The sequence below is a fragment of the Taurulus bubalis genome, assembly GCF_910589615.1.
Source record: "Taurulus bubalis genome assembly, chromosome: 20".
NCBI classification, from domain to species: Eukaryota; Metazoa; Chordata; class Actinopteri; order Perciformes; family Cottidae; genus Taurulus; species Taurulus bubalis.
The window spans coordinates 691,826-836,004 of record NC_136608.1 but is presented as its reverse complement, the minus strand read 5'-3'; the positions used below and the strand labels follow the sequence as shown (position 1 = coordinate 836,004).

General features: G+C 44.7%; 2 protein-coding genes across 2 annotated transcripts; both read right to left on the bottom strand.

Moving 5' to 3' along the window:
• Positions 1-42,493: 42,493 nt before the first annotated feature.
• braf (B-Raf proto-oncogene, serine/threonine kinase) lies at positions 42,494-69,683 on the bottom strand (the record flags this gene model as incomplete). The annotated part of the gene is made up of 19 exons (XM_079236021.1): positions 69,514-69,683; positions 59,878-59,979; positions 59,459-59,737; positions 56,458-56,561; positions 55,603-55,705; positions 53,747-53,895; positions 52,132-52,251; positions 51,859-52,018; positions 50,852-50,891; positions 48,205-48,318; positions 46,818-46,954; positions 46,623-46,740; positions 46,366-46,450; positions 46,100-46,276; positions 45,979-46,025; positions 45,704-45,822; positions 45,475-45,606; positions 43,363-43,497; positions 42,494-42,682 (listed from the first exon to the last, which is right to left on the bottom strand). The coding sequence occupies exons 1-19, from the start codon at positions 69,652-69,654 to the stop codon at positions 42,494-42,496; spliced, it is 2,451 nt and encodes an 816-aa protein (XP_079092147.1). The 5' UTR covers positions 69,655-69,683.
• Positions 69,684-78,087: 8,404 nt separating this feature from the next.
• Positions 78,088-134,774, bottom strand: arhgef39 (Rho guanine nucleotide exchange factor (GEF) 39; the record flags this gene model as incomplete). The annotated part of the gene is made up of 10 exons (XM_079236020.1): positions 78,088-78,120; positions 78,232-78,346; positions 84,388-84,476; positions 97,907-98,136; positions 104,580-104,708; positions 108,201-108,271; positions 124,211-124,329; positions 127,596-127,716; positions 133,419-133,513; positions 134,625-134,774. 10 exons carry the CDS (start codon positions 134,772-134,774, stop codon positions 78,088-78,090), a joined length of 1,152 nt encoding a protein of 383 aa, XP_079092146.1.
• Between the last annotated feature and the right edge of the window lie 9,405 nt (positions 134,775-144,179).

Below are 144,179 nucleotides of genomic sequence, written 5' to 3'. Positions count from 1 at the left end.
AATTTTAGAAAAATCACCATAGCAACACAGCCAAAAATGTAAACCTGCTCCCGCTGCAGGCTAACTGAAATTCACTGGATAAGCTGGCCGCTCCCACCGGACAAAAAAGGCAGCTCCCTTCCTCATTGATGAAGGAGCGATATTATTTATATTAGTTTTATAGGGAGAGAGTTCTTCCAGATCGCCAAGATCCATTCTCACATCATCATGACTTCCTGTACGAGCTCACATCATGATGACTTCCTGTACGAGCTCACATCATCATGACTTCCTGTACGAGCTCACATCATCATGACTTCCTGTACGAGCTCACATCATGATGACTTCCTGTACGAGCTCACATCATCATGACTTCCTGTACGAGCTCACATCATGATGACTTCCTGTACGAGCTCACATCATCATGACTTCCTGTATGAGCTCACATCATGATGACGTCCTGTACGAGTTCACATCATCATGACTTCTTGTACGCGGCACTATAGATTCTGCTGACAATGAATCATTTATTTACGAGAGCTTCTTCTAGCCGTACATTGAACACCACAGGCGCAGCCCATCGCCCGTCTCACAGACATAGACTATCACCCACTGCATGACGCGCTGTTCTTAAGTTTATTTAGCGGTTATGAAACTTATGGATGTGTTGAAAGCACTCATAATTATATGACAATGTTATTAGTATAACATACATATCATTATTGTAGAACATGATTAAGGTGATTGTGATAAGAAGAATACAGAGAATCACACACGATTTCTTTTCACTGTTCAATTGATTGAATTTCTGATTATAAATAATACATACATACTGATCCGCCCATACACATATTCAAACTCCTAGTTATATGGTAATCTACACACACATGTATATACACATATATAGTACATGTTACATACATGCATACAGTATGTATATCCTCATAAGTAGGGTACATTAGGGTATATTCATTTGTATACTACTGCCAGCAGGCACATTTAAATAAATATAATCTGATTGATTTGGGTGATGAAGCACTTAAAATTAGCCGATACATTTTCCCAACACTGACGCATTGAACTGATATATCTGCGAAGCTTATGTCTCGCAGCGAGGGTGGAGTTAAGCTGCGTTAACAGCAACAATGTTGCAAAAACCTTGCGAATCGTTTGCTGTGAATGCAGCATTAGATTTTGTCATGATTAAGGTATTGACTTCCTCATATGCGTTCACAATCATCTCCTGCTTCTCAGCGGAGAGAAAAAAAGGTTCCTCTGAGTTTATTTGCCATTGTACTGTTAGAACATCGTGGTGTCAGTGCTCCATTATAATCCCTTCTGAAGAGAAGCGGGCGCTTTCATTTATCCAGATGACTGACATCTGGCTAGAATTAACGAGACCGTTTCAGCGCGGATCAGCCGTGGAGAAACCGAGTTAGCCTGATGTCAATCATCTCGCTAATTTAAGCTAGATAATGGGACATTTGCTCGACTTTGTTGAGCCAGGTACGAAGAATAGGGCCCAGGGTCACCTGTTAAACCGCAACACCGGCCTCTGTTATGGCACTGATAAAAGAGGAAACACGTTTGTTTATTTTCTTTTATTTTTTTTAAGTGCTGTACTGGCAATGGAATCGGCGGCCATAACACAAACACAGGTTTTAAATGGGATTGTTATTTTTATTACTTTTATTTTGTCGGCTGTGTGTATAGTGTGACCATGTCGCACGCTGCCGTGTGGTATTATATTCTGCTATGAAAACATGAACACATATGCAGCATTGTCAAAATAGCTTTTGAATCTAGTCAACAGTAATTTGGGGGATTTTGTTTTTGCAAATAATTGTAAAATGTAAAATGTATCCTGGTCTTCAGTTGGTAGAACGTTTTGGTCAACCTAAAACCACAGGACCTATATTGAAACATAATTCAAAGTTCATAATATTAATGAAACAGAAAACCAATATTATATTTCCCTAGAGGAGCCAATGGAGGGCATTTATTTTGAGTTGTGTCTTTCAAACTTCAAGCCTTACAACACAGAAACAGCCTCCTGACAAGCTCAGCATATTCAAAGTTGCCGAGAGGAAGTGAGGATTAATGATTTGAATGAAGCCTTTTTAACTTTCAATTGGAGGAAACTGCAAGTGGCAAAAATTAGTTTCCTCCGGGCTCAGCCTTAGAGATAGGGTAAGGAGATGAGTTTCCTCTGTAGGGCTCAGCCTTAGAGGTAGAGTAAGGAGATGAGCTTCCTCTGTAGGGCTCTGCCTTAGAGATAGAGTAAGGAGATGAGTTTCCTCTGTAGGGCTCAGCCTTACAGATAGAGGAAGGAGATGAGTTTCCTCTGTAGGGCTCAGCCTTACAGATAGAGTAAGGAGCTCAGACATCAGGAGGAGCTTGGAGTTGAGTTGCTGCTCCTTCGTGTTGATAGGAGTCAGCTGAGGTGGTTCAGCATCTAGTCAGGATGCCTCCTGGACGCCTCCCATTAGAGGTTTTCCAGCACGTCCAACTGGTAGGAGACCCCGGGGAAGACCCAGGACACGCTGGAGGGATTATATTCCCCGGCTGGCCTTGGAACGCCTCGGGATCCCAGAATGAGCTGGAACATGTTGAGGGTGAGAGGGGAAGCCTGGGTCAGCCTGCTGGACCTGCTGCCACCGAGACCCGACCCGGATAAGCGGCTGATAATGGATGGATGGAGGAAATTGCCTAAATGGTACAAAATGTATCGTGCAAATGATCACAAGCCATTCTCCCAAACCTCCACTGGTGTATTCACTGACTCTGCTGTTCACTTGACATTTCTCTTTATTCATTGCCATAGCTGTTTCTGGGTTTTGGGTAACAGCCACATCTTAATGGCGTCATTCATTCTATCCAACATGTTTCAAAGCCTATGATGGCAACTAGTATAACATCAGAAAATTGTTCACAAACAGTGATTTTAACTTCTAACAATAACCTTCCAAATGTAGTTTAATTACAGCAGCATTTGTTTTTGCTGACATAAACTCTGTCGAAACTCTGGGCCACCCATCAGACACGGTAAAGGTCAACTGGGACTTTGCCAAAACAAGATACAGGCATAAGGGCTTTAACAAGGGATGGAAATGTCCTCACTGAATATTCTACCTGCCTGTGCTGCTCCATGTAAGTTCAATTATCACAGAAATCCCTGAACCAACCCCTTCACTGTCACAATCTGGCTTGACACATTTATTTAATTTCCTCAAACCATGGGCAGTATGGACTAGATTTCATTCCAAAAAGAGAAAAGATGTGTCCGGTTGGACCTAGGAAGAGATAAAAGTAAAATAATGTAATTTAGAGCTTTTACTTCAGTAAAAATATCGCAATGCAAAATATTTAATTACATGTAAAATTCCTGCATGCAAAATGTTAATGTTTTAAAGTACATGAGGATTATCAATCAAATATACTTTAAAGTATCATTGAAATTATAAATCTAAGAAAGTGTGGCTACTACTGCCGTAAGACAGCGCAATATATATATACATTACCGGTTGTGTGTGAGATGTGTAATTGAGGTACATTATTACATTACATTACATTATTATTACATTACATTATTACATTGAGGTACATTATATATATATATGCGTATATATATATATACGTATATATATATAAATATATATACGTATATATATATATCTATATATATACATATATATATATGCCAACATTAGCTGTGAGGGCTTGATGGTGTAAATATGAATAAGACAGCACTTTGCTGCAACATATCACGTGATTACATATGAATACCAGCCCCTATTGTCCTTGATCTCTAAAGAATCAATAACTCCTTGACTTTAAAAAAATATATATATTCTTTGCATAAATATGATCAAAAGTCAAGAGTCTGAGTGCACGCGACCGTATTACCACGTGCACGCGCGCACCTATGTGTGGATTGGATATATATATATATATATATATATATATATATATATATATATATATATATATATATATGCCAACATTAGCTGTGAGGGCTTGACGGTGTAAATATGAATGGGACAGCACTTTGCTGCAACATATCACGTGATTACATAACAAAATATTGTGTACAATTGTCTATTTATTTTCTATTTAATACAATAATCCTCATTTTAGCTTTATGTTAAGATACACTTAAATCATGGGGCTTTTATGTTGAAAGGGAAGACAGAGAGACAGACAGGTAGACATAAAAGCCCCTGCCTGTCACCGGTTGCCATGGTGGCAGCTTGATTGATTGGCTAATTGGTAGCAGCTGTGACACTGTCACAGAGCAGGAGACTGGACTGTGGATTTAATGAGAAAAGAACCTTTCAAACTATTGTATTTGACAGACAACCGTGGATCCCATCACGAAAATAACGCAATCATGAGAAGCACAAGACTTCTGTTTCCGTGTACTTAAATATTTGTAAGGATTTATAAATGAGAGCGTGAATTCAGTTTGTAAAGTGCTCACGTTTCCGTCATGAGAGAAAATTGTGGTCCGATTTAACATGGAGGTTGATGGAGCAGTTGGCCGGTCTTCATGTCGCTTTCAGGCTTGCTGACAAAACAGTATTAATTTGTTGGATTCCAGGACGCATGTGTACCACCGGCACAATATTTCCAACGTTTTCATATATAAATTATGCCTCAAAAGTCTATATTGTGGAGTGAATGGCAAAATACAAATACAAAAAGGTTCGTTAGGACACAGCTCCTCGTGCTCTAGCGATGACATCACAGCTCTAACCTGCCCCATACACACCCATTGTAGACTCTGAAATGGTTCCCACATTTTCCTAAACTTGAACAATAATTGCATGAAAACTGTGCTAGCTATCAAAAAATGCCCAATTGGGCAAATAAACTCCAGACTTTTGTCAACGTTTTAAACTTTAAATCATTTCTCTACGATAAATTATGGCGAGTCACTGTGGGCACAAAGATGTATGTTTTTTTGCTCTCTTCAGTCCGAAACCCCAGTCAAGTTAATGGGACAATTTCTCGCCGTTTTTCGCACTTTTCAGGAAAATGGCCGGTCGAATCTCTTAGAAAAGTCCTAGCACACGATTCCCGATCAGGCCGCACGTTTTGATGTATTTTTTACGCATGTGCTGGCAATGCTGTGGGAGGAGATACGCGCCAAAGTTTTTGTGGGACTATGATTATTAAGCCCGAGCAATACTATGAAGTGCGCTTTGCTGCAGGGGTCTATGACCCTGCAGCTGAAGCCACACTTAATAACATCAGATGGCATAACATAACAGCACAACAGCACATCAATAGTTTTCATAATATCTTCTAATACTGTGCATACATCACATTTACATTTTTTGTGTAGTTTTTGTGTGTAAAATCGCTGCAGTAAACTGGTCTGGTGCACAAAGCTCTGAAGACTAAAGACGACTTCTCCAGTTACCTACAGATAGCTGTTGTTTTAATCGCTGTCAGTTTCCAGCTGCTTCACGTCATTCAGATAAATAGATACAGAGGGGTTTTAGGAAATAATTACTACATTATTCTCACTTAATAACTAATTAGGTCCGGACCACACCAGCAGGGCATTTCTCCTAAAATATTACCATATGCAAACTTGCTCCTTTGCTGCACGCAATTCTTTCTACATTCATTATGGCAAGAATGTTTAATTTCATTATAAATGAAAATTAGATTTTCTCTAAATTTACCCAAGCGTATCCGATCTCGGACCAGAAAGCTGGCACTGTAGCTCGGATTCTGACAGAAAAATGTTTTTACATGCATGCATCCCCAAGCATATCCACAGTGACCAAAGCAGGAATTTTGAAGGAGAACTGTTAAAACAGTTGTGCAAAATATATGGCATTGTAAAGAGCCGCACCACACCCTACCACCCTTATGGGCAGTGCGAGAGATTCAACCACACCTTGCATGACTTACTCCGTAGCCTTCCACCTGAAAAGAAACAGAAATTATCCACATTACCTGCCTCAGATCCATTTTGCACCACTGATGCCACACCACTCTGTGGTGGCATCAGCCATCTTTTATGGAGTGGTCTTCTGAGTGGTCTTCTGGAGCAGACAGCTGACAGGAAGAGACTGACAGGACTGAGACAGGCTAGCAGTGTGCTTGGGTGTCCACTAGATACAGTGGAGGTGGTGGGAGACAGGAGGATGATGGCTAAGCTCTCATCCCTGATGGACAACACCTCCCATCCCATGAAGGACACTCTGCAGCTCTGCACAGCTCCTTCAGCCACCAGATGATTCATCCCCGCTGTGTGAAGGAGAGGTCCTTCCTTCCTGCTGCTGTCAGGCTGCACAACCAGCCGAGCTCGCAGTTGACCACAAAAAACACGTAAATCACTTTAGTCACTTTAATCAGCTAAACTGTGAATTATAAATACATTTTATTCCATCTGTTTTTTATTAGTTAATTTATATTACTTATTATTATTTTTTACTATGTGTCTCTTGTGTGCATTTTACCCATCTGATACCGACGGCTGGGTAGGTGAGCATTAGAAAAGGCAGAAGACGTCACAAAGACATCACCATACTACGGATCAGCTCAGCTTGGCAGCTGAACGTAGGAACACGCAACTGATCCCAAATGTAACAGAAATGCTGGCACCAGGCACCCTTGTCTTCCGAAATAAGCAATACAATCCAGGATGTCTGGGACCATATAATCTATGAGATTGTGCACTGTTTGGATGACAAAGGAAGGGTTTACAAAATCGGACCAAGGAACGGAGCTGGGCCAGAGAAAAATATCAACAGGACGGAGCTAAAAGTTCTTCCTTGTACTGCAATGGTTGACAGTCCTGACTCTCCTCCACCTGAACTACATGGTCTGTGCAGAAGAGGAAACTGACCTTGATATGCCTGAAGATGAAAGTGAAATTGGCAGTCTAATAATGGTCAACATACAGCCTCTAACTCCGGGGAACTTCCAACTGCCAGCCGCATCACATTATTTGCTACCTGATGATCCACCAGCTCCAATACACCCAGATCCCCAGTTAAGCTGCCTGTCAGACCCATTTCCTGAGTCTTCCACTACCTAGTTCATTGTATTACATCATAAATGTGTTATCAGTCTTCGTGTTTGGTGAGGGACGTTAACTGGAGGGATTGCGTAAGACTCCAGGAAATTCACTTGCATGTTTCCAACTTGAAGGAGTGTCCTTTTTAAAGCAGTCAATTGCCTGGGCCAGTTTATCCGAAATCAGAATCAGAAACCGTTTATTTGCCAGGAATGTTTACACAAACAAGGAATTTTTCTAGGCTGAAGGTGCATACATTAGACGTTAGACGAGACAAACAACAATCAACAGTCAATGACAACAACAGTGCAATGATATTAAATTATTGCGTTTTATTTTAGCATGTAAACAGACCCGTACTTGTATAGCGGGGTTGTGGGGTTTTGTGCTGGGGTGAAGGGACAGTGATAGAGCAGCCATATATGTTGCATGAGCATTTTATTATTGTGTTACTTGTTGTGTTTGCTGTCAACAAGTACATTTTATTTGGTTTGTGTGATAATTTACTGTTTGTTTTATTTAGCTCGACACTGACCTCCCTGCAGTTTAGTCCCACATGATTTGCTTTCTTGTTTGTGCACTTTTGACTTAGGTATTACACTTTAGTTTAGCTCCAGTTAGCTCTAGGTGTTGTGCAGGGTATTCTCACCAGGTCACAGATGTTCTATGTTCCAGCTGCTTGTTCTATGTTCCAGCTGCTTGTTCTATGTTCCAGCTGCTTGTTCTATGTTCCAGCTGCTTGTTCTATGTTCCAGCTGCTTGTTCTATGTTCCAGCTGCTTGTTCCTTGTTCCAGCTGCTTGTTCTATGTTCCAGCTGCTTGTTCCTTGTTCCAGCTGATTGTTCCTTGTTCCAGCTGCTTGTTCTATGTTCCAGCTGCTTGTTCCTTGTTCCAGCTGCTTGTTCCTTGTTCCAGCTGCTTTTTCTATGTTCCAGCTGCATGTTCCATGTTCCAGCTGCTTGTTCCTTGTTCCAGCTGCTTGTTCCTTGTTCCAGCTGCTTGTTCTATGTTCCAGCTGCTTGTTCCTTGTTCCAGCTGCTTGTTCCTTGTTCCAGCTGCTTTTTCTATGTTCCAGCTGCATGTTCCATGTTCCAGCTGCTTGTTCCTTGTTCCAGCTGCTTGTTCTATGTTCCAGCTGCTTGTTCCTTGTTCCAGCTGCTTGTTCTATGTTCCAGCTGCTTGTTCCTTGTTCCAGCTGCTTGTTCTATGTTCCAGCTGCTTGTTCCTTGTTCCAGCTGCTTGTTCCTTGTTCCAGCTGCTTGTTCCTTGTTCCAGCTGCTTTTTCTATGTTCCAGCTGCATGTTCCATGTTCCAGCTGCTTGTTCCTTGTTCCAGCTGCTTGTTCCTTGTTCCAGCTGCTTGTTCCTTGTTCCAGCTGCTTTTTCTATGTTCCAGCTGCATGTTCCATGTTCCAGCTGCTTGTTCTATGTTCCAGTTGCTTGTTCCTTGTTCCAGCTGCTTGTTCTATGTTCCAGCTGCTTGTTCTATGTTCCAGCTGCTTGTTCTATGTTCCAGCTGCATTTTCCATGTTCCAGCTGCATGTTCCTTGTTCCAGCTGCATGTTCCATGTTCAATGCAATTTATTGTATATAGCCCAACATCACACATTTAAATTTGCCTTAGAGGGCTTTACACTCTGTAACATAACATCCTGTCCTGGGACCTCACATCGGATCAGAAACAACTCCCCAAATAAAGATAGTAAAAACCTTTTCACAGGGAAAAAAGGAAGAACCCTTCAGGAGAGCAACAGAGGAGGATCCCTCTCCCCGGATGGACAGAAGCAATAGATGTCATGTGACCAGAATGAATAACGTAACAAAGTTACAGCACATTACATGAATATGACAGAAATGAATCATGTAATGAGTAGTAGGCATGGTCCATGATTCAGATAACTACGATCCATTAAGCAGAAGGAGGTAGAGAGGAGGGGCATCAGCAGGGCCATAGCAGGAGGCAGGAGGTAGGAGGTAGGATACAGGAGGCAGGAGACAGGTGTTTGTCAAACCTACACATAGACCACTAGTTCTCTCTCTAGACAGACACATTCATCAACAGGGGGAGCCATCACACTAAAATGAAATGTGTTTCTTCATGAAGTTTCTGCTCAAGTCGACGTGACTCTTTTAGCTAAAACTAGTTTTTCTAGGCTTTAGGTTTATTACATGTCCTGAACTGTGTTCCTGTGCAGTGGGAAGTAGGTCAAATATCAAATATGTAGACCAACTTGTATTGCAGAGCTTCATGTGCACAAACTCTTCTAATGCCGTCCGTGTTCACACCAAAACAGTTGCGAAATATTCACGCGTCCAGATTACATTAAGTCAATGCACAGCCGCGTTAGGTTGCGAAAAAGCAGATTTTTCGTCGGGCGTCGCGATAGAGGCGAAACGCCGTTGCGAATATTCGCAACTCCGCTTTTTCGCTTTTTCGCCGGCGTTCAAATATTTCAACTCCAGCGAATAATTCGCATGACGCGGAGTTGCGAAACGGCTTCATTCAGACACTCGTCCTGGAGGAGGAGCTGTGTGTGACTACGGATAATGTCATGAACCCAGACACGGGGCGGTTGATGTTCCCACGTGTGTGGGACTTCCTCAACAAGTGTAAAGCAGAACTAGTGGTTATTTACCTGGTGGATGAAGGAAATAGTAAATGTTTTCAAGACACAAAGATAAGCCCCGCCCTCTTTCCCCAGCGATGGTTGCGATGGTTGCGAAAAAACGGATTAACCACATAGTGCGAATTTTTCATAGGCGAAGTGGCGTTGCGAAAATTCGCAACTGTTTTGGTGTGAACACGGCATAAGGGGAAAACTCTGCTTTCCACCTCATTTCTGTCTGTCTGAGTTATGGATATCATGCTGTTGTTTTATTTGATGTATACTTAAGTATGAGAGGCAGATTTGATTGAGAAATACAATTTTGAGATTGACCATGAATATAAATAAATGAATACATCTAATGACCTGTGTCCATGTGAAACTGTTGTTTTGTGTTCTGTCTTCTTATTAAATATCTATTTGGACGCATCAAACTTCTCCTCTCGCTCCGGAGGAATGGACCAAAAGAAGCTGACGATGCTCATCGGCTCAAATTCTGTGTCCTGATAATTGTTTTTGTTCATAGCCGAGCTGTAAAAAGCAGTTATTACCTGTGACTCACACTGTTGGCCTCTACTCCATTTAAAGGAGCCTGAACGTGGACAAAGGTGAACGGTTTGCAATCTCAAAATATCTAAAAGTAATTTAGAATCATTCTTATGTACTCCTAAGAATACTGAATAGCTGTACAACATATACCGATATATATATTTATGAGCCGTGAGATAAACTGGACACCTGTGCAGGTAAACCTTGCCTCTACAGCTGGGATCGGCTCCGGCGCCCCCGACCCTGAATAGGACAATGGAACGGACTGGATATCATACTGGAACATATTGGACATAAAACATATTGGACATACAACTCAAGAGAACATTAGGAAGTAAATGCTTTTTATTTTAGACTTTCTAATATAAATATTAATGCTGTTTTTACTTTGACCGATTTTATTGGTGTAAATGTATGAATACAAGCTGTATTCACACATTTACACCAATAAAATCTAAATATTATATTAACAATTCCATATTTGTCTGATATGTTGAATATGGAATTCTTCTTTGTCATAAGTCACTGGTTGAACCTCTTTCAACAAACGAGTCGTTGGAATCACCAGGAACCGGTTCCACAGGACGCAGCGGAGGATTCTGGTGATGGGGGAGGAGTCACCACACCTCTGGAGAGGTCAACGCCCAGTCAGGCTGCAGATTGATCTTCATAACAGCAATATAATACTTAATTTATAAAGTGTGGACCACGCTTTATAAATGTTATAGATGTATTAAGTGTTTACTCATACTTAACTAATGCTTCATAGTGTGCAGTTATTATAAAATGTTACCCTGTATTGTTTTATACTTTAAAAGTATTGTCTCATCTATTAATGTTCCATAAATGAACTAACACAGATAACTGTGTAAGTTTATTTATCAGGAAAATGCTGGAAGCCACCGTCTTCGCTGTGACACATGCACAAGGACTACTCTTGTTATCTGTCCACAACGTCCGTCTGGAAATGGGGAAAAGGGTTTTGAGGTTTTCTGCTCCTGCAGCTTGGAATGTGCTGCAGACTAATGTGTGTCTCCGGGAGCCGGTCTCTTTAGGTGCTTTTAAAAATAGATTGAAAGATTTGGAGGAAGGTTCATCTGGTTGTAGACGTTTTTGACTGAGGTATGTGCACCTGTGTAACCTAGGATACGATGACTTGAGTCTTAGTTTTGGTTTTACTCATGCTGTGATTTAAAAATGTTCTGTCACTGTTTCATGTTGTATGTCTAAAACGTTGTTTTAATGTGCTGCTGCTGTCTTGGTCAGGACACTCTTGTAAAAGATATTTTTAATCTCAATGAGGCTTTTCCTGGTTAAATACATTTTAAATACATTAAAATAAATTTAAAAAATCATTGTCATATACATTACTCCGATTACTCCAAATATCATAAAATGTGAATTTAACATGCTGGATCATGTACTTCTTTCTCTTTTGCATTTCTTCCCAAATCATCACCCCACCACTAGAAACTATATTAATGTTTTTGTCATAACTTATGTGTCACTGGTGGAACTGGAAGAAGTATCAGCTCATGGTTTCACACGGCGGTCAGAGGGAGTGAGTCGCTACACCGAGCCAAGAAACTGACAGCTGTAACAGCTTATTTGGTTTTGTTCCTCGCGCAGGACATTTATATAAAACATGTTTGACCTATGACTCACGCCATTCACCTTTAGTCTGCTCCAACGTAAAGAGCTTCAAGAGAAGGACTGTGAAAATAAAAATGTGATGCCTTTTTGCCTCAATCCTGGAACCAGAACTCAGGGTTCGCTTGTAGCGTACCTGTGCAGACCGGTGTCCAGTGCTTTGCACCACTGCAGTTCAGCCTGGTGCACAGCTGAGAACAGGTGCATGGCTGAGAACAGGTGCATGGCTGAGAACAGGTGCACCAATGTGAACAGGTGCATGGCTGTGGTTGGATGTGTAACCTGTATGCTCCATCAGCTCTGGCCTGAATATGATCTGACGGAGAATCGTGTGAAGATGAGTATACTGTATATTATAATTTATATAATATATAGTATTGTAATCTCCCACATTTTGTGATGTCGTGAGGTTGTGAGGTTGTGATCTATAGAACGTTTGCAGAACATCCACTTCACTACCATGAGGTTATTGGGATTGCTGCATTTTGTCAGAATTTCCCATTAACTGTTAGCGTTCTGCCGTCCCGCGGGCGTCCTTTACTGTACATTCTATTGTGCACTTTACATCTAGTGTACAATGTTTCTGGAAACCTACGATTCTCATGATTCCAACTATGCAATCCGTTTCAAGATCAGACCACCACAGCAGCTACAGTCAATGCTTTTGTCAACAACAAACAAACAAACGATAGCAAAATCCAGGCAACTCACTGATGACGCCTCATATTGATCCATACATCGATAACATTCCAACAACAACGGCATTGTTACGTCGTAAAGGTCCAATAAAAAAAATCCCATAAAAGATTTAGTCCAAAACACGTGATTACATCCATAAATATCCACAAACTGGTGTTGCATCATTTCATATCAGCTGGAAGATATGAAACAATATCTTTGTGTTTTTAGAACCAAAGCAAGTTTGCATGAGAGCACAGAGGAAAAAAAAACAATTCTAAACAAGAGGGGGTGGAGATGATCCCAGCAGCCTTCAGCTTGATGAGAACAGACTGCTGCTTACAGATCCTCAGTTTGTCATTGAATTAGCACGGAAATGCATTTATACTTCATTTTTAGCAATACTGGTAGTAAATATGAATAGTACCTCTATAAGTTTGCAATACTATAAGCCTTTTTATTAGGTATATAGTATATCTATCATGAATATTTTCAGTTTAAAAATGGAAAAACTCCTGGACATTCATTAGAAAAACATGTGTAAAATATTCATTTTCTGTGATATTGTTATCTGCTTTTTACTTAGACTAGAAAAGGCTTCAGGCTATGGTCCCATTGTTTTACAGTTCATAAGTCTCATTTATAGTCATCTACAGGCATCTATTTACAAAGAAATGTTCAGACAGAAATAAAAACCTTATACTTTAGTGTGTTCAAACTCATAACTCAGTGTCAGCAGCACTTAAAGTGATTCTGACTATTGAGGGAAAAAAAGCTTCAGATTGTTACCTTTCAAAAGAGACCAAGACCATGCATTTACTCCACATAGTTCAAGTACAGCTTGCAATTTACTTTGGGTATACCTGGATAGGCGTTTTTCGGCAAATTTTACAGGAACGCTAAGAGACATGACAATTTTGTTCTGAAACAAAGAAGAGTTTCACAAATGTGAAAATTGCATTTAATTTGCAGACCTGGTCACAGTCTGACCGGGTAAAGGGGTTGTGGGTGTTGCCACACTCTGGTTGACAGGAGCAGTCTCTAACATGGTAGTTCCGTCAGAGTGTACGTCTGTCCCTTTGCTCTCCCCGTGTGCTGCTGGGGTGGGCTGGAGAAAAGTCACTGGTTGGAGGTGACGTCCTGATGACAAAGGATCTCGGGATGGTGCTCTCACTTGAGATCACCGCTGGCAAAGACCACGATTTTTCATGGTCTAACTTGGAGAATACAACATCTCCTGGTTGCAGGGCAGGAAAGGGCCTGGCTCCATGACGGCGGTTGAAGTAGTGAGCCTGTTTAGCCTTTTCCCTCCCGTCCCTCTCTTTCACAGCTGTCCTGCTGGGCCATTTGGGTAGGAGATATTTCTCCAGAGTGGGGAGTGTGGTTCTGATTTTCCTCCCCATCAACAGCTCGGCTGGACTGAAACCTGTGGTGGAGCAGGGAGTGGACCTATAGCTCATCAGAGCCATCACAGGATCTTCTTGCTTGAGAATCTTCTTTGCCGTCTGTACGGCTCTCTCTGCGTGCCCATTGGCCTGTGGATGGTGAGGGCTGGATGTGCAGTGCTTGAAGTCGAGCTGCCTCGCGCACTCCTTGAACTCCGCACTTGAAAACTGGGGTCCGTTATCGCTCAACACCTCATCTGGAATGCCAAACCTGGCGAAAACTGTTTTCAGTCTTTGGATAACTTGTGCACTTGTTGTTGCGGGCAGCTGCAGTATCTCTAGAAACCTGGAGTAATAATCTGAGATTACCAGGTAGTTGTGGTGGTTGTGCTCATTGCAATTCTCTTCCAAGGTCGCTCTGGAAGCGGTGTGGAGATGAGAGGTTCCTTCTGTTGTGTTCTTTTCAGTTCACAGCACACCTGGCATGACGTCTCAAGCCTGCTAATCTCCGTAGAGAGTCCCGGCCACCACACAGATGAGCACGCTCTCTCCCTACATTTGACTAGACCCTGGTGTCCTTCGTGAATTTTCTGAAGGATCTCACCTCTCATTTGCTTTGGCACGACAATCCTGTTTCCTCTGAGGACAAGGCCACTGTGTTCTGACAGCTCTGATTTTACTTGGACGTACTCTGTCGCGTCCATGGGCGCATTGCTTAAGTGTTCAGGCCATCCTTCCTTTATGAGCTTCACAACTGACATCAGTTCGGTGTCGGCTGTCGTCGCCATTCTGATTTCATCCATCTTGTTAGTAGACGCAGGGATCCCCTCTACTACACTAGCCACATAGCATGCCACCTCACTGTGTGTGTCTGTCTCTGTGCACGTGCTGGCCAGTGGACTGCGTGACAGGGTGTCCGCAGCGACCAGAGTTTTCCCTGGAGCATACTCTGCCACTGGATTGAATCTCATGAGCCTCATGAGGAGACGCTGACATCGTATAGGTACATTGTCCAGGCTGCGACTGTTAATGAGAGGCACAAGCGGCTTGTGGTCAGTGATTAGCTTGAACTGCTCTAGTCCATTGAGGTATCTGTCGAACTTCTCGCATGCCCACACACCAGCCAGTGCTTCCTTTTCTATTTGGGCGTAGCGTGTTTCTGCGTCAGTGAGGCGTCTGGAGCAATATGCCACAGGTTTCCACTGCTCCCCGTGGAGCTGAAGGAGTACACCCCCTAGTCCCTAACTACTTGTGTCCGCTGACACAGCCGTGGGCTTGCTTAAGTCATAGAAAACGAGTACTGGTGCAGTTGTCAACAGCTCCTTGATGTGTTCAAAGGCTGTTTGTTGTGCGTGGCTCCATGTCCATGTATTCTTGTCCTTCAGGAGCTCGTACAGCGGTTGTCCTACCGTTGAGAGTTTGGGGATGTATTTTCCAAGATAATTCACCATTCCCAGAATCCTTCTCAACTCTTGCACGTCTGCTGGTGGTGACAGCTGCCGAATAGCTTCCACTTTGTCTGGGTCAGGCCGGATTCCGGACCGGTCAATGAGATGCCCGAGGAACCGCAGCTGACTCTGCCTGATGGAGCACTTCTCATGATTTAGCTTCAGACCAGCTGTCTCTATGCGCTGCATTACCTCCTCCAGGCGACCATCATGCTCCTCCTTAGTGGCCCCATAGACCAGAATGTCGTCCATGAAGACCTCGACACCCTCTAGCCCCTGCAGGGTCTCCATCATCTTCCTCTGGAATATTTCTGGTGCGCTCGTTATTCCGAACGGTAGCCGCTTAAAGTTGAATCTGCCAAATGGCGTAATGAAGGTAGTGAGCTTACAGCTGTCTGGATGCAACGGTATCTGGAAGAACCCACTGGCAGCATCGAGCGAAGACAAGACAGTGGCCCCACTCAGCTTTGCTGTAATCTCATCAGTAGTAGGCAGGATATACTGTTCTCTTTTCACCGCCTCATTCAGCCTCTTGAGATCAACACAGATGCGGGCTTTACCTGTGGTCTTCTTCAAGACTGGCACCATGGGTGCACACCAGTCCGTGGGCTGTGTTACCTTCTCGATTATGCCATTTCTCTCCATCCTCTGGAGCTCCTCCTTTACCTTGTTCAGTATAGGGAGAGGTACGCGTCGTGCTGTGTATACAGCATATGGCTGAGCGTTGTCTTTCAACCGTATTCATACCGGTTCAGTCTTTAATGTCCCATGCTCGCCATATGCCTGTGGATGTCCTCTGTCGCACACCGTTTCATCCACTCTCCTCACCAGATTCATTTCCACTGACAACGGCCTGCTGAGTAGGTTGTTTACAGTACGTCTGCAGATGACATATGCTGTGAGTGGGTGAGTTTTTCCTTTGTAGGTTACAGTGCTCTGGATCTGTCCTATGCACTGCAGCTCGCCGCCTGGGCTGTCCAGTGGCATATCTTAAAGCTCCAGTGGTCTTTTGGGGATGAGTGAGTGGTAGGGCTCCTCGCGGATGATGTTAACATCTTTCATCTTTACTGTGCCACGCTTTCCCACACAGTCCACATTGTCCTTTATTTCCCCCTCTGGGCTTACCGTAGTGGCTTGGGTATTTGCTGCGCTCGTGAGTGACTTCCTGTATCACCCCCATTGTCTCTCCTTGCATGCTGATTTGCAAAGCAACCTCCTCGACTGCCTGACTGTCTCTATAGTCAGCGGTAGCGTCAGGTCCTTCGTCAGCTGCAACTTCTCTGACGCGTCTTTGTCGAGTATTCCCACGACGATCCGGTCGCGGATGTTCTCATCTCTGCTCGCGCCGAATTCGCAATGCTCCGCCAGCTCGTACAAAGCCCTGATAAAAGTCTCAGCTTTCTCTCCCGGTCTTTGCGTGCGCAGATGGAAACATGCACGTTCCTGTATTACGTTCCTTCTCGGCACAAAGTACTCGTTGAACTTTGCAACCACCCGAACAAAATCATCTACGTGTCCCTCTTCGGCAAACGCAAACGAACGGAAGTTCTCCGACTCGCTTCCCATAGCTTATATCAGGCTGCTGACCTGCACGGCGCCATCTTCTTTATCCAGTTTAGTGGCGGTTCTGAATCTTACAAAACGCTGCTTCCACTCCGGCAATTCTCCTGGCTTATCAAAGGAAAAGTTCGTCGGGGGATTGAACTTTGTCATGACTCCGCTTTTACTTCTGACACCATGTAAAGTAATGCGATAGAGGCTTCTTAGTTTGCTCAACTCGGTTTAATGGATCACCGTGTGTCACCATTACATGCATAACGCTCACTTCCCGTATAGCTTCCAGTATATGCGCAAGCGCATTAGATTACCGTATATGACAGTCTCTCCAAACACAGTTCCACCTCTTTGCCCATGTCTGAGGGCACCGATAGCTGTTGCTCACTCAGTGTATATGTATGCCAGTATGCCATGCTTCAGACACATTATGGTATTGGCTCCTAACGAGTATCCCGAGGGCTTGGAAAATCGATTTTCCAAGCGAGGCTTAATTTCAAACCGGTGGAACTTCTTTCGTCATGCCGGAGGAATGCAGGTAACGCAGAACAAAAGGAGGGAGGAGCGGCTTCGCACTGAGCCAGAGGCCGGCGGCTTGTGATCTGTCTCCCATCACATGAGATGAGAGGTTCCTTCTGAAGAAAGATATCATGTATGAATCAAGTCATTAGCCTTTATTCCATTTCAATGTAAATGTGTTTACTGATGTGTCATGTGAGGGGAGTGGTTTGCAATGTGCCGGATGAGACCGGGACTCAGTTACAAACATCAAAGCAGACAGAAATGGGACATTTGAAATGTTCCTCTTTTGTATTTGAAGTAAATACATGATCTGTATATAACTATGGGGATGGTGCATACAGGGGAGGAGTAACTGCATGTCTATTTTGAGAGGCAAGATGTCGATCAAAATATCAATCAGAGTAATTCTCTTCTATCGATCAGTGTACAGGAGGGACTTTAATCCTTTTTTGTTAAAAAGTTACAATTTAAATTATACTTTGGTTAAATCCATGAATCCACTGCATGTCATTCATCCAGGTACAAGGGATGTTACTTCAAATGTTATCATTACGAAGTATTCTTAAATACTGCTGGGAAGTACTGAAAAAGTGTGATATAGTTAATAATCTTACACTGTTTCTTCCCAACTGGTTTCCATCATATTTCCATATTTTGGCCATTATGATCATGAAATTATGGCATTAAAGTGCATTGTGTCGTCTTAAAAAGGTCTTAAAAAAGCTGGTATGTAACTTAAAGAAAACCTGTATAATCAACTGCAGTTTAATGGTTTTTGCTGCAATTGTTCATTCAATTGAATTCAGTTTATTTTGTATAGTCCAAAATCACAAATACAAATTTGCCTCGGAGGGCTTTATAATCTGTACACATATGACCCGGGACCTCACATCGGATCAGGAAAAATAACGATAGTACAACAATACATTTTCCCTATTGAAAATTGAGGGAAGTGCATATTAATGATTCATTAACAATCGTGATTTAAGACTTTAATAAAAAATTGACAACTTTCTTACAAGAATCTGAGGAAATACAAATTAGATGATTTTCTCATGTGTCAATATACATATTATTGTTCTAGTCACATATTTACTTTGATCATTTAAAATATAATGTACAATATTGGGTTCAGAATGTTTTATTGTGGTTATTGTTCTGATGTTTCTTCCGGCTCATTACTGCGTCACTAGTTTATTCAAGTTGTTGTTGTGCTGCCATGTAGAACTTGTCTCCACATTCTCAGAGTGGAATGAGCCGCTCTCAGGAAGAAGAAGGGAGTGAACTCTGGCATTGAGCCAAGGAGCTGACAGGTTGACAGCTGCAATTCACAAAATGAGGAATTGTTTCTTCTTCATTGTAAGGTTTAAGAAAAGCCTTTGTTTGGTATACAGGTTTAAAGATGTGGACTCAGAAGGTGAAAGGTTTGCAACATACGTGAGATTGGATCGTGCGTTCCGGAGGAATGTTACGTTTCTGTGAAGTTTTTGTGAGCACCTTCACACCTGGAGCAAACAAATGTGACCGTAGCACCGTGAATGGTGTTCCACCTGTGTCTGAGTCCTGAGTGCAGGCTGCTGTGACGGTAAGATGTACGAGCAGCAGAAGCTGCGGAGCATCCGTCCGGTGTCTCTCAGCGCTCGGAGAGGCGATCTGGCTGCTTTACAAAGCAAACGGTTCTGCCTTGTCACAACATGCTGATGACGTCATGCTTTGCAGCCCCACAGGAGAAGCATGCAAATTAGATACAGTTACTTCATTTTTTTGTCTGTAAATAATCACAAGGCGAGTCACAAGCCGCTGTCTCTAGAGTTTCCTATGGACATGTCAATGTGATCACAGCAGAGAAACCCTCCCAAGAGCAGCACTGCCACATCACCTTGTTAGAGGACCAGACAATTACCAAGTGCTATCTTCCATTGTTTTGCTGAATTAGCTCACAGCAGGGATAACTTGGCAAAAGGGGGAATATTAGTATGTAGTTTATTGTAAAGATAGATTCACATTGTGTGATTATGAAGCTCAAGTGTATGTTCAGTAAGGAAGACACTCTCATAGGCTCAGTCGCTAAGTCTCACAGCGATTACTCCATCAGCTGATTGGGGGCGAGTATGTTATATGAACAAATCAGAGTCTGCGCACTTCCGTAAACCAATCACATCGTTGTTGTCAAACTTTTAAACAGGTTCTCCTCTCTGCTGCTGTCAGTTGTCATTTCAGCTCCAACAGACGAGACCCTCCTCCACACCAGGCTCCTCCAATCAGCATCAGTCCTGCTCCTCATTCATCATCGGGTTACAGCGACTCCTTCTTCACCACCACTGTCTGGACCAGTGTCTGGACTCCAGGGGATTCTGCCTTCGCAGCCCTAACTATAAACCTGAGCCAGTCCTAACTATAGACCTGAGCCAGTCCTAACTATAGACCTGAGCCAGCCCTAACTATAAACTCAGTGTGCACATGTTGCTGGCACATGTGCACATGAAGGACAAAAACAACAAAACACAATTTAATAAAAACTTGATTATATATTTTTTAGAAGCCATGAAACAAACCTACATCAACCAACACATCCAGCTGTGAAAGAGCACAGGTGAGAGCCAAATAGATTAGCACAGATATAAATGTTGTAGTATGAATCATGAGAGGTTTCTCTTCATTGAACATCTCAGCATGTGCTTCATGGCTGTCGGCCAGAACCACCAAAGTCATTAGAAATCCGTTTCAGATGAGACGGATGGCCGTGCCTTGTAAGCTGCACTTGACTTGCATTTGACTCTAAATGGAGCATCATTTACAAAACTAACGTCAGGCTGCATTGAAGATGATTTGAAACTAGAGATTGAGACATAAACTCATGTTTACAATGTTTACTGAGGGAATACATCAAGAGAGAAGTAGAGTCATTTATATAGACTTCTATTCAACCAGAGGAGTCTCCCCCTGGTGGTCAGGAGAGAGAATGCAGATTCAAGGTACTTCATTTTTCAGAACCGGAGATTGCAGCCTAGTCCCTGTAATATAACAACAAGATTGACTATATTTTAGTTTATTGTAATAATTCCGTTATTGTCATTCATGGAAGCTCTCATCAGGGCATGGCAGCAGCTCTGGAAATGAGATCTGAAAAGGTCCTGCAGTCAGACCGGTGGATGAAATGAAGCCTGACAAAGCAATAGATGCAGATCCTCAATGAGAATCAGCAGTCCTCATTTACATCTGACATTTCCTGGAATCCCATTTGTTTGGTCATTTCATCGCACACTGATGAAAATGTCAAACATAAAATTTTCCTATAGCTAAACATTCTATTTCATCCAACAATAAATGCTAAAAGTATTATCCTGCAGTGAGTTGGATCCAGGATGATTTAAAGCTTTCTAATCAATTGTAGCATTTTTCAAATGATTCTGGTGTCTTTAAATAAATGAGACAGTCCTGTAATTATTGATGCATCAATGTGAGATCTCGGGATCAGTGCCAGTCCTGCAGTGCAGGTGAATGCAAACATCCATTTCTCTTCAAAAACAACATTTTGATGTGCTCTATAAATTAAAATGATTATATTTTACAGTAGCCTACTTTTGCTTCGCCATGGACTGATACTGCATCGGGTGGCACAGAGTAATATATTTTGTCTTAAGTTAGATATTACATGAAAATAGCACATATACAGTACATTCCTGCTTTAACTGTTAAATGAGCTATCTCGCTGTGAATAGTTAGAGGCGGCTGAGTATTGACTTGAAAATGGTAAATGGACTTGTGCTCGTTGAGTGCTGTTCTAGTCTTAAGACCACTTATACACTGATAGCATTGGCTACCATGCAAGGTGCCCTCTGCCCATCAGGAGTAACTACCATTCTCAACCATTCACACATCGCAGACACAGCCTACGGAAACAAGTGTCCTCCCACCGCTGAACAGACATGTCCCTGTGATCTTGGGACACACAAAAGACAAATCCCAGGAACTCCAGTAATGATCTGCCTCCTGCACAGAAATGTATCCACAACAGGTACAGAAAACCAACCACTGCATTGCTTTTTATTTTTCTGTTATTGTAGCCAATCACTTGCACCACCTACTATCCCACAACAAAATGTGATTCAATCATGTCCTATAGAGAATGAATAGTGCAAAACAGTGAGTCTTTGCTCTGCCACGCTTCACTTCCCGATGCGGTCCTGATAGTCTAGCGACCCGTCTAAGTGAACCCTGTCAGCTGGGACTGGCTCCAGCGCCCCCTCACAACGTGTCCCTTCCTGATTTGTCGTGCTCCCGTGTTTAAAACAAATAGCTTGGTAAAACTCCTGTTCTGCCTCTCCTCAGTAAAATTGTAACACGTAGATGTAGCAGAATTATGTAATAAAGCGTGATTCAATATAGTTTAAAATGTAATCCTAGTGAGTGCAACTCATTCTTAACCTTGGTTCTGGCTTTGCGATAGAAAAGTGGAATACAAAGCTTTGAATATCAATAATTGAGGCACCACAATACCACAGTTTGCGTAACTATGATCATTGATTCATCCAGCCTCACCGCAGATGGGGTCAGTATTTGACATGACAAGTCAGATTATGATTACAAACCTCCCCATCTGCGCAGTTTGCATCCCTCAGATAGATATTCCAGTGAGATTGACAGTGGGCCCTGCTTGGTTTGTCCTGCTCTGCTGTGCTGGTTCACGGTGTGGGATGTCGTATTCAGAGGCACAGCAGTTGGCACAGCCTCTTCATCCTCTTGCCAAGAACTCAAAGCAGAACGCATCACTCTGCTCCGACCCATCTCACTTCAAACCTTCGTTATGAATTCAAGCCCACAGCCAGCCAATAGAATCACTGCTGTCAGGTGACGAGGTAGCAGAGATTAAACCACACCGCCTCATGTCTTCATGTGTGGTGTTGGATTGGTCATGTGTTTGCATGTGTGCGTATATTTATGTCACTCCTGCCTGCCTTTTACTAATTATGTGAAGCGTGTGTAGTGAATCTCACTCTGTGTTGAGAGAAAGATTTTAAAAAATGCACTCCTGGGATGGCACTTCATTGAAAAATGTCTTAAGCAGCAACTGGAATTATGAGTCAGGTTTGATCCTGCATGAATGCTGCTTCTGCCTTCCTTGGAGAAAGTACAGGCTATATATATATATATATATATATATATATATATATATATATATATATATATATATATATATATATATATATATGTATGTGTGTGTGTGTGTGTGTGTGTGTGTTGTGATGTCTTGAGAGGTCAGGATCGTGAGGTGAGGCGTGGGTGTACAGATCGAGATGACAAGCAGCGGATTTCTTAACTCAAAAGTCTGTATTTAGCAAAAAACGTCAAACTCAATTCCAACAAAAAGGTTGTTGTACAAAACAAAACATTCATACTCCCTTTTACTCCTGGTTCCTTGCTTCTTTAATGTCTCTCCTACTCTCCTTCTTCTCCCCTACTCCTGTCCTTGCTTCTTCCTCACACCTGCTCTCTCCAGGGTAATCAGCCTCATCCCTTTCACCTTGGCCTGGCTGCACTCCTGACTGGGAATTGTAGTTTATTCCCCAGACGCTATGATGGATTGTAGTCCCTGCTGCAACCACTGGGAGGGGATGTACCTCCCACTGATGACACTACCTCTTATGACATCACAGTGAGTATACATAGGCTTTCTCTTGGTTCAAAGCATACCTCTATGTCTATTAATATCATTAAATCTTACAATAACACAGAAGACACAATCTCACAAGGTGTCCCTCAAGGTACGGTGCTCGGACCCCTCTTCTTCACCCTCTACATGCCCCCCCCATGGCAACATCATATGCCAACATGCCACTCATTCTCAGTGTTATGCTGACGTCACCAGTGGCGGGTCGTGCATTTTTTACTTGGGCCTTCTGTGCCGTCTGATATCATATACATTATGGGATGCTGCGTCATTAACAGAAAATGCATGTAGTTCACGTCAACAAGAACAAATTTACAACAAGTCACATTTAGTTTAACAAAACATGACAAAACAATTCAACAAAACTGTGGCACTAAAACACAGCACACTCAAGAGCACGAGCCACGATCACAAGGGATATTATTTACCGTAAAATCTGGGTTATAATCAGCTACTTTTGAAAGTTTTTTCCTCAACTTTGACCCGTGCAGCTGATTTGTGGATTTTTCCTATTCAAAATTCTCACCCTCTCCACCACGCTTCCACCTCGCCGTGTGAACTTTCTCGCTCTTTCTTCTACATCACCAGCTCGGAGTGTGTTGTAATGATGTTGATGTGTTTACATGGATGTAATATGTGCATCGCTGTCAGATGCCAAGGAACATTGACCAAGCTGTTTGACGCTTTGGAAGTGACAACATTTTTTGATCGTTTTTCATTCCTAAAACAGATGGCCACTGTAGGTTTAATATAAAATCCAGTATTCAATAATAATAGATTCAAAAGTTGTGTGGCAATGAAAACAAATTCCATGGATCCCGTGATCCACATCTGAGGAAAAAGGATACAGGATGGTGGTCTTAGTAGAGTTTCAACAGGCTAACATGCTAACACCTGCAATGAATAATGAGATGTGTAGCCACACTGGTGGCAGGGGCTCTAATGATCACAATGCCGGTCAACCGGTCCACTGATTCAGACTTATGTTGCTCTCAGGATGAATTGTTACCACTTTGGGGTTCCTCTGACCAATCAGAAGCAGGTCAACTTTTACATTTGTCCAGTACTTTGGTTTATGACCAAATGCCTACAAAACGGAACCCACGGTTAAAATGATTTGTGTGTTGTGTAGCTCTGTCCAGATGACAGCTGATGGAGACGATAGCAGGCATGAAGGACTGAAAACATGGTCTCTTCAACAAACTATAATTTCCTCAGAGGACCTCCTTCACAAAGAGCAGAGAGGAGGGGAGGAATGAAGAGCTATTTCCACACAGTGATACAGATTGAATGGGAGTGTGTGCTCTGATGGCACGCAGTATAACACATTACTTAGCATCATTAAGCTGCGTTCATGAGATCGCACATACTTAACCTCGTGAGATGCAAACAACTGAACGGTCTTTAAATTGCGTGACCTTGGGTGAGCATCTGAATAAATAGCTCTTCCTTCTGTGTCCACGGTAACCATCCACTGGAGATCAGAGAAAAAGCCAAGTCCTTAAATTCAATATGTGAACACATTTAAGAGAGGCAGATGAACCTACAACAGTTAGATAATACACTTACAAATGCCTTAAATTATGAAAAACTTATGAAAAACTGCATCAAATTCAGCGTATTCTTTGAGTAAACACGGGCTTCATGTTAGGTCCTTTCCGATTAACCAAGACCAGGGCCCTATTCCTCGACGCTCTAGTGGGGTAATATGGCACTATAAGCTCCTTAAGATATGATGGTGCTATGATGGTGCTACTCATTATAGGAATAACTTCTGTCATATGCATTAAATGTGTTGTATCTCTGTTATGTATTCGTTGTGTATTCTGTTATGTATTCATATTATGTATTGTTATGTATTCGTTGTGTATACCTGACATATCTTGATGCTCCTCTGTTGCTCTCCAGAAGGTTGCTTCCCTTTTTCTCCCCGTTAAAGATTTTTTGGGGAGTTTTTCCTGAACCGATGTAAGGTCCCGTGACAGAGGATGCACAGAGTTGTCATTTGTGATTTGGGGCTATACTATATAAATTCAATTGAATTGAATGTCTGTCCGAAAAGAGTCCGTCCATTAGCTAGCTGTATTGGGACGTAAGCTTTGTGGAGCTGCTCTCATGTCCGGTGGGATTGGACTATGATTGTTTCACAGCTCAATTCTAATGTGCTTTGCATGCTGTGACCAAATAATGAGTTACCTGTCATGTGCCATCCCTGATAAACCTCCTAAACTAAATCAGAGGCCACATACTAGATTGTTCTCACTGCCGAGGGAGGATCCTTCAATGGCTGAATTTCAAGGATGCTACTTCATCAAATCCTGCAGGACTGTTCCAATGTCGAGGACCCTTGAATTCTACGACTGAGTCCTCTGTCAAGAGGATTTGGAGGAATGTCCTGACCTTCCCTTCCTCTCTTTGATCCTTGAGATAATAGTCGCAAATCAGTTGTGTGACTTTCTACATAACAATAGTGTATTTGAGGACTTTCAGTCAGGATTTCACAAGGTTCTGTGCTTGGACCAATTTTATTCACCTTATATATTCACACAGTACAAACCAACAGTGGGGCAGGAGACAAACAGGCACACGGGGAAGGTGCATGGTGATTAGACACAGCAGGAAACAATCAGGGACAGGGCAGAGAATCTCAGGGACAGGAAGTGCAGGCACACAGAGAACACGCTAGACAAGGACTTCAAAATAAAACAGGAAAAAAGAAAAGCTCAAACCATGACAAAACAAGCATTTGAAGGGTAATTTCACCCCCAGGTCTGAGACTCAGTCCACCCTTTGCATTATTTTGAAAATTGCAAGTCATCCAGGGGCTGAGAGATGAAACCACGTCCACTTCCTGTTGCAGAAAGCCTTGACGCGTAAAGAATATATCCCAAAATCCTGGTGGTGGTGTGAGGAATAATGTCCGGAGTCCAAAAAGAGTTATACTAATAATTATTTAATAAAATAATGACAACAGAACAGCTTATGCAATCCAAACCGGGGCCCTCCTTCCTCTGCAAACTCTACCGACCCACACCTGAGTCGCTCGCGTAGCAGGAGAGAAAGAGAGCGCTCACTCACATGCAGGTTAGCCTTCTAAACAGTCGCGGAGCTTAGAGCCCTTCCTATTGGTTAAAAGTCCTTGTTTTCACACCATCGCAAATCCCTACTCGCGCATTGGCCTGTAGCTTCAGTGGCGGAGCTAGTCTTTTTCTTCTCCACTTCCTCTTCTTCAGACCGGTTGATTCTCAAAAGACAATGTTCAGCTCTGCCACCTCAGGCGAACAAGAGAACTACACTTCCTTAAAGGGACAGTTCCCTAACAACATGCAACATTGTCTAACATCCATTCACACATTATTCAACAAATCCTTCATAATAATATCCCTTATTAATTATCACATTTCATGCATTGTAATGTACACATAAACAATGTTTTACACTGTGCAAGTCCAAATGTGACAAACTAAGTTATTAAAACCCTTCACGCGTCACAAACGCTGAATCACCAGAGCCTACAGCTGACTGTACTCCGATGTGTTTCATCACAGTACAGTCGTATCATTTTGTTTATGTAGATTTAAAAAAACATTTAAGTGTGGATAATGAAAATATGTTTGAGGTCCAGGGGACTTTCGTGCAGGAAATCAGAGCTGGCAGAAACCTGCAATCAATGTTTACTTTTTGGTTTGAAGAATTTTTAACCAGCTTTGTATCAGTTCAAAGCTTCCCTCGAACTGAATCACATGTCCTTTATCTTAACCATTAAATGGACTACTTGTCGGTGGCATCATGCTGCTGCCAGTGTTGTAATTGTCTCTCGATCAAAGTTTGGGCCAACCGCATTTTGGATGAGATTAATTATCCTGTTGTCCTTTCGGACCATGTTTACTGTCATCGGGTCCAGATTGGGTCTCTGGTTTCTGATCTTGCATGGTGGCGGTAGGTTTTGTTTTGGATCAGTTGTTAAATGTTGGACCTGAAGGTCTGCTCTTTCACTTAGTGACCAAAGTAATGAGAGTGATATAAATCCTCTTTGGAAAACACACGCAGTGAGCAGTAAACATCTGGAGGGAAATCAGGTCATGTTAACAACTTAAAGTGCCAATCACAAGGTTCTGTGTTTCTGGGCCAACAAAATGCTCATAACCGAGTGTAGAGATAGTTTCTGCTGCCTTCCTAATGACTGCTCCACTCAGTCCCCACAGTCATCATTTCAGCCACATTGCATGACATCATGCACAAAATCAATTTGCTTGGTCTCCCTAAACCTTTGACCCGGGAGTCCTTCATTATTGCACATTATTGGCTATTGCACAGACAGTTCAGAGCAAAGGCAACACAGTCTCACAGCAGAATAGGCAAATGAATGGAGCTAAAATTCTATTAGCCCAAACTGAGCCCAAACTGTTCATAACGTCTGCATTCTACTTTGGAATGCATGTGATGGTCTTGGTGGAGATCTTCTCACTCATCCAGTCCGCATGTGCACAGCAATCACACTTTTTTCAGGAAATGCTGCTTCAGCAATCTTTATTAATCCGTGGCAACACACGTGGCCAATGAAGCTGATTCTGTTATTCTGAGTGTGTGATGTTGAATGTGAGCGAACGTGGAGGAAAGAGTGAACCTGTGACATGTTTCACTATTATCAGCAGGGAGAGATGTGCAGCTCACTTCTGCAGCTGATACAGACTTTCCCGTCAGCTTTCTGCATTTAATTAGTAAGATTCACCGCTTCCCCTTTCCGCCTCTCTTAACCAGCTGTCTGCAGATGACCAGCGACTGAAAAGTGACTGGAACAGTCCAGCCCAGAAAAAGCAGCGTAATGTGCTCCATGTCCGCTTGATCTATGGAGCGCTCTGCTTCAGCGCTCTGTCCAGACCCACCAACCATCTCTGCTGAAAACAAGCCATTGGAAGATCAATAAACATGGCAAGTTCATGAAGCATGCAAAGACATGTCACGATGAAGATGTCTGAGAGCAAATGCCTGCATTGATTTCTGAGATGGTGAAGCTGGAATTTAAACTGCTTACGTAAAGACAGCAGCATCCACCAAGTCACTTCAGACACTGATTTAGATGTTCAAACTCAGGTCACTATTTTTCCGAAGTTTATGGTTGCATCACTACGTCAAATAAAGTGTTCAAGATGTCTGTGCATTATGTTGTACACATCCAACACGTTCAATGTTTGGATGCATAACATGCATTTAGACACGGACAACTCTGTGGCACTGTCAATCACCTTGTAGCCCCGCCCTAAAGCGTCCCCTGCTTTATGGTCTGTTTGACTCTAGATGGACCATAATTTACTAAATGAACATCATGCTGAATTGAAGAAGACTTGAAACTAGAGATTGAGACACAAACTCATGTTTTCAATAGAAAGTGGAGTAATTTTCTATTTCTCTACTATCAGCTTGGCCCCCTTATGGCCAGTAAAGAGAATGCAGGTTTAAGGCACTTCCACCAGTGGCCAAAAACTGAATGCAGCTTTAAGACGTTTCCACACTAATAGATAAATAAGTTTGACTGTTGGGGTGACATTATTGAATTCAGAAGGAATTTTAAAGAAATTAGCGTCTAGAATATTACTTGAAGAAAAATCTTGAAGCATTGGTTTGTATGTAAGGAAATGATCCTTTAACTTATTTTAGGAATTCATATTTTAGCGGTGCATTGTGGAACATTTGTTTTCTGGTCACACCTCACAAGATTTTGTTTGTCAGTTTTAATGTAGCACACATGCCATGTGCTGAATGTCTTTGTGTTTATGACCATGGGGGAAAGGCACACAGCTGAAGAAGCTTGATAAAAATGGAGTGGGCCATGCGAGCGCTCCTCCGGTCTCTGAAAGGTTGTCTGCTTTGAGATTGGCTAGTGACAGTGAGCTTATTTTGAGTGAAACATGTGAATGCAAGATTAGCTGAAAATAAATCCTGAAGGATATGCAGAATTATGAAATCACCAAAAGTGTTGCATGAAAGCAATGTGTGTGTTGTGGAGCTGCATGGAGCTAATCGCGCCTTATTATTTTTGTCTGACTTTTATGGCTGCCATTTTTAAAAACATCTGCTAGCCGTATCAGAGCGCTCTGGAGACGATGCTTTCATGAACTTTAGATAAAAGCTACAGCACATTGCTGAAGGTCTTCAAAACACATGGTCTGGCGATGCTAAAGGAGTTTTAGCATCGTGCTTTGTTTGTGATATCAAACAAAACAGCAATCATATCTCTGCCACTGTTAGGTTTTCACATTAACGCTGCAGTAATCACATCGTTGTGCAATTCATTAGTCTTCAGGTGCCATCTTCAAATCACAGACAATAACCGCTGCCAGGGAGGATGTTCCCAACAAACCCAGCAGATTGTCTCTCTGTAAAGGCCCTGAGTAAAGTGAGCTAGGAACTGATGTAGAAATGATTCATGAATCAAATCAACTGTGAAATGATTTAAACAAGCTTTTAAAAATGGTACTTCAATCCAAGCAAGCGTGCAGGCTGCGATGTCACCAGGACGGAGCTGGCTGGAGTGCATGCTAAACACTGGCAGGAATAATTCATGTGTTTTAAGTAAGGATGCACTCATTGTGAAACTCTGGGCACCAATATACTTTTGTTGTTGTTATTTGTTCCCGCTTTTGTGCCAGAGAGAAAGACACCTTCATCTGAGGTCATTCAGCCCTTCATGTTCACTCTGTGATGAGCACAAAGTCACCATGCAAATGAATGAAAGAAGCATCCAGAATAACTGCTTTAAAAGCCTTGAAGCTGATGTACAACTAACTATCAATGAGAATATGTAAGTACTTACATAGCACAACAGAAATAGTATTTCAGTATTATTTGTGAACACCCCACACGTGCGCACAGCACCTGTAGCATTTTAAAGTCAAGCCAGTAACAATAGATGAACATCTTTTGCAGAATGGCCGATTGGGGTCATAAAGGTGAAAGTCAGCTGATTGGCCGATAGTGCATCTCTAGTTTTGAGGATTCAGAGAGCATGCGTTTTGAAAATCACTACACATCATGTGCCATGCCAATCCCATTTAAGATGTACGTCCCAGAGCACACCATTCACAGAGATAGGAGTCACAAACACACACGTGTGTTACATCATTTACTATGTGGCATTACACTTGAATAAGTAATGTTTGTAATGTACACACCCGATGACCGACAACTTGATGTACATTTCTGGGCCTTTATTCTCCGCTCGCTTTCATACACGTATCCATGAAATGCTGTCTGCCTACTCGCCTATGTCATGCATATCTATGTTCACCAGGTGGCGTAGTTCTCACTGTGAACATCACAATGTTACTCACTAGCACACACATATACTACACATACTACAGTATGTGCACACAAACACAAATGCAAACACGGCTGCTCGAGTAAACGTTTGGATTGAAGTGTTGTGAAGGATTGTCAACCTAGCAGTAATGTCAGCCTCATCTGTTGGGATGTGGTGTAATTAAGAAATGGAGAGGAGAGAGGAGCCATTGTTTCCCCCCAGCTCTGTCCGACATCAGCACTTTCCTCAGGCCATTTCAGGGCAGTTAGAGGAGCACTAGCATTCACTCATGAGGGAATACACCTCTTGCTAAGAGATAAAGGAATGAATAGCCTCATCAGTCTTCATATGGGCATGCCTGTTGTATCTGTACCATGTATGGAAAATGTGATTACAGCGGAGAGTTGACACTGCTATTGCACCAGCTGCACTGAATGAATCATGGCTGCTAAGTACAATTAGCCTAGCTTAGCATGAAGACTTTAATCAGATGAAAACAGCTAGAACTGTATAAACAGCAGCATGTGTCCACCTGTCAAAAGGTTTTGTCACAATTTTACTTGCATCCAGTTTTAGGCCATATCTTTATGTTACATGTTTAAATCGTTTTAATCACATCTTTTAAATTAAAGAACGCTGAACGCAGATGGCAAAGAACACAATTAGTAATCCATCACAATCCATCACAATATACTCATTGAAAAAATGTTAAACAACAACAAACAAATCAAACATCAACACTCACAGTCCCAGACTGACTCTTGGTGCAATAGATTCTGTAAACCCCACAATGCATCACAGCATCAAGTATCTGGTTCCTACATGTGATTTCTGGCTGCTACAAGGAGAAAACATTAGATCTGGCATCAGAGCAAACACAGTGCACTGTAGCCAGACTTGTATGTGATGCCACGTTTAAACGTTTTGACCGGGTTGATGCTTAAACTCTCACGACATCAGGGACATCACTGAAGCCGCCACGTGTTCCCTTCACCTCAGAGTAATGGTTTTACTTTATCTGAGACATCCTTGTCATAGTAAATTACTCTCTACAGCTTTGTGCCTTTGCAACTGATTTGAACACTGCTTTAGTAAAACCGCTGTTAAAGAAAGGGAACTGGGACATTTTAACACCCAGCTATTTTAGACCAAGTTAACATTTTAGAGAAGCTGTGTTAATCAGCTATGTAACTTTTTAGACTCAAATACAACATTCTAAATGTAAATCAGAGACAGACTCAAATAGTGAATGATATCAGGTCCTCACTGACATGGAGGACCAAAACACCTTTTACAGATTACCGGTCATGTTGGCCTGGAAGTTTACTTCATATCTTAATGGAAGAAACGTTTTAACTAAGACCAAAAGGAGAAACAAATTACGCCTGTTTTAAAATATCTACACTGGTTCCCTGTTAGTTTTTGTATTTATTTAAACAGAAAACATTTGGTGATGCAGCTTTGAGTCATTATGCTCCAAGCTGTTGGAACAGCTGTCCAGAGGAGCTGAGAGAAGCTGAACATATTTACAGTTTTAGACAGAAATCATCTTTTCAGTCGAGTTTTTATAAAAGTGTTTTTTTGTATGTTTTTTGTTATTAGTTGTTTGTAATAGCATTATTTAGAATAGCTTAAGTTCCCTATACATCATTTTTAAACCTTCCACTTTTCTGTTGCTTTACGAAGATTAGTACATACTTTTCTGCTTTCAGTAGCAGTTAGCTATGAACCATTGACAGCACAGATCTAAAGAAAGCTGGGATTTGATGATGAAATACAGCGACACGGTCCTGAGGTACTTCACGCCTCTTCCATGTAGCTATGAATTCAACAACATTTCATAAACCACAAGACATTTCACAAAACATAGCAAGACTTTTCAGAACACAACTTTTCAGAAAACACAACATCTCACAAAAACACAATAGTATATTGCACTTATCACAGACAAAGGTCACAAAGTGCTGGGGTCGGGAAAACTAAAACAAAAACATAAATTAAACCAAATTGACCATAGCAGAATCCAAAAAATTACAACAGGTAAGACACATAATGAAATACACATTACATTTGTAGTTAAAACATAGTTAAAAAAAAACTTGTTAGAGGGGGTGTGGTGTTGAGGACCCAAATGCACAGACGCAGCAGTTCAAGTTCCAAGGGCGGACTTTATTGCGACAAAACAAAACACAACGAATAGACAGACTAATACCAACAGTAATGTCCAGCGAACACAGGAGATCCACCTCCCCTGCTCCAGAGTCGGGAGGGCAACTCAACCGCTCTTGTGATCCACTCTCACCTGAAGAAGCAAACCAGACTGGAACTGGAACAACCCGACAAATGAGCCAGGTACGCAGGGGTCCCTAAATCACCTGCCGGTGATCAAGGCAATGCACAACAGCTGGGATGAAGGAGAGGGGCGTGGCAGTGGGCGGAAACCGGGGGTGGAGACCCACGAGCAGACAGGGAATCCAACAAAACTATAATAAAAGAAATAGCTGACAGTGATTTAACACAACGGTGCTCTAGCTCTTTTCATATAAAGGTCACAGGAGACTGGTTCAGTATTCACTATACTAATGAGGTGTTTGACTCACTGACCCATGGCAGTCCTGAATCCACAAACTGCATTGACTTGATGACATGTAAATGTTATAGAAAATGTAACTTATCAATTTCCTTCAGTGGAAAGCAAATGCGATGTGAAACACTTAAATGTCTTTATGTATTTATTAAACAGAAACTGGTAAATAATTCAATTGAATGGGCAGAGCTCTTTCCCCACAAATGGTTCGGAGGTCTGACCCGGAAAAATAGTTCACATGAGTTTTATACACCAATAATTATTCTTTGACATGGTTGCCCTTCCCCTTGTCCCCTCCCCCCATGTTGCCATCCGCGTGTAGATAGGAGACCGTCCACGTCACCCAGCTGGCGCCTGCCGCTTGGTCGCGGCCCTGAGAAAGGAAAAGTGATAGCCAAAAGGAAGAAAACAAGAAAACACGGAGGAATCCAAAACAATCAAAAGATACCCTTGCTATCATTCCAGGGATGGCTCGGTTCAGTCTGGGCGCACTGACCTCACCAAATGATCAACATGTTTAAGAACATTACCTTCTAAATAAAATTTCCACCACAGTAAACAGTGTGAATTGAAATATGCGGGTGAAACCGGCAACACCAATTCACCCAACATTCACCCAGCATGGTGAAGTAGAGGATCTGGAGGGTCTTCACACAGGGGAAGTGCATCTACTGCCCTCCAGAGGGACCAGGGCATGGTGAAGCAGAGGACCTGGAGGGTCTTCACACAGGGGAAGTGCATCTACTGCCCTCCAGAGGGACCAGGGCATGGTGAAGCAGAGGACCTGGAGGGTCTTCACACAGGGGAAGTGCATCTACTGCCCTCCAGAGGGACCAGGGCATGGTGAAGCAGAGGACCTGGAGGGTCTTCACACAGTCTAGTTGTTATGGGGCTGAAGGGGACAGAAGGATCAGAGAGAAGAAGTGACCCCAAACCCACAGGTAAGGTGTGTCATGTCTGGGAGTCCACTCCTTCCTCTTGGCAGAGCAGCTGGAAAAAGCAAACTAACAAAAAAGAACAGTATGTATTTGCCTCCAACTACAAACTGTTCTTTTTGGTTTGTTACCTGGCACTGCACTGCGTCAGTTAATGCCGTGGTATTGTTTCCGTATGACGTCGTATATAAGTTAGCTGTTGCTTGAGGAGAAGTCCACAGAGCAGTACACCCTACAGTCAGGCTTTTCTGTGAAATGTGCCCTGAAATCAAGTTGAATGCAACAGACGGTCATCATTCTGTTATATAATAATAATATAATAACTGTCCATTATTAGCTAAACAGCTTGTTTCAACTGGAAGGAACACTTTGCAGTGTATCTCCCATGCAGGCAGGCTTTGTATGGACATGTTTTATAGGCCGTTTAAACATTTGCTTCTCACTTTTTCTTTTCTCCCCATGGGGCTGCGTTTACTTAGGCCTGAAACAACGCTTCAGATGCTTCTGCTTTATGATAGCAGGACAAACAGTGTGCATGTCATTATTTAATAAACCTTCCTGCATTGTGATATTCAACTATTTTGGCATCTAAATAATGGCACGCTTTTCACCAAATGCATTCATGTAAAGGATCAGACCTCACGCTGTAGAGGAGGTCTGCTGGTAGACCGTGTAACTGTCACATGTCGGCCTCCTGCTAGGCATGCAATAAATGCAACATTGTTATTTTGCATACCACAACATTGCATCCCTTCCATTACTCACAGCCTATAATCGCCTACATGTCAGTTATCTTGCCGCCACCGCCAAGGGTCAAACTAATGAAATATAGATAATACAAGACAAACACGTGTAGATATTTTATTTGTATAGTTATAATAACCTAATTTGATAGAATACATAATTCTATCTGTAACGGATCCCCGTATATGAAGTGGCATGAAACTTACTGCTGGTGAAATTACTCCTTTGGGTCAAAATATATTCATCAAACTTATAAACGACCACCACTGTAAGAGCTTCAGCCTCATATGGGTCATTAAACTATTACACTTTTTAAATGTATCAAGGCACATCCGTCCGTAACAAGATCCGTAGCCTTACTGTCAAGCTCACATTCAAACATATAACGCTTCCTTTTACCTTTTCTAAATAAAGGTCTGATTTATCTATTAGAGTGAAAGTAGCATAAAGCCTCTATAAATTATTCAAACAATAAAATATCATCACCAATACAATATCCTCTAGGCATACGTCATGAACCAATAAATACAAAGCAGGCGATCAACTCAAAACAATACACCTTCCATGGGGTTATTTATCACTTCTAGGCCTTGCTCTGGACCATTCCACCTCCTGCTTCATTTACTCCACAAGAGAAACTAATGGCCTCTGACGCCACCTAGTGGATCACACTGCAGTGTTGAGTCGTGTGTAAGAGCTACTCAATAAAGACTGAATTGGGACTGCGTCATTGAGAGGTTGTTTCACTAAATTTAAATATACACAATAACAAGAAAAAGGTTGAAATTAATTGTTTGCTTCGTTTCAGATTTCCTCTGTCAATCGAGAAAGGAGAATAAAGTCTCTGAATCAAAGTTGTCTTTGTCCGTTTATTACTTGCAAGAAGGAAAGGTCTGTAAGAGCTACTCAAGCAGTCTGTGGCATAAGCTTTCCACATGTGAACACATTAGATAGGCAACCAGAATCGGTGTAGGACTAGACAGTGTTTTAAACTGGACTAAACCAGACCCTGCTATTGGGAAGCACACAATGCAATCAGTGCGTATCTACGTCAGCTCCAGGAGACTCATCGTCTCCGCCGGGCTGGTGGCCCTCAAACCCCTCAACCTTCTACATGACTTTTAGAAGGTAGATTCTACATTGCTTTTTATTCTGGTTACATATTTTAACAATGCATGTTGTGTTGTTTTGACAGTTGATGATGTACCGGATGAGCGCAGCGCTCTGTAGTCCTGCCTCACACGGATTCACTCACTTCTCCCTCCCAGACTTTAGTGACGTACTCTGCTCTGTGTGGGGGATTAGCATCTAGTAGCAATTACATACGGTCATATCAATAAAGCACGGTGGGGATGGATTGGGAATAGGATGAGACAGGCGGCCTCTATGATATGTGTAATGGTGTGCATTATCATATCTCTGAGGATATATATATCGCAGATACTCTGAGCTCTGCTGGAACAGAGATAGTTTGAACCTGGGTAGCACTTCGGCTGTGGCTCATGGGGAGTGGTAGCGGTTCGATCCCCCCAGTTGCTGGTTGCTGGTTCTGGTCGTGCTCCATGCTGCCACCTTGTGGAACAATGCTGTAACGTCAGGAACCGCCCATACAAATGACACATGAAGCGAGCTACAGTTTTCATGCACTTCTTTAATATATCAGTTTTTCATATTCACAACAAATACATTAAGCTCTTTCTCCTTATGATACAGCCTTAAATATTTTTACACTCAACTGTTTTTTTTCACAGAAGTCTGCCTATCAAAATGTCTTCCATCTCTTTATTTTGAACATTTTATAGTTTGTTACATTTGTAGTCTCCATGCCTCCTAGCAAACTGACAGTGTCTCCTTTGTACAACTATTTACAGGTGAAAAAAACAAAAACAGGTCTGCATGAAGTTTTTCATTACAGTTGATGGGTTTGAGGAGGGAGGATGTTTGAGAGAGGAAAGGGTTTGGATGAAGGAGACAGACGGTGTGTGGAGAGCAGCGCTTCAGTGTCGACTCCTAAAGATTCTATGAAGCTTCAGCAGATATAGGTCCAAGGAAAATAAATACAACGCTCGGAAAGACGGTGCCGCCTCAGGTCCCGTCAGGAGAACGCGAGCATCAGAACGTGCCTCAGCAGACCAGGGTCCTGAGGCTGTGAAGGACTACGCTGCTACTTCTAGTGAGGAGTCCCAAGATCAGAAGCTCTAGAACAAGCAGATAAGGTGAGCTTCTTCACCAACCACTCTTTGAGGTGGAGCATGAACACGCCAGTCAACATCTTAGCCAATAATGAAATGTACAGGAAGTCCTTGGAACGCCTCAGACTAAAACCGCTCCGAGATCAGTCCGGCTTTAAAAAAATCAGAAAGGAATAAATATAGCTATGATTCTAGCCTTTAATCATAATTCTATGGGGGGGGAAACTAAGAATCGAAATTGGCAAAAATCTAGTCAAAAGTCGGAGTCAGTAGATTTCAATGATGAAACTAAGATTCCTTTTCTTGACCACATGACCTCATCCTTTTCTGTAGGTACCAGTATTATTGGTTTTTATTCTTTTTACTGATGACAAAAAATCCACATCTTCAAAAATGTCATGACCAAGAAATGATATATTCCATCTCTAGCGACATCGTCTCCTTCACAACCCGAACCAGCTCGTCGCTTTGAGGCCGTCGCCTTCTGAAAGGTCCAGGATGTCAGAGGACCTGTGTTACCTCAGAGGACCTGTGTTACCTCAGAGGACCTGTGTTACCTCAGAGGACCTGTGTTACGTCAGAGGACCTGTGTTACCTCAGAGGACCTCCGTTACGTCAGAGGACCTGTGTTACCTCAGAGGACCTGTGTTACCTCAGAGGACCTCCGTTACCTCAGAGGACCTCCGTTACCTCAGAGGACCTGTGTTACGTCAGAGGACCTGTGTTACGTCAGAGGACCTGTTACGTCAGAGGACCTGTGTTACCTCAGAGGACCTCCGTTACGTCAGAGGACCTCCGTTACGTCAGAGGACCTGTGTTACCTCAGAGGACCTGTGTTATGTCAGAGGACCTGTGTTACGTCAGAGGACCTGTGTTACCTCAGAGGACCTCCGTTACGTCAGAGGACCTGTGTTACCTCAGAGGACCTGTGTTACGTCAGAGGACCTGTGTTACGTCAGAGGACCTGTGTTACGTCAGAGGACCTGTTACGTCAGAGGACCTGTGTTACCTCAGAGGACCTCCGTTACGTCAGAGGACCTCCGTTACGTCAGAGGACCTGTGTTACGTCAGAGGACCTGTGTTATGTCAGAGGACCTGTGTTACCTCAGAGGACCTCCGTTACGTCAGAGGACCTGTGTTACCTCAGAGGACCTCCGTTACGTCAGAGGACCTCCGTTACGTCAGAGGACCTGTGTTACCTCAGAGGACCTGTGTTACGTCAGAGGACCTCCGTTACGTCAGAGGACCTGTGTTACCTCAGAGGACCTGTGTTACCTCAGAGGACCTGTGTTACCTCAGAGGACCTGTGTTACCTCAGAGGACCTTCGTTACGTCAGAGGACCTGTGTTACGTCAGAGGACCTGTGTTACCTCAGAGGACCTGTGTTACGTCAGAGGACCTCCGTTACGTCAGAGGACCTGTGTTACATCAGAGGACCTGTGTTACGTCAGAGGACCTCCGTTACGTCAGAGGACCTGTGTTACGTCAGAGGACCTGTGTTACGTCAGAGGACCTGTGTTACCTCAGAGGACCTGTGTTACCTCAGAGGACCTGTGTTACCTCAGAGGACCTGTGTTACCTCAGAGGACCTTCGTTACGTCAGAGGACCTGTGTTACGTCAGAGGACCTGTGTTACCTCAGAGGACCTGTGTTACGTCAGAGGACCTCCGTTACGTCAGAGGACCTGTGTTACATCAGAGGACCTGTGTTACGTCAGAGGACCTCCGTTACGTCAGAGGACCTGTGTTACGTCAGAGGACCTGTGTTACGTCAGAGGACCTCCGTTACGTCAGAGGACCTCCGTTACCTCAGAGGACCTGTGTTACCTCAGAGGACCTGTGTTACGTCAGAGGACCTGTGTTACGTCAGAGGACCTGTGTTACCTCAGAGGACCTGTGTTACCTCAGAGGACCTGTGTTACGTCAGAGGACCTGTGTTACCTCAGAGGCGTTACACGACTGAGGGATGTGTCATCTTTAATAAGGGTTAGTCTTCTTATTCTAACCCTAACCTGCATCCCAGTGGAAGCCCTTGGAGTCTCTGGGTATCAACCAGCGTCTCCACAGCAGGAGCACCAGAAGGCGTGTGCACGCTGGCGCCGCCGCGTTTCTACAGCAGCCCAGAGCGGACAAACCGACCCCGGCTCTGGTGGGAGCCTGAAGGCACCGCCGTCTGGAGGCTTCCAGTCTTCATGTTGAGCTTTCAGAGCAGAAGGCTTCAGTCCTTGTGCGTTCCCAGACCTCAGACACAGACTCGGCGAGTACCGTGACCGGGATGTTGAACACAACTACGAACATTAGACCGACGTCGTCATTAACCTGGAAGGACCCGCGAGAACCGGCTCCAGCGCTGCTGCTGCGAGACCCTCGGCCCGCTGAGGAGGTGAATGCACCTGTATCTGCAGTGACATCACTCGGGACCCCAGACCAACCCTGCTTCACCAGCAGAGATCAGTTACTGTTTGAATATGAAGCATTAAGGGTTTGCTCTGGCCTGCCATCTTAACCTGGCCTATAGGACTGAAAACAAAATATCATCCAGAGATACTATAGATTTTATGTTTTGAAACGTTTTTTTTCCAGTTGTGCTGGAGCTGGGCTAACAATCGATCAAATGTGTTGAAGCGTTACGGGGGTCAGTCATTGAATGGCTCCTCACATTGGTTATGGGCAGAATGTCAAACATAGAAACTCCATGGCTGGAATTCAACCCTCTCAGCCATGTTCGATACATGGAAGAAAAGAGCAGGTGGAATGTATGCGGGGGAAACGTCAGAATTACTGGAGGTGTTGATCCAGTGCCATGAAGAAGACTCTCCGGACTCAGGGCTAGCTCCGCCCCTTTGTGCTAAGCTACGCTAAACATCTCCGTCCTGTACGCACACAGATGAGAGGCAACACAGAGTGTGACAACATGGCTGCGGGTGAATGATGGAAAGACATACATCCTCAGTGATGAGGAGCCAGTCTGCTTCAGCATCGCTCCTCAGCATCACTCCTCAGCATCGCTCCTCAGCATCACTCCTCAGCATCACTCCTCAGCATCACTCCTCAGCATCGCTCCTCAGCATCGCTCCTCAGCATCGCTCCTCAGCATCGCTCCTCAGCATCACTCCTCAGCATCACTCCTCAGCATCACTCCTCAGCATCACTCCTCAGCATCACTCCTCAGCATCACTCCTCAGCATCACTCCTCAGCATCACTCCTCAGCATCACTCCTCAGCATCACTCCTCAGCATCGCTCCTCAGCATCGCTCCTCAGCATCACTCCTCAGCCGTCTCGTCGCTGCAGGTGAGGCGACGCACTCGGCTTCATCTCAAACAACAGCTGAGCCTTCCCGGCAAAATATTCACAGTTCAGCCCCTGCAGATGGCTCATGCATTGGAAATTTAATTTTGGGTCATCAGCTGTGTATGTCACAATTTATTCTTCAATAAAAAAAAGAAAAGGCAAGTCGATCATTTGCTTCTATCCATCTCTACAAAGTGCAAGTACACGAGTCACAAAGACTAAAACAAGCGTCCAAAGAAAGACCGATAGCTTCAAAATAACGTAGCACTGGAAATAAATCCCCAAAGAATAAACAAAACAAATTCACATAAATAAGTAAATATCTGCAGGCCTGCCTGTACAGAAAAAGGCAAACTGACTAAACAAAATCAAAATAACCTGTAATCACAACGGAAACCCTCAACGCACACTGGAATGAAACAAAGTACAGGTGCACGTGTGTAGAGAATGGAAATGCTGAGATTGAAATAACATTTCAAACGTTTCATGACTGATGTCCTTTCAGCAGAAACTCTGCAGCCGTCAGTCAGCAGCTGCAGGCGAGGCCCCATTGTTAAGATGGTGCAATACTAAAGCCACATGAGGGGGAGGAAAACACATGCAATTGGTATTACAAAAGAAAAAGAAATGGGAGGTTGGTGTGAAACAAAAGAAAAGTCTTGTTTTAAAGATGCTGTGTCACAACTTACTGTACACACTCCGTGTGGATGGAGGCTGGCCTCCGGCTCTTTAACTCATAAACGCTCTCGCGTCGCTTCATCACCAAACATCGGATTTCCCTTAAACTGATCCTGTGGTCACAGAACACGTCACGCTTTCACATGAGAGCCTTTGAAGCGGCCGAGCGTCTCCTTCCAACGCGTAAAGCTGCTAATTAACAAGCATCTCATTGGGCGGCTGTTTTTATGAGGAATCACCAAACTAACGATCCTTTCTCCTTCCCAAAGGACGGCTCCTGTCGTCGGTGGAAGGGCGTCGGCCCGACACTCTTCCACCAGACTGATGTTTCCATTTCAAGGTTTTGGAGTTTGAAAAGGTGGAACAAAATATGTCAGTAGATAAACTGCTGTTACCGTTTCCTCGTGGGTGTTGATTTGTTGGAGGCGAGCATGTATTTAGCAGAATGGCGGTTCGAGCCGGCGGTTCGAGCCCGGTGAGGCGGCTCAACGCGTGACCTTTCTTCTCAAGGAGCCGCCGTGAACAGGAAGAGGGAGAAAGAAGAAACCGCTCAGAATTCCTAAGTGCTGGCCCAAATCTGAAACAAGAGAACAAAATACAAAATCTATCTTCCTTCGGGGTTAATCCTGCCGAGTGACTTGGAGCTCATCTCGGGGGCCGGCTAACGCCTGGCTGTCGCCGGGCCTTCCATCTCAACCTGGCGGCCGGCGGCCTCTCCTCCCTCCACGCGCCGCGTCTGCAGTCCAGCGCCGGCTGCCGAGCAGCCTCGCCCGCACCGGGCATGCTGGGAAGCCTCGCCCGCACCGGGCATGCTGGGACGCCTCGCCTGCTCAGGACATGCTGGGACGCCTCGGCTCTTCATTTGGCCTCCATCTTTTCCCTGCAGCAGGCAAGTCCATCTGTGGAGTTTGACGTCTCCTCCTCAAAAACGTTTTGGTATGGATAGCTTTGTGTCTTAATTTGTTTTTGTGATTCAAGTTCCTGGATTGTGTTTTGTGTTTCCTAATCGAGTGGTGTGTGTCGCTGTTTGCCTGCTGGACAGCTATTGTTGGAAGGACTCCAGTGAGGAAGAATAAAGCACATTCTTTGAGACTATTTTTTTTCTGTTTTTTCAGTAATGAATGAATCCACCGCATGGACACGAGACTTTTGAGAAGTGACGAAGAGAGATGGACTTGTGGATCTGTAGCAGCTTACTTAAACGCAGAAAACTCCCCTAGAACACAATAAAGACAGAAGATTAGTGTGCAGTCACAGGAATGTCCATTCAGATCTACTACTAGCTATAACAGCTTTCTGAGGGGATTAACATACAATCGACCCTTCGCTAAGTCCCGCCCCCACTGCTACGCTGTCAGAGCGACGCTACCATGGAGCCCACACTGTCACTAAACGCACTGCCTGAAGAAATATTAACAAATTTGTGGAAAAGCGATTTCATAAAGAAGACAATGCTGGCTAACGAGATAAAGATAGAAGCTAAAGGTCACAGACCTCACACACATTGCCCTTATATGGTCATCTGCTAACATTAATAACCGATTCAGATCAAGTCTTTCCACATTCATCAGTGTTGTGCTAATCAAGTGGGCAGTGTATATGACCATGATGTCGGTCTATGTATCAATGTTTCTTTGAAGGAGAAACATAAACAATATAACTGAACTTCAGGGCAGTAGTCTCCTGAGTCACAGCTGTTGCCTGTGCTGCTGGGTGAGCTCACCATAGCCTCCGGCCTGGATGGGGGTTTTGGGCGATGCGCAGGCGTACAAGCTGAAGTCCTCCGTCTGAAAGCCGGCTCGGTTTAGCGAAGGCTCTGAGGCGCTGCGGTGGATTTTGGGTAATGAGCGTGCCAGCAGCTCGATGGACGCCAAGATCTGACAGAATACAAAGCAGAGCCGCGGGGTCGTCAGGCAGAATACTAACGAACTAACTCATAGACATAACCATCACAATGGTGTGTGTGTGGAACTAATGAGTCATCGCTTCAGTGCTTTTCTCATCATGTAAACCTCTGAGGCCATCTGGTGGCAAAGCCCATCACTTCCTCATGGAATCAAACGTGTGGACCTTCATCATCTTTCAGGACACAGTATTCAATCATCACCAATAGTTTATACTTGAATATAAATCTATGAATTATAAAGGATTGACAGAGTGATGAGGTCGGCACTAATAACGGCCAGATAAAGGAAACGTTTAACAGATTGATGGGGTGTATGGGGATACATACTATACTACGTACTATAATGGCCCGCATGATGAAGGACCCTTCAATAACTTACGACCATCGTCTACCATGCAGATGTTTCAATCAGTTCACAGCTGGCAACGCTGCAGATTATCCTGGCACAGGGTTCACACACACTCTGACCAGTGGATGTTTTGCTCATGTATGACATCTTTAATACAGCGAATAGTTAAGAATGAAGCACTAGATCTCACGCACGCCAGCTCTAAAATAAATATCCGATTCTAAAACTCTAATAATTCAGCTGTGATGAGCTTAATCTAGCAATTCATATCCCAATGGAGTACACGCATGTCTTTGTCTCACCTGAGGGAAGAGAGGGCGCTCCTCTCTCTTCTTCTTCAGGCAGTCGGCCATCAGTCTCTTCATGGCCTTTGGACAGTTGCTGCGCACCTTGCTGAGGTCAGGAGACAGGTAACCCCGACCCACCATGAATATGATCTGTGGGAATGAAGACCGGAGTCATTGAACATCCGTGTGCTGGGATAAACGTGTTGTAGAGCTGGAGCTTCCAATAAAGCCCAAATGTACATGTTGGGAATGGTGGCTGGACTGTGCCACTGGAATACTTTTACACTGTTGACTGTTGATTTTATGATTAGAAAAAGACGCAGTCAAATGAATACAAACTAAATTACATTCATCTTAATTCAATGGAGTGCATTTGAATGACGCATGTATGAACTCCAAATAAAGATCATACAGTTTGTAATGATGCACACAATGTACGTGACTTATGAATCAAAATGGCGATCTGGGTTCAGCTCCCCAGGTGTGGGGCGCTGCTGCTCATACAAACACATTCACACCTCTGCGCCTGTGAAATACACTCTGGCTCAGGAAGACCCACCAGACTTGGGCCTGGAGTCCCAGACCGCTATAGACGTGTTATGATAATATTATCATATTAGTCTTTCACCTTGAACAGATATTCAGTAAATTGAAGAACATTGTGCTGGTAATTCCTCTCTTCACGCAGAGTAGAGACCTTTACTGTCAGGTAGAGATAGTTTTACTATCAATAGTTACTAGTTTTACTTCAGAAGGATTTTGGAGTACCGGTACTTCTTCTGCTGACCCCTTCAGTCAGGTGGAAAGCAGGACAAGAGAACTTGGCTTTGGTCTTGAGAAGTTGAGGCACTTATTCACCAGCAGCCTCAACTGAACACACCGTTTATGTCGCTTAATAATCAAAATGTTGAGGATTGGGTTATGAAAAATACGAGTTCTTTCTCTATACTTTTCTAAGTTCTTTTCATTTTCTCTTCATGCATTACAACTACATATGCATTATTATTTTTTTATGACATATATATCTCACATGACACAAGTCTAAATATGGTCATAGTAGATCCGGTGCCTTGCAGCTGACCTTTTATGTTTTTTTAAATCTGTATTCATCTTCTGACACCTGTTCAGCTAAACATGACCCCATCACCCCCAGGCAGCATCGGCAGGTCTCACCTGTCAAATCTGCTTACAAGGCGCCAGTTACTCCCACTAAATGTTTCACGGATACATAAATCTGTCTGACACTTGTTTTGAAGTTGTTCTGCAACAGTAACTACAAACACTTGAGCGTGTGACAGAGGTCAAAGCATGTTGTAGTCACACGCACCTGCTACCAAGTCACTCCCACTGTGCATCGATAAGGGATCTTCCCACACACTTGCCTAGAAATACAATGATAACGGTGTGCTCTTCAGTTCCTCTTGGACTCTGTCCCTGAGATGGAACCACTCACTTTGAGAAATCAAATAAGAGTTGCTAACTGCTTCTAAGCGCTGAGGGGATTGTCTCCAAGACGAAAAGAAGCGGTTGATGAATTACAAATGTGACTTTTTACACTTGTAGCTTTTGAAACATAACTGGTGAACTGACTCTTAGCTACTGCGGGGAAAACCCCCAAGTAAAGAAAAACTCAGTTATGGTACTGTGTGTATAATAACTCTTGTTGAAATAAAATGTATACTCTAAAATAAGTGTAGAACTCTACTCAATGGGGACTCCCGTTTAATGGAATAAGATAACTTCCAGGTGTTTCGAGACGAAGATTGTTCCAGACAAATGTAAGTAACCGTTTGGGTTGCAATGTGTGGAAAACGGTTCATCTTCCTGTTAGAGGAAACAGTTCGGTGGATCGCTGTGGCTCAAAATTAAACAGGTAGGCCACGGGGAAACTGAACGAATGGGGTTTTTAACATCCGTCATTCTCTCTATAAATTGTAATCGAAAGCAAACTGAGAGGGAAACCTCAGGGTTCTAAAACGGGCCCTCCTTACACGGCTGGCGTAAGGAGTAGGCGCTCCCCCTAGGTTCTGACCAGGTCAGGGCCGGTCCCGTTACAAAAACATCACCTGCCTACGTTCAATGTCCGCTGGGAAATGTGTTTTGTAGTTTTTAAAACGCGGTCCTCACCTGGTCTCTGTTGTTGATGTTGGAGTAGGGCAGTGCTCCTGACATGAGCTCGTACAGCACGATGCCGAACGCGTAGACGTCTGACTGGAAGCTGTAGGGATTCTTGTCCTGCAGCCGGATCACCTCTGGGGCCTGAGAGAGCACAGGTTTCACCACTAGCTCACTCTTTTACGAGGAGTGCCATTATAAAGGACCAACAGAAGACAGCTGGTAGAGGATGAACACTGACCATCCACAGTATAGAGCCAGACAGTTGTTCAAACTGGTGGGAGCCACTCCAGCGGGACTTGACTGTCGCTAGACCAAAGTCTCCAATCTTCACGGTCAGATCCTCGTGGAGGAAAATATCTGGAGATGAGGTCAAGGAAACACTACCTTCTTCCAATTCTCAGCTATGAAGTCGGACTTCTGCATTCTAAGCACGGAGGTTATATTTTCATCCCTCCGTCATCAGATGATTGGAATTTAATTTGGACAAACTGAGTGAGATGTTTAAAAAGATACTGTTGCTCTTCAGGTCTCTGTGGATGATGGATTTGGCATGCAGGTAACTGCAGGAGGAAAAGAGAAAGGTGATGAGACCAACGACACACACGGCGAATGCTTTCCATGTGGGAGGACCTACTCCATGCCCTGAGCCGTCTGCCGGGCGATGTCGATCAGCTTGATCATCTCAAACTTGGTCTCGATGATGTGCAGGTGGTGGTACAGACTGGAGCCTTCGCACCACTGGGTCACGATGGCCAGCTGAGGCTTGGTGGTGTAGCCCATGAACAGCAGGATGTTCACATGGCGCGTTTTCCTGGTGCAAAGACACACAGGTGGATGAGTAATGAGACGGTCACCTGTAGGGAAGCACAGCGGCGCTGCAGGGGAGGGGCCAGACGTTACCTGAGGACTCCCACTTCATTCTTGAAGGCCTGGAGCTGTTGTGGTGTGGGAGCAGTGACATTCAACATCTTCACTGCCACATCGCCTGGGAGCAGATAGAGGACGCGTCAACAAATATACATAAATTCCAAAATGTGTTTTTAAGATAATAATGTTGCACAAACACAGCTCTAAAATATGGTGAAGCGTAGAGCTACTTCATCATTTCTAACTGTTTCAGACAGTAGTGGAGGGACCTGGGAGCAACTTGGGCTTACCGTGCCACTTCCCCTTGAAGACCGTTCCAAACGATCCCGAGCCGATCCTCTGGCCCAGAGTGATCTGACCCTCTGGGATCTCCCAGTCGTCACTGGAGTCCCGCCTCCCCAGGGTTTTCTGTTCCACAGGGACTCAGTCAACACAAGCACAGACAATGAACTTGGATAACGGCAGTGTCTGGGACAATGTCTCACCATCTTATTGCGGTCCTCGGACGAGGACGAGGACTTGCGCTCCCGCTGTTGGCATGGCGACTTCTGTGGAGCCTTGACATTGGTCAAAGAGCCAGGTAAAGAGGCAGGAGGCGTGGCCGACAGCCCTGTGGTGGAACCTGGAGGGGATCAGGGATGAAGAGAAAGGGAAACAATGCAAGAAGAGAGGTGAGCTGGTGGGAGACACAGCAGAGCAGAAAGTGAAGGAGGGCGGGGAGAGGGGTGAGGCTTCTGGATCAGTGTGTGTGTGTGTGTGTGTGTGTGTGTGTGTGTGTGTGTGTGTGGTCACATGCAGGTGAGGCCATTCATGGTTTAATAATCTAGACTTCAAAGCTCATCAGTTATTAACTACTTGTGTCAGGACCACAAAGGATCTGGACGTGAAACCGCTAACTTTGGTCTCTTCTGCGGTGGTTTTAATTAAACTATTTACAACGAGACCAAAATGGAAGAAGAAGGTCCAGTTTAACCTTTAACCTTTGTTAGCACAAAGAAACTGCTAGCCGAGCTCCACCCAAGAGATTCAAAACATAAATCAAACAACATGTTGTGTAAGTTAGAGAACAATAGAAATTATACAAAATAATAACATTTAACCTAAGAGGTGGATATTGTATCTGTTGTAATCTGTTGGCTACAATGACAAACATGCACCTTTACTCTGGAGCTGGAGGTCGCTGACGTTCATTCAGCCTTTTAGTTTGGTTTTTACAAAGTGAAATAACTTGACTATTTCACTTCACTTGTTTTAAGTCTCTCATTTACAAGCGAAGGTGTATTATTCCATGTTCTATCCACAACAGCATGGAACATTTGTGAAATTACTTCTTTAGCTTTAGATCAGTGTTCATTTGTTAACAAAGACTGAATATGTTCGTTTCCAATCTTTTTCTCCATGACTAAGACGAGACGGCAAATGAGTCCATGCACTGTGGCCGTTATGAATATAAACATTGAACTGAGCCGTTAAATACCTGAAGTCATGTTGATTATGTTCTCTTGTAAATCTTGCAGCCAACTAAGGAACACATGCAGGTGTGTGCCGTCACAGCGTCATTTGAAAGCATTCTGATGTGCGACTAAAGCCTGGAGTCACAGCAAGTGAACCACAGATTCACTTCAATTAGCATTACTTGTTTAAAAGGAGGATTTCAGCGATCGAATCACCAACCACAGAAAGAGCAGAGCCCGATCCGGGTAGACGGTGAGCTCTGTGTGTGAGCGCTCAGGTGTGTGGTAGAGAGAGCATGTACGGACACAGGGGAGAGAGGGAGGACACACACACAGTGGATGTGACACAGGGCTGGTTGGTGTGTGGGGAGTGAGGGTGGAGGGTGAAGGACACAGGAACACACAGAGGCCTAACTACCTCGGAAAACAGGCTCAAAATCAAACACTATGTCATTGGGGTAGGAGTATAGGAGGGGGCTTGAGGTCCGTGTTCGGTGCTTCCTCAAGCAGCGGGCGGGGTGGGTCGGGGGGGCTGCAGGGCAAAGAGAAACAGACAGACCATCACTGCTACTCACCCTGCCCGTCTCACCTCCTACTAACTACTGTCCATGGCTACTACTGAGCTGCTGCTGCTGCAGAGTCCCACACCACGCTACATGTCTTAGGTCAGGGGAGGCTTCACACGGCTCAATGCAACATATATGGGATACACTTCATTGGCACGTTTAGGCAAAGATTCTTCTCCTGAAGTGAGATGAGGAGATGGACACCACTCTCACATCTGTGTGCTAAGTCGGCTTCAGAGCCGGAGTCAGGTGGTGCGCCTAGCTTACCATAGAGCAGTGGTTCTCAAACTGTGGGGCGATGGGGGAGATGCAGATTTTTTTCTTTTTCTTTTTTATAACCCTTTATTAATCCCACAGCGGGATTATTCTCTGCATGTTACATCCTTAGTAATGAAGGAGCAGTGAGCTGCTGTGAAGCTCTGAGGCTTCAGGGTCTCAAGGACACTTCAACATGAAACTATGAGAACAGGATGAACCGCTACCTCGTGGTTTCAGGACGACCTCTCTCTCCATGAACATGAGAACTTGACATAGTACAAAAGTACAACGTACGCGGACATAACACGTCATTAATTAATACATGGAGAAATGCTGTACTTTGGTGGACATGTTTAGTTCGTAATCGACGATTCTTGGCGTTTTGCTAAAAGCCTCCGTGAGATCTTTTCTGCTGTTGTGTCCCTGAAAACAGAATATAGATCTCAGCTCAACATTGAGCATTAATTGAGAGCCGTATCAAATCTACAACCCTGTTTTATAAATATGTGTAGAGGAAAGCAGCTCACTGCTCCACTAATACTGAAACAACCTGATGCTCACACATCTCACTCATTCTGTTTTGCACAGGTTAAACGTTATTGTTATTATCTTGAAAATATCTTCAGTGCTAAACAGGGTATTTGCAGCCACAAAAAGTATTTTTTTGCCAAATATTAGTTATTTTTTGCACAGATATAACTTTATTTGTATTGTTATAACACAGTGATTGCACATGTTATTAGTTTCTGTCTGATGGAGCGATCTGGTTTACTTCAGTCACAAAAAGTCACAAAAAGTTGGACCATTTTGTTACAATTTTGATGGGGCGGGAACATTTGTCTTCCTCCAAATGACAGGAAAACGTTTGAGAACCACTGCCATAGAGGCTGGAAGCTGCCAGGCTGGCTACAACGTTACATACACAATGAACAGACCAACACCTCAAGATCACTGATTGGCCTCTTGTGTCTGTTTAATCTGTTCACAAACAGAAATAATACAAAATAAAAAAGTTGTGTCGTACCATAAAGTACTGAGACCAGTCGACCAGTTAGAACTTGTTGCTCAGCAAGGAAACTCTTTGAGGACCTGTGATTCTGTAGAGTGGACAATTAATGTGTTTGCTGCTAATGTCTAATCAATATCACTCAATCTGGAACTTAACTGAATTGATAATACGCTAGCCAGCAGCTAGCCAGCAGCTAGCCAGCAGCTAGCCAGCAGCTAGCCCGGTTTAGCTTCAACACATTCATGTATTGTAGGTATTCAGACTGCTGTGCATCAAGTCAGGGAGAAATAGCCCAAGACAAGAACTACAGCACTACAGTGTGGACGCCCTGCCCTCTTGACTGTGCTTTAGCATTAGCATTAGCATTACGTAGTAGTTTGGACCTGCTGGGAGGACTGTCATATTGTGTAGGAAGCACGATTCTACCACAGGGTGGCAGCAGACGGGGTGTGGGCACTTGAGGAGGGGGGTGGCCGACATTTCTCATGTCGCCCGAAAATAATGTATATACATGTATTTTCCAGAATGTTTAACTACTCCTTGAGTAAATTGCTAGTTTGACACTGAACAAGTGTTGCACTGGATTCATGAACGAAGGGTGAACCCAAACGCAGCAGGTCAGTGCCATGGAAAGGTCAGACCCCTCATACAGGACAGATATCTGGTCGTCGATATCTTCAGAACGTGTTCCCAGACCTCTCATGGGAAGCATGTTGGTCACATATCCAAAACCTTTGAATTAGCCCTTTACACCATGTCTCTTCATGAACTACTACATTTACTTGAATAAACAAAGCGTGCAACCGTGTGGCAGTCTGTATGTTTCTAGAACGTTTAAGTACCACATGACTCAACTATAATTAGCTCTCTTATCAAAAGCATATACCTAACCTAATAAATTATCTTTAAATCATGAAAATTAAAACAGGCCCCTGAATAACTACAAACTGAAGCTGTTTTAACATTGCAGCCCGCCTGGCAGAGCGGCTCAGAGTAAGACTGAGAAGAGAGAACGAGGCCGGCGAAAGTGGAAGTTCTACCTTAAACCCTGACCCACAGCCGCGATCTCATCCTGCTCTCAGTGGACGGGAGGGTGCAGGACTAAACAGAACCGACTCAACGTCTTGGGTCTGATCTTCACACACACACAAAAGACCAAGAGCACGCAGACGCGGGATGGTGGGAAAAAGAAGCCACAGAAAGAGCCACAAGTCTCCTGCTTTGATCCTTACCTCCATCAGACCGGGGCAAGCCCTGATCTCGAATCAGGTCCTGAAAAGAAGGGACAAGGGAAATTAAAAATAGAAAGACCACACACACACACACACACACACACACACAGTGTAGTAGCATTCTTAGGAACTGTTGTTGGAGGCTTATTCATGTTTTCAGAACCACTGGTTATGTTTTATGTCACATCAATTTTAGGGTTAACACATTTAAAAATGTGAGTGACATTTGCTGTAGGGGGCCAGGATGCATTCACATGAGTTGGACACATTTTAATGACTCCATTTCATGAACATCCATCCAGATTCTGGGAAGCAGAGTCCAAGCTGTTGCACAAACCAGGGCTGAAACTTTTTCAAACAAATAAATGTCCAACTGAATAAGAAGGAACACCTTTTGTTCTAGTTCATTCCTACACATGTATCCTCAGTCTAGTTTTATCTTCAGCGACAAGACCGAGAGTTGCTTCATAAGGAGTGCACTGAACCGAGTGGAGCTGATTAATATAGTGCTTACATCATTGTTTTACAAAAGCTTGGTTTTCCATTTTCCACACTAAATCGTATTTTCGCCGCAGTCCATTATTTACCATGAGAAGCCTCAGTCTCACCAGTTTCAAAATGAAACGGAAAGATGTGCTCCCTTCTCAGTGGGAGGGATCCACACTGGGGGTCCACCTGGGGGATTCTGCAGGGCCGGCTACCGCTACACGGTGTGGGGGTCCCCTTGTGGGATCACGCCCCGCCGTAGGCTGGCCTTTGCCGGCTGCTTTTGCCGGTCGGCTCGGGACTCTGTCGGTAAGCTTTACAGAGCCACATTTTGCCTTTTAAAAAAGGCTGTGGAATTACCGGTAGTCCTTGCTGCACCCCTTCTCTCTTTGGGGCCCCTGCTCCTATGCGACTGAGGTGTTGGCAACCCATCCGAGCAGTCAGCAGACCAGTCACAGTAAATGCTGAGAAGCACACATCTATCAGAACCAGTCAGTCCAACAAGGTGGGAGCAGACTCACGTCGATGTTGACGGGCTCAATGGTATTGATATGGACGTTGGGGGCGGAGGACGAACGGTCCCGCTGGCCAAACTGGTTGCGGTGGTCCTCCTCATTGGGCCGGAAACTGGGCGGGATGGGTATGGACTTGGACGGGGACACAGTGGCGTGGCATATAGAACTGGAAAAATGAATTATGTAAGTGAAAAGTCGATCGACCTTTTGGGACATTTACATTTCTGTTATTCTGTAAGCACATTGACTCAGTGGTCAAAGTCATTAGAGGGGACTCACCCGGTGGAGTCTGATGGGGGGAGTGACGGACAGGCCTCAGACACGGGGGTGGTTCCCTCTGAACAGACCTCCTCCTGGGTAAACGGGTGATGCTCGAAGAATTTGGAGACTAGCAACAAGCTGCAGAACAAACATCATGAAGATTACTTCTCTGTTAATCAATTATTGTCCACACAACTTGTTTCGGGGCTGGAGCCTGAAACAGAATAAAAAAAGAAAAGCAAAAAGACCAACAGACTTCTCACTCAAAAGCAAGAAAACCGTTGAGAACTACGGTTAACAACCTTTAGAGAGTTTATTTAGCGTCTCACAACTACAACGATGTTGAACTCAAAATCGATGCAGCAGAAAGATCGTCGACACATTCTTCCACCTCAAAACCTGCCGCCTACATTACCCACAAAGCAACTCAACAGGTCTGGTATTTGGGTGTGTTATGTTCCTTACGACTGGTGTAGCCTGGAGCCTCTACAGATGGGAAGCTAACTTCTTTCTAACCACACCTCCACATTTCTTTCATCCCCCAACCGACGCCGACTCAAGTGACATCGCGTGGGGTCATTTATCAGACTTCACACTCTAGAGACACCAAAGGCTTTTTAAAGCCGTTTTATCACTGTTTTGTTACAATTGTTAAATCAGAATGTTATACGTTTTATTTTGAAACACGTTTTATTTTGAAACAGGAAATGTCCTGTAACTTGTCAGGCGACTTATAATCAGGAAGTGAAGAAGTGAGAACATGGCTCAGAACTGCTGCTTTCGGTAGTTTTCCAATCCAGTTGAGTCAGCCTGCATCGAATGCCCTTTGATGGTATCATTGGTATGTATTCATTTGTTTATTGTTACTTATGATCGCAGATGATGATTTTTGTGACAATGTTTAGTTTTGGGAAGTTTTATGCACAAAGTCCATCGAGTCATTAATCCACTATGACTGTTGGTAAAGTTCATGACAGAATAAATACAAGTAAATATGAATAAATAGTTGATGATATGTTAAAATACAGTGGTTTACAGGAACATATGTAAGTGAATCACCAGTGAATACATAAAAAGTAGCGGTTAAAAACAAAGCAATGTATGTCACTGAAGAATCAGTATATTGACATTGTGTATGTGTAAGGTTAATGAGAAAGCATTTGATTTGTATTCATTATGCCTTTTGTGTGTTTTAGTTTGACTCTTTCTTACGTCAATAAACCTGTGGACAACGGACAACTGTCTTCAGAGACGTGACGTCAAGAAGGAGTTTGTCTAACTGCCAAGGTGTATCTATCACAGCACATATACTGAGGGCAGCATAATCACAATGAAGTAGTACTCTCAACACATGGAAACACACTGATGTGTGAGCTTTGTGGAGTTCAACCAGGAAATATATGGCGCTCAATGCGAGGCATCACAATGCTACACAGCATGCAGAGTGAATACGTCTCCGTCTCATACAGCATAAACCCATCCACCAGATTCCTGCACATAATGAACTGAAAGCGAGTGGGCAGCAGGTGAGGACAAAAGTGGGTTTTTCTAGAGAAATGAAATGAATATATTGTACAGTTGGTTCAATCTCAAACTGGCTGCAGCATCCTGGTCCTTCCCTTGTGTGACTTACTCTAGCTGGTCGTAGTTGACGCACATGAGGGGAACCTCAGTGCTGCAGCGCTGGTGGAACTTGTAGCCACAGGTCTGACAGCGGAAACCCTGGAAGAGCAGCTTTCTGCAGAAGTCACAGAAGGCCAGTGTGAAGAAGGTCTTCCTCACCTAGAAAACAAACAAACACAGAATCAGGACCAAGAAGGGAGGAGCGGGTCAGGAGCGTTTTCTGTAAGGCATGAAGACTCAGTGATTTGGATGATCCCACCCTGCCATGCCCAGGAACCTCTGGAGGCGTTCAGGTTGCTGAGGACTGGGAAGTTACGGATCCTCATGAACTCAAATGTCACACAATATGTCATAAGAAGTTCAGAGATGTCCTGAACAGCTTACTTCCTTTCATGTTCACAGAGAGGCCCTTTGTCAAAGACCGCGTGGACATCATAGAAACGCTGTTCCCAGAGGAAGAGTCCTTCAGTGTGTCATCAATGAGGGCCTCCATCCCCTTCACCTTAGGAGGAGATACCCAATAGGGTTTGTGTCGAATGGACAGTAGAGAAAGACCTGATGGTTCAATAGGTCAGTGAGTCCCACTTGTGTTCTACAAATATCCGTGTTGTTAAGTAACGGGGTCTTTACTGTGTTTCCCTGTGTTCTTATGAGACTCCATTGTTCTTCTGTTTTGGGGGGTCAGTTTGAGGGTTGAGATTGGATGATTGTGGGTATTGACAGTGGGAAACAAGAATGAACCCTTGACAGATGTGTTGATGTAATTCTTCTGACAGACGGTCGATACAAGAGCCAGAATCACATTGGACATGGAAGCATCGCACTAGATCAATTGTTGCATGAACAGAAGCCTGGCAGTTTACACCAGTAGTGATTCATTCACACCAGTAGTGATTCATTCACACCAGTAGTGATTCATTCACACCAGTAGCAGTTCATTCACACCAGTAGTGATTCATTCACACCAGTAGCAGTTCATTCACACCAGTAGCAGTTCATTCACACCAGTAGCAGTTCATTCACACCAGTAGTGATTCATTCACACCAGTAGTGATTCATTCACACCAGTAGCAGTTCATTCACACCAGTAGCAGTTCATTCACACCAGTAGTGATTCATTCACACCAGTAGTGATTCATTCACACCAGTAGCAGTTCATTCACACCAGTAGCAGTTCATTCACACCAGTAGCAGTTCATTCACACCAGTAGCGGTTGGTTCACACCAGTAGCGGTTCATTCACACCAGTAGCGGTTGGTTCACACCAGTAGCGGTTGGTTCACACCAGTAGCGGTTGGTTCACACCAGTAGCGGTTGGTTCACACCAGTAGCGGTTCATTCACACCAGTAGCGGTTGGTTCACACCAGTAGCGGTTGGTTCACACCAGTAGCAGTTCATTCACACCAGTAGCGGTTCATTCACACCAGTAGCGGTTCATTCACACCAGTAGTGGTTGGTTCACACCAGTAGCGGTTCATTCACACCAGTAGCGGTTCATTCACACCAGTAGCGGTTGGTTCACACCAGTAGCGGTTGGTTCACACCAGTAGCGGTTGGTTCACACCAGTAGCGGTTGGTTCACACCAGTAGCGGTTGGTTCACACCAGTAGCGGTTGGTTCACACCAGTAGCGGTTGGTTCACACCAGTAGCGGTTCAGACCGGTCAACGAGTGATTCTGCTCCTCCAACGTTTCCGTTGGTCTGTCTGACACCATACAGATCTTTGATGTCCTTCATGTCAGCTCATCACTTCTTCAGAGTCGTTCACGGCGCATGAAGCAAACAGACCCGACGCCGTGGAGCTCTGAGTCTGTGTGAGTAGCCCGATTATTATACGTGCATCGCCGCTGGAGTGCAGTACTTACAAAGTTGTGTGTGGTGAGCGGAACATTCTCCAGCACTTCTACATGCAACTCTTCTCCCGTCAGCCAGGAGATGTCTGTGTCCCAGCCAATCGGCTTCTTCTCTCTGAAAGAGGAGGCGGGAGTTAGGGTAAAGGTCTACACCTCACACCGATGTGTATCTAACCACCATATCCAAAGTTGTGCAAACATGACCATGATGTTTCAAAAAGAAAAACAGCACATGCCACATCTAGAAACCTTGTATTGATTAATAAGGACCACATTCAGACAAGGTCCTCTTGCTCCTCCTTTTTGTTTGTTTTCTAGGTTTCACATCAAACAGTCAGAACTGATAGCATTTTCACCAAATTGACATATGAGATGCTTTAGACTAGAAATTCAGATTTTGAATATGTGAAACAATGCCTTCATTTTCATCATTCTTTTCAGATATACATGTATTGTGCCGTACAGCCTTGCATTGCCTATGTTTTCTGAGTCCTGCTCGCCTAAAGCTGGTCAGCATCACGGTCACATCCGGGAGAAGAGTGTGACCTCAGCAGCTCGTGGTACTTTACAGTTGGCTCTGATGTCCTGGTTACTACGGCGTATTAGGGCCATTGTAGATAAAGAAAATAAATGATTATGGAGCAAGCTTTTTTTGCTCACAAATTAACTACTTCAATCTTGGAAATTGTGAGTTTTTTTCTCTCCCAATATTACACCCCTCCCCTGGCTCCTTAAATACTATTACTTCAAAAAAAATTACTGACTGTGTCCCCAATACGCAGTAGTACTTTGTAGAGTTATAAACATAAGATACAATTCCATTTGGAGGAGAGCCACGTATTTAATAAAGTGTAATACTTGACTTACCCGTCCTGTACCCTGTAGACGGCACAGCACTCTGGAATGAGGCCTCGCATCATCAGAGCTTTCTTCAGTGAGTCTCTCACAGTCATCCCACAGCGAGCCGGGACCTGAACACACCACAACAGCAAACAGGAAGTGAGCTGGCACAACCACACCAAGTGTGGATGTTCAAACTGTAAAGTTGGAGTGAGAATGTTCCTTGTAGCAGTTAGTGTCATGGAAGCCATGGTCTCAGGTGTGCTAGTAATAGCTTGTTACTGTGGAGTTCAAAGGAACACCTACATTCACTTATTCCACACTGACCTTCAAGGAGCTCAAAAATAAAAACATGAATAAACTTCCGATAAACAATCAATATCCCCTTTCAACCGCAGGAACTTTCCCCAGGGACGAAGAACATTTTGAGGTACTCATTATGTTTCGACCGCAGGGATCAGGGCCCAAATTATGTTCCAGGGACATTTACCCCCCAAAAAGGCCCTGGTCAGGGGGTAGCTCTGAAAGCACAGCAAGATCCGGGGTGGGGTTTGCAGGGTTGAGCGCCGCTGATTGGTCGAACACTGCTGCCTCAACTCCTGTACCGTTCTATTCATGAAGTAATCCAGGACCATTTTAGGATGAGGGTTGGGGTTAGGTTAGAGCAGTGGTTCTTAAACTGTGGGGCGCGGAGGTATTACAGGTTGTTTTTTTTAAGACTTTTTTAAATTTATATGATACTTTATTAAGCCCACAGTGGGGACATTATTCTCTGCATGTTACATCCTTAGTAATGAAGGAGCAGTGAGCTGCTGTGAAGCTCTGAGGCTTCAGGGTCTCAAGGACACTTCAACATGAAACTATGAGAACAGGATGAACCGCTACCTCGTGGCTTCAGGACGACCTCTCTCTCCATGAACATGATAACTTGACATAGTACAAAAGTACAACGTACACGGACATAAAACGTCATTAATTAATACATGGAGAAATGCTGTACTTTGGTGGACATGTTTAGTTCGTAATCGACGATTCTTGGCGTTTTGCTAAAAGCCTCCGTGAGATCTTTTCTGCTGTTGTGTCCCTGAAAACAGAATATAGATCTCAGCTCAACATTGAGCATTAATTGAGAGCCGTATCAAATCTACAACCCTGTTTTATAAATATGTGTAGAGGAAAGCAGCTCACTGCTCCACTAATACTGAAACAACCTGATGCTCACACATCTCACTCATTCTGTTTTGCACAGGTTAAACGTTATTGTTATTATCTTGAAAATATCTTCAGTGCTAAACAGGGTATTTGCAGCCACAATAAGTATTTTTTTGCCAAATATTAGTTATTTTTTGCACAGATATAACTGTATTTGTATTGTTCTAACACAGTGATTGCACATGTTATTAGTTTCTGTCTGATGGAGCGATCTGGTTTACTTGAAAGGGATTTAAATTTTCTTTATTCTATTATTTGAAAAGGCACGGATGGAGGAGTCACAAAAAGTTGGACTATTTTGTAACAATGTTGTTGGGGCCCGAACATTTTTCATCCTCCAAAGTGGGGCGTGACAGAAAAAGTTTGAGAACCACTGGGTTAGAGCATTTCTCAGATGTGTTCTAAGAACCTTTACACCTGGGCTGTGTTCTACACCTTTACACCTGGGCTGTGTTCTAAGAACCTTTACACCTGGGCTGTGTTCTACACCTTTACACCTGGGCTGTGTTCTAAGAACCTTTACACCTGGGCTGTGTTCTACACCTTTACACCTGGGCTGTGTTCTAAGAACCTTTACACTTGGGCTGTGTTCTACACCTTTACACCTGGGCTGTGTTCTACACCTTTACACCTGGGCTGTGTTCTACACCTTTACACCTGGGCTGTGTTCTACACCTTTACACCTGGGCTGTGTTCTACACCTTTACACCTGGGCTGTGTTCTACACCTTTACACCTGGGCTGTGTTCTACACCTTTACCAGAGAGGACTGCACACTGTAAATGTTTTGGACAGCAGAGATTTCAACTGGAAAGTTAAAAACATGAATTTAGAAGTGAGAGCATTGGTCTGTACCAAATGCTATTGTTGTACATGTAATTGTGGTTTTATAACAAAGCATTGCATGTCTGACATATTTTATGAAATCCTCACCATACAAAAAAGGATTTTTCATTAAATCCACTTTCTTAAATGGACCCAACTGTCAGAATGACATTTTGTTAAATTCAATTCAGTTTATTTTGTATAGCCCAACATCACAAATACAAGTTTGCCTCGGAGGGCTTTACAATGTGTAACATAACATTCTGTCCCGGGACCTCACATCGGATCAGGAAAAACTCCCCCAATAAAGATAGTAAAAACCCTTTCACAGGGAAAAAAAGGGTAAGAAACCTGAGGGAGAGCAACAGAGGAGGATCCCTCTCCCTGGATGGACAGAAGCAATAGATGTCATGTGGCCAGAATGAATAACGTAACGGAGTTACAGCACATTCAATGAATGTGACAGAAATTATTCATATAATGAGTAGTATGCATGGTCCATGATCCAGATAACCACGACCCATTAAGCAGAAGGAGGTAGAGAGGGAGGGGGGGCATTAAACATTCATTTTTATTCTACAAATAGTACAATATGAATATGTTTGAATACTCTAATCTTTATTTGCTCAGACATGTACACAGACATACATCACACTTGTGTACAAAGACTGTCCTACACTGTCTGTCTTGGTAGATCTCCTTCAAGACCAAGGGGCCTAGATCAGCAGAAGAAGTCATCGGACTCATTCGTTTGGTCAAAGTTCACGTGACATGTAACACTGAGACTGACCTTCGCTCTCTGTTGGGATGGGGTCCACGGATAGAGGATGTCATATGTTGTACAGCTTGTGAAGCCCTTTGAGGCAAATGTGTGATATTGGGCTAAAATTGAATTAAATAAAATGCTGGTGCTTTTGGTTTCTTATATTCTTGGACAAACAGAATCCCAAATCTAAAAACCATGTTCAGTACAGAGAGGACATCAGACATACCACGGTTCTCTGTTTGTTGGGCAGGAAGACCCTCACGATGGGCTTCTGTGGGGAGCGAGGGTTGGCTCGGCTGGCGTCGATGGGGGTCTGCAGGACAGCCAAGGTATTGGGGGCCGAGGGAAAGGCCTGAGCGCCCCCACAACCTCCCATCCTGACCTCCAGAAGGGCTGGCATGTGAGAAGGAGAGCAGGAGAAGTCTGTGCCGTTGCCCATGGCCTCCAGCAGCTGCTGCTCCCTCTGCTGCAGGGCGTCCAGTTTACTGGTGTACTCCTCATAGGCCTGACAGACGACCCACCAGAGAGCACGGACTCAACACTCACTTATATTGCCTTGTAATGTGTTAAGGCGACGTGAATGCATGGATATACAACTTTTATTTACAATCACAAGACGATTGTTCTTGTTCAAAACTATCTTACCTCCAGATATATGGAAGGAGGGTTGTGTTCTCCTCCAAACTTGTCCAGAAGGGCCTCTAAGTGTTCCTGTGTCAACTTTATCATCTGTTTGATATTCCAGATCTGTGGGGAAGCAAAGCAAACAATATGAACAGTTTGAAATCTTTCAGTAAATGAACAACCACCAAAGTTGAAGGCCTAAAGAGTACATTTTCCTGACTTGGGCTCTCCCTGAAATAGGGCAACATTTCTCCAGATTCTCCCCCAATGTTATCGTTAGACTACATCCTAAAAATGGACACTGTGTCACATGAGTAATTATTTTCATGACTTGGCCAAGAGACACAGCAGACTGCACTGTCCGATAAGGATGCACCGATTCCGATACCAATATTAAGTATAATACTAGTAATTATGTATAATGTACTAGTAAAACTACTCTCATATAACTGCAGCCAAATGACAAGATGAATTGACCTCTGGTCAGTTGAGCCTAATAAGCTGCCCAGTTGCAACAATAACCTAATGAATAAACAGGTTCAATTAGGTTGTCAACTGTGCATCAACCTGTTCGGTAGGAAGTGGTACGGGTGCATCCATAGTCCCTAGACAATCAGAGGGTGCCATCTTTCACAACAGGGCGAAGGCACCTGGAGCAGGTGAGACGACCCTCTCTGCCACTGGGCGTTGGCCTGCAGGTGTGTAGGTGGGTGTGGCAGACAGGGTCGTCAGGAGAGTGGGGACACCTGCTCTCGATAGGGGAATGAGCTCAAAGGGCCTCGGGTTGAGGGCTCTCCCTCTCCCCGCCACGAGACACCAGTGGGCTGGTGTCGGCAACTCGGTCCATCTGCAATTTGGCAAGTTGAAATAAACCTTTTTATGTTAAAACCGCTCATTGTGTCCGTGTCCCCCTTCTTTGGTCATGGCTGTGCGGCCTGGTCCGTGACACAGGTGAGACTCTTTACAGACCTGTGACCTACAAGGTGTCGCAGGTATCAGAGCTAGCAACACAGCTAGCTAATATGTTGCCCTATTCACTGCCATCGTACCCCGTTGGCTGTGTGAGTGTTAGAGTGTGGCCATGTGGTTAGGCCTGTCGGAATGATGAGAGGGTTATTTGAAGCAGGCTTATACTAGAGGAAGTCCTTTGTTTGGTAAATAGTAAATGGACAACAGCTTTCTTGTCTTCCGTCCACTCAAAGCGCTTTAACACTACAGGTCATTCAACCATTCACACACACTGATGGGAGGAGCTACCATGGAGGTGCGTAGGATGTGGCAGCATCTATCGGTGAGGTTGCAAATTGGACCTGTACATGTTAGTTTGACGGTTCTGGGCTACTGTAAAACACGGCGGGGCAACATAGCGGACGGTTTAAATCTAAAGAGAAGAGGTGTGCAGGTATGTGTAAATGTATGTTGATTAGCCCAACTGGAGAAGAAGAAACTGTTTTTGTGGCGGTGATGGACTCAACATGGCGGTGTAGAGTCGGGGTGGGATTACAAAACGATTATCGATGCATCAACATTTTAGTATACACAAGTTATTTTTTCTCACTGTGACTGTATGTTCATTTTAAAACACTACATATTTGTTATAATTCATATTAAAAAAACATGAATTTACTTCCATTATCATTTATTAATGTAATATTAGTAAAAAAATAGAAGAGAAGTGTCAACTGGAGGGGTGCATTTACCAGCACTGCAAAGAGAACCAGGAAGAAGTAAAAACACATAATTCAGCATGTTTGAGTCATTCGACTTAACAAGCTGCCCTATTCATAAATAAATAATATAGACTTCAACCAAATCCCCCCGTTATAGGCATGAGCCTTCAGCGCTCGTACAAATAGCGCTTTCTGGAACATGTGGTTAAACTATACATACAGAGATAACGTGCGTGGTTACAGTGACTCAAGATTCTGTGGCAAACGCTCTTCATGCTATTGGGTGGCAGAGGGTAACCCTCGGGCCGGGCCTCCAAACCCACCACCACTACAACGCAGTCGGGGGCTCCAAATGAAGTCTAAAGAACAAGATGGCAGCGTCCGGACCCGGGATATTTGGGACTCATTTTTCAATCTTCACAAAGATCCAAATGAACTCGTCCACATTCATAGTTTCCATTCAAAATTCAGAACTAAGTCTACAGTCCCAAAAGGTGAACTTGTTCACATTCATTTAATTCCATTTTTTCTTTTAAACCGTTAAAGCCCTAAATGTGTCTCAGGTTTCTTCACCGCAACCGGTCCCACACTAGCAGGATCAGTGACGGCTCCATATCATACTCATAATACTTTTGTAAATGTAGCACTCTAGCTAACAGCTAACTTACAGAGGATTCATTCAGTTACATTATGTAAAGGTAATTATGAGCTGTTGTCCCGACACTAGTTCAAAGCAGCTTTTAATACATATATATATATGTAGTGAGGTGTCGGTAGTAGAACTTATATGTAGTCAGGTGTCGGTAGGTAGAACTTATATGTAGTCAGGTGTCGGTAGGTAGAACTTATATGTAGTCAGGTGTCGTAGGTAGAACTTATATGTAGTCAGGTGTCGGTAGGCAGAACTTATATGTAGTGAGGTGTCGGTAGTAGAACTTATATGTAGTGAGGTGTCGGTAGGTAGAACTTATATGTAGTGAGGTGTCGGTGGTAGAACTTATATGTAGTGAGGTGTCGTAGGTAGAACTTATATGTAGTGAGGTGTCGGTAGGCAGAACTTATATGTAGTGAGGTGTCGGTAGTAGAACTTATATGTAGTGAGGTGTCGGTGGTAGAACTTATATGTAGTGAGGTGTCGTAGGTAGAACTTATATGTAGTCAGGTGTCGGTAGGCAGAACTTATATGTAGTGAGGTGTCGGTAGTAGAACTTATATGTAGTGAGGTGTCGGTAGGCAGAACTTATATGTAGTGAGGTGTCGGTAGTAGAACTTATATGTAGTGAGGTGTCGTAGGTAGAACTTATATGTAGTGAGGTGTCGGTAGGTAGAACTTATATGTAGTCAGGTGTCGGTAGGCAGAACTTATATGTAGTGAGGTGTCGGTAGGCAGAACTTATATGTAGTGAGGTGTCGGTAGTAGAACTTATATGTAGTGAGGTGTCGGTAGGCAGAACTTATATGTAGTGAGGTGTCGGTAGTAGAACTTATATGTAGTCAGGTGTCAGTAGGTAGAACTTATATGTAGTGAGGTGTCGTAGGTAGAACTTATATGTAGTGAAGTGTCGGTAGGTAGAACTTATATGTAGTGAGGTGTCGTAGGTAGAACTTATATGTAGTCAGGTGTCAGTAGGTAGAACTTATATGTAGTGAGGTGTCGGTAGGTAGAACTTATATGTAGTGAAGTGTCGGTAGGTAGAACTTATATGTAGTCAGGTGTCGGTAGTAGAACTTATATGTAGTCAGGTGTCGGTAGGTAGAACTTATATGTAGTGAGGTGTCGGTAGGTAGAACTTATATGTAGTGAAGTGTCGGTAGGTAGAACTTATATGTAGTGAGGTGTCGTAGGTAGAACTTATATGTAGTGAGGTGTCGGTAGGTAGAACTTATATGTAGTCAGGTGTCGGTAGTAGAACTTATATGTAGTCAGGTGTCGGTAGGTAGAACTTATATGTAGTGAGGTGTCGGTAGGTAGAACTTATATGTAGTCAGGTGTCGGTAGGTAGAACTTATATGTAGTGAAGTGTCGGTAGGTAGAACTTATATGTAGTCAGGTGTCGGTAGTAGAACTTATATGTAGTCAGGTGTCGGTAGGTAGAACTTATATGTAGTGAGGTGTCGGTAGGTAGAACTTATATGTAGTGAAGTGTCGGTAGGTAGAACTTATATGTAGTCAGGTGTCGGTAGTAGAACTTATATGTAGTCAGGTGTCGGTAGGTAGAACTTATATGTAGTGAGGTGTCGGTAGGTAGAACTTATATGTAGTGAAGTGTCGGTAGGTAGAACTTATATGTAGTCAGGTGTCGTAGGTAGAACTTATATGTAGTGAGGTGTCGGTAGGTAGAACTTATATGTAGTGAGGTGTCGGTAGGTAGAACTTATATGTAGTGAGGTGTCGTAGGTAGAACTTATATGTAGTGAGGTGTCGGTAGGTAGAACTTATATGTAGTGAGGTGTCGGTAGGTAGAACTTATATGTAGTGAGGTGTCGGTAGGTAGAACTTATATGTAGTCAGGTGTCAGTAGGCAGAACTGACTCTCCGCTCTCCTGTCTGAAGTCTCACGCTGCCACGGACTCTCCGCTGCCAGTAATCTCACTCGCTGTCTCTCAAACAACGTTAGCTAACGTGTTAGCAAGCGGACTAGCTTGCCATTAAAAAACTGGTGGGAGGGAAATGAAGCCGCTGTAGACATCTTAACGCTGATTGGCTGAGACTCGACACGTCAAAGATCTTCTATTTGCGAAGATCACAACTTTTTTCAGCTTTTTTCCGTGTCTTACTCCAATCTCAGAAACGCTGGGCGGCCAGTTGACCCCACCCTCCCAAAAACAAAAACTCTTTGGATCTACACGATTCACGTGGATGACATATTTTGAATTAAAAACGGCGAATTTCGCCGAAAGGTGACAAGTTTGCAGGTATGCAAGTGGTGGCCACAGACCATTTCTGTCTCCTGATCATTCCTGGATGATTTTTCTCTAGTTCTGCATTTTGCTCGTGCTCAGTCACTACTGGTAGCATGAGGCGATACCTGCAGTCTATTCAGGTTGTCCGGGGAGTCCAGCTCCTCCTGTATGGCACATCCATACGAGCCATTGCAAGAAAGTTTGTCGTGTCTCCCAGCACAGTCTCAAGAGTGTGGAGAAGATACCGGGAGACGGGCCATGACCCGAGGAGAACTGGTTCAGCACAGACGTAAAACAGGCCAACATTATGCCGCCTGCATCATCATCCAGAATGACTAGTTTGGTGGTGGGTCAGTGATTGTCTGGAGAGGTCAAACTTGGAGGTCCACATGCTAGCCAACGGTACCCTGACTGCTGTTGGGTACCGGATGTAATCCTCAGACCCGTTGTCAGACTGGTGTAGTGGGTTCTCCTGGTGCAGGACAATGCCTGGCCTCATGTGGCCAGTGTGTAGGCAGTTCCTGGATGATGAAGGCATTGCAGCTCCATCCAATTGAGAACCTCTGGGACGTAGTGTATCGGTGCATCCGACAATGCAGAGTAACACCTCAGACTGTCCAGGAGCTCACTGATGCCCTGATCCAGGTCTGGGAGAATATCCTCAGGACACCATTTGCCATCTCATCAGGAGCATGCCCAGATGTTGAGGGCATACAGGCATGTCAGGCCAAACACTCTACCGAGCCACATTGCCATGATGAAATTCACGCAAGTTGGATTTTTTTACTTAAGAGTTTTAGTCCGATTTTGAATCCGGTTGTCAATGGGTTACTGATTTTAGTTTACATTGAACAATCTTCTGTAATTTTGTTCTCGACAAATTACACAATGAAGACATTAAATCAATAAAGATTTTCAACTTGAATAATTGATCAGCTCCAGCCATCCCGCGACCCTGAATAGGATAAGCGGATAATAGAATGGGAACTTGAATAATTCTTTCATCAAGATCCAATGTTTGATTTAAGTGTTTGAGCAGTGTAGATAACCATCGGTCTCTTTTCATTCATTTTGAACGGACAAGTGTCCTGCTGGGGACTGGGGAGCCTTTTGTCTACTGGCAACTTTGGTAAACTACTCTTAGCCTTAAAAAACATTGCAAGCGATCCTCTATTACACTCTGCAAACACTTTCCCAAAAGTCAACAAGATATATATAAAATAGTCTGTGAAACGTAAAAGCATCTCTCATGCTATGCAATTGAAAATACTTAATAGAATGATACAAAATTAAACTTGTGCAGTAATGTTACAATTAGTTCCAGCGTGGCTGTATGCCAATGTCAATGCCAGGCGGGTCTACCAGCTGTGGTGTTTCCTTTGCTCTCACCATGGTATGCTAACCTCAGCACATGTTGCTAATAGTGTACAGCTGACGTTTTCCGTTAGAATGCTGGTGAACTTGGGTTCCCTGTTGGGTGCATCAATCTACGCACCGTGTATTCTGTGTCTCTGCGTTCATTGTTCCTTAAAACCCAGAACGTGACCCAGTACTGTGTGGATCCCCCTGATCTCTGTAGGTATTCTGGGTGCAACGGATCACAAAATTCACGAGGTGGCTCTATGACTGTGATTCAAAGTGTGGATGCCACTTCTGAGGCTAAATGGGACTCAAATGTGTGAAATTTGGATTTAGTAAATGAGTCGGTTCAATACGACAGAGTCCTCTCAGACTCACTATGTCCCACAGGCAGTGGTGGGCCGTCAGGGCCTTCTAAGCCTTTCTGCTGGCCTAAATAGAATCACAAAGTTCTGCGCGCCACCCAGCTGCTATAGCAGGCGTAGGTATACATACCACGGCCCGCCACTGCACAGGCGCATGTCATCCCGTGCCGTTAGCTGTCCCACTATTTTTGCAGAGAGGCTGTCTTGTTACGACCAAGACGGCCACCCGCTTTGAGCTTCACAGCGGCTCTCACGATCTCATGAGTTAAGCCGTGGACACGGTGTTCAGATTTCATACGATCTCTAAGGAAGTGTCGAGTTTGATTATCAGCAGCTAAACAGCAACCACAGTAACCATAGAGTAGAACAGAGGCACAACGTTTCATGCAGAGCGAGGCTCGAGGGGGCGGGGCTAATCAAAAAATAACTAATATTGAGTTACTAGTAAATATCTTATTGTGGAAAACAATTAGCTATTTTCTAACTTTTAAGCACAAGGCGCGTAGTCGCACAGCTCATCAGTAGGCTTGTTCGAGATGAGCCAATCCTTATTGTATGTGTAGTTGTAATACTTAATGCTGGATTGTTGACTATTCGTCTCATGTTTAATCTTAAAACATATCTTGTGTGGTTGTTAATACAAAATTGCATTTATATAACACAATCAAAACCACTAGTAATGTATTTCACAGGTAGACATTAAAAGAACAAAGGATGCAGCTACACACACATTTCTACATGAATATATATTTATGAACACATATGAATAAATCCAAACGTGATCTGTAAACTACAAGTAGACAAAAGTTCGGAACTAACAGGAAGTCATTTTTTCTGTGACTTCCTGTGTTTACTTTGAAGGCAGCCTAAACTGTTCGACTTGACCTCAGTTTATTGACAACTCCTCCTGCTGCGGCCGCTGCGCTCGCCTTCATTCCAGGCGCGGCTCTAACGAACGAGCCGTGTCACTGCGGTTGCGCACGCAGGCGCTCCACAGGCGCTCCACAGGCGCTCCACAGGCGCCCCACAGGCGCCCCGGGCTGTTTTGCACCGGGCGTTTTTGCACCGGCCATTTTTGCCAAGGCGTTTTTGAAGCGGCTGCACTTTTAAAAGTCGCGTCTGGTGTGATCGCGCTGTTAGCTTAAACTAGTGATAGCTTAAAGAAGCAAATCCCATTGGGAAAAGCACGCAACATATTTTTCGCCGCTCGCTCTCTCCCTCCCTCTCTCTCTCTCCCTCCCTCTCTCTCTCTGTCCGCTGTGTCTCACCTGTGTGCATCGGGGTGGAACTCGGCCGTGCGCGACACAGAGCAGAGAAGTAGACGCGACCACGTATCTACAAGCTGTCGTGTAGATACGATCAATAACATACGGCCGTTTAGTTTGTTTAATAATAGAACAAGGTACAGCCTTGTTCTATAGGAAAGAGAACCTTAAATGACTTCTGATATCTCGCGTTATAAAAAAATGACAGGGGGGCGGCAGGTTTTTTCAGGGGGGCGCCCCGCCCCCCTGAAAAGGACCTCTGCTGACCTCACCACAAAACACAGCACCATCTACTGGGCTGAAAAAGCAATTGATTTTATTATTCTAGGACCAAAAAGTTTATAATTGATTAAATACAAGATCGATACTTGGCTTCTGTGCATCGATACAATATCGCTATGCAAAATATCGTGATACTATGCTGTATCGATTTCCCCCCCACCCTATTGTTTATGGGCGAAAATATGGAAAGCCAGTGGTGTGGCCCTTTAATATCTGATGTCAAAATAGCAGAGCAATGTGCACATGAATAACAGTTTCATCACAACACCATGTCCTGGTCCTCCTACATGGCACCGAAGTGTTGAATAGGTTTCTGCATCTACATAACAGACTGAAAACGACTGTAGCTCAGGGGGATGAGTGGTCGTCCCGAAACCGCAAGGCACCCGGCTCGATCCCCAGTCCCCCCACAGCTCACATGTCGAAGTGTCCCTGAGCAAGACACCCAACCCCCAGCTGCTCCCCGGGCGCCCCGCAGGGCTGCCCACTGCTCCCCATCCAGGGATGGGTCAAAGGCAGAGAAGAATTTCCCCAAGGGGACTAATAAAGTGCATGTTTCTTTTCTTTCTCGTTTTAGGAGTTGTGATTGAATAATTAGTTATCATTTCATGTTTAATAACAGACGGGAGCCACTCATCAGGAGGAGAAGTCCTCGGCCTGTGGAACAAAAGTGATGTCATTGTGATGTCACACCACAAAGTGGGCATGCGGGGCCCTGCAGCATGCGGGGCCCTGCAGCATGCGGGGCCCTGCAGCATGCGGGCGTTTACCAGGTCCGGGGGACTCGTCTTACATGAAGTGGTTTTGGGAGCAAAGGACTAAAAGTCTGGATCTCTCGGCCTCTGCACTCTGCCGTTTGCATTTCTGGGTCGAGCCTAGACTTCACTACTACGCCACGGTCACTGTGACACGTTGACCAGACTGGTTGGCCCTTAGCACGGGGCCAGGGGCCGCACTCAGAGGGACGGCCACATAGAGAACATGGGCCCGCATTCTAACAGAGCAGTCATATTATGTTCCAGGATAGTTTGAACTGGGACTGGTGGTGTGCTGCTGGAGGAGGAGGAAGAGGATGAGGAAGAGGAGGAGCTGGTCCACAGGGAGGGAGGCCTCTGACCTGCACCCTGAACACACATTCACATGGTCACCGTGCACTGAGGATGAGGTCACAGCCTGACCGGAGGTTCTGCGTGTGTGTGTGTGTGTGTGTGTGTGTGTGTGTATAGTCTGTAATAGAAATACAAGTAGCATGTGTAGCTAAATTACATGTAAACGTAAAAACACACACACAAGCACGACTTCAGTTAGCCTCCACCTCCATCATCATCACCACCACCACCACCACCATCATCATCATCATCATCTTTGAGGTAAAGGACTCGGTGCTTTGGTGAAAATGGACTCTGGGCGCATCACAGCGCATTAGAAAACACGGTCTGTCATTGCGTGTCTTTGTTGCGTGTCTTTATTGCGTTAACGGCTGTGCGTGTGTGCGCGCGCGCGTGCGCTCGCTTGGCGCACCGGGCTGCCGCTGCAGTGAGCCTGGAAGACGAAGCCGAGAGCGAGCGGAGTGAAAGCAGCAGGCCCGAAACCGAGCCGGGATGGACGCGTCCCTCCCGCGCCGCCGCGCCGCCGCATCGGTCCTCGTGTCCCGCTGGAGCCGCGCGCGTCGCCTCGGCGCCCCGCACTGCATGCCCCCACGAGCCGCGCTTACAGCCGGTGTTTCCTGAACATTGACATCAGGTTCCCTCCGCTCGGAGCCCGGGTCCCCCTGCTGCCCGGCTCGGAGCCCGCTCCCCCGCCGCCGCTTACCTCCTCGTCCTGCGGACCTCCGGGGATCCCCGGCGTGCAGGAGGAGTCCAGCCCTGCACCCGGCTCCTGGCCCGGCTCCCGCTCCGCGGTGTCTCCGTTAAAGACGGGCGGTGGGGACTCGGCGCTGCTCAACGCCGCCATTTTAAACTGCGAGGAACGGAGTGGAAAATAATAGAGGGAAACGCAGGCTGGTGTGCGGCCAGCAGGGGGCGACAGAGAGCCTGGATGCATCACTGCTGCTTGTGATCATGCATCCTGGCAATAGAGATATGCTCTATTGTTTTATAATTATAATAATGTTTTATTATTATCATCATGCCCTGGTTAATAGCTTTTGAATTATATCCAAACAATCACGGAGTCATTAGCCAAAGTTTCACCATGTTATGGCTCACATGCTAATATTAAAAATAGGGTTCACAATGTAAACACAAAAAAATTACTTTTTGTGTTTGGCCTCCTGGCCCCGCCCACTATTTGACCCAAAATCCAGAAACGACCAGTGTTGCTGGGTGCTGGAATACCAGGTCTCAGGTTTACCATGTGTCCGTTCGTTGGTGGTAATGTGATCAGTGGCGGGCCGTGCGTTTTGGAGCTCGGCCTTCAGTGCCATATAGTCCACGGCGGGGGCGGGCTGGGGGAGGAAGTGTCCCGGGAGTTCCTGTAACAGACTGACCCACTCAATACACAGCGCGTTCATACAGACCACCATGTGTGAACAGCAGACACCCACTCCGCCACACGGCACCACCACGATGGTGGGAGTCACACGGCGTGGGGACCGACCCGCGAAGCTTCAACCACCAGTGGACTCCCTGCCGAGCACGAACAGTTACAGCGCCTCTCGGTCGGTCGCCTCCAACCTCGCCTCGGCGATGTTGTGCGTCCTGACTGACTCGCCTGACAGCCCAACCCCGTAAAACAGCACCATATATATATATATATATATATATATACACAACACAACGCCACCGCAGATGAAAAAAACACAAGAAACAGGAAACTTACCAGTTCATTAAAGACAAAATCCATCCACTCTCCTTAAAAAAAAGTTCAGCGACTCTGTTGTACAGTTTATCGGTGCGCTTCAGTTCCAGGGTGTGGACTGACACACTGACCAATCACAGCGCACGTTAATGGTCACGCGGCCTTGTGGTAAAACACATGCTAGCAGGCCTTCTCATGTAGTTTAATCAGCTCTCGAGTCCATAGAGAAGCAGAGGTGAAATGTGACTGGATGAGCTGTTAACCAGATCATTAAACAGCGGCTGCGCCATGCAGCAGGCTGCAGACTGAAGGCAGAGCAACAGAGGAACACAGGAGCTGTACAATGAGAAAATTAGCTAATAGGGAAACATAATTTTAATACATGTAGTGCATTTGTGAAAAACAATTAAACTATAAAATAGCTATAACATTTAATTATAAAAAATTAAAAAGTTATGAAAGAATTAAAGTTAAACTTTGTGATTCTGTTTAGGCCAGCAGAGAAGGCCCTGCTGTCCCACCACTGAATTTGATTATTGTCAGCTTTGCTTTCTGAATATTGTAAGCCAATCAACTCAAAATAAGGATTGTCCTCACGTAAGATTTCAAGCCAGGGCCTTAGCAAAAGCTGCTGATGAAAAATGATAATTCAAAACCTGCAATTACTGCTGTAAGAGATATCCTCTAATTGTCTATGTCTGCAGTCCAATAGTCATTTTCTGTGAGGAACCTTCTTAACTGAGTGAAATGACCCTGAAGTTCCTAAGTGGTCGCCATGATAAGAGCCGGCCGAATCGTCCAAACGCAAAGGAAAGGAACTTCAATGCTTCCTAACTTAGCTCCTTTAGCATAGGAACCACTGGATCTTCCTTTACGAAAGGAAAGGAGAGAATGCCGACCCACAATTCCTTGCGGCAGCAACATTTAAAGTGACGTATCATTCGGCCGTTCACGAGAACAAACGATCATGAAGAGAAACACAGATCATGTAAATAATCATTAGCATAACTTGGAAATACTTTCAATAATCTGTTAAACCTGCTGGACAACTATGAACGTTACGTTGCTGAAAACTGCTGTAAAGTGATGACACTGCTGTAAAGTGATGACACTGCTGTAAAGTGATGACACTGCTGTAAAGTGATGACACTGCTGTAAAGTGATGACACTGCTGTATTGATATTCTCTCTGGTGTTGAACTGCAGCTTCAGCCTCACTCTTTTATTTTACTTGACTTCAGTTACAGAAACTTTGATGAAAGGGTTCAACTGGACGAGCTCTTCAGTCTGAGTCATGATTATCATCTTTTTAATCAACTATTTTGTCACATTACAATAAAACATATCAAGTCAACACGAGTTGTGTTTCATAAACTGTTGTCTGCATATTCTTATGATCAGATTACAATCTGCATATAAACCATAACATAAAGGGATATGAGACACACATATATGACACACATTGTTAGTGGGATAACGTATTTAATTCAGCATGTTTTAAACTGAAGAGACAGTTTCGTAGCTTTGTACTCTGTGAAAAATACGATGGTTTCATTTTCATATTCCTTCGTTCATTTCTATTCCAACCTCGTTAATAAAGTAAAACCATGTACCGGCTCCTTTTTGTTGTTAATAAAGTAAAACCATGAACCAGGTTGTTTAAATCGTCTGCATGACGCAACACTGTAAGAAGACGGATGAAGTATTAAAGATGATCTTTATTGTGGTAGAGATGGACTACAGCGTTGTAGTTTCACCGCTGCAGACTGACGTCACTAACATCGCCTGCTGTCACATCATGACTATGTCGTTGTCTTCCCCTGACTCCTCAAGAATCTCCTTCCCATCTTTCCTTGACCCCGTGACGTTTTTACAGAGGAGAAGTGCTTAGGGTTAGACGTTAGGAGGAAGCCGCAGCCTAAGTCTGACTTCATCCACCATCGGCTGGAGAGTTCCACTCGACCAGCTCCCCTTTACCACATGTGTTGGCTTGGCTTGACTCAGTTTGACTCGGTTTGACTCGACTCGGTTTGACTCAGTTTGACTCAGTTTGACTCAGTTTGACTCAGTTTGACTCGACTCGGTTTGAATCAGTTTGAATCAGTTTGACTCAGTTTGACTCAGTTTGACTCGACTCGGTTTGACTCGGTCTGACTTGGTGAATCAGCCCAGCGTAAGAGGGCCGTAGCTGTGACACGAGGTCAAAGGACCGGCTGTGAAGCGGTAAAAGAGTGCCGCCGCCCTCTGGGCTCCGGCGTGCCGCCGCCCTCTGGGCTCCGGCGTGCCGCCGCCCTCTGGGCTCCGGCGTGCCGCCGCCCTCTGGGCTCCGGCCCGCTCATCGGTCGGGCCTCGCCTGTTTGGGGTAAAGGGGGTCGTGGGTTGGCAGCAACCTGCAGTACTTCAACCCCAGCAGACGCACTCTGGCCCGCCTCCGGGTCCGGTCCGTCTCGCCGTGGCTCGGCAGCAGTCAGAGCTCGGTGGTCTTGATTGAGACCTCAGCGCTTAAAACCAAAATGTATTTCTCGGCGACCTTCACTTCAGTGGAAAGAAAGAGAATTACATCACTGGACATTACTAACATCTGTCATATAATAATGACCATTACCATGCAAGCTCTCTGGAGACTTGGGGACCAACGCATACTGCAGCCTCCCTTCAGCCGGAGCTGGACCTGATCCTACACGTTCATCTCCTTTGAAACAGAAAGTTATTATTTAGACCTTCTACGCATCAGGGCATCATACGATGATGCGGTAATATTCTACCTTCTTTATTGTCTTTATTTACAAAAAATGAATTACAAGATGTAACCTGCAGCGGGACACTGTCCTGTACCTTTCAGCAGTAATCCAGTGCACATCAGAATATTCCTAAAACCTTGATCTTGAACAAACATGTGTCTTACAGCTGATTATTTGAGACATATTTATTGGAAAAGGTACCACATCTAATATCTAAGTTATTAACTGTGTTGGGCTTTTTACTGCAGTGATTTAGAACATTAGACAGAAAAAACACAGCACATGTTCCTCACATTGATTGTGTTGAGGAAGTACTTCTTTACATCATATTCCATCCATTTCATTTACATTGAAACTACCAATACTCCAGAGTTGAGGTACTGTGTGTTACAGGATCCCTGCAACACACAAACTGGTGTAATTCCTCCACAAATCGTCCTGCTGAGCTTCTTCCTGTTGTACGAGCTCTCAGATGATCAGAGTAATCAGCTCCTTTTAGTAGCTCCATTTTCTAAGAAGGTTTATCCACAGAAACAATTTTTGGCAGATACTCAATATTGAAGATTTTGATCAGGATCACAAACCAAATAACACAATTAGGACGTCCCGAACTGAGCTCTGTGACGTTCCAACAACACGTTAGCCTGACCACAGCCTGACCAACACGTTAGTGTACTGCATATAGCAGCTTTGGTGAATATGTTCAATGAGAATATTAAGGTGCAGAAATCACAAAGGAAAGTTTGAAAGCCATTTCCATCTGAGGCTGGTGTTGTTTCAGCTCTGATGCTCGCTGGCCCTGCAGCTGGTTGGAGGGTTGTAGTTCGTATCTCTGATATCTTCAGAAGCTGCTCGTCTTCTTCGTTGAGGTTTGGCTAGACTGTATTAACTGTGAATATGAATAGTATTCATATTCACAGTTAATACAGTCACATATTAGCACAGGGACACATCACAGACCCCTGATCATCTGAGGAAAGGAGGACCAATGAGTTTCTGTGATTGGTCTAAATTGTTTTCTTTTTTACATTTTGACTTAAGAACAGGTGAAAAAAGTATAATCTACATTTTTTCATCAGTGAAAACAGTTTTTTCTTTTCCTTACGTTAATGTTTGTTGTAATACTCATTTCGGCCACAAGAGGCTGCAGTGCGCCACTACCCAACAGGACGGAAAGCCTTCACGTTTCCTTCCACGAGAGATTCAGTGACATCACTTCACTTCATCTCGTCGTGTGTTCAGACTTTCATCCAGCAGGCGGTGCTGTCTCTGTGGAGGCTGTGTGTTCAACTTCAGAGCAGCATCAGCGGTTCAGAGTTACACTACATTGTTGTCATGAGTTCAACTCAAATGAGTTTTGCCGCAGCAGAAAATGGTTCTAACATTTACATGAGAGTCCCGATGGAAAACCTTCTGCCTGAGCTCAACACATGGAAGAGACTGAAGCAATCTGAGTGACGCGTACACTCATAGTGTGAATGCATTCCCTTTAATATCAGGTATCATAACAATGTTCTCAGCTCATATCATGCAGAGCACTTGTATTCCTCATGTGTACATGCTGAACTCTGAAAGAACCGCCCTGAGGCTGTCTGAGGTCACCGGGAGCACCAATAGTGTTGTGAGCAGGGTCAGAGGTCACGAGGCAGCATGTGGTCTCTGCCTCCATCTTGTGTCCATAACGCAGTACTGCAGCGTGAGTGGGGATCCTTGTAAAGATACCCGTCCATCAAGCACCTTCAGGTGTGTGGACCGGCTCATCCAGACCTGTTCCCTCAGGGACACGCCCTCGTGGCTCTGGGCCCTCCCCATGTCTCTGGGCCCTCCCCATGTCTCTGGGCCCTCCCCATGTCTCTGGGCCCTCTCCATGTCTCTGGGCCCTCCCCATGTCTCTGGGCCCTCCCCATGTCTCTGGGCCCTCGTGGCTCTGGGCCCTCCCCATGTCTCTGGGCCCTCCCCATGTCTCTGGGCCCTCCCCATGTCTCTGGGCCCTCTCCATGTCTCTGGGCCCTCGTGGCTCTGGGCCCTCCCCATGTCTCTGGGCCCTCCCCATGTCTCTGGGCCCTCTCCATGTCTCTGGGCCCTCGTGGCTCTGGGCCCTCCCCATGTCTCTGGGCCCTCTCCATGTCTCTGGGCCCTCCCCATGTCTCTGGGCCCTCTCCATGTCTCTGGGCCCTCTCCATGTCTCTGGGCCCTCTCCATGTCTCTGGGCCCTCGTGGCTCTGGGCCCTCCCCATGGCTCTGGGCCCTCCCCATGTCTCTGGGCCCTCGTGTCAAAGACAGCACTCGGCTTACTTTCATTATTATTTTGTATGTTTTGGTTTAATTTAAACAGGCTTTGATGCTTAAATCAGTAACTGTGGAATATGTTTGTGCCGCATCACTTCCTGTGGAGGCGGGTGAGGACCAGATCTGGTATCCAGGTCATGTGGGCCCTCTGGCTTCTAGACTGGACAACATGAAGCCCTTTAAGACCAAATGAAAGCTTTCTGGGACCAAAACGTTCGTCAGGTCAAAGTTCACGTCCTGGTCGTTGACGGTGTAGTGACCACATTATGCAACACAATGACTTCTACAGTTTTATTGGGGACATTTAAAGGACATCATAACAGTGTAAAAGCTTTAATGAGTAAAGTTAAGTGTAAAATACACACCAAGATGAACACAATGCTAAATCGTGTTAATAAAGCGCAGAAGAGAAGCACATGTTTGATGATTGGTTAACAAAAGATATAATAAAGGATAAATAATGTGATAAAAACATAAAACTTTACATCTGGTACCAGGGTTTCTGGCCTGGATGTAGATACTTCACAGGAATCATCTCTAGAGTGCAGCTGATTAAATGCACTCATTCATTCATTATGATAACAACAACAATAATCCATCACAGCGCCTCACACATGCAAAAGCAATGAGTATCTGAATATCTGGCAAATAAAACAATCAGACATTCCAAGAGGAGTACATTTAAACAGAGGATCCTGTGAGGCACATTGGTGGGACCGGGTCCAGTCCGGGTCATGTGAGATAGACCCGGACTGGACCCGGTCATGTGGGTCATGTGGGCCATGTGAGATAGACCCATGACCCACATGACCGGGTCCAGTCCGGGTCATGTGAGATAGACCCGGACTGGACCCGGTCATGTGGGTCATGTGAGATAGACCCACATGTTGCAACAAGGAGTGTACGGTTTGTGATCAGCTCTATAGCTGTCGCTCTAATCAATAGTGTGGTCATTCATTAGAGATCCGCTAGCTCAAAGCTAGGCTAGGTCCATTTATCCATATCAAGTTGAATACAATCAGTTATAATTATGGTTATTATATTGACCATACAAATAAGACATTATAAGATAGTAATCAATACAATAGTCTATTATAGCTTTTGTTATTGCAAAATGAGACAAAAAACACTATTTATTTCATAATAGTGTTTCCCCCACTAAAGGTGAGGAGGTCGGTCTACAACATGAAATATAAGTGAAAACACAACTTTAAATAAAAAGAGTCTTTGGCAACAAATACATATTTCTATTGATAAACTAAATGTGGGCTCTTTTCCCATCATGTATATTTACAGTTATTTTAGCGCCAAAACTTTCTTTCCTGTCTGAAGTCGTCCTGTAAATGCAGTGTACACAGAGTGGTGCATTCAGGTACATCTCGGGCACTGCAGTTGTTGGTGTTACAACACGGTGAGTGGAGACCAGCAGCATCAACACACGGGGTGTGAAGCGGATGAGGCAGAAGCTGCTGGGAGGAATGATCCTGGATGCTGCTGGGCCGGGGAGTCATCAGAGGATCACACAGCTGGAGGGGGACTCCTCCTCCCTGAGGGGGGGGGACGCACACACACACACACACACACACACACACACACACACACACACACACACACACACACACACACACACACACTTACTGTGATGTCAAAGTGATGCAGAGGACTGACAGCTGAAGGACTAACGTGAGCCCACCTGTCTGGAGCGTCACGCGGCTTCGGCCTCTTGGGGGCGCTGCCCGGCTCCCCTGGAGGGTTCTGAGCCGGCTCGCTGGTCTCAGAGCTCACCTGAGAGGCAGAGGAACCTTTCACTCCACCAGTAGAGGAAAACTGGTTTTAACTGGAAAACCTGGTTTCAGATTTGAATATTTCCCACAGAAACAATAATAATATGAAGGACTAAATGTGAGCGTAAAACACAGACGGCTGTCCAGAGAGGTGAAGAAGCCACGAGGGGAACCTTTGGGTCCAGCCCTGAAGACCTAAACGCTTCCTTCTTCATGAAGAGTTCAACACTCAAGAACTAATACGGGACGGAGTTCTCATTTTGATCTAACCACTCCAACACCTCTGACCAGTCTATGAACTCAATTCTTTTAGAGGACATTGATTGTTTTGATTAAGGGACTAATAATAGTCTACATATTATTCGGTAGAGAATTTGTCACGGCCCGTAAAGCTTCATTTATGCAGATCTATTATATCTAAGTGGAATGTACGGGAAGTGTGCAGCTGTGTGATCGAGGATAATGGATTTGGAATGTGGCACAGTGGACTTTATTATTCAGAACCGGACACATATTACTTGGGAGCAAATGTATTGAGCCACATGGGGCCGGTGAAGCTGGTCAGAAAGGCTGCATGTGACCTGGTTACAGGTCACATGCAGCCACAGCTCACTCTCTTAGCTCTGGTTTGGTGTCCTGAGAAGAATAGCTGTTAACTTAAACACCATTTTAAATGCAGTACTTCATATTTGGCTTTCTGAGATATTGCATCAAGGTTGTGTCAAAGCAAAAGGAACGGATTCCACTGGATCAGACATGTTTAATATCAGGGGGTCAGAATGAAGCGTCGCTGTCCTTGTTCCTCCTCTATGTGGCATGAGGTGACTCAGGAAGCTACGACTGAAGGAGATGCATGTGTGTGTGTGTGTGTGTGTGTGTGTGTGTGTGTGTGTGTGTGTGTGTGTGTGTGTAACTCACCATGTTTCTCTTCCTGCTGCTGCTCGGCGCGTTGTGGCTGTCGGCGGCTGGTCGGAGAGGTCTCCGGCATAACTCGTCTCTCTGGTGGACGGCGGTCTGCTGAGGCTGCAGCTTCCTGTCAGACACACTGAGCGTGAGCTCACCTCTCAGCTCAGAGGAGTGAGACGCAGCCGATGGTCCGGAAACACACTTAAACACACCTTTCCTTCAGATGCTCTCCTCGTCTTAGCAATCCCCTGTATTATATAAATATAAACTTCTGAGGATATGAAGTTATGTATAGTTGATTGTATGATCGCCAACTCTGTTTACAATTCTTGTAGTTTCATGCCATATAAACATGTTTATTACTGCAAGTTGTATGTCACCCTCAGCACAGAACCACACAGGGGGAGGAATGCTCTTTCCTCGTCTCTCACACAGGACATATGCACATATAGTTCTATAGAACTATATGTCTCCAGAACTACATGCACATGTGTTCTACTCTGCTGTCTTTAATGTTTGTTTAATATTTTTATTGTTTATTGCATATTACATGTATATATGTACGACGAGAGCAAAGTGTAACCGGAGTCAAATTCCATGTATGTGTACAAACACATGGCCCATAAAGCTGATTCTGATTAAAAAATATGGCATTAACTGTTTAGGAATGAATGATCTGAAGGAAATGAAAAGCTCACTAGGGTTGAGACCAGGTGACTGACTGGGCCATTGAAGAATGTTCCATGTCTTTGCCTTGAGAAGCTCGTGGGCTGTCCTCACAGTATGTTTTTGGTCATCACCCATCTGCACTGAGGAGGTCCGTTTGGCTGAATCTGAGCAGACAGTAAAGCCCTGAACACTTCAAACCTCCTCCTGCTACTTCTATCAGCTGTGACATCATCAATGACCACCAGTGCCCAGTTCCAGTGGCAGCCACACGCAGCACTGCTGCACCATGTTCAACAGAGGAGTCCTTCCTTTCCTCTACACTGTTCTCTTCCCATCATTCTGGAACACGTTCATCTTCAAATGAACCTTCATCTCAAACTGATCTCAAACTGATCTGGCTCATTCAGATGTTTAAATCTAATCTGTCCTTTAGTGTTCAGTGGTTTTCACCTTGTTGTAAACTTCTGTATTCAGACTCATGAAGGCCTCTCTTGACTGAAGACTTTGACAAAGACACGCCTCCCTCCTCTGGAGTACTCTGGACCTCAGTGTTCACGTTATGAAGGTTCTTCTGGACCTCAGTATTCACGTTATGAAGGTTCTTCTGGACCTCAGTGTTCATGTTATGAAGGTTCTTCTGGACCTCAGTGTTCACGTTATGAAGGTTCTTCTGGACCTCAGTATTCACGTTATGAAGGTTCTTATTGACCTCAGTGTTCATGTTATGAAGGTTCTTATTGACCTCAGTATTCACGTTATGAAGGTTCTTCTGGACCTCAGTGTTCATGTTATGAAGGTTCTTCTGGACCTCAGTGTTCATGTTATGAAGGTTCTTCTGGACCTCAGTATTCATGTTATGAAGGTTCTTCTGGACCTCAGTGTTCATGTTATGAAGGTTCTTCTGGACCTCAGTATTCATGTTATGAAGGTTCTTCTGGACCTCAGTGTTCATGTTATGAAGGTTCTTCTGGACCTCAGTGTTCATGTTATGAAGGTTCTTCTGGACCTCAGTGTTCATGTTATGAAGGTTCTTCTGGACCTCAGTATTCACGTTATGAAGGTTCTTCTGGACCTCAGTATTCATGTTATGAAGGTTCTTCTGGACCTCAGTGTTCATGTTATGAAGGTTCTTCTGGACCTCAGTGTTCATGTTATGAAGGTTCTTCTGGACCTCAGTGTTCATGTTATGAAGGTTCTTCTGGACCTCAGTATTCACGTTATGAAGGTTCTTATTGACCTCAGTGTTCATGTTATGAAGGTTCTTATTGACCTCAGTATTCACGTTATGAAGGTTCTTCTGGACCTCAGTGTTCATGTTATGAAGGTTCTTCTGGACCTCAGTGTTCATGTTATGAAGGTTCTTCTGGACCTCAGTATTCATGTTATGAAGGTTCTTCTGGACCTCAGTGTTCATGTTATGAAGGTTCTTATTGACCTCAGTATTCATGTTATGAAGGTTCTTCTGGACCTCAGTGTTCATGTTATGAAAGTTCTTATTGACCTCAGTATTCACGTTATGAAGGTTCTTATTGACCTCAGTATTCATGTTATGAAGGTTCTTATTGACCTCAGTGTTCATGTTATGAAGGTTCTTCTGGACCTCAGTGTTCATGTTATGAAGGTTCTTATTGACCTCAGTATTCATGTTATGAAGGTTCTTATTGACCTCAGTATTCACGTTATGAAGGTTCTTCTGGACCTCAGTGTTCATGTTATGAAGGTTCTTATTGACCTCAGTATTCATGTTATGAAGGTTCTTATTGACCTCAGTGTTCATGTTATGAAGGTTCTTATTGACCTCAGTATTGATGTTATGAAGGTTCTTCTGGACCTCAGTGTTCATGTTATGAAGGTTCTTCTGGACCTCAGTATTCATGTTATGAAGGTTCTTATTGACCTCAGTGTTCATGTTATGAAGGTTCTTATTGACCTCAGTGTTCATGTTATGAAGGTTCTTATTGACCTCAGTGTTCATGTTATGAAGGTTCTTATTGACCTCAGTGTTCATGTTATGAAGGTTCTTCTTGACCTCAGTGTTCATGTTATGAAGGTTCTTATTGACCTTAGTATTCATGTTATGAAGGTTCTTATTGACCTCCGTGTTCATGTTATGAAGGTTCTTATTGACCTCAGTGTTCATGTTATGAAGGTTCTTATTGACCTTAGTATTCATGTTATGAAGGTTCTTATTGACCTCCGTGTTCATGTTATGAAGGTTCTTATTGACCTCCGTGTTCATGTTATGAAGGTTCTTATTGACCTCAGTATTCATGTTATGAAGGTTCTTATTGACCTCAGTATTCATGTTATGAAGGTTCTTATTGACCTCAGTATTCATGTTATGAAGGTTCTTATTGACCTCAGTATTCATGTTATGAAGGTTCTTATTGACCTCAGTATTCATGTTATGAAGGTTCTTATTGACCTCAGTATTCATGTTATGAAGGTTCTTATTGACCTCAGTATTCATGTTATGAAGGTTCTTATTGACCTCAGTATTGATGTTATCAAGGTTCTTCTGGACCTCAGTGTTCATGTTATGAAGGTTCTTATTGACCTCAGTGTTCATGTTATGAAGGTTCTTATTGACCTTAGTATTCATGTTATGAAGGTTCTTATTGACCTCCGTGTTCATGTTATGAAGGTTCTTATTGACCTCAGTATTCATGTTATGAAGGTTCTTATTGACCTCAGTATTCATGTTATGAAGGTTCTTCTGGACCTCAGTGTTCATGTTATGAAGGTTCTTATTGACCTCAGTGTTCATGTTATGAAGGTTCTTCTGGACCTCAGTGTTCATGTTATGAAGGTTCTTATTGACCTCAGTATTCATGTTATGAAGGTTCTTATTGACCTCAGTGTTCATGTTATGAAGGTTCTTATTGACCTCAGTATTCATGTTATGAAGGTTCTTATTGACCTCAGTATTCATGTTATGAAGGTTCTTATTGACCTCAGTATTGATGTTATCAAGGTTCTTCTGGACCTCAGTGTTCATGTTATGAAGGTTCTTCTTGACCTCAGTGTTCATGTTATGAAGGTTCTTATTGACCTTAGTATTCATGTTATGAAGGTTCTTATTGACCTCCGTGTTCATGTTATGAAGGTTCTTATTGACCTTAGTATTCATGTTATGAAGGTTCTTATTGACCTCCGTGTTCATGTTATGAAGGTTCTTATTGACCTCAGTATTCATGTTATGAAGGTTCTTCTGGACCTCAGTGTTCATGTTATGAAGGTTCTTCTGGACCTCAGTGTTCATGTTATGTTATGTTATTTATTAATTAATTTATTAATATAGTTGGTCTAATAAATATTTAATTTACAAATAACTTGTATAAGTTACGATTATATTTATAATATAATATGTATAATAGTTTTTAGATTTAATTTCACAACATCATGTGTGCATGGTTACATTAATGCTTGGCTGATGTGGACCGGTTTATATGGAGAGGAACCACATCGCTTCTCTTTGCAAAGTGGGATCAATATTATTAAAAATAATAAGATGGAAATGAGCTCCAGTCCTTCACACTACATATATAATACATGGATGTCACCTGGGGAGGTGGAGGGTCAGAGAGCAGATAGAGAGAGAGAGAGAGTGTGCGTGTGTGTGTGTGTGTGTGTGTGTGTGTGTGTGTGTGTGTGTGTGTGTGTGTATAGATATCAATACGATTCTTTTTAACGAAAGGAGAAATAAAAACTTCCATCAGGAGTCAACCAATAGGAACTTTCTTACAGTCACAGATAGAAGGGAGCTGGTAGAGTGTGTGTGTGTGTGTGTGTGTGTGTGTGTGTGTGTGTGTGTGTGTGTGTGTGTGTGTGTGTGTGTGTGTGTGTGTGTGTAAAGAGAGTATTTTGCCTGGAAACAAGGGATTCCAATCTGATAGGACTTTCACCACACAAAATAATACATTTTTTATAATCATTGAGAACATTCGATAGACTCAGAGATGTCAGCCAGTCAGTGAGGAGACTCTTTGGAATCAATAATTTAACACACACACACACACACACACACACACACACACACACACACACACACACACCCCCCCCTCCCCAGTGGAGTAAGTGCTGACCCCTGGTCCTCTCAGGCCGCCCTCTCCTCAGTCCTCCACCATTGCTAATTACCTCCCTGGAGTTCATAGCCGTCAGCCCCCATCTGCTGGGCGGTCCGGCTCTTTGACAGCAAAGTGATAAACTAATTAGCGTGGTGGGCACGACGGGGTCGGGCCTTCAGCGACGCTGGCCCTCCTCTGGGGGAGCGGGGGCCAGGTCTGGCTGATCAATGAGTCACTGTCTGAGAGACAGACGGGCCGGAGGTACAGCATCAGCCCGATCATTCTTTACCCGCTGAGTCTCACGCTGCGTTCACACCAAAAGAGTTGTGAAATATTCTCGGAGTAGATTACATGTAAAGGCAATGCACAGACGCCAATGGTTGAGAAAAAATATTTTTTGCCGGGCGGCGCGAATGAGGCGAAAAAACGTTGCGAAAAATTCGCCTGATGCCGAGTTGCGTCAGCCAATCAGAGTTGAGACGCTCCGCCTCCGACAGCGGGTAATATTATGAACCCAGACACAGGGGCGTTTGATGTTTGGACGTCTGTGGGACTTCCTCAACAAGTATAAAGCAGAACTGGAGGTTACTTCAATGGTGGATGGTGGAAATAGTAAATGTTTTCACAGAGTAAAGCCCTGGAAAAGCCACGGCCCCTTTCCACAGCGGGAAAGCAAAAAGGCGAAAGAAGCGAATTTACCAGATAAAGTGGAGCAGTAAAGTCAGGACGATCACATCCCTCCACACACAGAGCCCACAACCTGTCTGCCGGGTCAGGAGCTTTCCACACGGCAAGGAGGAGCCACAACATATCCAAGAGGTGTGAAGTTTGGAGTTACATAGTTAATCAAAAACACTGAATAAGGGATTCCGGACGCTCTCGTCCAGCATTCCTAGCTGTACCTACGAGGAACGTGCCGGACTTCGTACATATCCCAAAGTTGTTCCGTATGTAATGCACGTAATCACCAACAAGGAAGTTTAGAGAACACACAACCAGGAGAGCGCCAGGCTTGGTCTCTGGGTGAATGAAGCCCATTAGATGAAATGGTGCAGACATACAATGAAGGTATCAACTGCTCTCTCAGGTTGCTTGACGAGGACCTGCCATGTGGGTCATGACACCTGCTCTATTAAAGCAGACGCCTCTCATACTGAGAGCCTGTATTAACTTAGCACACTATCATGTAAGGTTCTAAACTTACATACTAGCAAGTCATTTGTAGGACTTATTGAAGACTCAGGACCCTGTGTCAGGGTTCATACACATTGTGACCAATGGGTTTCATGACTTTTCCATGACTTTAAACCAAATTTCCATGACAAAACATTTAGTGAAATCTGGGTGTAAACATGAAAAAGGGAGAAAATGTAGTATTTAATTGCATGTACAAACGTGTGTGTGTGTGTGTGTGTGTGTGTCAGCCACGTACCCGATAGCTGCGCTCAGGCTCTGGTACCAGTCGTTGAGGTCCTCCTGGTTGCAGGACATCAGCAGGAGTTTGGCTTTGGGGAACTTTAACTGGAGGAAGAGGAGAGGCGTTGGTCACATGATGGTTCTTGTTTCATGACCCATAACCAGAGCCGGGCGATACGGCTAAAATCGTCCATCACGATATCAGTCCTTTAATATCTCCTTCACGACACATATCTCAATATGGCATCTTCTCTGGCCCTTCAATAAATAAATAGACTGGAGGAAATAACCACATGGTGAAGCCTACTGCTGTGTGCTGCTGTGTGAATTAAACACACATTAAAACTAGTATTTTCTCATGTTATTATGAACTTTAGTGCAAAATAATCTTAGTGTGCCATTGTTATCAATTATGTATCACGATATCTCGATATGATTTCACCACTCTGATTCCATTGAAGTTAAAAAATCGTATTGAATTATGAAACGATCCTTTTACTCCAAATGATGATTAAACGACAACACTTCTCAATCTCTAATAGTTGGTTTTGTTCATATTCACTTCCTGAACTTCAAACTCCAGGCATCAACACATTGTCCCTCATTAAAATCATGTTTCAGACTTTACTATTTGTCCATTAAGCAGCTCATGTTAACCACAGAGATCACTCCACAGCGCTTCTTTAGAAACTCCATATTTCAAGGCTCTCCAGTGCTACACAGACTCTGTTCCAACATGGTTTACCTCGCTGGCCAACAGGAGGCAGAATGAAGATCTGTGTGATGGTGGCGAGACATCGTCCTAACACACATCACAGCTACGCTCTGTCTAAAGCTGCAGAACATACATTCTGTGGAGATTATCCTCCAGAGATTACTGGAACATTACTGGAGATTAACTTCATGAAACACGACCAACTTCTATGGCTTTTACGTCACTTTGAAAGATGTCACCAACTACGTTGAGACTGCTCAGCCCTGAAGATGACATGAGATCAGAGGTCAGTTTAACACCTCATGGTCTCCTGAGTGGACCATAACTAACGCTGGCTATCTGTGTGTTTACTGAGGGCTACACACCGGCCATCATTTAGAGAGGTGGTTTATTGGATGAAGTATTGAAGAAGAAGGAAAGACGTCCCTTTTGTTAGTTTTGTCCTCCTCGCCACCAGGTGATCTCTTTGTGTAGCGGCTCCGTGACCGACTTTAGGAGAGCAGAGCTGCACTTACATTAATTCAGCCAGCGTTACACAGGTTAGACCCTGAGGTCAGACCCCATGGTTAGACCCTGTGGTTAGACCCTGAGGTTAGACCCCGTGGTTAGACCCCGTGGTTAGACCCCATGGTTAGACCCCATGGTTAGACCCCATGGTTAGACCCCATGGTTAGACCCTGAGGTTAGACCCTGTGGTTAGACCCTGAGGTTAGACCCCGTGGTTAGACCCTGAGGTTAGACCCTGTGGTTAGACCCTGAGGTTAGACCCTGTGGTTAGACCCCGAGGTTAGACCCTGTGGTTAGACCCTGAGGTTAGACCCTGAGGTTAGACCCCATGGTTAGACCCTGTGGTTAGACCCTGTGGTTAGACCCCGTGGTTAGACCCTGTGGTTAGACCCTGTGGTTAGACCCTGAGGTTAGACCCTGTGGTTAGACCCTGAGGTTAGACCCCGTGGTTAGACCCTGAGGTTAGACCCTGTGGTTAGACCCTGAGGTTAGACCCTGAGGTTAGACCCCGTGGTTAGACCCTGTGGTTAGACCCTGTGGTTAGACCCTGAGGTTAGACCCTGAGGTTAGACCCTGTGGTTAGACCCTGTGGTTAGACCCCGTGGTTAGACCCCGTGGTTAGACCCTGTGGTTAGACCCTGTGGTTAGACCCTGAGGTTAGACCCTGAGGTTAGACCCCGTGGTTAGACCCTGTGGTTAGACACTGAGGTTAGACCCTGAGGTTAGACCCTGTGGTTAGACCCCGTGGTTAGACCCCGTGGTTAGACCCCGTGGTTAGACCCCGTGGTTAGACCCTGTGGTTAGACCCCATGGTTAGACCCTGAGGTTAGACCCCGTGGTTAGACCCTGAGGTTAGACCCCGTGGTTAGACCCCGTGGTTAGACCCCGTGGTTAGACCCTGAGGTAAGGGAATTGCCCAAAATGTGTGCTAATTGTCAGTCATTTTGCATTGGGCCTTGCTCTAATTGTCAAAAATGTTCCACGGTGTCTTTGTTTTTTGACAAATGGGGCACCGTGACAAATGGAACAAATTAACATGGTGTCAATTGGGAACAAAACTGGCAGATGGGCAAATAAATGACAATTGGGGAGTGAAGGTGTGTTGAACTACAAAATCCTGCGGGGGGCGACAACTTACAAATAATTGATTCTGTGACAGATAGGAACGATACTGACAATGTGACTAAATCATTTTTGTTTCATGCAAATGTGGGAGTGCATTGTGACGTTTAGGGCCATTTGTGACAAATGGAACAAAGATTCCTCAAATCATCTGAAAGTCCGTGAAAGTCCTTGAATGACCTTGAATGACCTTGAAAAGCTTGAAAAGGTTGGAAATTTGCTATTATTCCAAACTAATATTTTAAATCAGCTACGGTGGACAACAGAGGACTCTCTTCAAGGATCTGTTGGTTTTAGCTAGCTAGCATGCTGCTACCGGAAGTTAGCTTTCTAGAGGGTCTACAGACTTGTGCTTTCAGTATGTCATTTAGGGCATCCAGGACAATGGTTCCACCAAGTTTCAAGCACTTTGGAACTTTTTCTAAGGGAGCTTTTGACCTTTGAATGTGTGAATTTGGGCGTTTTGGGGTTTTTTAAACCACTCCTACGCAGCGATGCTAAGGGCTAGCGTGGTATAAATGACATGGTTGGGCCCCATTTGGGAGTGGCTACAACGTGAAAAAGAAAGCTAAGCTCTGACATGTTTAGAAAAAAATGACCTTCAAACTGAGCAATATCAACCCCACGACCTCATTGTAGGCCCCTTGCAGAGTGTCTGTGCAAAATCTGGAGTCTTTAGAACTAATCTGTGATGTACTATGACCATTCTTAAAATTGACTGTCGATGGGAGCATTTCTGACGATTGAGCACATTTTGAGTAAGGAATCGAGAATCCTTGTAATTCAAAAATGACAATTCGACTACATTAACATGGGCAAAATAGTTAGTCTAATTGTCACATGCGCTAATGGTTTTAGCTAGCTAGCATGCTGCTACCGGAAGTTAGCTTTCTAGAGGGTCACAAAAATCACTTTTTTGCAAAAAAGTAGAGTACGGTGGACAACAGAGGACGCTCTACTAGGGCCAGTTGGTTTCAAGTAGCTAGCATGTTGCTACCGGAAGTTAGCTTTCTAGAGGGTCTAGAGACTTGTGCTTTTAGAATCCTATTCAGGGCTTCCAGGACAATGGACTCATCCAGTTTCAAGCACTTTCAATCTTTCCCTGAGGAGATATGAACCTTTGAAAGAGTGAAATTGGTGTTTTTCGGGGTTCTTTAAGCCACTCCCACGCAGCGTTGCTAAGGGTTACGGAGCCACATCCGGCATGGTTGGACTCCATTTGGGAGTGGCTACAACCTCAAAAAGAAAGCTAAGCTCTAGCACGTTCAGAACAAAAAAAGCCCCGATCGGCCCAGACTCTTCAGGTGGTCTCAGGTTCGCTAAGTCCAAGACCCTCTCCAAATCCTGAATTTTATGCTGCCAATTAAGACTTTTGCTTGTTTTTAAGGGGATTTCACCCCATGATCTCATTGTAGGCCCTCTCCTGAGTGTCTGTGAGAAAAATGGGAGCTTAGATATTAATATTTAGTGGATTATGGCCATTTTTGCACTTGTCAAAAAAGATCAAAGGGCAACGTCGTTAGGGTCGGGTTCGGGCCCTTAACTTGCAGCTTTTGGCCCCAGATTTGAGATTCTGTATGTTGAGAAGCCCCTCTTTGAATAGGAAAAGAATGCACATCTCTAAGTGGTTTTAAAGTAATTAATTTGAATTAAAAGACTTTTTCAAGATTTTGCCACTGACAATTGGCATAAATTTGGGAGCTTGGCACCCGGCCAATTCCTTCTTGTGAATGTTTTAGAGGAGATTTCACCTCATGGCCTCATTGTAGGCACTGTCCTGAGTGTCTGTGAGAAAAATGGGAGTTTAAATATTAATATTTAGGGAATTATTGCAATTTTTACATTAACAAAATGTAAGGGAATTGGGGTCAAATGTCACACTTTGGGCCTGTATTAGGGGGTCTTGCCTTGTAGCGTTTCGCCCCAAATTTCAGGGGATGCATGTTGAGAAGCCCCTCTTAATTTAGGAAAAGAATGCACATCTCTAAGTTCATGTAAAGTATTTTTTCTGAATTAAAAGACTGGTCTCAAGATTTCTCAACTGACGATTGGACTAAATTTGGACCCAAGTATCCCTATAATTCAAAAAATGACAATTCGACTGCATTAACATGGGCAAAATAGTTAGTCTAATTGTCCCTGTCTGTGACAAATGGGTCATTTCCAGACAATTGGGTCATTTCCAAAAATGCATTTTTCAAAAAAGGCCTTTCAGAGGCCTTTCTCGACTCGAGTGACATTTTGCTGGGTGCACTTGAAACACTTTAAAATCACTTTTTTGCACAAAACTGGAGTATGGTGGACATCAGAGGATGCTCTACTAGGGCCACTTGATTTTAAGTAGCTAGCATGTTGCTACCGGAAGTTAGCTTTCTAGAGGGTCTAGAGACTTGTGCTTTTAGAATCCTATTCAGGGCTTCCAGGACAATGGACCCATCCAGTTTCAAGCACTTTCAATCTTTCTCTGAGGAGATATGAACCTTTGAAGGAGTGAAATTGGTGTTTTTCGGGGTTCTTTAAGCCACTCCCAGGCAGCGTTGCTAAGGGTTACGGAGCCACATCCGGCATGGTTGGACTCCATTTGGGAGTGGCTACAACCTCAAAAAGAAAGCTAAGCTCTAGCACGTTCAGAACAAAAAAAGCCCCGATCGGCCCAGACTCTTCAGGTGGTCTCAGGTTCGCTAAGTCCAAGACCCTCTCCAAATCCTGAATTTTATGCTGCCAATTAAGACTTTTGCTTGTTTTTAAGGGGATTTCACCCCATGATCTCATTGTAGGCCCTCTCCTGAGTGTCTGTGAGAAAAATGGGAGCTTAGATATTAATATTTAGTGGATTATGGCCATTTTTGCACTTGTCAAAAAAGATCAAAGGGCAACGTCGTTAGGGTCGGGTTCGGGCCCTTTACTTGCAGCTTTTGGCCCCAGATTTGAGATTCTGTATGTTGAGAAGCCCCTCTTTGAATAGGAAAAGAATGCACATCTCTAAGTGGTTTTAAAGTAATTAATTTGAATTAAAAGACTTTTTCAAGATTTTGCCACTGACAATTGGCATAAATTTGGGAGCTTGGCACCCGGCCAATTCCTTCTTGTGAATGTTTTAGAGGAGATTTCACCTCATGGCCTCATTGTAGGCACTGTCCTGAGTGTCTGTGAGAAAAATGGGAGTTTAAATACTAATATTTAGGGAATTATTGCAATTTTTACATTAACAAAATGTAAGGGAATCGGGGTCAAATGTCACACTTTGGGCCTGTATTAGGGGGTCTTGCCTTGTAGCGTTTCGCCCCAAATTTCAGGGGATGCATGTTGAGAAGCCCCTCTTAATTTAGGAAAAGAATGCACATCTCTAAGTTCATGTAAAGTATTTTTTCTGAATTAAAAGACTGGTCTCAAGATTTCTCAACTGACGATTGGACTAAATTTGGACTCAAGTATCCCTATAATTCAAAAAATGACAATTCGACTGCATTAACATGGGCAAAATAGTTAGTCTAATTGTCCCTGTCTGTGACAAATGGGTCATTTCCAGACAATTGGGTCATTTCCAAAAATGCATTTTTCAAAAAAGGCCTTTCAGAGGCCTTTCTCGACTCGAGTGACATTTTGCTGGGTGCACTTGAAACACTTTAAAATCACTTTTTTGCACAAAACTGGAGTATGGTGGACATCAGAGGATGCTCTACTAGGGCCACTTGATTTTAAGTAGCTAGCATGTTGCTACCGGAAGTTAGCTTTCTAGAGGGTCTGCAGACTTGTGCTTTCAGTATGTCATTTAAGGCTTCTGGATCAATGTTCCCACCAAGTTTCAAAACGTTACGAGCTGTTTTAGCATCTCTCTGAGCCAACAAGAACTGGTAAAGTTGTCCTCAATTGGAGTATAATGGTTTAAAATCCTTATGTCTTTTAAGTGGCTTTAGCTCAATGTGATCAGTCACGGACCTTGAATCACAAAGTTGCTGGTTCTAATCTTGGTCAAGGCAAGTTTCTGAAGTCTTTAGCACTTACCTTTGAGATATTATGGACATTCTTCCATTGGAAGAAAAAGCACAAATATTAGGTTATTTTCGTCACTTTTTACACTTTGGACCCGTGTTTGGACCCTTTAACTTGCAGCTTTTGGCCCCAGATTTGAGGGTATGTATGTTGAAAAGCCCCTCTTAATTTAGGAAATGAATCCACATCTCTAAGTGGTTTTAAAGTAATTAATTTGAATTATGAAGATTACTGATTCCTTACAAAATGACAATTCGACTACATTAACATGAGCCGAATACTTAGTCTAATTGTCAATGGCCACTGACAATTAGACTAACTATTTTGCCCATGTTAATGTAGTCGAATTGTCATTTTTTGAATTATAAGGATCATCGATTCCTTACAAAATGACAATTCGACAACATTAACATGGGCCAAATACTTAGTCTAATTGTCAATGGCCACTGACAATTAGACTAACTATTTTGCCCATGTTAATGTAGTCGAATTGTCATTTTTTGAATTATAAGGATCATCGATTCCTTACAAAATGACAATTCGACAACATTAACATGGGCCAAATACTTAGTCTAATTGTCAATGGCCACTGACAATTAGACTAACTATTTTGCCCATGTTAATGTAGTCGAATTGTCATTTTTTGAATTATAAGGATCATCGATTCCTTACAAAATGACAATTCGACAACATTAACATGGGCCAAATACTTAGTCTAATTGTCAATGGCCACTGACAATTAGACTAACTATTTTGCCCATGTTAATGTAGTCGAATTGTCATTTTTTGAATCATCAGGATCATTGATTCCGTGAAAATTCGGCCACACGTGGCAAAGTCAAAGTGTATGTTTTTTAGATAGTTCCTGAGGTATTGGGTCCAAAATGGTCGCCATTTAACGCTGATTCGAGATATGTATGTCTCATTGTGTAACTTTTCCAGATGTCAACTACAGCTATCGGTCCCAGATTGGATGCTATCTATGTTGAGAAGCCCCTCTTAATTTAGGAAAAGAATCCACATCTCTAAGTGGTTTTAAAGTAATTAATTTGAATTATGAAGATTACTGATTCCTTACAAAATGACAATTCGACTACATTAACATGAGCCGAATACTTAGTCTAATTGTCAATGGCCACTGACAATTAGACTAACTATTTTGCCCATGTTAATGTAGTCGAATTGTCATTTTTTGAATTATAAGGAGCATCGATTCCTTACAAAATGACATTTAGACTAAATTAATGTGGGCCGAATTTTATTCTAATTGTCTATTGCATTTTTTTTATCCATTTTTTACAATTTAACGCTGGTCCGAGATATCTACGTCTCGACGCTGTACGAGGAACGGCGGAGGAGATCCCGCGCTTTAAAATGTTTGCGCGCGACCCGCCGGCCATTGCCATCGATTGTCAATTTTGTGCCCATTTGTCAGTCTCATTTGTCATTTTTGTTCCCATTTGTCACATGACAATTGGGAACAAAACTGACAATTGAGGGCAGGCGACCCCGAGTGTCAGTTTTGTTCCCAATTGCCAAATCCCATTTGTCATTTTTGTTCCCATTTGTCACGTGACAATTGGGAACAAAACTGACAATTGAGGCGGGCTACCCCGAGTGTCATTAATATTCCCAACTGTCATTGCCCGAGTGTCAGTTTTGTTCCCAATTGTCTTTTGGCCCTCGCCCACTGGTGGCGGGGAGCGAGATTGCAATTTTCCGACCGCACTTTGAAAAATCGCCACGCGCTCTCCGGCGGTCCGATTTGCCCGGCATTTGACCCTCCCGAAGTCCAACTGTCGAACTGGCCCTCCGCGAAACCCGCTTATTTTTAAAGTGTTCCTACACGTCCGTTAGGAAGCCCCGAAGCGGGGCCGCTTTTTCCATCCGTGCGTAATGTTAATGTGTGCTAAGTGTCACGGAGGTACCTAGCGGGAGGTTAGACCCCGTGGTTAGACCCCATGGTTAGACCCTGTGGTTAGACCCCATGGTAAGACCCCGTGGTTAGACCCCGTGGTTAGACCCCGTGGTTAGACCCTGAGGTTAGACCCCGAGGTTAGACCCCATGGTTAGACCCCGAGGTTAGACCCCGAGGTTAGACCCTGTGGTTAGACCCTGTGGTTAGACCCTGAGGTCAGACCCCGTGGTTAGACCCCGAGGTTAGACCCTGTGGTTAGACCCCAAGGTTAGACCCTGTGGTTAGACCCCGTGGTTAGACCCCGAGGTTAGACCCTGTGGTTAGACCCTGTGGTTAGACCCTGAGGTCAGACCCCGTGGTTAGACCCTGAGGTTAGACCCTGAGGTTAGACCCTGAGGTTAGACCCCGTGGTTAGACCCCGTGGTTAGACCCCGTGGTTAGACCCTGTGGTTAGACCCCGTGGTTAGACCCCGTGGTTAGACCCAAGGTTTGCTCTGTCTGAGTTGTTACTGCTAACCGCTAAAGTGGTTTCTTGGTGACTTCTTTGTCCTCTCGTGCTGGCTGAGGACAGACAGTGACTCTCTATCGCCTCTCCGTGTTCCAGTGGTACTACAGGACGGGTCGGGACCTCTTCATCTCCTGTTAATCGCATTAGTTTAATTGTTCAATGTCTTAAGCTTTAAGTCTGTCCGGACCTTACGCGTTGCACCTTTAAAGAGCTTCGCTGAGGACATTCCTCAGAACCGGCACCATGATGTGGTTTTCCAAGAGAACAATACTAAGCTGTAGGCTGGTCAGCTTCTTAGCGTCCTCACTATCTGTCAGTCAAAGGCCTCTTCTCTCTACAGCAGGACTTTAACTGCAGTGACATTGTTAAACCAGTAGAGGGCAGGCCAAAGCAAGCAAAAAGCCTGTGGTCTCTGCCAGCGCACAGCGGTCTCCACACTGACATCTGACTAAAGCAACAGAATCGGTCACAATCAGGAGGAGCACAGCGTGTTCTCACACCCTTCAGAGGGACGGGGTCCTCTTCCTTTGAGTCAACAGTAATTACCAACTCTCTCATGAAGCCTCAGATTGTACTCGTCCGAGCCCAAACAAAAGGAGCTTTAATTACAGGGGATCAGCATTAGGCCGCAGCATATTAAATGACCCTTCACATTTACCTCACTAGCTTGTTGAGGTGACATATCGATTATCTCCATGCGCATGAGGACAGAACTTAACACTGGTACAGAGGAGCGTCCAGCTCATCAAACTTAATGGTGTTTTTACACAGGGAGCGTCTCTCATTATACTTTAAATAGATTAAGATTTCACACGTAGCATCATCAAAAGTATTATCTAATTACAGAGTTCAGTGAGTAGGGCCGCACTGAGTGCCGCATGATATTAGGCACTTGGGGGACGGCGCTTGATTTATGCACAAATAGATTCCACTTCTATTGCAACACGGTAATTAGGGATTTGTCAGGAAATCTGACCCTCTTAGGTAGAAATTACTTTGTATAATAAGAGACGGCGGAGCACGGAGCCTCATCGCCGCACATAATTTAGCTTGATTATTTATACATCAAAGGGAATCTGTCAGGGATGTGAGAAAATATTCAAGCGGCAAAGGGGATATTAGCGGGAGGAAGACTGCAGACGGAGAGACAGAGAGAGAGAGGATGAGGAAGGTCGACAGATGGAGGAGAAGACAGACGATGAAGAGGAAAAAAATGTGGGGCGAGCCACAAATAAAAGCTAGCTCTCTACAAACATGTGTGACCAAAAAAAAAAAAAAAAGAACACGGGAAATTTTAATAAAAGGTATCCCCCCCACTTCAAACTTTGCATATAGATTGCCATGGCATTTACAGCTGTCAAATTTAATTTGCCTTTAATTCTTCATGGCCCTGGACGAGGAGGGCCCCGGAGTGCTGACAGCCCTTTTCCTTGAGCTCAGGTAGGGGCCCGGGATCAATAATGTGTCCTTATGAGAAATTACGTGTAATGCTATTGAGTATGCATCCGGGCCTCGGCGGGATAAGAGGCTAATGAAATGCCATTTCTGCCGCTAGATAACGCGGCGGCTCGGCGACAGGCTTGAGGAAGACGTATTTACTGGAGGGCCGGAAGAGATGGATCTGGAGCCTAATCTGATCCAGCAACTCAGATTCTGTTACAGCACGCTGACACACACACACACACACACACACACACACACACACACACACACACGCACACACACACACAGGACTAATCTCCCCATCTGCAGCCTTTTCATTAGTCCCTTGAAGGATGCCTTTAATTCTCACTGCCTTCAGCAGATGAAGTCACAGCCGACGTCTCCGGGTCCCAAATCGTGGGTTCATGTCCCTCGACTCTCCTGAATGTCAGAGGATCCTATTGGCTGATTATGAGGCAGGTGAACCGGCTGATTATGAGGCAGGTGAACCGGCTGATTATGAGGCAGGTGAACCGGCTGATTATGAGGCAGGTGAACCGGCTGCACGGCAGCACCACGCTGGCACAGCTCGCATTATAGGAGCAGGTATCAAACTACAATACTTATTATGGTGCTGACCAACGTGTGTGTGTGTGTGTGTGTGTGTGTGTGTGTGTGTGTGTGTGTGTGTGTGTGTGTGTGTGTGTGTTGAATGCGAGGTTGAACTGTATTTGATGCGAGTTGATTACCTGATCAGCCATCAAGAGGACATCTTTACGTGAATATCTCAAACTAATATCAATCAGAACATGCAAAGCTGCTCAAGAAGAACAAAGGAAACTAAAACATCTTGAGCTCCGTAGAAGTGTAATGAGACATTTTACAGACCAAAGGATTCATTTATTAATTGTAAAAAAAATAATAGATGGATCAATCTATGAATCTATAAATATTTTTTAATGAAATGTTAGATTCATCCTAATTTAAAACTGCTTATACAGACAGCATTTAAAATGATGAGTATTCGACGATCAGACTGGGAGACGGTTTAGACTGGGAGACGATCAGACTGGGAGACGGTTTAGACTGGGAGACGGTTTAGACTGGGAGACGATCAGACTGGGAGACGATCAGACTGGGAGACGATCAGACTGGGAGACCTTCAGACTGGGAGACCTTCAGACTGGGAGACGGTTTAGACTGGGAGACGATCATTCTGGGAGACGATCAGACTGGGAGACGATCAGACTGGGAGACGGTTTAGACTGGGAGACGATCAGACTGGGAGACAATCAGACTGGGAGACGGTTTAGACTGGGAGACGATCAGACTGGGAGACGATCAGACTGGGAGACGATCAGACTGGGAGACGATCAGACTGGGAGACGATCAGACTGGGAGATGATCAGACTGGGAGACGGTTTAGACTGGGAGACGATCATTCTGGGAGACGATCAGACTGGGAGACAATCAGACTGGGAGACGGTTTAGACTGGGAGACGATCAGACTGGGAGACGATCAGACTGGGAGACGATCAGACTGGGAGACGATCAGACTGGGAGACGATCAGACTGGGAGACGGTTTAGACTGGGAGACGGTTTAGACTGGGAGACGATCAGACTGGGAGACGATCAGACTGGGAGACGATCAGACTGGGAGACCTTCAGACTGGGAGATGATCAGACTGGGAGACGGTTTAGACTGGGAGACGATCATTCTGGGAGACGATCAGACTGGGAGACGATCAGACTGGGAGACAATCAGACTGGGAGACGGTTTAGACTGGGAGACGATCAGACTGCGAGACCTTCAGACTGGGAGACGATCATACTGGGAGACGGTTTAGACTGGGAGACGATCAGACTGGGAGACGATCAGACTGGGAGACAATCAGACTGGGAGACAATCAGACTGGGAGACAATCAGACTGGGAGACAATCAGACTGGGAGACAATCAGACTGGGAGACGGTTTAGACTGGGAAACGATCAGACTGGGAGACAATCAGACTGGGAGACGGTTTAGACTGGGAAACGATCAGACTGGGAGACGATCATACTGGGAGACAATCAGACTGGGAGACAATCAGACTGGGAGACAATCAGACTGGGAGACGGTTTAGACTGGGAAACGATCAGACTGCGAGACCTTCAGACTGGGAGACGATCAGACTGGGAGGAAGGATCACACTGGGAGGAGGGACCGCCACAGGTCTGGCTTCTGGGCTCCTTTGACAAGTAATCAGGTCTCTGACAATCACCTCTAAGGACATTCTACTTCAAGGGAACCCGTGTGGCCGTAAGGAAGACACATCCCAGCACCACATCGGCAGTGGGACTGAAACCATTCCTCTGTGAGGACTCACTGGTGTGTGTCTTCAATCAGAGAACAGATGTCTCTCCACCTGCTGCCCAACAAACACTCAGAAACTTCCCCACGTCTCACATGAAGAACCGAGTCTGGAACACTTGGATGTGTGAGATGTTCCAACAGACGGGACTTGATGAATCTGCTCTGGTAAGCTGACGATAATAATAATAACAATAATAACAATAATAATAATAAGGGAACAGGCAGCACCAACACATCCTCATGCCTGTTCCTGTGTTATGTTTATTATTGAATGTCTCATCTTCAGGACGCACTGAACCGGAGTAATCGTCTCTTCCTGAGAGCCTCCTGGCCGCTTGGACGTGCGTAACCATGGTAACCCGTGCCAATCTCACGTGACGATGATTTCTGAGAATCATGAATTCTGAACTAATAAAAAAAAATAATAATAATAACTACGTCTAGCAAAGTAGTACTTGAAGCGATATCGTCGTCACAGAGCTGTCAACCACACACACACACACACACACACACACACACACACACACACACACACACACACACACACACACACACACACACACACACACACACACACACACACAATTAGCGGACAACCCGCTCATATCCAAACCACGTTCATACGAACAAAACCAACCTCAAACGCTCTTCTAGTGGACTAGAGCGCATCAGAGTATGGACTCATTACTGCCCTGGTGGGAGAAATATTAATAATATTCTACAGTATACACTGCATCGATTATCCAGGTATGTTTTAATACTATATGTATGCGGCACGTGCACATTGGAAGGTTATTGGGGACTGAAATAGAAAGATTAAAACACATTATTACGTTCAGTTTTGGAATACATCTTTGCCTTAGCCGAGACTTCTATTTCTTGTATTTATATAAACCCATCCCATGCTCATTTGGAAACCAGTACATTCCTAGGTGGGCCAGGACTCCCTGACCCCGTCTGATACATAAACCCCCCTCCCTCTCCCCCCTCTCCTCACGCTGAGCAGGCCTCCCTGGCTGCGGGTGTGTCCGAACACCTTCTCCACGGAGCTGTCCTGCAGGGGGAAGGCGTGCTGGCCGCTGAACTGCTCTCTGCTGGTGAGCTGCAGCGGACTGCAGCGCTTGGCCTGCAGCAGCATGTCGGAGAACAGGAAGAACATCTTGGGCGTGGCGTCCGCTCCTTTACGGGGAACCACCTTCAGCCAGCCCTCGCGGATGTACCACCTCCCTGAGAGAGGAAACACGGGACAGAGAGGTCGTCATGTGGGACGCATCACAGACCAAGAGACCAAAGGGTTCGATGGCATTGCTCATCAAATCCTTCAGGTCGCTTGTTTGATGGCAAATGTACACATCTTAGTAAATCAAATAAAGGTGTATTGTTTTAATTTCACTCAGTATTAAAGTCAGTGTGCTGAAAGGGACGTCACCCGGGAGATGTGCTGCAGAAGCTAAAGTAAACATATTAAGATACAAATACTAAATGTATAACTAACGTAGAATATATCTGAAATTAAATGAAAGCTGTAAATGAGAAAATTACAATGAAAATATGGAAACAATACCTTCAAAATATGAACGATATATGTCAATTAAAATGAAGGTCCTCGCAGTAGTTTTTGTGTCTGTTTATTTTAACGAATAACACAGAATGGGATTCAAGTCCCAGACATTTAAACACAATTTAATATATAAGGTTATAAACTGTCAGGGAAATGATTAGAAAGAGAAATCACTAATCACATCTTTTAAATTCTATTTTCAATGCCACTGAAATCAATCCGCAGTGTCCGGTCAGGAATGAGCCTCACAGAACCGCTGTGTGCTGTGATGTCGGATGGAACGCGTTTAAAATGTTCTCAACTGGTCAGTGGCAGGCGCTCAAAGACACACTGAACTAAGCAGCCAATCAAGAGGCGGGCTTTATTACTTTACCACTGCTTCCTGTTGTGATCACACTGAACACACTGAATACACCCCGAACACACACTGAATACACTGAACACACACTGAATACACCCCGAACACACACTGAATACACCCCGAACACACACTGAATACACCCCGAACACACACTGAATACACCCCAAACACACACTGAATACACCCCGAACACACACTGAACACACTGAATGAACACACTGAACACACCCTGAACACACAGTGAACACACTGAATTAACATACTGATCAAACAATGAACACACTGAACACACACTGAACACACACTGAATTAACACACTGTTCACACAATGAACACACACTGAATACACACTGAATGAACACACTGAACGAACACACTGAACACACTGAATGAACACACACTGAATGAACACACACTGAACACACTGAACGAACACACTGAACACCGAACACACACCGAACACACACTGAACACACTGAATGAACACACACTGAATGAACACACTGAATGAACACACACTGAACGAACACACTGAACACCGAACACACACTGAATGAACACACACTGAACACACTGAATGAACACACACTGAACACACTGAATGAACACACACTGAACACACTGAATGAACACACACTGAATGAACACACACTGAATGAACACACACTGAACACACTGAATGAACACACACTGAACACCGAACACACACTGAATGAACACACACTGAACACACTGAACGAACACACTGAACACACTGAATGAACACACTGAACACCGAACACACACTGAATACACACACTGAACACCGAACACACACTGAATACACACACTGAACACACTGAATGAACACACACTGAACACACTGAATGAACACACACTGAACACACTGAAAACACACTGAATGAACACACACTGAACACACTGAAAACACACTGAATGAACACACACTGAACACACTGAATGAACACACTGAACACACTGAATGAACACACACTGAACACACTGAAAACACACTGAATGAACACACACTCCACCAGCCTGAGCAATCATGAGTTAATCCCCGTTACTGGAGCCTCACGCTGTTTAAACCACTGACTAGCAGACCTGCAGACTGCATTGCCTTCAGCGCCAAATCAGTTTCCGTTCTTTTGCATTGGGTCTCTTGTGTAGATTGTTAGTGAAATGATATTTAAACTCCAGAACCATCTTCATACAAGTCCTGTTCTGCATCCAGATCAAGGCCATACATTTGACCTTGCTTGGCTTTGTTAACATTATAAAGCAAGGGCAAAACGTTTTTTGATATCTTTGGTGAAATTCTCTTTACATCCCATCAGCAATCAATAAATAAAATGCTCCGACAAAACAAACAAGACGAGAAAGCTCTGGTCCCCGTGGAGTGCAATGTGCCGTCCGGCCCTTCGTCAGGACTTCCTGCTGCCTGCGAGCCCTCATTGCACCGGAGTCTTCCTCAGCAGCTAGCTGGAGTACGAACGGTAGCCACGTTCATTGCTCACGCTCATTATGATCATTTTGGGGGAGGGAAGCCTGAATTCACACGCTGTAAGTGTGTTACTAATGCTGTTTTCTCAACGTAACCATTCCTATCTTTAAGACATTCTACTTACATTAGCAGGCTCTCATTTTAAGCTAACTATCGCTTCGGTTACAATTATAAAACCTGCAGCAAATTATATCACCTGGAGCTAAAAGACAATCACTTAATGGTGGAATTAAACAACCGGTTGCTGTCTGGTCAACACACCAACAGAATGACGACTCAGCATTTCATGCCCTCTGCTGCTCAGCTCATGTGCAGTTTTTAGCTAGAGGTCGTCAACATTCGCGATCTTTGAGTTTGAGTTCTTGTTGACTCAAGGTACTTGCAAAAGTTCAAAACAGAAAAATAGAAATTTCGATGAGGGATGGAAAAGGATTTGGATTCAATACCGAATTTGGATTATTAAAACGCCACTGAACCGCAAAACAAAGACAACTGGCATTCAGATGGCGCAGCGATGCAGGTTCAACCAGCATCACCACGTCGGTTATAATAAATGGTTATATCAGTGTCCTCGGCATCAAACTGCAGAGCGGCGGAGCACACAAATAATGAGACTAACTAAGCCGTGCTGAATTGAAAAGATAAATGAGGACGAAAGAGTCCAAGACGGACTCGGTGGGAGGTAAGCAGACTGAGGAAAGCTCTCATCTCTTCCCGTATGATTGGCAGTGGCGTGATGATAGCTAATAAGCAAGAGGCTGACATTTGGATAGATAAGATGAAAACGTCTGCCTGGGTCCAGGGTGTTTTGTAATTGCCCCGGCCAGTAGCCTGTGATTGCAGCTAGTGGCCAGAGCTGTGCCTCTGGGGCTCCGAGGGAACATTTCCAGGTACAGACAAGCCCACTGAGATTAAGTGGCTGGGGCCAGGCGGGGGTCAAATTGCTTTTAAAATGCCATGGGTCTCAAACCCAACCGGCAGGAAACACGCCGTGACTCTCTCAGGTGGTGTGTGGAGATTGGAGCGTTGGTAGTGATCCTTCTAATGAATATTATATACATATATTGAGCCTTATACAACCCTTTAAAGACACAGAGCAAGTCGTCATTTTGAATGTGTTACAATCCCCACTCAGTTCAGGACAGTTTGAATAAAAGAGAACTGGAGTAGGAAATGTCCTCATGCCACTTTCATCCTCGTGGTAACTGGCATGCTTCTCTGGACAGACCTGCTGTCTGGTGCAAATGCTCTTTCTGGCCTCATAACTGCAGTAAAAGGAAGATTCATTAAGTTGAATGTAGTGCTTGAAGATCTCTGTAAGAGGTCCGAGGGCCAGGAAGAGGAAGAGGACTCCATCAGGAGGTAGAATAGGAGACTGTAACAGGAAAGGAAATGTGCTTGTTATTTAAAGTCTGACTTTAGGAGTATTATAATGATTATTATTAAAGAAAGACATGGCATCATTCTGTGATCACAGCATATGTTGTAGTGAATGAGTGGGCAGTAATGCGCCACATGTTCACTGGAGCATCAGAAGTCTGCCGGTGTCCAGCGGGCTGAAACTGATGTGTTTCAGTGTGCTGATGAACAGACAGGCTGGGATCTCCCACGGCTCCTCCGCTTCACGTGTGACCAACAGTTCAGGGGTGAAATAACATGGACACTACGTCTTAATGTCTGACTGCTATCTCTTGTGACTGAATAAAAACAACGACTTCAGGTTCTTTTGTTTTGAAGAAAGAATTCAAACTAACTGCAGTGCTAGTCCCCTAACCTTTAAAGTGCATGAGCTGCCCCCGGTCAGACCCCCTGATGGAGCGAGTTGACAGAGCCAGAGGTCTGATGGTCTCTTTGTGGACCTCCTCAGACCCCCTGCTCTCATCTGACCGGCCGCGCTGCTTGGAGGCAGCAGCCGGTTCAAAGGGCAGGAAGTGTGAGCACTCCTCTCCGTGTCTGGGCCTTTCAGCTTCCCTTGTCAAAGAGCACCTCTGCTCCACTACAAAGTCTTTTGGGCCGGACCAGGTGGGGCACTAAATAAAGATTGATCTACAAAGAGTTCCCCCTGATGTGTCCGAATAGCAGAGGCAGAGCTGCTGTGGACGAATGAGGGTCGAGTCAAAAGACTTCTACTACTTTGTTTACCGAACAGTACTGGAGGTATTTCATTGTGGGTCAGAGACCACGTCTAGTGGACATTATGATTATGTAGGCGCCCCCTGTGGACAAATGCAGTAGTATTTTCTAGAATGAAGACTGCAGAGTGCCACCGCCTTGTGTTGGAAAGATCTGCATCCTGCAAGCGTGTGCAAGACTCATCAATAACAGACATGCTGATAATCCTCGCACGTGCCTGCTTTGTTCCAAGAACGCAGCTAACGTGGCTAACGTTAGCTAATGTTAGCTACGTTCACAGCGTTAGCTAGCTAGCTTTCTTTTAGCTGCCATCGTAAATTCATATATTTGTGTAAAACCATATTCTAAACAAAACAGCATTTGTATGTAGTCATAGGTGTGTGTGTGTGTGTGTGTGTGTGTGTGTGTGTGTGTGTGTCCTGAAGTCATGGTTTGGACTTTCCTTTTCTTATTAATGCTTATTTTGTTCTACGACTATTGTGAAGTTCACACAGAAACCGTAAAGGAATAAAAGGATGAATGTTCTCCAGTACAGCAGAGCGACGAGCGAGAGAACGATAACAACGAAGCAGAGGAAACGACGCGAGGACCAAAACTATTGATCCATAATCTAATACACTTTGATGTGTTCATTTCAAAGTACATTTGAGAGAGAGAGAATGTGTTTGAGTTCATAGAGGAAGATCTTAAGTATCAAGAACTACCTTTTATTATTAAAGACTACAATACCTATTGTATGTAACTCAGCAACCAATCTACTTAAAATTCAGGACATTTTAGATTTCAGTTAAAAAATTAAATCTGAGCTGAAGCTCTCTTTATGCTTTTTGTATGGACTGTGGGTCCAAAGAGAGTTAAGAGCCATTGCAGTCCCAGAGCCCACGACCATGTGCATCTGCTGTGTTTGCTGATGAATAACTTCAATGATTAACTGGGCAAAATGATTTGTCTGTGAATTAACTGATAAATCTTCCAAATGTTTCAGCTCATGAACATTTCGTAATTCCTGTTTCTCTACAAGTTCTTTTTAAGCGTACATGAAAGCTTAATTTAATGAGGTTCTCTGCTTGACCCCGAGAGAAAAAACAGGTAAAAACCCACAACACAGTCAGGAACATAAAGGGACATCAATTGGAAAGAATCAATGTGAAACAGGATAGAAAATGTGAGACATCTTTGTTTCAAATTGAAGGAACAGGCAGGCAGACACAAATCTGCGGCCTCCCAGGGAAACGGGCCGACTGCCTGCCGTATCGATGTCCCATTGATTCAGGCTTTGTGTCTCACACCCCTCATCTCCTGCAGAGCTACTTAATATGTTTGAGGGCTGCGCTTCTCATCTGTACAAGGCAGAGCACTTTTCTTTCCCCACATTAGAGCCGTGTTGGTGGGGAGGAAGGAGGCCGGGTCGGTGCGGGGCGGCGCTGCTGCTGCTGCTCTGAAGTCTGCCTGGTGGGACCGCAGCTTTATTAGCTGGAGAGGAAGCCGGCGAAGTTGCGAGGGCCTGAGAACTCGGATGAGAGGAAGCTTTTGAAACTTCCCACATCGGCATTACAGAGATGAGCTGCTATTCAGTGCTCGCTTCCAGCCGGCGCCATCACACACGGAAAAAAAGAAAAAAACACACTCACGGCTTGGTGCGCTTGTGCATTCACTCATATCCAGAAAACACACACACACACACACACACACACACACACACGCTTCCTTTTTATCTGCTGGTCTGCAAGATGAGGCTGGGCTCTAATTGGTCCTGGGGGAGATTGGCAGGGTGAGCGGAGCAACGAGGAGGCCAGACAAACACCGGGAGGGGGAGCGGCAGGGAAAGCAGGGAAAGCAGGGAAAGCAGGGCCACCGCTCCACAAGTAGAGGAAATAAACACTCGCTAACAGTTAGCAGTAATGCTCTATTAATGAAGTGGGGCCAGTGTGCAGAAAGTCCAATGAAGTCTATTGATTAAAAGCAATCCAGTCAGACCGTCTCCACACTGAACTTCATTTCCCTTCAGCTTCTCTGCTCTCCCCAAGGACGCGCAGCAATACATGCAGAGAGGAGATGAGGTGCTCCTTTGGTGCAGCAGATGAAAGGAATATGTGATCAGAGGCTCTAACCTGCAGCCGACACCTTCGTCTTTCGCCCCTTCAGCAGTTTCTGCACCCGGCAGAGCTGCAGGTGGTTCTCATGGCGCCGGCTGTTGTTCTGGATCCGCTGGGAGACCTGGTCCACCGCGGCCAGCGCACCTGAAGGAGACACACACTCATTGGTTTGACCCTGCGTATGAGGACACACACTCACGTTGGTTTGACCCTGCATATGAGGACACACACTCACGTTGGTTTGACCCTGCATATGAGGACACACACTCACGTTGGTTTGACCCTGCATATGAGGACACGCACCAGAATGTCTCTGGGTAAATATTAGACATCAAATCAGTGACAGTCTTGCATCAACGTGATTTCATTGGGACTCATTGAACTTGGTATTCAAGAGAGATATCCCGGTCTGCTCACATTACTTAACTTCAATAGATGTATTCCTATATCACAATATGTATTGACATTTACATATTCATGGCCAAGCCCCCAGACAATTATAGAGCCATTGTTTGAATACTGGCGTTTACGTGAGAATGTATGGTGATCCTGATTCACGGACTATCATGTGACTTCTGCTGGCATCGACTGCATTTCACTACATTCACCCTCGATGGTCTCGGCCACAGTGCCTCTCTGAATAAGGAACAGACCTGTGAAGCAGTTTTCTCTTGCAGAGAACTAAGTTGTGCAAATTAAAATATCCAAACAGTCCTGATTGGACCCGGCGGTCTGCTTAAGGTGTGTTAGGACGCCTTAACATGGTCAAATTAATTAGAGGGATGCTGGTCTCCACCACTGTGGCCTTTGTAGCCCATAATCCACGGCCCTTCTGTGAATCGGTCTGCTGTCAGTCTGTAATTGGATGCAAACAGCAGCTGCCCCCAATAAGCAGCGCTCTCTTCCTTAAATAAACCCGTTCAGGAGGTGAAGGTCGGCTGGATGTGTTGCAGTCAGGCGTCAGGAGGCTGGCTGTAGAAAAGTCCTCTTTGCAAATAGATGTGACTTTGTATGAAGGCTTTTGGAAGAACTCACAAATCGCAGTTCAAACCTTCACTTTGAGCACGACTACCCATAATGCACAGGGCCCAGATGCACCAGTGTGGTTCAATAAGGATTGAGGGTCACGCACGCTTTTCTGGACTGGAAAACAAAATATAAACACACCGTGGGCACCTTGTAATCACTTTAGGGGCCAAAAAAATGTGAATGAAATGCATACATCTGGTGTCAGAATTCTACTGTTTTGGTCTCCGTTTAAATCGATGAAAGAAGAAAAAACATCAATGTTAAATAACAGCTGACCCCAGAGTTTTGAGCAGTATTACACACACACACACACACACACACACACACACACACACACACACACACACACACACACAGGAAACCTTACGTTTAATTGCTGTACTTTATTTGTATTAATAATGTTAAATGTTAATTATATGTGTATCTTCTCAGGCGGACACTTGTTCACAAGCTAATGAATCCAAATAGCTCCGGCACTACGCCCATGAGCCTAAATGATGATGTCTGAATGAAAGAGGAACTGGGAGAATGGAACAGACGTGAGGTGCTCCTCCAGGAGAGAGGTCTCACTCTGCTGGAGTTGGACTGAAAGACACAGTGGACGTTGTACAGCTCAGTGACAGCAGACTTTCCACTAAACTCTTTTTTCACATGTCACAAAAAAAAACAATGGTTTCAACGTTACCTTAACACAATGAACAAAAATGGGTGGTAGTCATTCAGAAATATGCGATCCAACAGTACACAAAAGAGGAGTGAGTAGCAAGGTTCAGTGTACCTTTCCCTTCTCTACACCAGACTGAGGAACAACCACTCAATAATCACTCAAACTGAATCATGCCACATGCTCAGTATCTGCACGTGAACAACTCTTTCACGAACTTTATTCTACAAAGCTTCACAACCACAACGAATAGGCAAATCATCAAAATAGACAGTCGCTTCCAATTGCTGCGCTGCAGCCATAATAATTGCTGTAAACATTTAGAACTACATCATTAACGCGTCCAAAATAACAACAAACAGACCGATTCTAATTTCAAGCTCAACTTTTCCCGCTTTTGTTCCGAGCACTGAAACGAACTTGATCCTCAGGGCGACTCTTCCACACTCAAATAATCACGGCCTAATTGGCTCGCTTAACTTCACAACAATTACAATGTAAACCAAACAAGGCATCCGTGTAGACTTGTTTTCCCTTTGTTGTGCGTGTTTGGAATACTTTGCATTGCCTGCTTTAGAAAAACAACAACTCCTAATTACAGTATTCTTCTGGCCGAGGCATTAATAATACATCCGGTCCATTAGACATTCGGAAGGCGTCTTCCTCCTCTTTATTCCATTTATTCACTACTTAGACCGCGCTCCACTTCATGGTGGGAAGACGGGTAACGTTCATTGTGAAGCCTGAGACCTGGTTGCCTCCACAGCGACCTGGCGGCAGAGGTCCCATGCAACCAGCTGACAAACTCCTGGAGCAATTACAACAATTAAATCTGCCCCGATGCACCGCGAGGCGAAGAAGGGAGCTGGGGGGCGAGGAAGAGGAAGAGGAAGAGCAAACTGACACAGAGCAACAATAGAAAACAACAACAAAGCCTCTTGTGATTAGATCTGCTAGTTTGCTTAATCATATACAATGTGATTTGTCTGGAATTCCTTTTTTAAATAATTCCCTTTACAATACAACCAGGCCATTTTACACACACACACACACACACACACACACACACACACACACACACACACACACACACACACACACACACACACACAAGCTGCAGAGTTTAAAAAAGGATCTCCTAATGAGAAGAGGAAGAGGAGCTGGTGGAGCACATTTAGATGTGTACCTTCATCTTAGAGTCAGGGGCTGTTTTAATTCGTAAGCAGAGGCAGCACACCAGCAATGAGATTTTAATTGATACACATAAATAATTCCTTGTGTACATTCGCACTCGAGTCAGATCCGCTGTTTATTTGACGATTGAAATGAGTCATTATCGTGATTCGTGTTGATGCTGGAAGATTTTATTTATTAATATAGCTCCCGCTTAATATCCTCTGATACGCTCCCAATTAATTATGTCAAAATCCACATCAAACCAGAACTTACACGCATATTGAGCTTTGCCTCGCTTTCCTTTTCTGCGCTAGCCAAGTGCTGCGGTGACAAAAACAACAAATGAGGAATGAAAGGGAAAGCGAGCGCTTCCCTTTGTTCCTCAAATGAAGATAATGAGCGCTGTCTTTCACGAGTCTGACTGCGAGATCAAAGTCTTCACGGGTTGTTTGTTTGTTTCCCTGCTGTCGGAGGACTGGCCTTACATTCAGAACGGCACGGCTTTACTTAACCATCCGGTGTTGCAACTGCTCGTCGCAGATAGGACGAGCTCCTCGGCGAGCGAGCCAAGAGGCCTTTGTGACGAGTGATGCGGGGCGCCGCCAGTTGGGGAGAGGAGGCGACGACAACATCGACCCAGAGCTTCGCACGTGTGCAAGTCGGAGCGCACGGCTCCAGGCGCTGCTAACGCACTCGGGGTTAATCTGCAGATTGAAATGCGGGGAAACGATTATTGAGGCAGCGGCACGACAAGAAGAGACACGTACTGGAAAGCTGCTGGAACTCCGGGTTGTCTGGACTCGTGTTGGCCGTCAGGTCCTGGAGGAAATGTTTATACCTGCGGGGAAACAGAAGACAAGCAAGGTCACTGTGCGCTCCCCCTCCCAACACGTCACTGGGACCAGTGGTCACTGTGCGCTCCCCCTCCCAACACGTCACTGGGAGCAGTGGTCACTATGCGCTCCCCCTCCCAACACGTCACTGGGACCAGTGGTCACTGTGCGCTCCCCCTCCCAACACGTCACTGGGACCAGTGGTCACTGTGCGCTCCCCCTCCCAACACGTCACTGGGAGCAGTGGTCACTGTGCGCTCCCCCTCCCAACACGTCACTGGGACCAGTGGTCACTGTGCGCTCCCCTTCCCAACACGTCACTGGGAGCAGTGGTCATTGTGCGCTCCCCCTCCCAACACGTCACTGGGAGCAGTGGTCACTGTGCGCTCCCCCTCCCAACACGTCACTGGGAGCAGTGGTCACTGTGCGCTCCCCCTCCCAACACGTCACTGGGAGCAGTGGTCACTGTGCGCTCCCCCTCCCAACACGTCACTGGGAGCAGTGGTCACTGTGCGCTCCCCCTCCCAACACGTCACTGGGACCAGTGGTCACTGTGCGCTCCCCCTCCCAACACGTCACTGGGAGCAGTGGTCACTGTGCGCTCCCCTTCCCAACACGTCACTGGGAGCAGTGGTCACTGTGCGCTCCCCTTCCCAACACGTCACTGGGACCAGTGGTCACTGTGCGCTCCCCTTCCCAACACGTCACTGGGACCAGTGGTCACTGTGCGCTCCCCCTCCCAACACGTCACTGGGAGCAGTGGTCACTGTGCGCTCCCCTTCCCAACACGTCACTGGGACCAGTGGTCACTGTGCGCTCCCCTTCCCAACACGTCACTGGGACCAGTGGTCACTGTGCGCTCCCCCTCCCAACACGTCACTGGGAGCAGTGGTCACTGGAACAACACACACTTCATTTACATCCGACCCACCGGCCACAATCAGAACCACGGCCACAGTTCTTTGTACCGTCACTGCAACACATTCTGACCAATGGTTTCATGACTTTTCCATGAATTTAAACCAAATTTCCATGACAAACGTTTAGTGAAATCTGGGTGTAAACAGTAAAAAGTGAGTAAATGTAGTATTTAAACTAACAATGAGAATACAAAGCATACAGTAAACCTTAAATGACACAAATGAATGAGACAATAGTTTGATTAAAAGAATAAACATTTATATAGATGCCTGTATGTATGCCTGCTTATATTCTGAGTCTTTCTTTTAAAAGCATATTCATTATTTCAAACTCAGCGTAAATGAACGACATGAACACATGAATATAACACATTTACATGACTTTTACTACACTTTTGGATTTAATTTAAATCTAATTTAAAGCGGTAAACCAGAGCACGGACCAATCAGCATCCTGTGAGGAGCTGTGAGCAGCCAGGGGGCGGAGCTTAGGTGATGTCAGAGAACGCCACTGATGGCGTCAGAAAGAGTTTCATCCAATCACCTGTCAAGTACATTTTAAAAGAGTCTTAAACGGATATTAAATACAGGAGATGGTGATGACTGGAGCTCCTGATGGATGAGATAGAGACAACACACAGACATGGACAGCTGGCCCAGGAGCAGGTGTGACCTGGTTTTACTTCTTCAGACACACAGATTGGCAGAAAACTATTGAAACAGTGAGTATGACTCAATCCAGCGTTTATACATGAGGATGCATTGAAGAGGCATCGTGTGAAGTTTAAAGGAGACATGTTGCTGTAGGAACATGTTGACATACTCTGATGTTTAAACGTCTGCATACGGCTACATTCAGGCTCCACTCGGAAAAGCCTCCCCTGATTGGTCAGTGAGCCTGCCGGTGTGAAGGCGTTTCTTTGGAACTGTGGCCGATATCCAAAAGAAGATCTTTTATTCCACAATTATCCTTTTCTCAACTCAAAACTTCCCCATGGTCTTTGTGTCTTTGGGGATTAGCCCAGAAGTCGTAAACAGCTTAAGGTGGTCTGCTTTTAAGGTGGACCAGCGCTATTCTCCTTTACGGGCAGATGCTCCTCTGAGTTTCTTTAACAGTTTAAGGGATAGCATGTTTAAACCGTTATGTATTATCATTCTACTGCAAAGATACTGTTTGTAGAATGTTAAAATGTCAGCAACAAAGTTATTGTTAACTGTAACGGTAATATTAAGTCACTCACTTTGCTTGCAATATGACAGATGACAATTCTCATTTCCTGACTGATAGTAGGCTCAAACAACCCAATAGACTGCTAGGTGGAGGTGGTTCTGTGGCCATGAAGCCCTCATGATGTCAGAACCAGCATCAAATACGTTTACTCCTTGTGACACAACCTTTCTGAACGATGGAGCTGGAGAAAGAGAGAAAGAATGGATTTGTGGACACTTTGGGGACAAATTTGGTCAAAAATATCATCGAGAAGTGCATGTTGCATAATATGCAACCTTAAACTGAACTCAGTATACATCCAGCCTGGTTGGGAGGACAACAATTAAAGCACAATTCCTAAAATGCAGCCCATTAGTGGTGAGATGAAGTCACTCATCGTCCTAAGTTCAGCTTCCATCTAAAGTAACCGTTGTGAAGAGTGTCAGCTTCCTCAGAAATCTTTATCCTTTGGACCCGGATGATGTGACCTTGAGGTGCATTGACAGTTGACATTGATTTCCTCTGTCTGTCTGCCGGCCTCTGTCCTCGCTGAGCAGTCTGAGTCTCAGAGACATGGCGGAGCCAGTGAGGCCATTAGTGCCACCAGAAGAACACACACCCTGCTGCTGCTGAACGCGGAGGCCTGAGCGGGACGCGACACGCTGAGGGGGGGGGGGGGGGGTGTGTGTGTGTGTGTGTGTGTGTGTGTGTGTGTGTGTGTAGAACACAATGCGGTTCTTTCCAGCTGCACTGGGGAACTTGCTTGCTCGACTAAATTTGGAAGACTTCATCAACATGTATTTACTTTACAGAACTCTTTTGGTCTTGAAATATTTGGGAACGACGGTTTAAGTCTGTTCACAGTTCCAGTGTCATTACGCAATAAAATGAATATTTGTATACAGGTTGCATTTTATATATATATATATATATATATATATATATATATATATATATATATATATATATATATATATCATATTATATCTTGTAATTACGCAAGATTATGAATATTTGTATACAGATTGCATTATCTATATTTATAAATATATATCTCTGGCAACAGCACATGCTCGCTACATTGTTTTGTCTTGATTTGTAGTTGTTCGTCTTTATTACTGTAAGGCATATGACCTCATCATCATCTTCAGGGAGCGTGAGGATTAACCCTTTGGGGGCTTCGAAGCGGGGGCAGATGTTTACGTTTTTAATAAAATCATATCTTCGCGATAATACGTCACAGAGATATGGTTTCCACTTCTGCGTCTGAGCATCTAAACATGGACGTGTCGTATGAGGCGTGTAAAGCTTCAGTGTGAGTCAGAAGATGCCAAGCAAAGAGTCCTGAGCAAAGCTATATTGGAGGGGACAGACGGCGCAGCTCCAGTGCCTGAAGGATTCGCTAACAAGGAGCTAGCCGGAGCTAACGGGCCAGATAGCTGGCTACAGCGTTTCTGTGAGACTGAACAGTGAGTAATCAACTGTTGTCCCGATCACCGTTAACTTTCTTACAGAGAACTTAGTACGACCAGTAGTGTTGGACCTCCATTATGTGTTTGTAAGACCGTAACTAACGTGTTTGTTGACGATAGCTTAGCAACATTAGCACAAAGCTAGATCCTGCAGTGTTGGATGCCGTCCTACATATCTACGACTGAACGGTGCATAATCAACTTTTGTCACTATATAATGACTATTAGTGAATTTATTTTACAGACAGGATTCACAGCAGCCAGGGTCCAGTGGACAACATGATCTCCACCACCGGCGACAACGGCAGCCACAGAGCACATCCCCACCATAAAATGGAAGATGCATGTAAATAAATGTCATTTATTTATTTACATGCATCTTCCATTTTATTCATATATTCCACTGCTTTTGTGAACCTAAGACCTTTGGTAAACCAATTTCCATCACCAAAACCGATAAACCACATTAGTAAAGTTATGTTTTTTACAAGAGATATGAAGAATTTTCTAAATCTAGATTAAATTTTTCAGCTTTAGTCATATTTTCTCTTTACACTTTGTTACACACATGAACAACATATGTATCATATGCTAGTGACCAACCAGCCAGACCTGCCGGACCAGTGACACCAGTGAGGAGGAGGAGGACCCAGATGGACCTGAGGCCACTCCACTACCCAGCATGCTGCTGGATATCTGATGTCTGGTTGCAGAAAAATAAGATGGAGGGAAAAAAAGACATGTCGTCGTGTTGTGGCGTCACAAATAAAAGTGCACTGGCCGTGCGGACAGCGGTACGCCGGTGGAACGAGAGACTGTCAAGTTTTATCATTTAATTAACATGTCGGCCATGTTATCTGCTGCTGTTTACATTCCTCACAATGCAAATTCAAAGAAAATGCAGTCGTTCAAATCACTGTCAATAACTCTTATTGTGAAAAAACAGTTTGTCAGTTTGCAGAACAGAATAATGGACATCTAGCCACAGTGTTCAGAGTCTGACAACAAACCACTCAACACGTTCAGATCTATACTGAGTCATGCATGACATCATCATGACATCACACGTGGTCTGTGGTGGAGGAGGAGGCGGTATGTAGGTGGAGGAGGAGGTGGTCTGTGGTGGAGGAGGAGGTGGTCCGTGGTGGAGGAGAAGGCGGTATGTAGGAGGAAGAGAGGCGGTCTGTGGGTGGAGGAGGAGGTGGTCTCTAGGTGGAGGAGGAGGCAGTCTGAGGGTGGAGGAGGAGGCGGTCTGTGGGTGGAGGAGGAGGCGGTCTGTGGGTGGAGGAGGAGGCGGTCTGTAGGTGGAGGAGGAGGTGGTCTGTGGTGGAAGAGGAGGTGGTCTGTGGGTGGAGGAGGAGGCGGTCTGCGGTGGAGGAGGAGGCGGTATGTAGGTGGAGGAGGAGGCGTCTGTGGGTGGAGGAGGTGGTCTGTGGTGGAGGAGGAGGCGTCTGGGTGGAGGAGGAGGTGGTCCGTGGTGGAGGAGGAGGTGGTCCGTGGTGGAGGAGAAGGCGGTATGTAGGTGGAGGAGGAGGTGGTCTCTAGGTGGAGGAGGAGGCGGTCTGTGGGTGGAGGAGGAGGTGGTCTCTAGGTGGAGGAGGAGGCGGTCTGTGGGTGGAGGAGGAGGTGGTCTGTGGTGGAAGAGGAGGCGGTCTGTGGGTGGAGGAGGAGGCGGTCTGTGGGTGGAGGAGGAGGTGGTCTGTGGTGGAGGAGGAGGCGGTATGTAGGTGGAGGAGGTGGTCTGTGGTGGAGGAGGAGGCGGTATGTAGGTGGAGGAGAGGCGGTCTGTAGGTTGAGGAGGAGGCGGTCTGTGGGTGGAGGAGGAGGTGGTCTGTGGTGGAGGAGGAGGCGGTATGTAGGTGGAGGAGGTGGTCTGTGGTGGAGGAGGAGGCGGTATGTAGGTGGAGGAGAGGCGGTCTGTAGGTTGAGGAGGAGGTGGTCTGTGGTGGAGGAGGAGGCGGTCTGTAGGTGGAGGCGGTCTGTGGTGGAGGAGGAGGCAGTCTGTGGGTGGAGGAGGAGGCGGTATGTAGGTGGAGGCGGTATGTAGGTGGAGGAGGAGGTGGTGTATAGGTGGAGGAGGCGGTCTGTGGTGGAAAAGGAGGCGGTCTGTGGGTGGAGGAGGAGGTGGTCCGTGGGTGGAGGAGGAGGTGGTCTGTGGTGGAGGAGGAGGCGGTATGTAGGTGGAGGAGAGGCGGTCTGTGGGTGGAGGAGGAGGTGGTCTGTGGTGGAGGAGGAGGCGGTATATAGGTGGAGGAGAGGCGGTCTGTGGGTGGAGGAGGAGGCGGTCTGTAGGTGGAGGAGGAGGCGGTACATAGGTGGAGGAGAGGCGGTCTGTGGGTGGAGGAGGAGGCGGTCTGTGGTGGAGGAGGAGGCGGTCTGTAGGTGGAGGAGGAGGCGGTATGTAGGTGGAGGAGGAGGCGGTATGTAGGTGGAGGAGAGGCGGTCTGTGGGTGGAGGAGGTGGTCTATAGGTGAGGAGGAGGCGGTCTGTAGGTGGAGGCGGTCTGTGGAGGAGGAGGCGGTCTGTGGTGGAGGAGGAGGTGGTCCGTGGTGGAGGAGAAGGCGGTATGTAGGTGGAGGAGAGGCGGTCTGTGGGTGGAGGAGGAGTTGGTCTGTGGGTGGAGGAGGAGGCGGTCTGTGGGTGGAGGAGGAGGTCTGTGGTGGAAGAGGAGGCGGTTTGTGGGTGGAAGAGGAGGCGGTCTGTGGGTGGAGGAGGAGGTGGTCTGTGGTGGAGGAGGAGGCGGTATGTAGGTGGAGAGGCGGTCTGTGGGTGGAGGAGGAGGTGGTCTGTGGTGGAGGAGGAGGCGGTATGTAGGTGGCGGAGAGGCGGTCTGTGGGTGGAGGAGGAGGTGGTCTGTGGTGGAGGAGGAGGCGGTGTGTAGGTGGAGGAGAGGCGGTCTGTGGGTGGAGGAGGAGGTGGTCTGTGGTGGAGGAGGAGGCGGTCTGTAGGTGGAGGCGGTCTGTGGTGGAGGAGGAGGCAGTCTGTGGGTGGAGGAGGTGGTCTGTGGGTGGAGGAGGAGGCAGTCTGTAGGTGGAGGAGGAGGCGGTCTGTGGTGGAGGAGGAGGCGGTCTATAGTGGAGGAGGAGGCGGTCTGTAGTGGAGGAGGAGGCGGTCTGTGGTGGAGGAGGAGGCAGTCTGTGGGTGGAGGAGGCAGTCTGTGGGTGGAGGAGGTGGTCTGTGGGTGGAGGAGGAGGCAGTCTGTAGGTGGAGGAGGAGGCGGTCTGTGGTGGAGGAGGAGGCGGTCTATAGTGGAGGAGGAGGCGGTCTGTAGTGGATGAGGAGGCGGTCTGTAGTGGAGGAGGAGGCGGTCTGTAGTGGAGGAGGAGGCGGTCTGTAGTGGAGGAGGAGGCGGTCTGTGGCGGAGGAGGAGGCGGTCTGTAGTGGAGGAGGAGGCAGTCTGTAGTGGAGGAGGAGGCGGTCTGTAGTGGAGGAATAGGCGGTCTGTAGTGGAGGAGGAGGCGGTCTGTGGCGGAGGAGGAGGCGGTCTGTAGTGGAGGAGGAGGCGGTCTGTGGTGGAGGAGGAGGTCCCTGTTCTTGTCCTCGATTACTCATCGAAAATTAAACGGAAGCCTAACAAGACCCAATTAAGCCTCCTTCAATTAAGAGACGCTTAAAAAAAAAATTCAATTCTTTGGCTTCTTGTCTCGTCTTGTAATAACAAACACATTACAGGCATTATTAGCGATGGATGCCCTCATTCTTGTAAAAGGAGTGGAGACGGGAATCTAATTAAAGCAACTGTGGAACAAAAAGGAGCGCTCTAATGAGTATCATTGCGGCACACGTGAAATAATGTAAACGGAACTCTCTCGTTTAGCTGCCCGGTCCCGCTCATTAGCAGCAAGGCAAAGATAATGAGAGGATATCGTAATCTGAATCATGTCGACGACAGCTCAGATATCCTAATGACTGCTTTGGAAAGCGTGCGCTGGTGGAGGCTGGGCCCGCCTGCCGCTGCAGCCGCTAATTCCTTCACAATATGCAGATGATATGCAGGCTCTCCTGGCAGGCATGTGTGCGTCTGTGCAGACGTCAGTAAAGAAAAGAGACGAGGAGATCCGTCTCATTATTTTGCTTCCCATACATGCATTAAGGATTCAAATTTGTAATTAAGAGACAAGATGCACTGGCAGGCTTCTGCACGGGTTAGTGAACATGGCACGGGCTTGAGGCTAATTACTCAACTGTAATAGCTTGAAAAGGAAAGGAATGCACATCCGTGGTAAAAACAGAGGACTAGAGATAGTTCGCTGTCCAAACTTGAGCAATTAAAATGTAATATGAAGTGATTGTGAAGAGCGTCTTATCCTTCTCTGAAAGGGTGACTAACGAGGATTTACTCAGAGAGAAGGGAACTCTGTAAATGTAGACATTGGGAAACACTTTTCAGTCAAACTGCCAGAGTGACGGTTGCACAGGCGACTTAAATCAGAGTGAGAGGCTTTTGTTCATATTGCAGGGAATTAATCAGGTCTGCCTCATGCACCTCGATGAATGCAATCATCAGTGGAGAAGCCCCCGATCTTAAAGTCAGTCGAAGCAGCTGACAACTCAGGATACAGGGCGCCAGGTGATGCACCTGTAAAAAAAACTCTTGAATTAAAGAAATCCTGCAACCGGTAAGGGTTACCGAACTGGTGAAGGATGATGGGAAAAGGGGCAGAGCAGCTTGATATGTCGCTGGGAACTGGACGCCACTTGTAAAGCGATTTCCAACCTCAGAAGGAGAAATGGCTTTACAATTCACTTCTCCTTCACCCACTCCAAATATCAGTCTATATGTTACTGGTTATGAGTAAATGAAGAAGTGAATTATACAATATTTTGTTTAGCAATATCTGCCGTAGGAAGAGTAACCTCAGTTCCTGGGTCAGTGTCATGCTTCTGAAATTGGCAGTTCCATAGTTCCAAAGCGCTGAATGGACTCATGCAGTCAGTAAGACAAAGAGAGTGAATGCGCTATTCTCCTGAATATTCCCCCTTTATGCAATTTGTTTTCAATTATGATTTAAGTTTGGCTGTGTCAGTTAGTTATGAGGGGCTCACATTCAATCATCTAAATCTTGAACTTCTCTTCTCAGCTATGAAGTGCGGTCTACGTGTTCATGGCCAATAGAATCAACAAATGATTCACAACAACACAACCCCGTGTCTCCACATCATGGAGGCGCTTTGTTTCATGCGAGCCTCACTTCAGACTCGGCAGTGACCCACAGGGTCAATTGACACGCAGACAATGCGACGCAAATTATGAACGGGAATACAACTCGCTGCTCGGAGCCTTACTTAAGAGGAGCCACTTAAGTAAGGGTCCACTTTTCTGAATTATTTCAAAAGAAATTAATCAATGCTGTGACCTTGTGTTGGAGAACCTCCCTGTGTTCAGCTGCTGGGGATGATGGAACTACCGCAGCACATAAAGCAGTCAATTTGAAATCCCACCTTGACAATTGAAAGACTAAATCCAGCACGGCCAGCGCCGCGCCGCACTCCTCGATGCTTAGCGAGGATGACAATGACCCCGAGACCTTTGGAGTTGCACGGCCTTTACATGGAGCGTGCTCAGCCTCTGCAGCGGGCCGACCGCTGGGCCGCTCCCTTGTTATACTTAATGGCGCTCGGCTTAGAGCGACGACATCCCAAGGCCTCCGTCTCCACGAGAGCGCCATCTCTATTATCCACACAAACACGGCCGACGCAGGCGGAGAGCTGCTATTCACTGCCACAATCAACTTGAGACCCCATCACTGTCATAATGGTGATCTCAGTGGGGAGGACGCCGGCGAACGCTCCAGCCGGCTCCGGTGAATGCCACTTAATAAAGGCAATGATTTTATTCCTCCCCCAGCAGCAACATAAGTGTCCACACTGCGGGCCGCGCTCGCCATCCATCATCCTTGAACGGCGATAAGTGACAACAATTTCCCCCGCTGTTCCCCGACACGGCGCCACAGCAAGCTTACACCAGCCGCGCATGATTATCTGGCCGCGCCACTTAAAATCATCACACAATTAAGACACATCCCCCGAGTCTCCCCGGTTTCACCGAGAGCGACGGAGGAATCGATGACGATGATGACGGGGAGTGCGAAGAGAAAGACGGAGCAGGAGAGAATGAGGCCCACTGATTATGTGTCAGACACCAATACAACGGTGGTCAGCATCCTGTGAGGAGGAGGAGGAGGAGGAGGAGGAAGAGTAAACAGGCCTCCCACGCGGGTCCACAGTCCCACAGACTTGTTCAATGAGCGAAACAGCGGTGAGTAAAATATGAAATCATACACATCAATGGTGGTACTTTGAGATAATATAGATCTTTTTTCAGCACCGTGCAATATTACATTTTAATTTCATGTGCAATACTAGTTTCATTATTATATGTGCAATAAAACCGTATACTACTTTTTCAAGATCCATCTCAACATCATGCTCAATATTACTTTTCCACTTTCTAGTCTCTATTAGGTGTGATGTCACTTCTCACACACGTGTTCTTACCTTGCGATTCTACTTTCTATTCGAGTTGCACGTCTTCATGTATTTACTGACTCGTGTTGTTATTGTGTTCTACTTTGCTATGATGTCAGTATGTTGTCCGTTATTCTATGGCTCACATATGTTTTTATTCTATTGGTTTTGGATATTCTGTTGTCATTTTTTTATTGAAACTCTGGCACAATCATTTATTTCAGGATTAATAAAGTTATATTTTATCTTATATAAACATATGAGGTTATATATGTTTGTTTGCGGGAAAGATTACAATTTATTGAGAAATTAATTATAATTGTTTATAAGCAATCTAGCCCAGCCTGAATAAATAGCATATTTTTCAATGAATTTGTTCCATATTCCCTCAATGGGAACAGCCAAACTGAAATAAGAAATGTCCGGATACCAGAAATGTTGTAATTGATTCCACGATTATCGATAAAACCCAAGTCGATACCACGTTATATTTTTTTACCAAAACAATAAACACTTTGAGCTAGTGTTGAAAAGGTTAAACAGGTAATTATTCCCTCTCTATAATCTATTCATATTGCTGTGAAAGAATCTCCTGCAAACAGCCGTATTAACTACATTTAAGAGATTACAGTTGAACACATTACAATTGACCTTGGCCTGATGGTTACGGGAGGAACAGGAACATTAGTGGGTTCCTCCTGTCAGGAGGAACCCACTAATGTTCCTGTTCCTCCTGTCAAGAGGAGGAACAGGAACATTAGTGGGTTCCTCCTGTCAAGAGGAGGAACAGGAACATTAACGGGTTCCTCCTGCTGGGAGGAGGAACAGGAACATTAACGGGTTCCTCCTGTCAAGAGGAGGAACAGGAACATTAACGGGTTCCTACTGTCAAGAGGAGGAACAGGAACATTAACGGGTTCCTCCTGACAGGAGGAGGAACAGGAACATTAACATTAGTGTTAATGACAGGAGGAACCCACTAATGGAACCCACTAATGTTCCTGTTCCTCCTGTCAGGAGGAGGAACAGGAACATTAGCGGGTTCCTCCTGTCAGGAGGAACCCGCTAATGTTCCTCCTGTCAGGAGGAGGAACAGGAACATTAGCAGGTTCCTCCTGTCAGGAGGAGGAACAGGAACATTAACATTAGTGTTAATGACAGGAGGAACCCACTAATGGAACCCACTAATGTTCCTGTTCCTCCTGTCAGGAGGAGGAACAGGAACATTAGCGGGTTCCTCCTGTCAGGAGGAACCCGCTAATGTTCCTCCTGTCAGGAGGAGGAACAGGAACATTAGCGGGTTCCTCCTGTCAGGAGGAGGAACAGGAACATTAACATTAGTGTTAATGACAGGAGGAACCCACTAATGGAACCCACTAATGTTCCTGTTCCTCCTGTCAGGAGGAGGAACAGGAACATTAGCGGGTTCCTCCTGTCAGGAGGAGGAACAGGAACATTAACATTAGTGTTAATGACAGGAGGAACCCACTAATGGAACCCACTAATGTTCCTGTTCCTCCTGTCAGGAGGAGGAACAGGAACATTAGCGGGTTCCTCCTGTCAGGAGGAGGAACAGGAACATTAACATTAGTGTTAATGACAGGAGGAACCCACTAATGGAACCCACTAATGTTCCTGTTCCTCCTGTCAGGAGGAGGAACAGGAACATTAGCGGGTTCCTCCTGTCAGGAGGAACCCGTTAATGTTCCTGTTCCTCCTCCCAGCAGGAGGAACAGGAACATTAGCGGGTTCCTCCTGTCAGGAGGAACCCGCTAATGTTCCTCCTGCCGATAGTTCACAATGTAGCATCAGCCGGAGGAAAGCCAAGTGGAAGCGTTGGTGGTGAGTTCTAGACGCTGGTAGTATCGAGCCCCGCCCTGTACTTATCTACTACTTACTCTTTTACTGTAGAAACAAGTACTATCACGTTTTCATGTTTGACATTGACTTGGCACCAAAGCCCCGGCTCTCGTGACATCACCAGCAACATCAGCCCTCGGCTTAGGACCGACCTACTGGAGGAGACACGGCTGCAGAATCCATAACTTCATTAAATCACTTCTTAAAAACACATTTTTATAGAATTGCTTCTAAGTGATGTTGTCCTTTTATGATCTATTATGCAGTTCTTTTGTTCCCCTGTTTTTGTTTGCATCTTTTATTTATTTGTTTATTTTCTACTCCGTTTGCTCTTTTTGGTTATTAGTTTGGTTTTGTAGTATTCATTGCCTTTATGGTTCTTTTTGTTTACCGGTATTTAAGTTATGACGATGCTTTGCTTCTCTGTAGAGCACTTTGTAAATTTTGTTTTTAAAAGGTGCTAAATAAATGAAGTTATTATTATGACATGATGATTAGTATAGAGCTAGAAAAGGTTAAGTGTGTCCCAAACACTTCACACAGCTTGGAATACTGCATTTCAGTTTCCCGTTATCCCTAAAGCAAAGCAGTGAGGAAGTGCTAAACATAAAGGAGACACAGAGAGGAGAGAGGAAACATAAAGGAGACACAGAGAGGAGAGAGGAAACATAAAGGAGACACAGAGAGGAGAGAGGAAACATAAAGGAGACACAGAGAGGAGAGAGGAAACATAAAGGAGACACAGAGAGGAGAGAGGAAACATAAAGGAGACACAGAGAGGAGAGAGGAAACATAAAGGAGACACAGAGAGGAGAGAGGAAACATAAAGGAGACACAGAGAGGAAACATAAAGGAGACACAGAGAGGAGAGAGGAAACATAAAGGAGACACAGAGAGGAGAGAGGAAACATAAAGGAGACACAGAAAGGAGAGAGGAAACATAAAGGAGACACAGAGAGGAGAGAGGAAACATAAAGGAGACACAGAGAGGAGAGAGGAAACATAAAGGAGACACAGAGAGGAGAGAGGAAACATAAAGGAGACACAGAGAGGAGAGAGGAAACATAAAGGAGACACAGAGAGGAGAGAGGAAACATAAAGGAGACACAGAGAGGAAACATAAAGGAGACACAGAGAGGAGAGAGGAAACATAAAGGAGACACAGAGAGGAGAGAGGAAACATAAAGGAGACACAGAAAGGAGAGAGGAAACATAAAGGAGACACAGAGAGGAGAGAGGAAACATAAAGGAGACACAGAAAGGAGAGAGGAAACATAAAGGAGACACAGAGAGGAGAGAGGAAACAAAAAGGAGACACAGAGAGGAGAGAGGAAACATAAAGGAGACTCAGAGAGGAGAGAGGAAACGTAAAGGAGACACAGAGAGGAGAGAGGAAACGTAAAGGAGACTCAGAGAGGAGAGAGGAAACGTAAAGGAGCCACAGAGAGGAGAGAGGAAACGTAAAGGAGCCACAGAGAGGAGAGGAAACGTAAAGGAGACTCAGAGAGGAGAGAGGAAACATGAAGGAGACACAGAGAGGAGAGAGGAAACGTAAAGGAGCCACAGAGAGGAGAGGAAACGTAAAGGAGACTCAGAGAGGAGAGGAAACGTAAAGGAGACTCAGAGAGGAGAGAGGAAACGTGAAGGAGACTCAGAGAGGAGAGAGGAAACGTAAAGGAGCCACAGAGAGGAGAGGAAACATAAAGGAGACTCAGAGAGGAGAGAGGAAACGTAAAGGAGCCACAGAGAGGAGAGGAAACGTAAAGGAGACTCAGAGAGGAGAGAGGAAACGTGAAGGAGACACAGAGAGGAGAGAGGAAACGTAAAGGAGCCACAGAGAGGAGAGGAAACGTAAAGGAGACTCAGAGAGGAGAGGAAACGTAAAGGAGACTCAGAGAGGAGAGAGGAAACGTGAAGGAGACTCAGAGAGGAGAGAGGAAACGTAAAGGAGCCACAGAGAGGAGAGGAAACATAAAGGAGACTCAGAGAGGAGAGAGGAAACGTAAAGGAGCCACAGAGAGGAGAGGAAACGTAAAGGAGACTCAGAGAGGAGAGAGGAAACGTGAAGGAGACACAGAGAGGAGAGAGGAAACGTAAAGGAGCCACAGAGAGGAGAGACGAAACATAAAGGAGCCACAGAGAGGAGAGGAAACGTAAAGGAGACTCAGAGAGGAGAGAGGAAACATGAAGGAGACACAGAGAGGAGAGAGGAAACGTAAAGGAGCCACAGAGAGGAGAGGAAACGTAAAGGAGACTCAGAGAGGAGAGGAAACGTAAAGGAGACTCAGAGAGGAGAGAGGAAACGTGAAGGAGACTCAGAGAGGAGAGAGGAAACGTAAAGGAGCCACAGAGAGGAGAGGAAACATAAAGGAGACTCAGAGAGGAGAGAGGAAACGTAAAGGAGCCACAGAGAGGAGAGGAAACGTAAAGGAGACTCAGAGAGGAGAGAGGAAACGTGAAGGAGACACAGAGAGGAGAGAGGAAACATAAAGGAGCCACAGAGAGGAGAGGAAACGTAAAGGAGACTCAGAGAGGAGAGAGGAAACGTGAAGGAGACTCAGATGTCCAGGTGCAGGTCTCCAGCCTGATGGATGGAGGGACATGCAGCTGCTGGAGAGACGGTCTAATTGAGATACCAAGCAGCAGCTTGATGAACCACTGGCAGATATCTGCCGCACGTTTCAGCCCATTCCTCCCATTCCGCTAATTAACCAGCGAGATCAAGACCGCATGAAATTACAGCCAACACAAACTGCTGCTCGACAAAAGAGACTTGACAGTTTCTGGACAGTCTGAGTACTTGTATGGGAGCGACGTCAAATGCTATTAATTACATCTGTCACAGAGAATACGCATGGTGCCGTGCAGCTGGTGACGTGAAGGGAGACAAGGGAACAGCAGCAGAAGAGTCAAGTGTGGAATCGGTGACCCGTCTCCAGCGAGGAGCAGCAGATAACAAGCCCACAGACACTCGGCTGCTTTGTTTCTAACAGCTGACATGAAAGCTTTACGCTGGAGGAGGTCATGCAGTCGCGATGCCCACGTCTTCCCTGTGTTCGTGGAATGTTTCCTGAGCTCTATGGAAAGCATTGATGTATCGTCTGCAGCACGAAAGCGTGTGTGCGTTCCGTGTTTGTCACGGCGCTGCAGCTGCAGAGGGTTGACAGCTCCATGGAGCAGGTTACTGACGCGGCTCACGTGACCACTACAGCCGGGTTCACACCCTGACCAGCGGTCCAGGACTTCCAACCAGAGGCCATGACAAACGTTTAGTGAAGTCTGGGTGTAAACAGCAAAAAGTGAGTAAATCTAGTATTTAAACTCACAATGAGAACACAAAGCATACAGCAAACCTTAAATGACACAAAATGAGAGATAATAGTTTAATTAAAAGAAAAAACATTGATATATATATATATACACACACACACACACACACTCAGCGTATGCCTGCTTATATCTTCTTTTAAAAGCATATTCATTATTCTAAACTCAGCGTAAATGAACACATGAATATAACACATTTACATGACTTTTACTACACTTTTGGGATTTTCTTTTTTTCAAGGACTTTTCCAGGCCTGGAAATAACCATTTCAAAACTCCATGACTTTCCAGGTTTTCCATGACTGTAAGAACCCTGCCTTGTTTAGGCCCCGCTTCCTGATCTATTCCTGTTTGCATTAAGAAGCAATGCACCTGATCTACATTGCCGTTGTTGTTTTTAAAGAATCGTTGGAGTCTCTGTGATAATCTAGCCTAGATTTGATCAGTCTAGAATAGTGGATTTAGATCTGGACTAATGAACTAATGTCTCCAAAATCCCCTTTTTTGCAAACCAACACAATGGGACTTTCGGTTGAATACGTTAAAAAAAAAAAAAAAAAAAAAAAAATCAAGCTTATTCTCGTTGTTTTCTCCAATGTCACCGACCCAAACTTTACTAACTTAGAAAGTAATAATAACTGATATAGAAAAAGAAACTTCCCATGAAAACAGAAACAGGAATCTTACTGGTCGATCCGCTGAGCGGGAAGTTGAAGTAAATCCTGCAGCGTGTGGTTGTTGAACTCTGGCCGGGCTTCCTGGAGTTTCTTAAAGCGCCTGAAGGCCTTGTTCTTCTTCAGCTGGACCTAAGACGGCACACACATGGTTGTGAAGTTATGCTCAGACGCCTTCACAAGACGCAGCTGTGTGCTGAGCAAAGTGACGTGTTTGAGGTTCGAGGTTGCTCCCACCTGAAGGCTCTGCTTCCGACTACAGACGCACTCGTACAACACCTTCTGTACTCACGGCTCAGTCCAGACGACACATCGTGCGCTCACCTCGCTTCATGACACTCGCGACTAGCTAATGAACAGAGCCCAGCGCAGCTCGCCGTGTTTCTGCTCACAGCGTCTGCATGCAGCGTGTCGACCAGCGACGGAGCCTCCCGTCACTCCTAGATGCTGCACCTGACCCCGAGCCATCCGGCTGTCATTCCAATGCCGGCGTGTTAAGATGCAGAGGTTATTAAATATGCATTTGCACATCATGTCGGCGTGAGTGCATGTCAACACTCTGATGTCAAAAAGACTTATCTCTCACTCCCGTAAGTCATCAGACTAAACATCGGCTGAGTAAACAGACCCGGGAGCTCGGCCGCTTTCACGGCTTTAACACGTCAGCGTGTGCCACTTGACTCTAGATGCAGCTGTGTGTGTGTGTGTGTGTGTGTGTGTGTGTGTGTGTGTGTGTGTGTGTGTGTGTATTCAGGGTCGAAGGTTGGCGACTGGGAGTAGAAACACAAACGTTCCAGCGCTGCATTTCGTACCCCGACAGACGGCGAGTGAGACCGTAACCATGGGAACGGTGATCTCTTCGGTTTTTAGCCACTCCCCCTCGATGCCACGCTGCTGTACATCAGACTCTGAGCGATTGTTGCACTTGAACACATCAGATACCGGTGAGTTCAAAAGAACAAAGCATATTGAACAGTGAAACAATCTCCTTCAAGGATTTATTCAAGTTTCACCAAAACTAAATTACTGTTGATTGCTATTCATTATTATTATACTTAATTTACCTTCTCCCAATTAATAATTGTACAGCACAGAGTGTGTAGTCACCATGATGTAACTCATTACTGGTGTGTAGTACTAGTTAGTCTGTTTGGTTTAGCTCCCTTTAGTCTGAGTGTCTACAAAGAGTTAACCAGCAGAGGAGCCCTGTCTCAACGCTGTGTAAAGAGAAACTATAAAGGTTTGCTTTAGTGGCAAACATATTGGTTGTTTTGTGAGCGTTATTAATTCATCAGCAGAAGCGAAATCGCAATGCATCCTGGTGTATGTAGGCACAGCAGGAGATCTTTCTGGATCTATATATACATAGATATATATATCTCTATATAGAGATATATATCTATATATAGATGTATATCTCTATATAGATATAGCTATAGATATCTATATATAAAATATGACACATTGGAGACGTTTACTGTCAGCCCTGATTGGACATCCACATAAAGCTGTTACATGCTCCCTGTAAGATGGACATATTCTCATTTTAGTGACAAACCGCTAAATGTAGTTTAACGGATTAAACCGGTCAGAAAGTCTTATTGTGAGTTAACGTTGATCAACATGTCCAAAAGCTCCGCAATGCTTACGATGGGTCACATCGTACACACACAAAGAGTTAACGTTGTCTTTTTTAATGCAGTAAACTGTGACACAACATAACAGTGAATGATCATGTGACACGCGTGTGACATTGCATGATGGAGACCAGCATTGCTTCCATGCGTCTTCACTACATCTTGCAGACATAATGTTTGATATTTAATGGGATTGTGAAACATAATCAGGCTGATGAGGGTCAAAGGTTACTCTCATTAGAGATCACTGGTCACCAGCACACCGGTCACCTATAACGGTGTCAGTCTGCAGGAGGATCAATGAAACGCGTGGGGCTCGGTCCATAATCAATGCACTTAGTGGATGTTCTGCAGACACGTCCTTCCTCTTAATTAAGACAATATTATCCTCTGGTGCAAAGCTCGCAGCGCTCCACCTCAATGTCCATGATCACATCAGTCCACCTTCAAATAACAACATTTAAAGAACAAGGTTATATTTATAGTCCAACTATGTGGAGGACCGGCTCATTTGTTTTATTCTGATGCTGAGATGAACAACATTGATGTCATCTCATGTCTGGGCATGAAGTATGGAGCATAAAGCCTGGCTTTGTTCAACGCTGAAACAAACACCTATTGATGCCTTTAGGATGCTGGAACTATTTCTTAGCACACAAGAGATCCATCCGCCCATGAGTGTCTCCTGTTATAGAGCCGATTGCCACATGGAATCAAACCTGGCAACCCCGTCAGGACTAGACTGCACCGCTACAGTGGATAGTTCCAGCATGAACTACTAGTAAAACGCATTGTTGAACATAAAGTGCTCCTCAGAACAAAACCAATTCATTTGGAATGTGGTGTATCCAGTATGTACATGGAGGTGTTGCCATGGCGTTAGGGATGGTATCGTTTTTTTTTTTCCGATACCGGTGCTAAACCGATACTTTTAAAACGATACCGGTGCTAAACGGTGCCTGAACCCATACTTTTTTATTGCCAAGGCAATTTTTCTCTCTTCAAATTGAACAATATATTAACCTTTTAAAGTATACTATAAATATAAATAAATACAAACACAACATTTCAACCTACAGCTTCAAACCTTTTAACTTCAAACTATAAACAATATATATTTAAAAAAGAACAGACACCAGCATCATGGCCTGATGGGACCGTGTGCAACAGAACTCAGACTCTGTTGGATCCTAAAACTGCTGCTTTATGGACTACACGTCATCATTCATATCAACTGGAGAGATTTGTTCCATCAAGCCGAGGACGACGTTCAAAAGCTCGTGCTCGTGTCTGCAGCGATCTCTGTGTGCGCACTGTGTGTGTGAGCGCTGGAAGCCACGCCCCCTTGAGCCCCGCCTCCTTAAGCCCCACCCCCTTGAGCCCCGCTCTACGGGTACTGCGCTACCTTTTTAGTATCTATATACCGTGAAACATTACAAAGTAGTGTACCATTTTTTTTATTTCAATCGGCTCAGGCACCTGAAGGAAGCACCGGAAGGAAGCACTGAAATCTGGTTGCTTTTTGGTCCGGTAGCTACCGGACGTGTTGGAACCCAACCCTGCATAGCGTCGCTGACAGCAGCGGAATTGATGGCGTCAGCGACAAAGAATCCAATAAGCACTTGAGCATTTGTTATTGTGTATTCAGTCCAATAACTGTGGAATACATTGGCCAACTTCCCCACGGGGATTATTCCAATCTAACCACATCAGACGTCATAAACAGCGGACAGGCTTGTAACCACGTGGAGGTGCTCCTACCCCGAGCGCTCTGCGGGCGTCGTAGAGGTTGTCCACGTACAGGTTGTAGTGGTGCAGGTGTGGACACATCTGGTCGAAGCCTCGGCCAAAGTAGCCGTTCTCCAAATGGACCAGCAGAGATCTGCAAGGACAACAACAGGTTTAATACAAAGAGAGCCGATGGGGCGGAGCCACTGAACATGTGTAATTAAAGGTTGTGATTTGAAAGATGGAGGAGATGAAAGCTTCATCAAGGAAGACGGAGTCCTGAAGTTTAATTTACCAAAAATAACCTGCAACTATAATTTATATCATTCATTAATCTGCCAATTATTTTCTAGATAAATCGGTCAATAAAAGAGTGGAACATGTCCACACTAGTATCTCTTAAAAGTTGCTCTGATGTCTTTATAGGACACACATGTCTGCATAAAAAAAACTTCCATTAAAGGATGTATGAATATCATTTTCCACTTCCAGGGAGTTTAGTCTTTTACCGTCAACGTCAGTTTGGATCATCACCAAATATTCAATATTTTTCTGAATTTTAACCCTTTAAATGACAGTTAGTTTACATAATGCTACTGTCGTTCATTTATGAAGAAGATTACTAAATACATTTCCTGTATATTTAATGCTAGTGGTTTTTGGGATATGTCTGAGCAACCACATTGATTTTCATGTTTTTCTGTTCAGTGAACCAGGAAAACAGCGTGTCTGCACCACGAGGCTAACATGAGAAAATGGCTCAACCTGGTGGAAAATAAGTCAAAACTATCATATTCATGTCTCAGGGAAAGCAGGCCGTTATACTTTAATGCTGCTGTGATCAAACATCGATGTTTGTCATTTGCATCAACAGCCAAAAGGATTGGAAAATGTAAAAAGCCAAAATGTCTCGAGTGAGGCGCAAAGTGAAATGTCTTGTTTCGTCAGCACCAAACCCACAGACCTCCCGTTGTATACGATCTCCATATTGGAGAGGATGAGAAACAGCTTTAACTATGAATTGCCAGACAGAGCAGTCTGTTAGTTATCAGATACACCACACATCTGGCCCATCTTTAGAGCACGCACACAGGCAGGCGCTCATTGCCCATTCACTACAACACCCTTAACTGCAACGCAGGACACGCAGAAGTAACGACTTCAATATGTGTGGCATATTTGTTGTGCATGACAGATCTCTGACACATTCATTTCAAAGTGCACCCCCCCCCCCCAGTGAGCATTTAGCCTGCAGCCAAACCGCATTGGACTTTGAGTTAGTGCGCATTACTGCCTGACGAAGAAGAAGCAGCTCAAACAAGGCGCCGTCGCATCCGAGGCGCCGCTTCCCGGCAAAGGCACACACGTTTAGAGGAGGCTGAGCAAAGTTCAGAGGATCGCTTCCCCCTTAATGGCGCGGGTTTTAGCGGGGCGAGGTTCTGCGGCGTCATCTGAAGGCCTCTCCCCCCGTGGGTGACATCTTCACCGGGACCGAGGCGGCGGGTCTGCCATCGGGGCATCCGGGGCCACTTTGTAGTGCGAACCCGGGGAGCAAAACAACTGGATCAAGGCGGAGGCAGAGCCGCCGTTCAGCCTGTCAGGCGCATTACAGTAACACGGACGCAATTGGTTGGGGGTGTTGACACTTGTGAAGGAGCTTGTTATCCAAACCTAGAGGAAGTACCACACACACACTCTCTCTCTCTCTAATGATGTTCCCAGAGACTTCTGTTCCTACATGCTGCAAGAAGGAGCACTTTGCCGTTGAAGTTGATTTAAATAGATTTTAATGAAGTTGTGTGCCAAGGTAGCCTCTGTTCATAATCAGGAGACGCAGGAGCAGCCGAGAGACTTCTAACGAGGGCAAAGGGCGGGAAAAAGCGGGTTTCCGCTTTTTTACCCTCCCCCTTCTCACTGCCAGAGGCTATTATGATAAATATGAAATTATGGATTACATTTTTAGACTTTTTTTTCTTCTTTCCCCACTGCACATTAATTGTGTGGCCATCAGCAGCCGGACGGAGATAGCATTAGCATTCTGTGCGTTTCACGTTAATCCACATTAATTCCGAGCAGTGGGCGACATCTGGGGCGGATACAACCTCCACCAAACAATCCGGGCCGAGGCGCCTTCAGGTTCAACAGAGGAATACTAATTGTTAGGACACAGTGTGAGCATCCGCTCAACATAAAGGACTGCTTCATGAAATAAATAAACACAACCGTGAATCCCTGATAAGACAACAAAGCCCGAGCGTAGTGTTTCCACGCTCTACATGAACGGAGAGACGCGACTCATGCTGTGATGACTCGCGCCGCTCCGTGTCTGGTGTAGCGCTCACACTACATCGACTCATTGTGACACACACACACACACACACACACACACACACACACACACACACACACACACACACACACACACACACACACACACACACACACACACACACACACCTCACTGGTTCCTGCTCGTCATGAGCAGCTGGGGGATAATTGGGTTGCTCCTCTCTGTTCTCCATAAACAGTCAGAAGCAGAATGACTGACGTGGCGCATCAATATATTATATATATATTCACGTCTCCGTTTCCTTACGCAACTCGACAACGCTTAATGAAGGCGCTGCTACGGCTCTGTTCCCACTGCACTCTGGAGTTAAGTAAATAAAGACGGAAACATCAGATGGATCTACCTCCACTCTGCACACACTGACACACTTATATTTATTATCAGAGAGCCATTAGGCCGACGCCGACGCTTTCCGACATTGAGCGCTTTCTTGCTGCGGATCAACAACTCATCTAAGGAATCAGTGCCAAGCTTACAAAAAATCTTCTTATGAATATATTTCTCTTAGGGTTTCTCTGATGAGGATGCAGATTCACTAGTAAGGCGGGGATTCTTCAGATCTACACAACATCCAGCACTCAACTGGAACCAAATGTGAGCTTTTGTTGTATATACGTGCTGCTTCTTACTGACTCCTCCCGTGTCTGTGTGTTGTATCAGCTGACAATTAGCAGAACGAAGCTGCATTCTCTCTCCTGACCACCAGGGGGCGACTCCTCTGGTTGTATAGAAGTCTATGCTTCATGTGTTAAAGCTGCATTCTCTCTCCTGACCACCAGGGGGCGACTCCTCTGGTTGTATAGAAGTCTATGCTTCATGTGTTAAAGCTGCATTCTCTCTCCTGACCACCAGGGGGTGACTCCTCTGGTTGTATAGAAGTCTATGCTTCATGTGTTAAAGCTGCATTCTCTCCTGACCACCAGGGGGCGACTCCTCTGGTTGTATAGAAGTCTATGCTTCATGTGTTAAAGCTGCATTCTCTCTCCTGACCACCAGGGGGCGACTCCTCTGGTTGTATAGAAGTCTATGCTTCATGTGTTAAAGCTGCATTCTCTCTCCTGACCACCAGGGGGCGACTCCTCTGGTTGTATAGAAGTCTATGCTTCATGTGTTAAAGCTGCATTCTCTCTCCTGACCACCAGGGGGTGACTCCTCTGGTTGTATAGAAGTCTATATAAATGACTCTACTTCTCTTGATGTATTCCCTCAGTAAACATTGTAAACATGAGTTTATGTCTCAATCTCTAGTTTCTAGTCTTCTTCAATACAGCATGATGTTCATTTAGTAGATTATGGTCATTTAGAGGCGAATGCCAGTCCGTGAAAACATTGTCTTACACAAAACCGGTCCGTGGAACAAAGCAGGTTGGGGACCGCTGAAACAGACCATAATGAAGGATACCCCCGGCTCGATGCATGACGATGTGTCCATAAAGTAAAGGGTAACATGACTGACATCAGAAGTGTCCCGGACGCTCGGCACAAAGACTGGAAGCTGCAAACCTAGCTGTATCTCAAACACTTCATGTGGTAGACCTGGTGTAATGTGTTCAGGGCTGCTAGTAGGATTATACAGTATGATTCTTATTTAAAAAGATGCCAAAGTTCTCAAATGTCAAATGTTGTGTTGTTTACACAACCTCCAGTACAAGCAGTTCATGACAAGAATTTGATCTCAATAAAAAAAGGCTAAAATTAGCTATCTAATCCAACTATTTAGTCCAAAAATGTGCGACAACTGTGAATCTGACCAGATACTCGATACGGTTACGGACACATCTGACCACAGGTTTGACAGACGCAGCAGCAAGTCCTTTACCAGGATACAGTATAGTTAGGCTGTTTGAAGGGTTCAGGCTGGACCACTTGTGTGTTCTTGTGTGTCAGATGGAGGAGAAAGTCACCCACATATCACTGAGAGCTAATCATCATCACTGTTATTATCAGTTATCCTTGGCACTGTCACACACAGTCACTGTGTACCCAATGTCAGAGTGAAAAAAGAATATGGTGAAATCTATAATCAATCACGGAGCGGTGGTGGATCCGTCTAGCACTAACACACCGGCTCTCAGGGGACCATTTTTTAAACGGAGTGCTTGCCATTATGTTTCAACCATTGATTCAATAAGGGGCTCATAATGAAGATGTATGGGGACTGCGGAACCATTTATTCAATACATCAGACGGTGTAATTCATACTTCAATCTTCATTGTAGCACTCAACAAGAACGCCTGCCAGTCTGAGGAGGAGGAGCGCCTGAGGGGAACCACACCACTCACTATTTAGGGAGGGGATGGAACCACCGATTAAACTACGCACTCCGCAGTTTGCCAAGCGGTGAGGTGGGCTTGGCCGGTAACAAGGTATTATGGGATGCTACAGTATCTAGAGATACCGGAGGTATGATCGTCAACACTGTCAGAACAGACATTCATGTCTCCATCGTGCCGATACGGAGAAGCTGTGTCGGTTTAAGTTGAAGTACCTGAGATTTAGTTTTCATGTTTATTTAAGATGTTTTACAGCCAAAATGTGGCATCGTTTAAGTTTGAAGTTATGGGGTCTGCAAATGCAGCAAACTCCTTTCATCCCACACTGGCTCCTGCAGATCAGAGGTGCTTTATTTATTTATTTTTCATTGGAGGGAGGTACACTTTAATTTATTCAAACAATTCAATTGTTCTTGACTTCATATATTTGTATTCAGTGGTGCTTTTTAAATAATAATTTTAAAAACCAATGTACCCTGGGGGTTTCCATTCAAAACCACCCAATAGCACCCTGTGCAGTTTTAATAGATACAATACAATAGATAGATAAGGGGTTTCTAATTCAAAGTATCACACACTATCAGGGGGACATTTTGAAGGAGACACATGTACCGTATATAATCAGGCTGGTCTCATCCAACGCTTATGTATACATAATGTCTGTTATTCAAAACATAAAAAGGTGTGCATGTTCTCTACGTGATCTTGACTGAGGACCCATAGAAACAGCTAATCACACAAAGGGCAGTGGGCTGCTTCATCCAGCAGCCGCTGTTTGCTCCCCGTTTGAAACCAGAGGGGAACGTTGATGTTCTTCAAACATCGATCTTGTATTCATGAAACCAAACCTTTTGAAGTCTTTCACGTAGACAGTAGTTTTCGTACTTTAGTTTCTCAGGGCGTGAGAGCGAGATCAATGTGACATCTTGACGTAGTGGTGACATCATCAGCTTCCTTTTGGCTCAGGTCGGCAACATAAGTCAGGATATCTTTATGCTCGTAGCGCTCTTCACGTGATATCACAGTAATTACAGCTGATATGCATTATTGTATCCACCAGGGAAGGGAAGACCTCTGCAGTCCAACACAATATCATTGACTCCTACTAATGGTGAAGATAAGGACTACGCTTTGGTCCAGTTTATCTACACCGCATTCTTAGCAGGAGACAAACCACCATCCTCATCCCAATATCCCGTAGGTATCCTGTAAATTATTCAAAGGATACTTACTGGTTTACTGAATAAATGGCTTTAATTGAACTGAAGATGCCTTCTCTCACGTCCTGCTTCAGGGTTCCTTTGGCCTTTAAGATATCCACAAAGTACTGCGACAAACAAGAGAGCAGAGGGAGACACAGAGGGGTTATTAATAAGATAGAAGTGATCTTGTCTCTGATGAAATACTTCATGAGGAGATGAGAGAGAGCAAATGTAAAGCATCTCTTTCCCCACAGCCTGTTAGCATCATGGTACTGTGTATCTGCGTGGCTCATACGAGGGACAAGTATAGTGGGATGTTGTCGCGCTCACAATAAAGGGACAGCTGTGCCGGTCTCAAGTCATTTGAAGTGAAAATGGGATTAGCAAATTGAATGTGCATTAGGCCTAAAATGAGTCCTAATTGGAGTGAACGGGTGGAGGGTGAGTAATGTGTGGAAATGAGGCTGCAGTGGTGGGTGAAGAAGTCTGTTCTCTCCGCGGGGAGCAGCACTCCATGAACGCTACTGGAGTCTGTTCATGAGCCTCAGTGCAATGTGGAGCATACTGTACAGTGGCCTGTTCAACTTCTGCCTTCTGACAATGTTTCAAGTGGAGACGTTGCCTATTTTTTACTGCATATTTATTTTTATTATGGAAACGATATTTGGGGTAATACATCTTCCCTTTATTGGTATGAAGCAATGCAGGTAGTTCTGGTTTTGAGACCCGTCTGAGATGTATGCCTCCACCCTAATACAACTGGATGGGATTTTGTTTTACAGAGGAAACACCTTCGAATGATCACGTCTGTCGTGTCAAATTGATCTCTCTGTTCATTATAATCATCCGTTCATAATCATAATTTGTCATGCAGATTACCATCTAATTGACATTTGGACATGTATTAATAAAAGTAATAAAACAAAACAGCTTTGCTATTTACTGGACTTTATGACAGTTTCTAATTACAGTACAGCGTTTCAAATGAAGGAAACCTAGAAGAGGACGCGAGACCTCAGGGAGGGACAGAGGAGGAGAAAGAGGAGAGGAAGCGAGAGGAAAGTGTACAGGCGAGGGAGAGGAAGATGAGACGAAGAACATCTCAATACAGGAAGTCTGCACGGGACCCCATATGGCCTGAATACCAAGGTTCAAGCCCTGGTTGTTCTCTACTTCAAGCGCTCCAGTTCTCAAACACATTCCTCATAGTCGCGGAGTCGTCCGGTCGGTACATACAGTGCTGACCAGCTCCAGCTGTTGGCAGTAGCGCTGTTCTGTCTGCACCAACTCTCTGGCGGTCCGGCTGCGTTTCCTGTCCCAGCGGTCCCTCTGCTCCTGGATATTGGTTCCCCCGAGGGGCCCGGACGGACCGGGGGAGAGGCTCATGGTGAGGACACTGCAGAGACACGAGCAGACCCGACAGGTTTACAGACGAACCAAACATCATGCCACACGCACCAATGAGTTGTTATTAAGTTAGCAGCCTACTACTGTGGCTCGATGGTGAGCCGGGTCGGCCTTCAAGCAGAGGATCGGCGGTTCAATCCCCGGCTCCGCCGGCCCATATGGATGTATCCTTGGGCAAGACACTTAACCTCAAAATGTGCTCCCGTAGCTGTGCCTACGGTGTGTGAATGTGTGCGTTAGTCCTGGTGTGAATGATGTCATGTATGTTAAAGCGCTCTGAGTGCAGAGTTCATACACATCTTGACCAGTGGGTTTCATGACTTTTCACCAAATGTCCATTACAAACATTTAGTGAAATCTGGGTGTAGACATGACAAAGTAAGTAAATGTAGTATTTAAACTAACAATGAGAACACAAAGCATACAGTAAACCTTAAATGACACAAATGAATGAGACAATAGTTTGATTAAAAGAATAAACATTCATATAGATGTATGTATGCCTGCTTATATTTTGAGCGTCTTTCTTTTCAAAGCATATTAATTATTTCAAACTCAGCGTAAATGAACGTAATGAACACATGAATATAACACATTTACATGACTTTTACAACACTTTTGGGATTTCATTTTTTTCAAGGACTTTTCCAGGCCTGGAAATAACCATTTTAAAATGCCATGACTTCTCCAGGTTTTCCATGAGCTTAAGAACCCTGGAGTGGTCAGAAGACTAGAAGAGCGCTGTACAGGTACATAGGTAGCCTATACCTGTGTCATTGCTATGTAAAAAGAGGTTACTGTAATAAATGTACAGCCTCAGGGATAGTCTGAGGCATCGAGCTGAAACCAGTCTACAGCGACGCAGTGTTGACTAGTGGGTTAGCAGTCGCCCATCCCTGCTGTGACAGAGAGGCAATCCGTTTATTCGTGGTCAATAACTGCATGAGAGCCGCCTCCTCATCAACCAGTAACTGACATATCACTCATTAAGTCTCTCTTTGTTGATCATGTTGGCCCAGCAGGAGGTGACCGACAGTCAGAGACAGTTATTGTCTACCTGCTCTTCTTATCTGAAACTGAACTAACACAGTGAAGGAAAACTGATGACTTGATTAGAAGTGAAAGACTTGGCCTGAAAACTGGTCAAATTGAATAAATAATGTATCACATGAGTTATGATTCTAATAAAGTTATCAAACTACTGGCAGGCTGCAGCTCCTCAAACATTGAATGCATCTGAATGTTGATGTTGGACTATTAGATAGAGATTCAAAGACATGGTATCATTCACGCATGGAACATTTTAGTCATAAACAATGTTAGTTACTGGTACCTATTACGTGCAAAATAAATAATGTCAGTCTCTCTCAAACACTGGTCTGTCACTTAACCAGCTGCGGTAATCATCAACCCCTCCCCGGCTGACCGCCCCCCTCCTGCCCTCATTAGTGTCATCTCCTTTGTATTAGCAGAGCCAGGAGTGGGCAGAGAGCAGGGCTTCAGCAGCAATTAACCCGCGTAGTGTCCCTGAGGAACCCCGCGCCGTAAACAAGAGGGCCTGATCAATGCTAACCCGGGTACACCTCCCCCAGGGAGCTCTCTGTGACTGGATGGGGAACCAAACCACAGCGCCATCCAACAATGCTCTCTGTGACTGGATGGGGAACCAAACCACAGCGCCATCCAACAATGCTCTCTGCGGTTCATCAGGAGGCCTGCTCAGAGTGAGCTGAAAATGCCAACGCCTGTGTGTGCACCTAAACACAACACTTGTTGTTGTTGTTGAAACGTTAGAGCCGAGTAGTAAGAGACATAGTTTAAAGTGACAGTACAGCTTACAGTAGACACGTCGCAGTGTCCTTGAGCGAGACATGAACCACCAGTTGCTCGAAAACATGCAGCAACTTCACATCCTATTTCCCTTCATATTTATTGTAATATGTGAATTGACAGCACACATTATGACTCAGTTGCAATGTCCACCAAAAGATTCACACCAAAATGTCAACTTGTTTCCAACTGTCAAACTAATGGACAGGTCCACATAAAAACATAAACACTGCTTTAAAAGTCTTAATCAGAGGTTAACTCCTTCATAAGATAGAAAGGTAACAATTAAGGATCCGTTAATAACTGTTTTACAGCTGACCTCAGTGCACTGACAGCAGATGAGAAGTGGGCGTATCCGGTCTGCAGCTAGGACATCCGGGTATGTTGGGACGCAGGGAAAAAAGTTCCTGACACGAATTTCGGTAAAACCCCAATAAATGAAACACGCAGCGCTACGTCACTGAGCCAAAGCTTCAGATTACTTACAGTTTGCAGAAATGTGTATCATTAACCGGACATGTTTCATGTCAATGAAGCTAACCGGACATGTTTCGTGTCAATGAAGCTAACCGGACATGTTTCGTGTCAATGAAGCTAACCGGACATGTTTCATGTCAATGAAGCTAACCGGACATGTTTCGTGTCAATGAAGCTAACCGGACATGTTTCGTGTCAATGAAGCTAACCGGACATGTTTCATGTCAATGAAGCTAACCGGACATGTTTCGTGTCAATGAAGCGTCTCTATAGGCTCACGCGCCGTCAGCACGAGGCCGAAGCTGCTTACCTTCAGGTAACGTCCTCACTTTTGATTCAAGGCGCGCTTTTCGGTTTGAGCTTCCTACTTCCGGTGAGCGATGCTGTTGCGCAGGCTGATTGGCTGGTTCCGCACCGAGCCAATCACAGGAAACCTCTTCCGCTCGTGCGCGCAGCTGGACTGCTCCCACTGCACATACTTGTGTTTCAACACCAGTATGTTCCATCTCCTCCCCCAGTATCATGTAAAGACAGGAATGTTGGCTCATGTAGAAGTGTGTGATGTGTGAACACTCATCTTCAGAATAACACACAGATCATCATTATATAAGATGTGACATTACATTCACTGTTAAGCCACTAGATGCTGTTTATTTCGGGTTGATATGCAGAGCTTCAGTCAAAATACAAACGAGTGCTAGTTATAATATGTGTGATGTTGCATCTTGTGGTATTTCCCACGTTTCAGTTGCTGGTCATTCTGTGTAATGTTACAGCGACAGGTCTAAATGGTGAGGAAACCTCTTCAGTGTTGACTCAACCAGCGTGGCACCTTCATGACAGATGTGAAGGACAAAGTAACAGAAGAATACTCCTTTTAAATGGATTCAATGTGAACTTTAAAATCAAGTTGAATGGACTCAGTCCCCAGCCTTGCGAGTTACGCCATGTTTTCATATTACTAATGCTTCCTTTTTGTAAATAAATAAAGTTAACATTTACGCTTCTAGTTATCACTATCGAGATGTTGATTGAAATGAATAAACAGTTGTTTTACCTTCAAAATCTGCTCTATATTGTGAGGAGCGACATGTAGTTTATTTTTAACCCTTGATTTTACTCACAATTTAGCTGCTTTTAACGTCTTGAATATGGCTTTTAACGTCTAAAATGTGTTTACATTGTATATATAATGAACCTGTCTTACTCTGTTCTGTTTTGCTGTGGTAATGTGACTGAACATAATATGCAGCATACAAGCACAACACTGAAATGATGAAGGTCATACAAATAGATGTGGACTTCCCTCATCAGGTCCTCAAGACCAGGCATCAAAGCGTGTGAGTTGATGTTGCACTTTTAAAATATACAAATACAACAGAGCAAAGCGGTGGCGGCCTGCAGCCTCTCGGGTCATGGAGTTGTCTTTGCTTTTTACCGAGGCTCTAATGTTGCACAGGAATACCAAATATCATGTTAGCTTAAAACTTTTGGTGGTCTTGTTTTCTCTCAGTTTTTCTTTTCCCATCCTCCTTTAACTGCTTCTGAAACCTCCAACAGATGTTTCTGTGTGAAGTAGTATCGTTTTACTTGAAATGCAACAGAACTGGCAACAAGTGGTGAGAGCGGGAGCGCCGGCTGATATGAAGACAGCAGCGCTCAGCAGTTTGTGCTCATTATGAGATAAAAGTGATGCCCTCCGTAATCAGGCCATGACGCACGAGGCTATAGCGCGAAATCCATAAGGACGGAGGACTTTAAGTGAAAACCATAAAATAGGATGCATCTTTCTGGAGCTGTGGTTCCTTATTGCCTTCAGCTCCACAGAGCAGCGAGAACACTGACACCTAGTGCTGACAGAGGCCCAGTCCTGCTGCAGGAGGACGAGGAGGGGCAACGAGGAGGCTGGAGAGTGGACATCTCTCTGCATTCAAGTTGTGGAGGATGTCATTTCACCACTTCCCCTCATGTAGTCAAAGCAGCGGATGCTCTGATGTGTTGCGGTCCCACCTGACATGTGAGGGCCGGCTGCGGCTCCGTGGTGAGCAGGCTCCTTCAGTCAGAGGATCGGACCCCCGCTCCTCTAGTCCATGTCCATGTGTCCTTGGGGAAGACACTTCACCTCAAATTGCTCCTGTATCGGTGTTTGAATGTTAGCGACTCCTGATGGGCAGGTGGACCTTAAGCCCCTCCCCTCAGTATGAATGGGTGAATTACGACAAGTAGTGTGAAACATTCTAGACGTTACAGGTAAATTAAGTCAGATGTAGTCGCAGTAAGTATTCTGTGTCTCTCCAAATAAATCTGAATTGGTTACCATTTCTAACGGTAATAATATTTCACAATATGCAGTATGTCAACACTGGAGCGACGGCTGTGCCATGGAGCGTAGCACTGAGCCGTGTGGAGGAACAGCAGAGCTCTTTTACACTGAGCATCTTTGACTATAGTAAGAGAGGTTTGATGTAATATAATGGCAAGTGCATATTTATAAAGGTGTTTAATAGTGATTGTCCTTCAAAAGAAGTAGAATGGGTTATTATGCAAATACAATGCTGTATTAAACCACAAGCATTCAGTGGGAAATATTATACCATTTACGTCAATACATTTATTTCACAACTTTACAAATTGAGTTTACGAAAACAACATATAATTAACACATTTATTATAATGTTTCATTAGAGATTAAGCAATTCAAAAGTATAGAAAATTGTTAAATTGAGCTCCACCTTCATTAACTGCAACATTGAAGTGATGAACGATTATAATTGTAATGCAACTATATATATATATATATATATATATATATATATATATATATATATATATATATATATATATATATATATATATATATACATATATATATAAGTATGATGGGGTACATTCTGCTTGATGAGGATTATTCACTCAAAGTATATTTTGATGCTCATATTTTAAATTTTCTTTTGTAAAAATGCGATCTGCCATTCCTCATCATTCAGGAGGACTGCGTGAGTATTTTAAGTCACTGGGTGATTAACATTTCATGAGATTTAATTTCACTTCCTCAGGTGTTGTTCTGCGTGTGAATCTTTGTGACTCAGAGTGCAGCCTGACGCTCCTCACTGCAGACGTCCATGTTCTGCAGGTAACGGAGGAGAGAGGCAAAACTCTGCAAATTGCTGAACATATTAAATTAATTTTTAATGAGAGGATTATTAAAATGCATGATATTGGTGGGCTCACTCTTCATTGTTTTCAATTGTATTGTGTTTCCACTACATTTGGTATTATAGTAATTGGCCCCAAAACAGACCAGTGCAAATTAGGCCTCTTTTGCCTCGAGGCTATGGAGACATGAGCGGTACAGGAGACCACAGACAAAGGGTCCTTTTTTTTTTTTTTTACCTGAGGATACGAAGAAAAAAAAGTAAAAGCGTCAATAATCTACACAAGTGGAGGAGCTCTCCAAGGTTCCGGAGCCCTTCGGTGTTTTATTCATACCAGCTATTGCCAGAGGACTCATAATTGACCTCTGCACTTTGTGGAAAAAAAGAAAACTTCATGAGATGAAAGAATGTGATGTTTTGTAATTCAACTTTTGAGTCCCCCTCTCCCCAATCCAATTGTATTGAATTGCAAGTGGTGAATTATTCAACAGCGAGGAGGCAAGGCTACCTCCGCTGGAAGATGTTATATGAAACAAGGTTGCAAGACCAGATATCAAATGAGTTGGCTCCAAAAAAATACAAAAATAATAACAACAACGACAAATAAAAGTCACATCAAAATAAATAGGAGCACTGTTGGACAGAAATCTGTTGAGCGAATACAGGTGGAAATATTACTGTCAAATAGCATTTTTTCCACAGGATGCTGGCACTTGATGTGAAAACATCTCTTAAGTGTTTATTGATGTGGAATCCCATTATCTACCTCAGCTGAAGGGGGGCAAAGGCTTCATTTATGTTTTAATGCTTCGGCGCCGGCTCGTCACTTAGCTCCTGAGTTGTGATTAACAATGTTTTTGTCAAATGGTAATCACAGCGTCAAGTGTTGACACTCGAGTCGTGCTTCTGGGCGGCGGACGAGGACATCATCCGATCGGTTAAAGTTAAGGGACACGGCTGGAGGACAGGGAGGCGTCACCAGAGATCCACTTCTCACATTGAGACCATGTGTTGTATTACAAGTTAACTGAGATGTTGTGTTTAGAAATGCAAATAAGTCATGCATTCTCTTATTAATTATTTACTGTGTATACATTTTCAGAACAGAAATCAATCTTCTCCATGTTTCTAGTTTAAATGTTGTATAAATCAGGCTATGAATGATAAATGAACAAACCCCTCGGTAGAAACCTTCAGAATATAGAGAGGAATGGAACTGGAGTGTTTGGATGTGAGAGCTGCTGAAGAGGAGATTTCTGGATCAGAGTCTGAAAAAAAAAACTTGTTTCAAGGAAACCGCCTTTAAAGAGATGTCTCGTCAAGTTACAGACATTTTGAAGACGCTCCAGGTGAGCCGGGTCAAACTAAATGAACTTGAAACCATGAAACCATGTCATTAGACACTTATTCTTGTATAATATAAGAGTCATTGCACCATGCTTTTGGTGAATTTAAGTGAAATCTACATATACACACGTAGACAAGCTTGTAAAATATACATATAAATGTGTATTTTGGATGTTTTCTCTTAATATACATAGCATAGATAGTAAATAGCATAGAAGTAGATAAAAGCATTAGCATTGACAATAAATTACAAAGATTTTGAATACAAAAAAATCCCCAAAATGTAAAAAGGTACAAACATAACATACATGTTTTAATTTTTGGTTAAAAAGCAATTAGCAGTGACGCTGTTTGTCTTTGATAGCCTTGGTAGAACCCCAGTCCGCCTCTGGAACCTTGCTCTCCACACCTGCTGCTTTGTGTTTTGCAGAACAGTGAGCTCATTAAAGTGAAATGACCATTTGGCCTTGGGAAAGAAAAAAAAAATCACATGGAAACAAACAGCTGTACAAAACTAAGTGACACTCGAGTGGTGGAGGGCCATCAAAACCCAGCGCTTTTCATGGATAATGATAAACTGTCATGCCAATTACTGAGAGCACTGCACGGGAGGCTTTTTTGATGTGTGTCAATGAGGTCTGCTGCTAATTGACGGTCAGGGACACTGAACTCGCTCGAAAGCTGTTACTCAAGCATCAAACTGCAAAAGTGTATTGAATTGTTGCACAGACGAGGTCTGAGAAGAGCTGCACGACATTACAGCACAAGGCCCTGTCTGTACGCCTTTAAATGAGCATCAATAGCCAGCCCACGGTGAAGATAAGGCAATGTTACATAGCTTAGTTTTTTTATTTGTTTCAGAGGGACAATGTACATTAATGAACACTTTAAATTAAAATGTAAATGCACCCAATTACAGACGCAAGGCTGATTTCCATTGTCTGCCCCCTGCCAGAATGAACAGGCCGAGTGTGCTGGAGGAAAGAGTCATAATAGCTACAACTCCCGACTGTCAGGCTGTTGTAAGAAGTGGTCACCGTGACCTCGACCATTGGTTTGTGGTCGACGGTTTTGAAGCCTCCACTTCAGCATTTCGGCCTTTGGTACATTGGTTTTTGGCTGTCGCCATATTGTTTTTTTGCCACCAGAAGTGACACGAGAGGCTACTAAATGAACATCATGCTGTACTGAAGAATATATTGACTGAGGTAATTAATCAAGTGAGAAGTAGAGGGTCATTTTCTAATTGGACTTCAGATGCAATCCGATGGGTCGCCCCCTTATGGCCGTTAGAAGAAATGCAAGGAGGAACTTCCGCATTGGCTCCACTTTCCACAGCCAGAGAATGAGGCCCGATATCAAGAGACTCAATACATAAAACAAGTTCAATATGAATGAACTCATAATAAAGTATGAACTAAAACTCTTAATTGTAAAACTAATAACAACGGTAGTTGCATGTTTTTTTCAATGCCTCGTAAGTTCTGACATGTCATGTTTCACATGTGTACAAGCAGTTGCACCAAATACTTCGGACGTTGTTTCAAGTCAATATCAGTTAGAGACCCAGAGCGGGAAAACAACAACATCAAAGTTTAGAGAAAATTCTGAAATATTCATCAACATTGTGTGCAGCAGAAGAAAAGATGAGTTGAGCTTTCATGAAGCTCCATTAAGAAAGAAGAAGAAGAAAGAATCCGCAGTCTCCTTAAGCCCTTTCTATTCAGTTCATATTAATCAGTTAATCAACGTAGCACACACTAATCACACCCAGTGAACCTGAGGAACCAAACCTGCCGTAGCCATAGTAATCACACACATCAAGATGTAGTGGCAGCTTTAACCTCAGAATGCTGAAGGTCATGCACATTCTAAATGAGAGAAACATCTCACTGAGTAAAAGCTAAGACACGTGTGTCCTGAGACGAGATGGCAGGGAGACCGTTGGCTTGTGGAGGTTCCCTCTTGTGGACCTTGAAGGATCCACTCCACACTAGAGACATTTACATTCTCAAATGAATCCAACAATGAACAGACAGAAACATTATTTCACATTTCATACTTCGATAAAAAACCATCAGCCTGATTGGCTTGTTGGGCAGAGGATTCATTCTTTACACAACTCTTCTGCACGGCTATGAACGCTTCTGCACCAACTTCTCTAGATCCTCTTTAGCACATAGAGTTGGTGGTAAATTACTGGGTTAACCTTTCAGGCCCTGTAAACTTTGTAAAGGACAGTCCAGCAGATGGCAGTAATGCTTATGGATGCCGACCGCCATGAAGCTCAACAGAAGAAGAAGGGAAATGGGGGGGATGCTAGATGTAATCGGCGGAAGACATCTCGTATTATTGTCAGGCACGTGGTGGGCGTGGAGCTGCTTTTGAGTTATCAAATCAGCTGTGAAAGCAGTGGAGTAAATGCTAAACAAGTCATGATTAAAACGCGTCCCCATCGGAGTCTTGTGATTGACCAGACGGCCGTAACCCTTTCCCTGCTGGCCCCTGCCGTGGTACTGCTGTACTCACACGGACGTACCGGCATTGTTTCCTGAATATCGCTGAAACCATGTGG